The sequence below is a fragment of the Myotis daubentonii genome, chromosome 5, assembly GCF_963259705.1.
Source record: "Myotis daubentonii chromosome 5, mMyoDau2.1, whole genome shotgun sequence".
Classification (NCBI taxonomy): domain Eukaryota; kingdom Metazoa; phylum Chordata; class Mammalia; order Chiroptera; family Vespertilionidae; genus Myotis; species Myotis daubentonii.
Genome location: NC_081844.1, coordinates 75,933,430 through 76,049,482, shown reverse-complemented (window position 1 = coordinate 76,049,482; position 116,053 = coordinate 75,933,430). Strand labels below are relative to the sequence as shown.

The 116,053-nt window shown below is 38.8% G+C and overlaps 1 protein-coding gene across 7 annotated transcripts; it reads left to right on the top strand.

The window, feature by feature from the left end:
• The first annotated feature begins 15,078 nt into the window (after positions 1-15,078).
• Positions 15,079-114,672, top strand: FNIP1 (folliculin interacting protein 1). Of its 7 annotated transcripts, none has more exons than XM_059698307.1 (18): positions 15,079-15,274; positions 44,185-44,311; positions 51,525-51,659; positions 54,027-54,127; positions 54,398-54,472; positions 58,681-58,772; positions 63,764-63,847; positions 65,236-65,307; positions 68,507-68,642; positions 75,330-75,531; positions 80,585-80,670; positions 85,025-85,171; positions 88,214-88,383; positions 93,519-94,935; positions 95,596-95,764; positions 105,212-105,409; positions 108,881-108,996; positions 111,921-114,672. In XM_059698307.1, the coding sequence occupies exons 1-18, from the start codon at positions 15,183-15,185 to the stop codon at positions 111,997-111,999; spliced, it is 3,498 nt and encodes a 1,165-aa protein (XP_059554290.1). In that variant the 5' UTR covers positions 15,079-15,182; the 3' UTR covers positions 112,000-114,672. The 7 variants fall into 7 exon arrangements, with proteins under 7 accessions (XP_059554290.1, XP_059554292.1, XP_059554293.1 ...); XM_059698306.1 differs by lacking the exon at positions 15,079-15,274 and adding an exon at positions 43,225-43,395; XM_059698309.1 differs by lacking the exon at positions 63,764-63,847.
• The last annotated feature ends 1,381 nt before the right edge of the window (positions 114,673-116,053 follow it).

The following is a 116,053-nucleotide window of genomic DNA, read 5'->3' as shown; positions in this document are numbered from 1 at the left end:
CCAAGTTGAAACTACAACTAACCATCTCAGTCCACTCTGTGTCAACTACACATTCATACACATCCCCTTAAATCATATTTAATATCCAAATAAAAACAGTCACAAAGTCATACTTCTATGTCCTAACATAATGTGACTGTCCTACATACAACCAAAAATGTGCTAACTGCTTCCCCAGAACAGGATTCAGAGTCCTTGGGTGATGTTCTTCTCCTTGGTATTCTGTAACTCAAGTACTGTATTATGAAGCTAACTATTATTAATACATCTTATATAGGATGATAGAGTATAAGAGAGGGAAGGAAACAAAGATATTTGCTTAGTCATGTGGCCGTAACTGGTATTTATAACTACCTTTCTCCATTACCCATTCCATATTCCCTCTGCCCGCAATAAGTACCTTAGCTGGTTATGGTTCTTTAACTGGTGGGGGGTGACATAAAATCTTATTTTTGAAGGATTTAGTCATGCTTGGATGGGTTGTAGTTTTCCATTGACCTTAATCACAGGGCATGGTAATACGAAGGGATGTCCTAAGGGATCTTCTGTATTGCAGACATACTCTTCCATTGTGGAGTAGTAGTCCAATTTGCCCATGGTATTCAGGATCAATCACCCCAACCAGTACAGGAACTTTCTTCTTTACTTGTTGACCCATAGGCATGAGGAGCCTAAAGTGGCCAGTGGCAGTCTTTACTCCCAGTTCAATGGAATTATTGTTGTATCTTCTGGTGAAAGCTTTCCTCCTTTGGAATTAAGGCCTCTAGACCAATAAAGCATAAAGTCATGGGAACAAGAAGCAAAACTTTTACTAGTTGGTCACCAGGGGTAATATTGAATGGTTCCACTTCCGATTCCATCCCCTAAATTTTTGGACCTTTGAATTCTGGTTATGGGATAAACAGCACTGTATATTGGATGCTGATCCAGAGCAATACCTTCTGCCTTCTGGAGAACCTTGCCCCAGTCCTGCAAGGTATTGCTGCCTCGCTAGTGCTGTAACTGTCTTCAAAAGACAATCCCATTCTATTAAGCCAGCTGCTTCAGGATGGTGGGGAACGTGGTAAGACCAGTGAATTCCATGAACATGGGCCTATTGCTGCACTTCTTTTGCTCTGAAATGAGTCCCTTGATCAGAAGCAATGCTATGTGGGATGCCATGATGATAGATAAGGCATTCTGCAAGACCTTGGATGAAGGTTTTGTCAGAAGTTTTGCATGCAGGGAAGGCAAATTACCATCCAGAGTAAGTATCTATTCCAGTAAGAATAATATGTTGCCCCTTCCGTGATGGAAGTGGTCCAGTGTAATCAACCTGCCACCAGGTAGCTGGTTGATCACTCAAAGGAAAGGTGCCTTTTGGGGGATGGGGTATTGGTTTCTGCTGCTGACAGATATAGGATACTCAGCAGTGGGTATAGTCAGGCTGACTTTGGTGAGCAGAAGGTCATGTTGCTGAGCCCATGCATAACTTCTATTGTGGTCATTGGGCAATCACTGGAGCAAAAGGCTAACTGGTATCCACAGAACAAGTCATTGGCTTGTTTATTAAAATTCTTCTCTGCTTAATTCATCCTCTGTTGAGCATTCACATAAGACACATATATTCATGTTTTTTTGCCCATTCAGAGAAGTCGATCCACTTGACTCTTCTATAAATTTCGTTGTCATCAATTTTCTAGTCATGTCCCTTCGAAGTCCTGTCCATCCAGCCAAACTATTGGCCATAGTCCATGAATATAATTCTAACAAAGTGAAAAATGAGGTGCACTGTTCTAAGTTCTGTCCCACTGGGAGGATATCTCTTTGCCTGTTTCCTTCAGTGTTGCCCCAAGAAGGAGCTATAGGTACTATAGCTATCTATTTTCAGGTGGTACTTGAATATCACGTAGAACCAAATGTAAACCAAGCCTGTCTTTTCTTTTCCTCAGTCAACTGATTGTAGAGAACTCCCCATAATGCCATAAGTGCAGGCTGAGAAAGAGGTTATGTAATAGGAGTGTGGATATTTGGGCCACTTCCTCATATAACTTATTTATGCCTGTAGGGCCTGCTCAGCCCAATCTCATATATACCATTTGCATTTGATAATGGAGTGTTGCTCTTCACAGCCAACTTTATGGCATGGTACACCAGACAACATTCAATTCATGATGGGCAACTCAGCTCCTGTTATAGCTTGGTGGCCTATAGTTAAGTATTCAGTATCTACTAATGCCCAATAACAGCCAAATACTTTTTCTCAAAAAGAGAGAGTAGTTATCCACAGAGAATGGCAGTGCTTTGCTCCAAAATCCTAAGAACCTGTGCTGTGATTCAACAGGCTCCAAACAGCATCTCTATACACCACTTAACTTCAAGTACAGTTAATTGTATTGGCTACATCATATGGTACACGTGGCAGAGCATCTTGCACAGTAGCCTGGACCTGTTGCAGAGCCTTCTCTTGTTCTGAGATCCTCTCAAAACCAGCAGCTTTTCAGGTCACTTGGTAAATGGGCCAAAGAACTACACTGAAATGAGGAATATGTGGACTCCAGAATCTAAAAAGGACCCCTAGGCATTGTGACTCTTTTTTGGTTGCATAAAGGGCCAGACGCAACAACTTATCTTTCACCTTTGGAGGCATATCTCTCATTTCACTGGACTCCAGGAAATTTCACTTAGGTGGACCCAGCAATTCCATTTCCCTGGAACCTGGAGACCTAGTAATTCCACTTCCGGGAGTATATCCAACTATAATATGTACATATGTTCATCAAAAGATCTATACTAGAGTGTTTATAGCAGCACTGTTAATAATAGCCTTAAACTAGAAACTATCTAGATGCCCACCAACAGCATAATGGATAAGTAAACTGCAGTACATTCATTCACTGAAGTGCTATATAGCACTGGGAATCAACAATATACAATTGCAATGTACATGCAACAATATTGATGAACTAGGGGCCCGGTGCACGAAATTCGTGCACTGGGTGTGTGTGGGGAGGGGAGTGTCCCTCAGCCCAGCCTGCCCCCTCTCACATACTGGGAGCCATCAGGCGTTGACCCCCATCACCCTCCAATCGCAGGATCGGCCCCTTGCCCAGGCCTGACGCCTCCGCCAGAGGCATAGACCCCCATCACCCTCCAATCGCAGGATCGGCCCCTTGCCCAGGCCTGACGCCTCCGCCAGAGGTGTCAGGCTTGGACAGGGGACCCCCATCTCCCCCTGATCACTGGCTCTGGCCCCCGCCCAGGCCTGAGGCCTCTGGCCCAGGAATCATGCCTGGGCAGGGGACCCCCATCTGCCTCTGATCACTTGCTCCACCCCCCGCCCAAGCCTGACGCCTCTGACCCAGGCTTCAGGCCTGGGCAAGGGGACCACCATATCCCCCCGAATCCCCGGCTCCGCCCCCCACCCAGGCCTGATGCCTCGGCCAGAGGAGTTGACCCTCATCACCCTCCGATCACCAATCACCGGATCGGCCCCTTGACCAGGCCTGAGGCCTCTGGCAGAGGTGTCAAGCCTGGGCAGGGGACCCCCAGCTCCCCGCAGTTGCAGGCTCCTCCCCTGCCCCTGCAGGACACCTCTGGCTGAGGCGTCCGGCCCAGGCAGCAGGGACCTGCAGCTGCAGCGGCCCCGTGATTGTGGGCTCCGCTTTAGGCCCAGGCAAGGGACCCCTAGCTCCCGGGACTGCCAGCTTCGACCGTGCCCAGCTCCCATCGCTGGCTCCACCCCTACTTCCTGCTATCACTGGCCAGGGCGGCAAAGGAGCCTGATTCTCCGATCATGGCTTGGGGGCAGGGCAAAGGCGGCCCCAGGGCCGCCTTTGCCCTGCCCCCCAGCTCTTAGCTCCCCTCTGGGTTTCCGATCACTGTCAGTGGCAGGGGGCTTCTTCCTGCTTTCCCTTTTGCCTCCCTGCATTGTGCCTACGTATGCAAATTAACCGCCATCTTGTTGTCAGTTAACTGCCAATCTTAGTTATCAGTTAACTGCCAATCATAGTTGGCAGTTAATTTGCATATAGCCCTGATTAGCCAATGAAAAGGGTATCGTCGTACGCCAATTACCATTTTTCTCTTTTATTAGATAGGATGTTACATAAAGAGCCAGGTACAATAAAGTATATTTAATATATTTAGTACAAAACTCGGCAAAGGTAAACTATCATGGGAATCACCATAGTAGATGCCCTTTTGTGGACAGGGATAGCAACTGGAAGGGTTTAAAGAGGGAATTCTAGGGTGCTGGTAGTGTTTTGTTTCATTACCTGGATGCTAGCTATGTTGGTGTGTTATTTATGAAAACTCATAAAGTTGTACAGTACAGATATGTGTACATTTCAGTGTGAATGCTATACTTCAAAAAAAAGTTAAAAAATAAAAATAGAGAAACTTCTCATAATTTGATCTTTTTGGCCTGTCATATTGGTTTCTGACATCAGGTAATGTCACAATTCTGAATTTTGCAACAAATCAAAACAAAATGTATCTGGGAAGTTCTTTTGAGTGTTCAGACCAAAATTTTTAGTTTAATTCTCAGAGACCCATTGATGCATGTTGAACCAATTGTGCCACCTTCTGGCTTCTTCCTAGGCTCTCACCTCAGTTAGCAGCCTCCTTGTGTAAGTAATTTCCTTTCAACCCCTGGCCACTTGTCTCTGCCTTTCCTTCAGTAAAAATAGCAAAGCCCCAAGCTAACTAGTGATCATGTTATTTTAAACATGCAGCAGCCTATTTTTAGTCCTGGCATTTAATGTTTTAGCTAGTTTGGCAGTAATCTAATCAGCACTACAGGATGAAGCTCACTTTTGATGGACAAGGACCCCTATTCTGTATGGTGTTTGTTCATTGGCTGGCACTGTGCAGATTAAAGGAAAAATGTGGTGAAAGCGAACCACCAGAGGAGTCCAAAAGAGATGTGATAGAGGAAGTAGTATGTGTAAGTTGAGATCCAAGAATGGTGACAACCTGGATAGAAGAGGCCTTAGAAAACATCTAGTCCAAGGTTTCTCTGACCTGTAAATTATACTCTCTCGAACAAGCATGTCAAACTCAAAGGCTAACACGTGCCAAATAAACAAGGTTTAAGTTTATGTGGGCCGCAAAAAAAAACAAAAGCTTCAATTTTCATAGGAACATAGGTTTGTTTTGATAGAGACATGCTGAATACAAAGGGCTGAAATAAATGATTAATCGTTAACATAAAACAATACAACATTTTAATATAAATTAATAATTTTTCTTGAACTTTAACTTACCAGACACTGAATAACTGCACAAATTAGTAAGTGCAACACAAATAAACCTATTTTTCTTGTTCTCCAAAAGCGAAATATTTCCTGTTGCGCACACCAAACAAGTCAGTACAAGACTAATGATTAGCCTTAGCTGGTTTGACTCAGTCGGCCTGCAGACTAAAAGGTCCCAGGTTCGATTCCAGTCCAGGGCACATGCCCCGGTTGTGCTCTGGATCCCCAGTAGGGGGCATGCAAGAGGCAGCCAATCAATGATTCTCTCTCATCATTGATGTTTCCATTTTTTTTTAAAAAATATATTTCTTTATTGATTTAAGAGAGAAGGGAGAGGGAGGAAGAGATAGAAACATCAATGATGAGAGAGTCATTGATCGGCTGCCTTCCACACGGCCCCCACTGGGGACCAAGCCCACAGCCTGGGCATGTGCCCTTGGCTGGAATCGAACCTGGGACCTTTCAGTCCCCAGGCCAACACTCCATCCACTACACCAAACTGGCTAGGGCTGATGTTTCCATTTCTCCCTCTCCCTTCCTCTCTGAAATCAATAAAAAAATTTATTTTATTTTTTTAAAGACTAATGACGCCTAGCTGGTTTGGCTCAGTGGATAGAGCGCCAGCCTGCGGCCTGAAGGTTCGATTCTGGTAAAGGGGTTTTGGGCTGGATCTCTAGTAGGGGGCAAGCAGGAGGTAGCCGATCAATGATTCTCTCTCATCATTGATGTTTCTATCTCTCCCTCTCCCTTCCTCTCTAAAATCAATAAAAATACATATTTTTTTTAAAAAGACTAATGACATGTCAATTAGCTGCTAAAATATTCACTGCTAGTATTAGTGGAGAGAAAGGCGCGTAAGGGAAATGAATGTAACATGATTGTAGTAATCAATTATGAGCGAATGTTGTAGTTCATTATTAATAATTATGTATAACAGGATATTGTAAAAATTAAGTTAAATTTTTATTAAAACATTTCTTACATACCATTATATTGGCTGGGCCACAAAAATATTCGTTGTGGGCCACATGTGGCCCATGGGCCATGAGTTTGACATGCTTACTCTAGAATAAGGCACAGGAATCTGCAATTGGTAGGTTCTCAAAGTGATTCCAATAAGCACTTAAATTTGAGAACTATATAATCTATTCTCTTTTGCTCATTTTACATAACAAATAACACAGCCAGATCAATAAATGACTGTCCCAAGTTCATACTGCCAGGGTTGACCAGCAGACCCTGAGCGACGATTGAACAGATTACTCCAACACAGGTTTCTGTGAAAGAGAGAGCTAAGGGACTCTTACTTCAGTAGTAAAAGCAGTCCTGTTCTCCTGCCTTATTGGCTTTTTATTGTAACCACAGTTTGAACTCATATTAATCTCTAGATACAATCAGCAGGGTAAGTATCCTTGAGAAAGTATATGCTTCTACAAGTTCAGGTCTTTAAAGACTAAACATAGAGATTCTAGCAAAATACCCCAGGGGATCGGACTTTTTTGGAAAAGTCAAGGTAGGGGCTGCCGCTTTTGGCAAGGTCCCCTTAGAGGCCCCTGACCTTTCAGCGAATCCTCCTTACAGACATTCCAACCAAGTCCTGTGCTTCCCCACACATACAACTAATTACTGGCAGAATAAATACTAGAACTTAGCTTTCCTGATTATCAGTAGTTTGGATAGCTGAAATATAGGGAATGGAGGAGGTAGAGTACATAGGGCTCTGAGTTTCCTAGTTCATCCAGACAAAGCAGTTTTCTTCTTTTTGCTTTATACTAGTACATTGGGCTTCTGTATTCTATTTAAACAGATATTTATTTACTAGAAGCCCAGAGCACGAATTCATACATGGGTGGAGTCCCTAGGCCTGGCTGGTGATCAGGGCCAATCGGAGCCCTCTCACCCAGTCCCGATTGGGGCCCAGCTGATCGGGGCCTGCTGGCAGGGGGAGGCACTGTGAGAGGTTGGCTGGCTGCCGGAAGTTGGCTGTGGGAGTGCACTGACCCCGAGGGGGCAATGCCTGCATTGAGCGTCTGCCCCCTGGTGGTCAGTGCGCATCATAGCGACCGGTTGACTGGTCATTCCCAGTTGTTTGGTTGTAATGGTTGCTTAGGCTTTTAGATACATAGACTAGAGCCCCAGTGCCCAGATTTGTGCACCAGTGGGCTCCCTCGGCCTGGCCTGTGGGGATTGGGCCAAAACCAGCTCTCCGACATCCTCCAAGGGGTCCAGATCGCGAGAGGGCAATTCTCGGGTGATGCACCCTGGAATCAGGTTCCCTCCTCTCTGGTTCCGGGTGTGTCACCCGAGAACTGCAGCTGCCAAGTCACTGCAGCTGCCAAGTCACTGCAGCTCAGCAGCTCTTGTGTTGAGCATCTGCCCCCTGATGGTCAGTGTGTGTCATAGCTACTTGCCTATTGGCCAGTTGCTTAGGCTTTTATATATATAGATCTCCAATAAGAGGTTTGGACAATCATTGCTTTGTACTTCTTACAGTTATAGAAATGGATGGGTAAAATATTGGCACTTTAATTTGACCAATAAGCATGTATTAGGCACCACAATATTATCTGGTATATGAGTTAGCCCTCCAGGGCTTACAGACTAGTTATAAGATGAACCTCACAGTCTTATCTGTAAGTTGATAAGCTAGAAGTGGAGCAAGGCACTGTCAAAACATAGAACTTTGCTCTGAAGTGTCAGGGAAGACTTCTAGGCTAATACCTTTTGGGAAATCAAACGAAACCTGTGGCTATCCTTATAGTAAGATTTTAAGACTTCTATTTTATTTTGACCTTCAAAAGAGATGATAAATTGCATGTTATCAATTTTTATCTCAAGCTAGTAATATGAGAAGTTTGAGTTTTTAGATAATAATAGCAGGCAGAAGTATTAAATAGGAATGAGATGAAAAAAAGATTAGAGTATCTGAGAGTGGTAGAAGTCACTTAAGAGTAGGCCATCCCTAAGTTCAAATATAGCTCTGTCATATGAACAAATTCTTTAAATCCTCTGAATTTTACTCTTCTATCTGTAAAATTGGCATAATAGTAGCTCTTAGCTTAAGGAGTTGTTACAAGGATTAGAGATAACCTGTGAAAAGTGTCTGACTCGTTATGCAATGATTATTGTTTGCTTTCATAGGTTAAGTTAATTACTCAAGTCTAGCTCACTACAATTTCCTTTGAAAACTTTTGATTCCTTTGTTTTCATTAAATTGCAAGAGCTTGAAATATATTGTGTGGTTATTGTATTTGATGATAAATTTGATTATGCCATCTCATATAAAGTGTGTGCAGTCTTTGACTACACACCTATTGATGTAGTACAAATACAGAGATGAAGTATGCCAGTCACTTCCTTGGGGAAAAAGAAATCAAACAAGTTTGACATCATGAAGACCTTTTAAGACTGTTGATCTGGTGTCATGTAGCTATAAAATAAAAAGAGGAAGTTCTGTAGTTGATTGTTTCATTCATTCAGCAAACCTTTGTTGATCTGCATGTCTATGCTACACACTGTTGCTGGTAATTTTGAGACAAAGACATAGTTGTCTTTATGAAGTTTGTAATCTCATGGAAGAAGTCAGATATATAAAACAAGTCCAATGGAGGTATAGATGCTTTCATAGAGCTCCATGTAGGACCCTTTTGGGGTACATAGGGAAGGTGGGAAATGCACTGAAGGATGATCTGAAGCCCTCAGAGGCATCCTGAGCATAGGCTTCTAGGCACCAGCATAAATAAAGGCACAGAGTTCTAAAGCATCCTCAGGTAGTTAAGGAACTGAAAGTAGTCATGGTCAGCTAGAATGGAGACTGGGTTCTCTGAGAACTGAGTTGTGAGTAGTAATCAGGGCTCAGATCATGGAGAGCCTCCTAAGCCATACTGACTTTTGGCTTTATCCTGGTCAGACTGCTTTTTATTTAGATCATTCTGGCTAGAAATTTGGAGGTGTCTTGAAAGAAGTGAACCTGGAAGCAGAAAGATCAGGTGGGAGTTTTACAAAAGTCATGATGAACAAAGTTGAGAAAATAAGGATCGGAGCTAGTGTATCTCAAAGTATGGTACTCAGACCACCTGGGGAAATTTATAAATAATGCATATTCCTGGGTCATTGCTTCAGCAATCTGGTCAGGAGTTCTGGGATTTGAGAACCCGTTTAAACTGAAAATGCTTATTGGTATAATTGCCAGGGTTTAGTGACTGATTAGGTACTGGTACAGGATAGTAAGAGAAAAGGACAGTTAGAGGATGACTCCCAGGTTTCCAGTACTGTAAAGTTTCAGAAATGATACATGCTAGGTGGTGTCAGGGGAAAACATAGGGCATGGCTCTGGATGTATATGTGAAGGCTGAGGAAGGGTAGGTGGGATTTGGTTGGGTGGGATGATTATTGGGAAGTTATTCAAAAGTTGGAATGGAGAGGATTACTGTGGTCCAGTTTCCAAATTCTTTAATACATGTGCAGATACTGTATGAGGTCAGTAAAGAAAATAGTAAGGAGGAGAAGGTAGAATACCCAGTGCTTCCCTAATTTTAATATATGAATTACTTGAGGATCTTGTTAAAAATGGAGATTTTTATTCAGTAGGTCTGGAATGAAGACCAAGATTTTACATTTCTAATAAACTCCTATGTAATGATGAAGTTACTGGTCTATGGAGCATACTATGAATGACAAAGGTATAAGTCTCTGGTGGTCAAACTTAGCTACACATCAGACTTTCCTAAATATTTGAGTCCCTTGCCCAGAGACTCTGACTGAATTGTAATGGAGTATGACCTGGATATCAGGACATTCAAAAGCTCAGTGAATTCTAAGGTAAAACACAGTTTGAGAACCATTGATGTAGATAGGCTAATTAGGTCAGGGGTGAGGTGTATCAAACTATGAAAGTGACAATAGGAATAAATAAATCTGGCTCCACTCTGGATCTCCTGGTACAAGATGTTGGGGGGAAAGGGCCCAGAATCTTCTATTGGGAAAAATCTGGGCTCAATTAAAACAAAGAGTAGGAGAATGCAAAGGAAGGGTGGACAAGAAAATGTGAGGGACTTCAACTTGGGTTGAAGGAGGACAGCGATGAGTTCTTCCAAGTTACAAGGCTGGGGTTAGAGGCCTTATGGTGCCCACTGACCGCTGTCTTTGCTGGGCTTTCCACTGGAATGTTATTGAGCAAGTCTCTTTGCATCTCCAAAGAGTGTCCTCAGCATGTCCAGGAAGGAGTGGGCCACCCATTCCTTTTTTTTTTTTTTTTAAATAGACTCTGGATTTGTGCAACTCAAGTGGCCTGTGCATCAAGAGCTCTCTCCACAATGTCTGGTTATTAATAACTATTGGACACCTGCTTGTGATGTATATGAAGTAATTGATTTTTATATTTTTTTCTCCAGATATTATAATAAAAACAAATGGCAGGATGTAGCAGCTGTGGCTAAATTTTCAGTACTTTGAAGACATGAATGTGAAGTCAAAGTCCATAAAGCAGAATGTCTGCCTGAAATTATATGAAATTCAAAAATCAAAATTCTCTAATTATTTGTGATAATATCCTGGTGTTAAAATTCTACTGAGATTCTTATAACTTACTATTAATCAGTTAAAAAAGAAACTTTTTCTGTATGCTTCTTAAATATATGTATTTGTATTGTAAAATAAGAAAAAATAACTTATATTAGAGGACTGTTCACTAAATAGATGATTTCAACTAATTTATAAAGAGCTAACACCAGAGCTCTATGTAACTTCATTTGATTGTTTTTTCCTTTGTATCAATTAAAATTAGTAAAGTTGTTAAAGCCCTAAAAGTGAAAATGCTTATATTATGAACTATTTTTTAACAGAACTTAATTGAAACCATGTGAGCGAGAGACCTAATTTCAGGTCTGACTGAAAGAAACTCCACACTCAAGGTTTGCTGAAGCAAGGAATGTGTATGTATAATAAATCATACACTAAATATTTAATATATTACCTCATCCCCACAAAATCTTCTTTAGCTAATACTATATGTAGGATTTTTTTTTTATAATTAACCTGTCACATCTCAACAATGTCCTTCTTACAAAGTAGCAATTCTGTTATCAGTTAACAAAGTACAGTTGTATAACTGTTAGTGAGATTTTAACTCTGATGGTTTTACTGTTACTGTACATAAAATAAGAGTAAAACTTTCAAAGTTGCTTCCATAAGAATGAAAATTCTAAAATCAATGAATTAATGTGAGGTTATGTAACTTGTACAGTATTTATTTTTAAATGAGTCCCATAAACATATTCTTGTAAATGATTCAACAGGCCTTAAGCCAATAACAAACTATTTATAATTTTTGTTTTATATTTACATCTGCAGATGAAATATGAGAAAGCTGTTAGGAAATGAAAAAGATCATTAATGATAGTGGCTAGAACCAAATTTAGATCTGAATTCTAAATCAGTGTTCAACTAAGTCATTAACTCTTGCGGTAATTTTAATAGCAAAAATGTGATAAGCAGTGGGGGAAGGAGAAACTAAGTAAAAGGCCTATTTCCTGCCTTCAAGGAGTTTATAATCCAAGGGCAAGGGGAGAGAATGAGAACAGATTATTTGATAGTTTAATCAGGTGGTAGATTCCTAAAGAAAGAATGATACTTGATTCTTAGACTGAGCCTAATGAGGCTGGAGGATATAAACATTTGATAGTTTCATGTTGCTGTTAAGGAAAATACAGCTCAGAGAAATAAATACTTGGCCAGGACCATGTAATTTAGAAAGTGACAAGAGCCAGGATTTGAAAGCAGGACTATTTGAGTCCAATATTTTTTGTTTGTTTTTGTATTATCAGCTAGAGCACAGGAAAAGGTGTGAAGAAGGAAGGAGTTACAATTGGTGTTCAAGGCTTAGAGGTGGAGGATATAACTTTAATTATGATTAAAATGAAGGAAAGTAGAATAAGCCTGCTTACTGTTTGGCATATGTGAGAAGTCAAAGAGGATTCCTGCTGGCAAATCCTAGGAGAAGGTGTACTCTTACCTCATATCTATGGGTAGGTCTCAGAGGTCTTTCAGTGAGCCTCCCTGGAAGAGCATCAAAAAAAGGAGTTCATCTCTTTCTGGAGATAGTTCTCATCACATTTTCAAAATGGTTTGTGATCGTTAAAAGGTCAACAATGGGGCTGGACCTCTTTACTTCAGCATATAACAATTTAATTTTTAAATTTAAAATTGTAGTTTCAAATTATACTTCATGAAAAAAATTCTCAGGTCATAAGTACCCTGAAAATTCAATTAAAAATGTGTGAAAGGCCAGGCATGATGTAATTTCCATTAAAATTTTTAAAATAATAAGACGGGGGTGGGGGTGGGGCAAAAAAATAATAGTTGACATACAATATTATATTAGTTTCAGGTGTACAGCATAGTGATTACACATTTACATAACCTAAAAAGTTGTCATCCTGATAAACCTAGCACCCATATGACACCATACATAGTTATTATAATATAATATTATTGATTATATTCCCTATGCTATACTTCACATGCCTATGACTATTTTGTAATTACCAATTTGTACTTTTTAATTCCTTCCCCTTTTTCACCCATCCTCCCATTACCTTCCCATCTGGAAACCATAAAAATGTGCTCTGTATTTATGAGTTTGTTTCTGGTTGTTTAGTTGTTGTTCATTTATTCTGTCAAGAAAAAGCTAAAATGCCAAAACCGGTTTGGCTCAGTGGATAGAGCGTCGGCCTGCAGACTGAAAGGTCCCAGGTTCGATTCCGGTCAAGGGCATGTACCTGGGTTGCGGGCATATCCCCAGTAGGAGATGTGCAGGAGGCAGCTGATCGATGTTTCTCTCTCATCTATGTTTCTAACTCTATCTCTCTCCCTTCCTCTCTGTAAAAAATCAATAAAAAATATATTAAAAAAAAAGAAAAAAAAAAAAGAAAAGAAAAAGCTAAAGGAGTTCACCAACAAGCCAGTATTACAAAAAATGTTAAAGAAAATAAAAATATGGATAAGATAGCAATAACTACATATCTATCAACAATTACTTTAAATGTAAATGGGTTGCCAAAACCGGTTTGGCTCGGTGGATAGAGCGTCGGCCTGCGGACTGAAAGGTCCCAGGTTCGATTCCGGTCAAGGGCATGTACCTGGGTTGCAGGCACATCCCCAGTAGGAGGTGTGCAGGAGGCAGCTGGTGGATGTTTCTCTCTCATCGATGTTTCTAACTCTCTATCTCTCTCCCTTCCTCTCTGTTAAAAAATCAATAAAATATATTAAAAAAATAAAAATAAATGTAAATGGATTAAACACCCCAATAAAAAGACATGGAATGGATAAGAGAACAAGACCCTTTCATACGGTGCCTACAGGAGACTCCCTTCAATACAAACTTGAAAAAGAAGGCTATAGACCAGCCAGTGTGGCTCAGTGGTTGAGCGACTCATGAACTAGGAGGTCATCGTTGGAGTCCGGGTCAGGGCGTGCAGGAGGCAGCTGATCAATGATTCTCTCCCATCATTGATGTTTCTCTCTCCCTCCCTCTCCCTTCCTCTCTGAAATCACAATTTCAGTTTTAATGCCACCTTTTCCTATATCTAGTAACCAGAAGAGTTGCCCAGTCTTTTCCGTTATTGGAAGCAAGTGGACAGAGACCCACAGGCTCTCGGGGCTGTGGGGGAGGCTGAACCTTCAACTCCTGTGTAAAGTGTGGGCCTTGGACACATGCAACAGACTGACAGCTGTCAGGAGGGGGAGGAGAGGACGGGAGGAAAGAAGGTGCATAACCCACAGACACAACAGTGCGGTGAGGGCCAAAGGAGTGGGGGCGGGGGCTAGGGGAGTGAGCAAAGGGGCAGGAGGAAATGGGAACATCTATAATGTCAACAATAAAAGTAAAGTAAAACACATTATAAACTAAAAAAAGGTATAGGCCTTATGTCTAATCTAACTCAACAGCCCCACATTCATATAACATTAATGAATATTTTCTTTCTCACATTTTCTCCTACTTGACTCCCTAAACTTAAAAAGGCAACTGTAAGACCCCTCCACCTCTTTGAGGAAAGAGGTAGTGTTAAGTAAAAAGAAAAACTATACCCCTTTATTAAACCTGAAAGTATTTCCGATTTAATCTGCATAATCAAGTACAGTTTTATGTCCTGTCGGTGGCGGGTGTCAGGGCAGGGTCCTCCATCAGACCCCGCGAGCCAGCCCCGCGCCGTCGAGCTCTGAGTCCACACTAACCGCGACCGGGCCGAGGCCGCGGGCTCCAGGTCCAGCCGACGCCGGCCCCAGGGTAACGCTCGCGCGCTTCCTCCGCTCCGCCAGGCGCCGGGTGGAGGTGCGAAGCCACAGGGGCTGAGATGACGACGACGAGGGCGCGGTGACTGCCCGGGGTGCTCTAGGCATCTCGCGGTCCGAGGGTGAAGGGAGCCGAAAGCTTCTGCGCTCCAAAGTCCCTGGCGTCCTCCCCGCGCCACCCGCCGGAGCCTCAGAGAGCCACTGACGGACTCGCGGAGGAACAGGACCCGCGCGCGCCCGGCTCGGCTTCCCCAGCCATCCCTCCTCCCTGCCCTTCCCCTCCCCTGCCCTCCGCTCCCATCCCGCCCCGCCCCGCCCCGCCCCGCCCCGCCCTTCCCCTCCTCGCCTCTGGCTTCCGCGCACGCCCCGCCCCGTGAGCTGCCACGTGAGGGAGTCTCCTCCACAGCCTATGGGCGCCAGCTCCGCCCCACGCCCCCACCTGGCTGCCTGCTCCGCGCGCCGCCACGTGACGCGGCGCACTGCCAGCCAATGAGCGCGGGCCTCGCCTCGCGCCCCGCCCCGCGCGCCGTGGCCGTTTGAAGTGACTAATTTCTGTCATATGACTGAGGCGCCCATGGGGGTGGCAGGGCGGCTCTAGAAGCGGGGGCCTAGCAAAGCACCCCGAGGAGCGACCCCGGTCTGGCCGTCGCCAGCATGGCCCCTACGCTGTTCCAGAAGCTCTTCAGCAAGAGGAACGGGTCGGGCGCGCCCGGTCGGGACGCGCGGGACCCGGATTGCGCGTTCAGGTAGGGCGCTGCGGGCGGGGGGCGCGGAGCCGACGGCCCGGTGGCTCCGGGCTCCAGAGGCGCTGGGACAGTCGGTGTCCACGTCCGCGCGGCCACGCGGTGTTGGGAGCGGGACCCGGGTCGCGGTCGGAGGGGCCAGGCGGCTGCGGGCCTGCGCTGGAGGGTCCGAGCGAGGTCCTCTCTCCCCACCCCCCACCCCGGATCGCCCCTTCCCTCTCCTCCGGGTCGGTTTGTTTACGTCCTGCTCAGGAGCTGCGCGCGGCTCTGCCCCTCCGGACCGAGCACCGCGGCCTGAACGTAGGGTCCACACGCTTTTCTGGCGGCGAGCGGAGTTGGGCGCGGGCTGGATTGGACCTCAGCCGCCGTCCTCCAGGCGGAGAAGTTCTCCCCTCCTCCCCGTGACCAGTCGCCCTCTGGGTGCTCGGTTCCAGCTTGGTTGGTGGTGTGGAGAGAGCTGCACGTTCTGGCCGACCGTCCGCGTGTAGGGAAGGCTGGAGGAGCGAGTGGGCAAGATGCCATTCTTGCAGGTTTCTTGGAAACTAAAATTGGAGGTATGCGGCTCCCGGACTGAGCGGCGTTAATGTTTTCGAAGGAAAAACGTGAAACCCAAGAGCTACGGTTCCTACTGACCAGACGGGAGCAGGACCATAGAAAAGGACCATGGGATCATCCCCTTAGAGCTGTTACTAAAAGGCATCTTTAAAAATGGAAACCGATTGCAACCTACTCTGTGATACTACATACAGGCTTTGTTAATGTTTGGTTGCAAAACCTGTTGCTGGTAGAAAAACTTCTTTAAATTGTCAGACAATGTAATAAAAACCCGAGTTCAAGGTAGAATTTAGTCGCCAAACTGCATTTGAAGAAGAGACTATGTCTTTCAAAACAGCCTTCATACTTGTGCGGTGTGGAAACTTTGTATATATAGCTAGGCTAAATGTCAAATATCACTCATACCTGGTAGGATAGTGGAGAACCCAATTGTGCAGTGGTGGTAGGAAAAAATGAGAATCTGTTAAATTTTGCAACAGGCGAAAGTGTGAAATGACTACACTGGTTTAAAAGTTTTGATGTTAGAATTATTCACTCCTGCTAATGCAGGTTACATTAGGAAATATTCAGTAATACATGTGAAATTGTAGTAGTAGATGGAAAGAAATTTAACAGACTAAAGGGGAAGACAAATTTCAGCTGTGAATATTTTGGAAAAGTGCTCAATATCCGTTTTCTAGGTTTTGGCCTTTTCTACTGGGAAACAGATGTATTACCATGCTCATTTAATGATCTTTTAAAAACGTTTCTTTAGTGTTTTCTTTTTGAAAAACGAAAGTGCAGTCTAGATAATACTGCATGGAGCCATCCAGTAATCAAGAGTCAGTAGAAAGCAGGTTTAGGAAGGATATTAAAACAGTGTCCATTGTATAGGCTTTCTATTTCTGGGCAAAGATTGACTTTAGGATACTCAAGTTTCCAAGGGTCTCAAGTCATTCATGTGGAAAACCATCTTCATCTCTGTTTTCTAAAAATGTGAAGTCTACTATAAAGTTGTGTAATACTACTTTAGAGTTGCCAAAGCACTTTCTCAGTAGTTATCTCGTTTGGTATTTCACAACTACCTTGTGAGATAGGACAAGTAGCAGTATAGATAACTACAGGGTCCTTTTTCTAGTGGAAGTGAGAATTATGTGTAAGCCCAATAACTGCAGTATAATAAAGAAATGATTGCTTTAAAAATAAAGTGTGTATGAGTGTACATGTGAGAAAATGAAAACTGGTTAATGTCACACAACTAGTAACCTGCAGATCTAATTAACCCCACATCTTTTTAAAAACAATTTCATTGAGCTATAATTTACATACAATAAAATAACCATTTCAGGTACATTTTGACGTGTATACAGTTATGTACCCACCACCTGTGAAGTTTTGGAACACTGGCCCCACCCAAAGAGTTCCCTCTTGCCCCTTTGCAGTCAGTCCTTAACTCCTCACCGAGGGCAATCACTGATCTGCTTTTTGTGTAATGACAGAAGTTTTGACTTTTTTAGAATTTCATATGGATGTAATCATACTGGTAATCAGGCTTGGACACAATTAACCATTAGCAACTAACTATACCCCAGCCTCTAAGAAGTCAGTTCCTAGAGGAAGTAATACAGTATAAGGCCCATTGGTGATAAGCTGCAATAGGACTCTGATAGGAGAGGCTTTTAATATTTTCTTTCATGATTATCCCATTGGAAAAGATGGTTAGGGATCATCCCATTCCCTTCAGTCTTCTTCACTCTTATGATCCTTCCTGCTTGTTTTATCTAAGCTACTTTGAGATGGAGGTGAGTGTGAAGGGTGTCACAGGGAGGATATTTCAGTCATTTATAGAATTAAAACAATAGTTTGTTTTTATCCCTTAAAGAATTTTGGGAAGAAGGTGCATTTTAGCAGGTATTGCTCTATGTTTTCTCCATCAGGCTGCTTTCCAGTCGAAGTAAGAATTAAGTGTAAGCCCAGTAACTGCAGTACATATGAAATGATTGTTTTAAAAGTAAAATTCTTGAAAAAAAGTTGAATTTGCTGAAGAAGGTTGTTTCATAGTTAAATGTCTGGAGGACATAATTCGTGTTTTTTTTTTTTTTAATTACATAATTCATGTTTTGTTCAAACATAGTTTCTATATTTTTGTTCCTAATGCATCAACATTTGCTCATATTGTCTGTAGCAGGAATTCTTAACCTGTTGAAATAACTTAATTGGTCTTTTGCCATCACTTTTGCCTTTCTCCAAACTGTTCTCATTACTTTACCCTTAAAGAAGTGCAAATTCTGATCATGATCAGCAGGCAAAAGAGTATAAAAGTTAATATCTTCATTTCAGTTATTTTAAGAATTCAGAAAGATAAGTTACATTAAGTACTTAATGCAGTGCTTGCCACATGGCTTTCAGGAACCAGAAGTTGTTGTTAATATGATGATTTCATGGTTATGTAAAACCATTCAGTTTAGGCTCAAACTCCTTAAAGTGGTGCTATATGGTGGTGTGTGGCTTTTGCCAAGTCTCTAGTTTTGACTTTAAAAAAATTTCCATAAAGTAATTTTTTAAAAACATAGCCATTATTCTATTATTATACTTAAAAAATTTTAAATATCATCTATTCTTAGTCTACATTCAAATTTTCTTGATTGTCTCAAAATGTCTTTTTATAGTAGGTTTGTTTGAATCAGAATCTTAAGAGTGAATATTGCATTTGCATTTATTTGTTTAAATAATTTTTATTCTATGACATCCCCCTGTTCCCTTTAAATGTGATTTGTTATTGAAAGTGGGTTATTTATCCTGTAATATTTTCCACACTCTCTATTTTGTTGTTTGCTTCCTTATAGTTTCCTTTAATTCACTGGTTCCCAGCAAATTGTGTTTTAATAAGCCCCTTCCAGCTGATTCTGATGCTCAACTATGAGATCCACTGTTATAACCTATTCTCTATTTCCTTCAGACTGGAAGTTAGAAACTTTATTAGATTTAGATTCAACTTTTTTTAAATAAAAATATTCCATAGATGTAGTTGTATACTTCCTATCCATCAGAGTTACATAATGTCTGGTTGTCCCACTGTTAATGATGTTAAAGATTGATTAGTGATTTCAGCCTTATTCTTTACTATAAAATTCTCCTTTCACTAATGATTTTACCATCTTTTGTTGACTTTTGCCAGAATTCATATCTTGTTAGGGGTTGTGACATGGTGATATCCTGAATCTTTAATTCTTTCTGGGTTTATTTCCTAGAAGAACTTTTCTTTGATTACATACTTTGTTACTCTTTGCCACAGGTGAGACAGCATAAAAGTGTGATTGTTTTCCTTTATCATTTTTTCAGAATAATTTATAATGAATTGTTTAGTGAAGGTTTTCATTTTAATAATCATTTTATTATCATCATGAGTTCCTGGATTTTAATGTATTAATCCATTATAGTCAAATTGTCCCATATTTGGCCATTGGGAGACTTCGAATTTATGTGCCCTTTTGATGTGATCTCATTAGCCTTTGATAATGTCTCGCTTCCTTTTGGCCTTAATTCCCCTCTCCCTTTCCTATGGTTTTATTACCTGGGACTTATGTTAGATTCTGGGATGTGTCATGCTGTGCTGTTTCCCTGTTCTTGGTATAGTCTTCTGTACCTTTTCATTTAGTTTTTTGTTGTGATGATCTGCATGTATCCTACTTATCCTTCTTTCTCCAGGAAGCCTTTTCTGATTTCTCCCAGACTGAGTTGGGTTTCACTGTAGTTTCTTCCATAGCTTATTTCCTTCTGTGACATTTGTCACAGTTGTCATTACATTGTCTGCATCTCTCCTCTTTACTTGAGAGCTCCCCTCAACTTCAAGGTGTATTTTGGAGTTAGAACTCTTTGGAACCACCTGGTGGGTTGTTTGTGGGGAACAGATACATACGTTTCTGTCTGGAGTAGTTACGTGGACACGAATTTCTGAGGGAGAATAGAATATTGTGGAGGTCTGTCTTGGAACACCCTCTCTCCTATTTTCTATCAGAGCACACTGCTTATAGCCTTCATAGCCCTTTTTACAATTTATCTGTTTTCCCCGAGCTCATACTGTTGTGCCGGTGTACACAATGCCTGAGTATATGCTTACTAAATATGTGTAGAATGAATATATGAAATTATTTTGAGGGCAGATGGAAAGAATCAAAAGTTCTGTTTTGGACATTTGGTCTAGTTTTAATTGCTAATGAAATACCCACTTAGAGATATCTAGTTGACAGATAATAAAGTAAATCTGGAGTTCACAGTAGAATTGGGACTTACTGTCAATATTAAAACTAAGGAAATGCATGAGATTATATAGAAAGAAGGTGTGGACAGATAATTGGAAAAGAACAGGACTTTGCTCTGAGAAATGAAAAATGTACAGATGTGAGAGAGGAACGTCTGTGAAGAAGGAATGGCCAAGAGAGAGAGGGGAGAACCCGGGGGGGGGGGGGGGGTGGTATTAGGAAAGTTTAGAAAGGGAAGTGTTTCAAAAATGATGGAATGATGAACTGTTTTGTATGCTGATTGCTGATAGGTCTTGTGAGATGAGAAACAGAAAAGTATCCATTGGATTTGTCAAGTTGGAGATAATTGGTGATTTTTTAAAAATATATTTTATTGATTTTTTTACAGAGAAGAAGGGAGAGGGATAGAGAGTTAGAAACATTGATGAGAGAGAAACATCGATCAGCTGCCTCCTGCACACCCCCCACCGGGGTTGTGCCCGCAACCCTGGTACTTGCCCTTGACCGGAATTGAACCTGGGACCTTTCAGTCCGCAGGCCGACGCTCTATCCACTGAGCCAAACCGGTTTTGGCGATAATTGGTGATTTTAATGTGTGTTTTTTTTGAGGAGGCATATTTCTGGAGTGAGATGGATGTGGATTAACGAGAGCTGAGGAAATGGCTTCACTCTTAAAGCATTCTATTTCTGTAGGAGAAACAGTCTGTAGTGCTGAATTATTTTTTTCTCTTTCAGTATTCTGATTTTATTTCACATTTTGAGCTTCTGAAGTTCTTAAAAACCAGCTTTTTTTTTAAAAAAAAATCTTTATTGTTGACAGTATTATATATGTCTCCTAAAAGCTAGCTTCTTAATATTGTCAATATCTGTAAGAATCATATTTCAGAAGTTTTTAAAAATTCTTTATTGTTAAAAGTATTACATAAGTCTCCTTTTCCCCCCATTGACCTCTTCCCAGCTGCTCCCACCCTTTAGCACATGCCCTCACCCCCCCTACTGTCTGTGAGAAGTTTTGTTTTTTCAATGTGATTTTTAGAGGGTGTCCCAAAATTCACGCAAGAAGTAATTTTGATAGAAAACACAGGTTTATAATTAAAAATTGTAAATTTTTCCATGACCGTTTTTGATAAATGTGGCTGAATTTCGTTGATACAGCACTCAATTTCCTCCTTCAAGGCGTGGGTGGTCGTGGGCTTGTTGGTATAAACCTTAGACTTCAAAAAACACCAAAGAAAAAAGTCCAACAGCGTTAAATCGCATGATCTGGGCGGCCAATTCTGATCACCAAAACGGGAAATTACATGACCAGGAAATGACTTATGCAGTAATTGAATTGTTTCTCAGGCTGTATGGCATGTGGCACTGTCTTGTTGAAACCACATGTCATCCACATCCATATCTTGCAATTTAGGCACAAAAAACTGGATTATCATATCGCGATAGCGAGCACCATTAACTATTATTGCCTGAGCAGCCGCATTTCGGTCATGGAAAATTTCAACAAAAGAGTGTGTATGTGCCAGCAAAGCCGTGGAGGCCATTTACCTGATATGCTATTCCATACATAACCCTATACTGTATACTTTATGAATCAATAAAAAATTTACAATTTTTAATTTTAAACCTGTGTTTTCTATCAAAATTACTTCTTGCGTGAATTTTGGGACACCTATTATAAAGATTTGCTGCATTTACAAGGGCTTTTGTTATTTTTATAATACTACCCCTCCATAAATTATACCTTTTAATCTTATATTAGAAATAATGCTTATGATCATATCTTATTAAAGTGGAAAATTGAGAGTTATAAGTAAATACATGTCAATAATCTGTGGTATCAATAGTTATTTGTAAGTGTTTAATTTTGCAGTAAGAATTGCAAATATATTTTATTAATTTGATTTGCTTTTCTATCTCTAAGTAGTGCTGTTAAATTTTTTAGAACCATGTTTATTGAAAGAAAATAGGTTAGTGAAAAATACAGCTTCAATAGTTTTAAAACTTGAACCTCATTTCATACTAATATAATAATTATTGTCTTAAATCTGATGAGTTTAAATTATCCTTTAGAAAATATCTGCCTTAAGAAAAGCTTTCCTGTATAAAAAGTAACAGAACTTCTTTATTTAAAGGAGCCCTAAATCGTTTTCACATGGTCCTCTGTTCCTGTTCTTGGCACCAATGTGCTGTTAGTCTACCATGTTGAAAAATCAGAGAATCATCTTTTACAAAATCCAAACTCCTAAATCTGGTATGTCATTTTCTTCTGGAGGTGTAGCTTTGTGTGTTGGACCAGAGTTCAGATTCCTGCCCCAATAGTTTCTGTAAATATAACCTTGGGAAGCAGTATGTTGTCATTAAAGTTTGGCTATATATGTGCATGTCAGTGAGGGAGTGGATGCTAGAGATACAGTCTGTCCCATCTTAGAGTTTTGTGATTTTTAAATCCTCACAGAGGATATGTTTTCATTGATTGGAGAGAGAGAGAGAGGGAGAGAGGGAGCGAGAGGAGGAGAGAAGAGATAACGACTGCTTCCTGTACATGCCCCGACCAGGAATCGAACCTGTGATACTTTGGTGCAGGGGACCACGCTCCAACTGAAACACACTGGCCAAGACTAGAGTTGTTTTGAGTATTAAGTGACATGGGAAGCACTCAGATGTCAGAATTCCTTCTCAAATTTCTTCTTCCCTCAGTTTATCCTTTCTGGTCTTCTAATTTTTCCTCTAGTTATGGATTCTGAACCATACTAACGTTTCTTGAGAATAATCTGGTTCATGTATTTGCACACTACTTAGAATAATACGCTACGACACATCTTTTTAAAAAAAAATTTTATTGTTGAAAGTATTACATATGTTCCCCCTCCTCCGTTCCCCCCATTGATCTCTTCCACCCCACAACACATCTTTCTTTAAAGTCTTAATAGAACTCATGGTTTCTCTGTATTTCCCCATCATGGCAGTTATTTTCTTATGTTGTAGTTGCTTGTTTATGAATCTACACTAATAAAAGAGAAAAATGGTAATTGGCGTACGACGATACCCTTTTCATTGGCTAATCAGGGCTATATGCAAATTAACTGCCAACTATGATTGGCAGTTAACTGCCAACTAAGATTGGCAGTTAACTGCCAACAAGATGGCGGTTAATTTGCATATGTAGGCACAATGCAGGGAGGCGAAAGGGAAAGCAGGAAGAAGCCCCCTGCCACTGACAGTGATCGGAAACGCAGGGGGAGCTAAGAGCTGGGGGGCAGGGCAAAGGCGGCCCTGGGGCTGCCTTTGCCCTGCCCCCCAGCCATGATCGGAGAATCAGGTGCCTTTTCCGCCCTGGCCAGTGATAGCAGGAAGTAGGGGTGGAGCCAGCGATGGGAGCTGGGCACGGTCGAAGCTGGCAGTCCTGGGAGCTAGGGGTCCCTTGCCTGGGCCTAAAGCGGAGCCCACGATCGTGGGGCCGCTGCAGCTGTGGGTCCCCACTGCACGAGCCGGACGCCTCAGCCAGAGGCGTTAGGCCTGGGCAGGGGCGGAGCCTGCAACCGCGGGGAGCTGGGGGTCCCCTGCCCAGGCCTGACACCTCTGCCGGAGGCCTCAGGCCTGGTCAAGGGGCCGATCTGGTGATTGGTGATCGGAGGGTGATGAGGGTCAACTCCTCTGGCTGAGGCATCAGGCCTGGGCGGGGGGCTGAGCCGGGGATTGGGGGGATATGATGGTCCCCTTGCCCAGGCCTGAAGCCTGGGTCAGAGGCATCAGGCTTGGGCGGGGGGTGGAGCAAGTGATCAGAGGCAGATGGGGGTCCCCTGCCCAGGCATGATTCCTGGGCCAGAGGCCTCAGGCCTGGGCGGGGGCCAGAGCCAGTGATCGGGGGGAGATGGGGGTCCCCTGTCCAAGCCTGACACCTCTGGCGGAGGCGTAAGGCCTGGGCAAGGGGCCAATCAGGTGATCGGAGGGTGATGGGGGGCTACGCCTCTGGCTGAGGCATCAGGCCTGGGCTGGGGGCAGAACCAGTGATGGGGGGAAAATGAGGGTCCCCTGCCCAGGCCTGACGCCTCTGTCAGAGGCGTCAGGCCTGGGCAAGGGGCCGATCCTGCGATTGGAGGGTGATGGGGGTCAACGCCTGAGGGCTCCCAGTATGTGAGAGGGGGCAGGCTGGGCTGAGGGACACTCCCCCCCACACACACACACACCCAGTGCACGAATTTCGTGCACCGGGCCCCTAGTCTACTATAAGCCCAGTGCACGGATTCATGTACCAGTAGGGTCCCTCGGCCTGGCCTGTGGGAATGGGGCCGAAACAGACTCTCTGACATCCCCCGAGAGGTCCTAGACTGTGAGAGGGTAGTTCTCGGGTGATGCACCCCGAAATAGGGCTCCCTCCTCTGATTCCTGGTGCGGCACCCGAGGACTGTAGCTGCCAAGTCACCGCAGCTTGGCAGCTCCTGCACTGAGCATCTGCCCCCCTGGTGGTCATTGTGCATCATAGCTACCAGTCAGACGGTCGAACAGTCAGATGGTCACTTAGGCTTTTATATATATAGTAGGGGCCTGGTGCACGAAATTCGTGCACTGGGTGTGTGTGTGTGGGGGGGGAGTGTCCCTCAGCCCAGCCTGCCCCCTCTCACATACTGGGAACCCTCAGGCGTTGACCCCCATCACCCTCCAATCGCAGGATCGGCCCCTTGCCCAGGCCTGACGCCTCTGGCTGAGGCGTCCGGCCCGGGCAGCGGGGATCCGCAGCTACAGCGGCCCCACGATCGTGGGCTTCGCTTTAGGCCCAGGCAAGGGATCCCTAGCTCCCGGGACTGCCAGCTTCGACCGTGCCCAGCTCCCATCGCTGGCTCCACCCCTACTTCCTGCTATCACTGGCCAGGGCGGCAAAGGCGCCTGATTCTCCGATCATGGCTGGGGGGCAGGGCAAAGGCAGCCCCAGGGCCGCCTTTGCCCTGCACCCCAGCTCTTAGCTCCCCCCTGGGTTTCCGATCACTGTCAGTGGCAGGGGGCTTCTTCCTGCTTTCCCTTTCGCCTCCCTGCATTGTGCCTACATATGCAAATTAACCACCATCTTGTTGGCAGTTAACTGCCAATCATAGTTGGCAGTTAATTTGCATATAGCCCTGATTAGCCAATGAAAAGGGTATCGTCGTACGCCAATTACCATTTTTCTCTTTTATTAGTGTATATGTAGAGATATATATATATATATATATATATATATACACACATATATATATATATATATATTTTTTACACACACATACATATATACATACATACTAGAGGCCCTGTGCACAAAAATTTGTGCACTCGGGGGAGTCCCTCAGCCCGGCCTGCGCCCTCTCGCAGTTTGGGACCCCTCGGGGGATGACCACCTGCTGGCTTAGGCCTGCTCCCCTCGGGGATTGGGCCTGCTGGCAGTCAGACATCCCCCTGGCAGCCCAGGAGCCCTCGGGGGATGTCCACTTGCCAGCAGGGAGCAGGCCTAAGCTGCAGTCAGACATCCTTAGCACTGCTGAGGAGGCGGGAGAGGCTCCCACCACCACGGCTGTACTGGCAGCCATCAGCCTGGCTTGTGGCTGAGTAGAGCTCCCCCTGTGGGAGCTCACTGACCACCAGGGGGCAGCTCCTGCATTGAGTGTCTGCCCCTGGTGGTCAGTGTGTGACATAGTGACCAGTCATTCCCAGTCGTTCTGCTGTTAGGGTCAATTTGCATATTACCCTTTTATTATATAGGATAGAGGCCTGGTGCATGGGTGGAGGCTGACTATTTGCCCTGAAGGGTGACCCGGATCAGGGTGGGGGTCCTGCTGGGGTGCCTGGCCAGCCTGGGTGAGGGGCTGAGGGCTGTTTTCAGACTGGCTACACCCCCTTCAGGGAGGAGGGTCCTGCTGGGGTGCCTGGCCAGCCTGGGTGCGTGGCTGATGGCTGTTTGCAGGCTGGCCACAGCCCCGTCAGGGTGGGGGGTATTGCTGGGGTGCCTGGCCAGTCTGGGTGAGGGGCTGGTGGCTGTTTGCAGACTGGCCAAGCCCCCCAGTGGGGACCCTCACCCCATGAGGGTGTGGCCAGCCTGGGTGAGTGGCTGATGGCTGTTTGCAGACTGGCCAAGCCCCCCAGTGGGGACCCTCACCCCATGAAGGTGTGGCCATCCTGGGTGAAGGGCTGATGGCTGTTTGCAGGCTGGCCATGGCCCTAGCCACCCAAGCTCCCGGTGGAGGCTGGCTGGAAGCAGTTATCTGGGATTTATTTATCTTCTATAATTGAAACTTTGTTGCCTTGAGCAGAGGCCACAGCCAGCCAGGGCAGGGGGGAAGCTCAGCTTCCTCCATCGCTGGGGCAACCAAGCCTCCTGCTTGCTCCAGCTCTGTGGTTGCCGGCCGCCATCTTGGTTGGGTTAATTTGCATATAGTTGCTCTGATTGGCTGGTGGGCGTGACTTGGGCATAGCAGAGGTATGGTCAGTTTGCATGTTTCTCTTTCATTAGATTAGACTAGTAGATTAGAGACCCAGTGCATGAAATTTATGCATTGGTAGGTTCCCTAGGCCTGGCTGGTGATCAGGCCGGCTGCTGGCCAGGGCCTTCCTTCACTTTGTGCTGCTCCCTGGTGGTCAGCGCATGGCATAGCAAGCGATCGAACTCCCGGTCTCCCAAACTCCCGCAGGGACAATTTGCATATTAGCCCTCTATATATTTAGAATATATAGATATCCTTCACTAGATTGTAAGTTCCATAAGAGCATAGTCTTTAACTTGTTCAGTGCTGTATTCCTGGTGCTTGGTTCACAGAAGGCATTCAGTAAATATTTGATGAATGTATGAATGAATGAATAAAAATAGTCACTGAGCCCTGGCCAGTTGAGCATTGTCCCATGCATCAAAAGGTCACTGGTTTGATTCCCAGTCAGGGTACATGCCTGGGTTGTGGGCTTGATCCCCAGTAGGATTGTGCAGTAGGCAGCCAATTGATGGTTCTCTCTCATCAAAGTTTCTCTCTCTCCCTCCCTCTCTCCCTCTCTCCCTTTAAAGTCAATAAAACCATATTTTTAAAAAGTAAAAATTAGTGTCCTGAATGTTAGAAAAAAAATTACTGAATGGAAAACATTTTCATTCATTTAACAGAGGTGTTTCTGTTTTATTTGCCTAAAGTAGTTATTCACTTAAATGAGTAATTTAAGCAGGTTTTTACCAATTTAAAGGAAAATTTCATTGTTATTTTTATGCTTTTAAGATGGCAAGGGTGGTCTGATTTACCAAAAATATATACTCCATTTGCATTTTTTATAACACTTCATACTTTCCCTATCACTTAACTAACCCTAACAGTGGGGCCTTGACTTACGGGACAGATATGAGCTGTCTCTTGGCCGATTTTTTGCTTTGAGTTGCGAGCTAAAATTCGGGTTACGAGCCAGCTTCAGATACCCCACCACTAGTTGGCACAGCGAACGTCACAGTGAACGCCACAACATCAGCTCAGCATCACATGTCATTGTAATGGTGAAAATTGATTTGACATATGAGTAATTTGAGTTACGAGCTCCGTCACGGAACGAATTAAACTTGTAAGTCAAGGCCCCACTGTAATTAAAATAACAGGTTATTTTTGTTATTAATTCACTGGTTGTTGTTTTTTTAAGAATCCTCACCCAAGGATATTTTTTTCATTGATTTTTAAAGAGAGTGGAAAGGAAGGGGGGAGGAAAAGAGGGAAGGACTGAGAGAGAGAGAGAGAGAGAGAGAGAGAGAGAGAGAGACAGAGACAGACAGACATTGATTGGTTGCCTCCCTATGCGCCTTGTACTTGGCTGGGATTCGAACCCATGGCCCTTGGTTGTGCAGGCCCACCCTCTAACCACTGAGTTGCAGGGGCCCGGCTTCATTGTTATTTTTTTTATTAAAAAATATTTTGACTGGTTTTTAGAGAAGAGAGGAAGGAAGAGGGATAGAGAGAGAGAAACAGCAATAAGAGAGAAACAGCAATAAGAGAGAAACAGCAATAAGAGAGAAACATCAGTTGGTTGCCTCTTGCATGCCCCCTACTGGGAAACAAGTCCACAATCAGGGCATGTGCCCTGACCAGGAATCCAACTGGTGACCTCTTGTTTCATGGCACTATGCTCAACCACTGAGCCACACCGGCTGGGCTTCACTGTTTATTTTTAGTAAATTTTAGCGAATAGGCCATATGTTGGAAAGAACACTAGTAATTTTGCTGACATTAATAAATATTGCATATCTACAACTTTGGTCTACATAGAAATCTATGAGTCACCACTCATAAACAGTTTTGGGGAATGATCGGCACGTGATCATACCCCCATCACACCCAGTAATTGGCTCTGTTGGTGACTTTCTGCAGCATTTTTAACTCGGGATGTTCTGACTATGTGCTAAGTCATGCCCCAGCCATGTGCATTTGTTTACTCAGGGTGACGGGAATGTACCCATTTACTAGACATATTTACTATAAGTTTAAAATTACAATAATACATATAGAAAACTTTTCTGTGAAATTAAATTTTTCATACATACTTAAATTTAATTACACAAATGTGTCTACATAAGTAAAAACAGGTAACCTTGTCAATTTTTTAACATGCATTAGGAAAAAAATTGGACTTTTGGCTTTAACGGACATCCCCTTGCCCCAATTAGTCCACTATATCGAGGTTTACTGTATTTACTTTTATATTTACAAATCGTATGAGTGTACTGTTTGTTAAGAAACGTATTCATCTTAGGCATTATGTAGTAATATCCTGTATTGATAAAGTTTTAGGTCTTAAACATACACACATGCACACACTCACACATACCCTTCCCCCTTCGTTCTGCCAATATTACAATGTTTGGTTATTTTAATAACATGATCAAGGTTAGCTATATATACTATTATATTGTAAATGTTCACCACTGAGCTAAGTATATTTTATGTTTTCTTGTAGTTAACTGCCTTTGAGAGGGGTCACCTTGTTTTCTTTTAAATCTTTAGCCAACTATTTCTACATCCTTCAACACTTTCCCCCCTAATACCTCTCAAAACAACTTATCTCTTAGTTCAACCTATCAGATACTTGATTAGTTCGCTCTTTCTTTCTTCTCCCCTCCCCTCCCCTCCCCCCTCCCCTCCCCTCCCCTTTTCTTTTTTCTTTTTTTTATCTTCTGCATATGTCCTTGGAACCCTCTGCCTTTTTCCATCTCTGGTTTAGACTACTTGTCCTGTATGTCTGCTCCAAAGCATTGTTATGAGGCTTTCTTTGCCTTTCTCCTGGGAATTCCTTTGACCTTTTTTTTTTTTTTGTTAGAATCTGTTGACTGGCTTCCATGACTTTTTCCTCTTTGGATTTTTCCCTTGTTTGGGGTGCACATTTCCTCTAGGAGCTTTCTGAGAATGAGTGCTTGGGAGGTAAAATTTTTTGAGACTTTCTTTTTATGTTTGGTTGTCAGGCTGGTAAATTCTATGTTGAGAATACTCAGAAATTTGGAGGCTTTGCTCCGTTGTCTTACGGTTTTCAATATTGCTGAGAGGGCCAAAACCATAACTCTCAACCCCCAGGAAGCTTTTGTTTCTAAGTCATAGATCAATTAAGAGGCTGTGCTAATGACTTAAGCAGAAAATGTGCAAACCAATGAATCCAGGATATATTCCTCATCTACCTCCTTTATTGCGCCTCTTACATTCCTGGGCAACTATCCCCTTGCTTTAATCACCCGAGGGCCAACTACCAGCCAAGGGGGTTTTTCCTATACTGTGGAGACCACTGAAATTATTTCAAACTAGCCAATCCTAAACCTGTTTAACTTGCTTACCCTTACTCTGCCTTGCCCATTCTTTCCTGCGAAAACCACATTTTATTGATAGATTTTTCTCTCCTCTCCTCTAACTTCTGACCCACTCTGGTACTTCTTGTGGCCTGGTGTATTGTGGCTTGCCTCCTGTTTCTAGGGAACTGTGAATATAAACTCCTTCCTTCATGACAGTCATATCTGTGTCTGTGTCTTACCATACCCAGTTAATATAAACAATATAGTTTTGTCAGTCTTGACAAATATATGCACCTGTATAATGACCACTACAATGAAGATACAGAAGTTTTATCACCCCAAAAGTTCCCTTGTATCCCTTTTGTAGTCAGTTACCAACCTCCATTTCCCTTGACCCCAGGCAATTTCTGATCTGCTTTTGTCATTATAGATTAATTTTGCCTATTCTAAAATTTAACGTAAACATCAGTAGAATGTTTTTGAGATTCATTCATGTTTCTGATTGTTTCAGTAGCTAATTGTTTTTTATGGAAGACCAATATTCCATTATATTGATATACTAAAATTTGTTTATCCATACACCAGTTGATAGATATTTGGATTATTTCCTGGGGGGTGGGGGTGGGGTGGAGAGACTATTAGGTATACAGCTGCTGTGAACCTTCATGTATAAGTCTTTGTATCAAAATGTTTTCATTTCTGTTGTGTAAGATACTTAAGTGGAATTGCTGGGCTGTAAGCAGGTGTATGTTTAACTTTATAAGAACCTGCCAAAATATTTTCCAAAGTGTTTGTACCATTATACTTTCTCATTGGCAGTGTATAATAATTCTAGTTATCACTAACACTTGGTATCAGCCTTTTTAATTTTAGCAATTCTAGTGGGTGTATAGTGGCATTTCATTGTAGTTTAATTTGCCTTTCCCTCATGCCCAGTGATGTTGAGCATATTTTTGTGCTTATTGGTTATTTATATATCTTTTTTTGTAATGTGTCCAAATATTTTGCCATTTAAAATTTGGATTACTTCTTACTGTGAGTTGCAAGACTTTATGTAATATATATATATATATATATATATATATATATAATTTATTTTAGAGAGAGGAAGGGAGATAGGGAGGGAGGGGCAGAGGGAGGGGGGCAGGAAGGAGAGAGAGAGAGAGACATCAATTAGTTGCCTCCTGCAGGTGCCCAGAATGGGGATCAAACCCACAACCTGGGCATATACCCTGACTGGGAATCGAACCTGCCAGACCTTTTGGTGTACAGGATGATGTTCTGATCAATTGAACCACACTAGCCAGGGCTTTTTATATATTTTGGAAAAAAGTTTTTTGTTAGATAATATGTATTGTTAATTTTCTCTGGTCTCTGGTTTGCCTCTTTTTAAAAAAAATATGTTTTTATTAATTTCAGAGAGATGAAGGGAGAAGGGGGAGAGGGATAGAAACATCAATGATGAGAGAGAATCATTCAGTAGCTGCCTTCTGTACGCCCCCTACTGGAGATCAAGCCCAGAACCCAGGCATGTGTCCTTGACTGGAATTGAACCAGAGACCCTTCAGTCCATAGGCCAACACTCTATCCACTGAGCCAAACCAGCTAGAACAGATTGTCTGTCTTTGAAATGCATATAAGTTTTTTTAAAATAAGCTATTTATGGAAGAATACTATACTTAAAAATATACACACATTTTTTAATTATTCAGTTCAACAAATTTACACACAGTGCCAAATAATTAGTACTCAGCTCAAGAAACAGAACTTTGCTTGTTCCCCTCTTGATCCCCACTATCCTGACTTTTAACACCAGGGATTGATTTTGCCTGATTTCGAGCTTTATGTAAGTGGAATTATAGATATGCATTCTTCTTTGTCTTCTTTTTTTGCTCGTTATGTTTTAATATATCCATATAATCTGTGTGGTCTAGTTTATTCTCATTGCTGTAAGCCAGGATTTCTCAAACTTGGCCCTTTGACATTTTTGATGGGATAATTCTTTGTTATGGGTGGCTCTCCTGTGCATTGAAGGATGTTTACCAGAATCCTGACCTTCATCCACTAGATGCCAGTAGCACCCCCCCCCCCCCGTTGTTACAACCTAATCATACCCAGATGTTGACAAATGTCCCCTGGGGGGCCAAAACCATCCCTGGTCTAGAACTACTGCAGTACAGTATTCCATTGTGTGAGTAGGCCACAGTTTATTTACCCAGGCTGTTGTGTTGATGGATATTTGGATCATTTATAGTTTGAGCTTATAATGAATAATGCTATTATGAACATTTATGTACAAGTTTTTTTTGGAAGATATATGTACCTTGAATTTATAAGTTAGATGGTATGTATATGTTTAGCTTTATTACATTTTGCCACATTATTTTCTAAATTGATTATACCAGTTTTAATTCTATCAGTTATATATCAGAATCCCATTAGCTTTACAGGCTTGAATGTGAACTGTGTATTTTTGAAGTTTAGGGCCCGAGTTAATCTTTTTTGGTGTACTCTGGCACAGTAAATGACACACAGAAGATGCTGAGTGTATAAAGGCATGATTTCTGGCCTTTAATGTCCTATGATCCTTGTGACATATGGCTTAACTCTGGCCATTGAGAAGCAATTAGTTACCCATTAGTGGTTGTTCTTTTCTAAGTTGGTGACAGGGTCTTCCTCCCTGCCAACAACAGCAGTTTCTGGGCTTTGTAGATGAGGCCATATTTTCATTTTCTTGGTGAGTTTTATATCTTTATATATATATATGTTTATATATATGTATATAATTTTATTGATTTTTAGAGAGGAAGGGAGAGGGAAAGAGAGATAGAAACATCAATGATAAGAGAAAATCTTTGATCAGCTGCTTCCTGTATGCCCTCCTATTGGGCATCAAGCCCACAATCAAGGCATGTGCCCTTGACCAGTATCAAACCCGGGACCCTTCAGTCCGTAGGCTGACGCTCTGTCCACTGACCCAAACCAGCTAGGGGGAGAGTTTCATATCTTGATACAAGTGTCAAAGCCAAATGTAAGTAATGGTAATTTCAAAGGTTTACTGAAATCAATCATTGTTAAGCTTTGTCATTCAAACAAGATTTGCCAGTCAAATGAGAATCTGTTTTTCCTTTTATGATGTGACTATATTTTTACAGAGGGATGTCTTTTTTTAAAAATATATTTTATTGATTTTTTTACAGAGAGAAAGAGAGGGATAGAGAGTTAGAAACATCGATGAGAGAGACACATCAATCAGTTGCTTCCTGCATACCCCCTACTGGGGATGTGCCCGCAACCAAGGTACATGCCCTTGACCGGAATCGAACCTGGGACCTTTCAGTCCATAGGCCGACGCTCTACTCACTGAGTCAAACCAGTTAGGGCCAGAGGGATGTCTTTTGTGTGCATATGAATATATTTAACCGTTGCAGGTATTGTGCATATTCCTTAAATGTTAAAGGCAGATGCTCTGCCCTTTTTAGTTTTTCAAAAGCACATATCATTACAACTGTATCACCACCACCATCATTATTACCATGTTGCTTATGTATGAAACTTCATAAATTGTATATATGCATATAGGTGTATACTTTGAGGTAAAATTCATATGACATGAAATTAACTATTTTAAAGCGAATAAGTGGCATTTAGTACATTCATAGTGTTACACAACCACTACCTTTATCTATCTATTTATAACTAGTTTCAAAACATTTCCATGACTTCAAAGTCCTCCTTTCCTTTTCTCTCTGTCCCTGGCAATCACCAATCTGTATTCTGTCTCTTTGGATTTATCTGTTTTAAATATTTCATGTAAATAGAATTATATAATATATGATCTTTAGTGTCTGACTTCTTTTACTTGCATATTGTTTCCAAGGTTCATCCATGTTGTAACGTGTTTCTGTATTTCATTCCTTTTTATGGTTGAATAATATTTCATTGGATGTATACACTGAGTAGCCAGATTATTATGACCACCTGACGTTTGTAGGCAAATTAGCTATAATTTCGCGCTGAAGTTGCTAGAGGGAAGCAGGTTGTTTACCACGACAGTAGAAGTGATTTTTTTCTGAAGATATGGGTAAACAAAGCGATTTAACAGCCTTTGAACGTGGGATATATTTGAACGTGAGTGGCCAGATTATTATGACTACTTGAGGTTTGTAGGCAAATTATCCGTACACTGCATCGTATGGGATATGGAAGCCGAAAGCCTGTTCAAACACCTTTGCTGTCTGCAGTTACCAAGATAAAACGTCTTCAATTCACACAGGAACACAAGGATTGGACAGTTGAGCATTGGAAAAAAGTCATGTGGTCTGATGAATCACGTTTCCAGTTGCATCATGCAGATGGCAGAGTTAGAATTTGGCGGAAACACCATAAAAGCATGCACCCCACATGCATGAGTACAACTCTTCAAGCTGGTGGGGGCAGTGTTATGGTTTGGGGCATGTTTTCCTGGCATGATTTGGGCCCTTTAATTCGTGTGGAACAACGTCTGAATAGCACAACATACCTAAGTATCGTTGCTGATCAAGTTCATCCTATCATGTTGATGGCGTATCCCAATGGAGATGGCTTCTTCCAACAAGACAATGCGCCATGCCACGGTGCTCGTATTGTGCAGGAGTGGTTTCAAGAACACGAGGGAGACTTTACCTTGCTTAGGTGGCCCCCACAATCACCAGATCCCAATCCAATTGAGCATTTGTGGGATGAAGTTAAAGGAGCCATCAGGCAGCTGGTTCTACAACCGTCAAATCTCACAGAACTGGACAGTGCTATTCATCAGGCATGATGTCAGATTCCTTGCATCACCTTTCAACATCTCGTGGAGTCAATGCCAAGAATCATCATCACAGTATGGAAGGCAAAAGGTGGCCCAATGAAGTACTGATGGGGCGGTCATAATAATCTGGCCATTCAGTGTATACCACAGTTCGTTTATTCATCCACTCATTGATGGTCATTTGGGCTGTTTGCACCTTTCGGCTATTGTAAAAGCTGATAAGAACATGCATAAACATTTACTTATTTTCAGTTCTAACACATGGCTAGATAATTACAGCCACTACCACCCTTACTGGACAATTCCAATGGCCCAAAGAATTCCTTCATGCTATCCCTCTGCAATCAGACCCTTCTCCTCCCCCCTAACTTCTGGCAACTACTATCTCTTCTCTGGCTTTATAGCAGTAAAAAATTTTAGTATCTCAGCTATATCGTCTGGCTTTCCTTAAGAGTGTGTAATGGAGTCCTCAGGAGTTAAATTTTTAGAATTAGAGATAATGTGTTAGGGACTAGAAATATTTTATATGCATTTACTAAATTCAGTTTTTCTAACTTGCTAGTTATGATAAGAACTAAATTAAAAATACTAGCACACATTTTTGCACTTATCTGTAGAGCAGACTATCTTAAAATATTTTATAAATTCAATGTGAAATTACTAGATTAGATAGGTATTTAATTTTTTAGTGAACTGGTTTTTATCCTCACTCTTCTGTTTTATTTGTGTATAAAAGATGCTTTGGGATTTTACAGTTTCTTCCTGCCAAAATATTCAGTTAAATATGTATTAATATGTTTACATATTAATTTTAAAAGCTTAGAGCAAAGATTGTTCAGTGTTCTGAAAACAGCATGCACAATAAAATAACTGTTTGCTAGAGGGAAAAAAAGCCCTGTTGTCTTCTAGTACCAGTTGGTATTACGTAGGTTTGTTTGGTGTCTCATATCTTATTTATAGTACTTTGGAACTGGAAACTAGATACTAAACAAACACTAATGTTCCACTGTAGCTTAACTATGCATTAGAATCTTTCTTTGTTCATAATTATTTTTACTTGGGTATATACCTCTATGAAATTAGAAACTTCCGAGAAACTGGCAACTTGCTTGAGTCAAGTTCATTTCTTTATTTCTTGATACAGAAGCAGTATGTAGCACATCTAACAGTATTCATTTGAGTACTCATTTGTTACAAGAAGTAACATATGAGTACTCATAAGTTACACATTAATAGATGATAGTTAATGATCCTCAGTAGTTACTGAGAGAGAGCTTGAGGAAAATTATCAATATTGTCTGTCTTGCTGTAGAAGCTTCCCAGTCTCCTTTCAAGCAGGGAGCTTTTGTTGGAAGGAATAGCAAATCCAATTACTGTGTTTCTTAAAATATTTTAGACATACTAAATATTCTAGATCTCCAAAATTAAAGTCACATTTCTATATAATTTTAATTGTGTGTATATTCTTTTCTTAAAATTTAATCATTGTCTAACCTTGCTTATTACCTCCTTCAATATGCAGACCTATGATGAATCTAGGTGGCTTTGTTTTATACTGGGAGTGACCTTTATTAGTTGGCCTGATTACTCCTTCATAGTGACGGAGCCTTTATGAATGAATTCTCCAAAATCTTACAGGAAATAATAGAAATGGATGAAATAAAAAAAATTAGGCATCAGGTGTGTGACTTTCAAAAGTTGATCTTAAAATTAGAGCTCTTAAAAATCTACAACCGCCCTGGCCGGCTTGGCTCAGTGGATGGAGCATCAGCCTGCGGACTGAAGGGTCCCGGGTTCGATTCCAGCCAAGGGCACATGCCTGGATTGCGGGCTCGTTCCCCAGTGGGGGGTGTGCAGGAGGCAGCCAATCAATGATTCTCTCTCATCATTGATGTTTCTGTCTCTCTCTCCTTCTCCCTTCCTCTCTGAAGTCAATAAAGAAAGATATAAAAAAGAAAATTAAAAAAAAAAATCTACAACCGTCCTAGCTGGTTTGGCTCAGTGAATAGAGCGTAGGCCTGAGGATTGAAGGGTCCTGGGTTTGATTCCGCTCAAGGGCACATTGCCTGGGTTGCAGGCCCTATCCCCAGTAGGGGGTGTGTAAGAGGCAGCTGATCAATGATTCTCTCTCATCATTGATGTTTTTAATCTCTCTTTCCCTCTTCCTTCCTCTCTGAAATCAATAAAAATACATTTAAAAAAATATACAACCGAAGACTTCATTAATGTGACTCTTTTAGAGATAACATAAAAGGTGGTATTTGATATGCTGCCTTTACCTTATTTAGAAAATAAAGACTGTTTTGACTTTGTTTTAAAAATGCATAGGAGTTGTATTAGTTCTTTATATATTTTGGAAATTAACCCCTTTATCTGTTGTATCGTTGGCAAATACGTTCTCCAATACAGTAGGTTTTCTTTGCATTTTAAGTATGCTTTCCTTTGCTGTGCAGAATCTTTTTAGTTTGATGTAGTCTCATTTGTTTATTTTTTCCTTTCTTGCTCTTGTCCTAGGAGATGTATCTGTGAAAATTCTGCTGCGTGGGATATATAAGCTTTGGCTGCCTATGTTTTCTTCTAAGATTTTTATGGTTTCACAACTTACAATTAAGTTTTTTTTATACATTTTTAGTTTATTCTTGTATGTGGTATAAATTGGTTACCTAGTTTTATTTTCTTGTATGTACTTGTCTAATTTTCCCAACACCATTTATTGTCAAATATTTGAGCGTAATGGCTTGGGTTGATTTCTGGGTTCCCTTGTTCTGTTCCTTTGATATATGCCTGTTCTTATGTCAGTACCAAGCTGTTTTTGATTACACTAGCTTTATAGTATAATTTGGTATCTGGTATTATGATTCCTTCAACTTTGTTTTTCTTTCTTAAGATTGTTGTGGCTATTTGGGGTCTTTTTTGGTTCCATATAAATTTTTGGAGTATTTAAAAAAAAAAATTTTGGAGTATTTGTTTTAGATCTGTGAAATATGCCATTGGTATTTTATTTTATTATTTTTAAAAAATATATTTTTATTAATTTCAGAGAGGAAGGGAGAGGGAGGATAGAAACATCAGTGATGAGAGAGCATCATTGATTGGCTGCCTCCTGTATGCCCCATATTAGGGATCGAGCCGGGCAAGTGCCCTGATTTAGAATCGAACCGTGACCTCCTGGTTCATAGGTCAGTGCTCAACCACTGCACCAGGCAGCCAGGCTTTTGTTTTGGATTTTAAATAAATTATCTGGAAGTTTAAAAATAATTTTTCAATATGTATAACCAAATTGAACAACTTGGATACTGGTTCTCAGTAGTTCAGTTCATTTTAACATTCTTTCAGTGTTCCACTGAAGTTTAAGTTCTTAGGTATACAGAATTAATGTCAGAAAGTTTAAAGCCACATAGGTCAGATATAGAATTCAATTAGGTGTATGTGTTACTGAAAAACACTAAATATGATAGCAGATATGGTATATGATATGTTATGTTCTAAGGGCATATAAATTTGTTCCTGCATTGGTTTCATTTCACCAGGAATTCATGTCATAGGTGATTAATCCCCTTCTCTGAAATATTGTATGTAAAATTTCACTTTTTGCATATGATTTTATACATGTTAGATTATGAGATCAATATAAATGGATTTTGGGGATCTCTAATGAACATTGGTAATAATTTATCTTTATAACATTTCATATAAATCATCTAATTTGATTAAATGATAGTAATTCTGCAGCCCAATAGCTGACTATGCTTGTCATTGAAATGTAAAAGACAGTCATTAGGATTTTATTAATATTCTGGGTATAATTGAATTTAGTATGACTAAAGATAAACAGACTAAAGGTTATCTGGTGTTGATAAGAGAGTTCTTTGGAAAGGAGATTAACATATAAATTATGGGATTATTTTTCTGTCAGGTTAGAGAATTATTCCTTAGAGAAATAATTACTGTACATAGAGTCTATACATATAGGCTTCCAGCATTAAAGTGCTACCCCCTGAAATAGCCATTCATTCACTCACTTATTCAACAAATTAATTGAAGTTCTGTTATATTCATTATCTCTTCCAGTTTCTTCCTGTAGTACTTAGAGGAAGATACTGAAGCATGAATAGCCAAAGTAAACTATGAACTAAAATTTGTGATTAATAAGTTGTCAATTTGGGAGGAATTTCCATTGTTTACAAAACCAGTTTGAGTTACATTGAAAAGCAAAATTGCTACAATAACAGCACATTGTTACTTGACGATCCTACCTGCTTAGGAAAATTTCTTTTAAGCACCTGCTTTGATGTGTGACTTGTAGTAGAAATGCCATGAGAGATACTTTAAATAATGATGTGTATTTTTTCAAGACTTTAAAAACTTTCTACAGTGCAATTTTTACATGTAGTTTATGATTCCTCTACTTTTCTGTAAACGGTTTCTATAATTTTGTATATATTTTGACCCCTAGTTAGGGAAAAGTTATTGAATTGGGTCCTTGCCTCGACAAAAAATTGAGTTTTTGTTGTCTATAAACTGAGTAAATGATTGTCTGATGCAAACGTAGTTCTGTTTCTCATGCAGATATAGATGTTTTGATTAATTTCAGTCATAATATCTCAGTTACTGGATATTAAATTTTTTATTAAAAGTATTTTACTAGAAATGATTGGAAATTGCTGATATGTTCACAGTTACTGTTTTTTTAAAAAATGCACAGTAAATATATCAAAAGGAAAATAAGCTGTTTTATCTGACAATTGGGACTTCCAGAGTAATGGAAAAAGTCCAGTGAAGTGAGAATTAAAAAACTACATGTTGTAACATTTTTAGCTTAAAATACATAAAGATACATTCATTTGTCATCTTTTGCTGGTTAGTATGTTTTACAGAGGGAATGATGAATGTTGCATTGTGGGGCAAAAAATTAAAGTGTTATGTTAAAAGTATTATAAGACATATACTTTGCTTTCAGGAGACATATTTAATATTTGCTAGTTAACATCAGATTTCTCTAAAGCAAAATCCTTCTACAGGTTTTTTAAAAACTCGGATCACTTTCCCCATGCACAGAAAATATTTCTCCAATTGAATATGATGTTTTGGGGTTCTGATGGTGACCAGTCCTTGGTATTTTGGTGTTATGTTGGGAAAGCTTTTTGCTTATCTCTTCCTCCCTCACTTATCCCTCCATCATCCTTCCCGTCCTATCTCAATAAATTATCCTTTACCAAACTTAGAATGTTTTCCAGTACTGGTGGCTCTTTCTCTAATTCTCTGTGCATAGTTTTTGAAACTTGGCTGCCCTCTCTACTTCTTGCAGGAGCTTTGGGTGTTAATAAGTTCTCAGAATAGTCTACATCATCTTGCATGTATTCATTTAAGTGAGACAACAATGATGGATAAGTCTCAGGAAGGAAAACTAACATAGTACCAGGTACATAGTAAGCACTATACAAATAGTTATTGAGTGAATGAACTTAAAATCTTCAGTTGTGATAAGTGTGTACTGTATGAGTCAGAGATTATTCCAGACTCCTTGATGGAGTGGAAATGTATGACTGATGAAGTGGGAATAGGAGTAGAGGAAGAGAAGAGACCAGTTGGTTGGTATTTATCTAAAAGTGCATAAAATTCAATGTTAAGATGATTGATGAAACAGAAGAATTGTCCAAATAGAATAAAAAGGTGAATTATTTAGATATTTTCTTTAAACATGACCGTTTTTAATGCATTGAGATGCAGACTAGCATTTAGCTTAATTTTTCTCAACCTTTTAAAAAAAACATTATTCTCCCCTAATGATCTTTTTTTTAGACAGTTTTTCTCTTACTGTTGAACCCCTCTACCCCAGCCCCCAAAGTTCTAATACCACAGATACACTGTGTATTTGCTTATGTATTGTGGCCCTATGGAGGCCAAACCTATTGTAATATCTTAAAACTTTTTTTGTCTCTTTCCTCCCTCCCCAAGAACCAAATCTGGCTCCATGGAAGCCACCTTGTTTTCACTGAGAATGAATGATTTAGCCTTATTTTAACAGTAACATATGTTACAGGAATTCATGTAGTCTTCTGAGGAGTTAGTGTGTAAAGGAGGTGTCTATTCCAGCATGTTTACTTTCTGTTAGCATTCTTTAAGGTGTGAGATAAAAAACATGCAGAGCAGATAAGCTGAAATAAACTATAAATAACGTCTGTGCAGAGTTTTAAAATAGTTGTGGTTCATCACTGAGTAGTTTTCTTACTAATGTTTAATATGCTGAACACAATAGCTTAATATTGAGGAAAGTTTTACTGTATATATAGTTTTTGTGAAGGTGATGGTATACTTACCTCTGTTAATGACTTGGCTTAGGTATGTCTTCAGTTAAATTTTGATGAAAAGAGGCAACACGATGAAGTGGAAAGCATGGTGGATTAGATGTCAGAAGTGCTGATTAGAAGTGAATACCACTAGAAGATTAGAGTAGAGATGGGAGTGAAAGGAAGGGGAGAGACCAGCCAGCACTAACCAGAACAGTGACTTTAGGTAGGTCATTTTGGCTTCTCTTTCACTTGAAAAATGAATAAATCTAGGGTGACTATTACCATTTAAAATGACTTGCCTAATAAAGGAGTCACTTTAGGGTTCTTATTTGTTGTTATTTAATATCATGCTCTCCTAGTGTATTTGAAATAGAATTACTTTGCCAGGCAACTTTTTTGGTAACAAATTTATTTATACTCAATTTCATAGGTCTATAAATTTCAGAATTTACACTTCTTTCCATTGTAACATAAAGGGAATCAAGGCTTTAAAAAACCTCTCCATTTCAGGTACATACTTTGAAGATGTGAAGAATAACTTTGACCCGCTTTTTCTTTTTTCTTTTCTTCCTTTTTTTTTTTTTTTTTTTTTTTTTTTTTTTTTTTTTACAACAAATGACTCTAGGAATTTCTTTTCCATTTAAATATAAGGCTATGTAATTTCCATCTCTATTCTTATCTTATTCAGGCCTGTCCTAAGGTCTAAGCTCCTCTAGGTATTGAGCCTTCTTCCCCCCCCCCCCCCCCATAGATAGATAGATAGAAAAAAAATCTCAATATGTCTATTACCCCATCCCCTCAAGAAAACATCCTCTTGTAGCCTCAACTCCTCTTCTACTTGCTGGGGTGACCATACATCTTGGTTGCCCAAAATAATCTCAATTTACTCCTGTGTGTTTAGGGTCCTCCTTTACTTTCAAAACTTTGCACTGCAATTATAGTATGTCACACTATTCTTATGTCTTCCCCTTTCACAGGGAAATCTTTCCAAATGGCATACAGTTACTATCCTTACTTTCTCAGTTCTTACCCTTCAATCCATTGCTATTCCTTTGTGACTGACCCCCATACGCACCCTACTTCTCCACAGAAATGGTTCTTGCAAGAGTACCAAAGACATTGATAAACTCTATGGACACTTGTAGTTTTTATAAATTTTGGCCTTTCTGCTGCCTTTGGCACTATGCACACTATTCCTTTTTCATCTTTCATCTTTCTTGATTTTTGAAATGACATTTTACCATGGGTTTTCTCTTTTGTCTCTCTCTTTTTTTTTTTAAAGAATAGTTTGTTGATTTTGAGAGAGAGAGGGAGAGAGAGAGAGAGAGAGAGATCGAGATCAGTGTGAGAGTGCAACATCGATAGGCTGCCTCCTGCACACCCCCCTATGCGGTATTGAGCCAGCAACCCAGGCATGTGCCCTTGACCGGAAATCAAACCAGCAACTGCCTGGTGCATGGGACCATGCCCAACCAACTGAGCCACACCACTCTGGTAGTCTGTCATTACTGATGTTCCTTAGAAGCTTTTCTACTTGTCTTTTCTCTGTCCTTAAAATATTGTTGTGCCCTAAAATTCTAGTGTATTGATCCTTCACTTTCCTTTTTCTTTTCAATTAATAAGTTCTCCCTAAATGATTTCATTATCAACTATGTGTGTCAGTAACTCCTGTGTCTAGAATTCTAGGCTCAGCCTTTATTCTGAGACCATTGCTTGTCATCAGTCTATTGGACATCTTTCTGCAGTTGTCTCAGGTCCTTTGAACTCAGCCTATTAACATCCTTATCCCAAAATTTCTCCCCCCCCCGCCCCCACCTTGTATACCCTACCTTTATTATTGATACCTGTTTAAATAAAATCTGAAAACTGAGAGCCATTCTCTTTCCTAATTTCACATATCCAGTGTCCATGGTATCATGGCTAACATGAAATAATTCTGGAAAGGCAGAGCAGGACCAGATTTTAAACAACTTCACATCTAAGCAAAGGAATTTGGATTTTATTCTTCGGGTGTCTTAGGGTTTGGATGAATGAAATGAGGGTGTACTTACTCAAGATTTGTTGAAAGACCTTACATCCAGCAAAACCCAATTTCTCTTTCTCTACAGAATTTTGTCCATATAGGCACTTTAAAAAGTGACTATACCTCTTCCACTTCCATACTATCTTCTTACTATCACCTACCTCTATCATAATTTGTTAATTTTCTGTTTTGATTTATTTCATCTACCACTTATCCAAAATTACTATATTTATTTCTTTTTTAAAATTTTTATTGATTTCAGAGAGAGGGAGGGAGAGATAAAAACATCCAGGAGAGAAAAACATTGATTGGCTGCCTCCTGCATGCCCGATCCCCTACTGGGGGTGGAGCCTGCAACCCAGGCCTGTGCCCTGATGGGGAATCAAACCGGCAGTCAAACCGGCCATCTTTTGGTGCATGGGACCATAACCAATCAACTGAACCACACTGACCAGGGGTATTTATTTCTTTTTTCTTTTTCTTTTTTTAAATAAATCTTTATTGTTCAGATTATTACAGATGTTCCTCTTTTTTCCCCCCATAGCTCCCCTCCACCTGGTTCCCACCCCACCCCATGCCCTTACCCCTGCCACTGTCCTCATCCATAGGTGTAAGATTTTTGTTCAGTGGGATGCAAATTAGTGTAGTCTATGGATGAATCTCTGTGGTTTAGCTTCAGTTTCTTGGAGGTTCTTTCATTAGTTTCAAACACACAGATATTTGCTAAGGATTAGACAGGAGAAAACTAAAATTGTATATACTGTCAAGAGTTTGGGATGAAGATGTTTTATGTTGCCAGTTACAATTTGCTTGACAGGTACTGATAGGGTTAAGGATCAGGTTTTCTTAAGGAAAGGAGGAATCCCAATCAAGAGCTGTGACTAATGGATTGTGAGGAATGGACCATTCAGCCTAATGTAACTAATGACAAACAGCCTCTGGAATGGCATTTCTCCTATTTCTTAGCAACTGTCCTATCAGTTGTGTGTTCAGTTCACCAGACTAGTATTCACAGCTTTTTGTTTTCTTTCTTTCCCTTTCCTCCCTATCTCTTATTAAATTAATTTTTTTAATTGTGAAATAAATGCATTATAATAGTACATAAGACAAATGCAGTGGCTTTTAAAAAGTTTTACTGTAAAGTTTTACTGCAAACTGGCTAGGGCTGTTATATAGGTTTTATTTATAGAAATTTATGTGGAATATTTATTAAATAACTCTAATGGATCTTTATTTTTCTTTAAAGTTGGCCTTTGCCAGAGTTTGATCCAAGCCAGATTCGACTGATTGTATATCAAGACTGTGAAAGACGAGGAAGAAATGTCTTGTTTGACTCCAGTGTTAAGAGAAAAAATGAAGACATATCAGTATCGGTGAGCATTGTTATTGATTTAATGTCATGTTTTAATTGGAAAAAGTGAGTAAAATTTTAATTATGGTGCTTTTGTTTGTCAGTATAAAACATCTTGGCCATGCTTTTGTAATTAAGAGCCCTTATTTTTAGATTTTTAAAGGAAAAAACACTGCCTTATTTGTCATCAATCTAGTACCATAGGACATTTTAGGTTGACATTTATTTTCTTTCTCTTTTTTAAATCTTTATTGTTGAAAGTATTATATATGTCCCCCTTTTCCTCCATTGCCCTCTCTCCTTTTTCCCCCAGGCCTTCACCACCCTATTGTCTGTGTCTATGGGTTATGCATTGAGTTCATTCGTTGATCTCTCCCCCTCCACCCCACTTATCCCTCTGCATGCTTCTATGTCTCTGGGTCTGTTTTTGTTCATCAGTTTATTTGGTTCATTAGAATACACATATGAGTGAGAGTGAGATCATGTGATACTTATCTTTCTCTGACTAGCTTATTTCTCTTAGCATAATTCTATCCAGCATAATTCCATCCATGCTGTTGCAAATAGTTACAAGTTCTTTCTTTTTTATTGCCACGTAAATGTACCATGTTTTTTTTATCCACTCATCTGCTGATGGGTACTTATGCTGTTTCCAAATCTTAGCTATTGTCAGTTGTGCTGCTGAGAACATAGGGGTGCATATATTCTTTCTGCTGAGTGCTTTGGGTTTCATAGGATATCTATATATATAAAAGCCTAAGCCACCATTATGACCGAACAACCGGAATGAGTGGTCAACCAGTTGCTATGATGCACACTGACCACCAGGGGGCAGACACTCAATGCAGGAGCTGGCCCCTGGTGGTCAGTGCGCTCGCACAGCCAACCTCCGGTGGCCCCTTCCCCCTGGCCGGCCCCCCAGTTGGCCTCGATATGGGGGCCAGCCAGCCAACCTCCTGCAGCCCCTCCTCCCACCCCCTGCCGGCCAACCTCCTGCGGTCCCTACCCCCTGCTGGCTGGCTCCCCTGATAGGCCCCAATCGGGGGGCCAGCCGGCCAACTTCCCAATAGGTCTTGATTGCCGGCCAGTCCTAGGGACCCCACCCATGCACAAATTAGTGCACCGGGCCTCTAGTATTCCTAGAAGTGGGATCACTGGATCAAATGGGAGTTCCATTTTTAATTTTTTGAGGAAACTCCATACTGTTTTCCATAATGGCTGCACCAGTCTTCATTTCCACAACTTTGCCAACACTTGTCATTTGTTGATTTGTTGATGATAGCTATTCTGATAGGTGTGCGGTGATATCGCATTGTCGTTTTGATTTGCATCTCTTGGATGATTAGTGACTTTGAGCATTTTTTCATATGTCTCTTGGCTTTCTGTATGTACACTTTGGAGAAGTGTCTATTTAGGTCCTTTGCTCATTTTTTAGATTGTTTGTCTTCCCTTTTAAAATACGTTTTTATTGGTTTCAGAAAGAGAAAGGAAGAGGGAGAGATAGAAACATCAATAATGAGAGACATAGATCAGCTGCCTCTTGCCTGTCCCCCTACTGGGATGGAACTTGCAACCTGCAACCCAGGCTTTTGCCCTGACCGGGAATTGAACTGTGAACTTCTGATTCATGGGCCAATGCTCAACACTGATCCACACCAGCCGGGCATTGTTTTGACTTTTGAACTTTATAAGTAAACACATTACTTCCATGCAATTTGAAATTTTAAAAAGTTAACAGGACAAGAAGAAGAGTTGAAAATTCATGCAAAATACTTTATAAATAGAAATACTATATGTTATAAGTGCTGGTTATTTATTTAAATTTCAGTTGTGACACTGAATCTGGAACATGGAATATGATTATGTATCCAGGTTAAAAGTTCTGATTTCCCATGTCTACCTTTATCCCACCCTTCTCTCTCTTCTAAATTAGTCTTAAAACTATTAGGTAGGGCTGAACACTGATGTCAGGAGGTGGAGACATGTTGGATCAGAGCTGAGCATCAGGGCCCTGGTAGATTGAGGAGGGCATCTACATAAGGTGTTGGCTAATAGGTTATCAAAGCCCAAAGGGATAAGGAGGATATTCACCATGGGTATCATTCATGTAGGTGAGGAGTGATAGGGGAAATGAGATAGTGGTTTTATACAAGAGAGTTGATAAAATAAATATATGTTAAGGACAATGAGAGGCATGTTTTTCTCAATGTTCATAATTTATTTCTTATTCTTACGTAGCATGTTGCTAGTTTTTGTGGGTTAAAAATAAAATGTTGTATAATTTCCCTTAGGAATAAGAGCAAAAAATAAGAAAAGGAAACCCTTTTGGCCCTACAATTGTTCTCATAGAAAGGTTGCTGACTGTCCCCTGTCCCCTCACTAGACCTTCTTCCACTAGTTACTTGGTTTCAAGAAAAAAGCCATGAGTTCAAAATGGGAAAGAGAAAAGACATCAGACAACTGGGGAGCTGGTGGGCGAAAGAGGGGTATGTGTGCGTGCGTGTGTGAGTTATGGGAGAAAGAGTGGGGGTGGGGCGCAGAAAGTGTGTGTGTATGAGTATGTGTGAGTGTGAGTGAACTTTTATGTACACCTCTATGCATACTTTTTATGTGTTGTTCTGGAACTGATGTGTGTTTGTTTCTTTTCTCCCTGTAGCAAGTTCCTTCTTATTTCAGAAATTGGACGTGCACAATACATAGTTCCTTCAGTCTGGAATATCTTTCAAGCCCTCCCACTCTTTCTCTTTCACCGTAACTCCTATGCTTTGTTTGTAGTCCCAGCTTAAATAATCAAGGGGAACTTCCTTGCTCTCCCTTGACTAAATTAAGTCCTCTCTTGGATGATTAATTTTAACATCATTCTTTGACTACTCATTTGTAAAATGGGGATAATAGTATGTACTTTATAGAATTTTTATGAAGAAAAAAAGAATATGTAAAACAGAATAGTACCTGACCAGAAAATAAGTGCCTATGAGTTAGCTCAGTTAATATTATTATTACTTTTCAAAAAAAATTTAAATTCTTTATTTAAAGTATTATATGAGTCTCCCTTTTCCCCCATTGACCTCTCCCTGGCTGCTCCCACCCCCCCAGCACATGCCCTTACCCCCACCCTCACCCCCTACTGTCTGTATCCATTGGTTATGCTCATATGTATGCATACCAGTCCTTTGGTTGATCTCTTACCACCTCACCCCCCGCCTTCCCTCATAGGTTGGACAGTCTGTTCGATGCTTCTATGTCTCTGATTCTATTTTTGTTCATCAGTTTATGTTGTTCATTATATTCCACAAATGAGTGAGATCATGTGGTATTTATCTTTCTCTTACTGGCTTATTTTGCTTAGCATAATGCTCTCCAGGTCCATCCATGCTGCTGCAAATGGTAAGAATTTCTTTTTTACAGCAGCATAGTATTCCATTGTGTAGATGTACCACAGTTTTCTAATCCACTCATCTGCTGATGGGGACTTAGGCTGTTTCCAAATCTTAGCTATTGTAAATTGTGTTGCTATGAACATAGGGGTGCATATATCCTTTCTGATTGGTGTTTCTTGTTTTCTTGGGATATATTCCTAGAAGTGGTATTACTGGGTCAAATGGCAGTTCCATTTTTAATTTTTTTTTTAAAAATATATTTTATTGATTTTTTACAGAGAGGAAGGGAGAGAGATAGAGAGTCAGAAACATCGATGGGAGAGAAACATCAATCAGCCACCTCCTGCACATCTCCCACTGGGGATGTGCCCGCAACCCAGGTACATGCCCTTGACCGGAATCGAACCCGGGACCCCTCAGTCCGCAGGCCGACGCTCTATCCACTGAGCCAAACCGGTTTTGGCCCATTTTTAATTTTTTGAGGAAACTTCATACTGTTTTTCACAGTGGCTGCACCAGTCTGCATTTCCACCAGCAGTACACAAGTGTTCCTTTTTCTCCACATCCTCACTTGCACTTGTCGTTGTCGATTTTTTGATGATAGCTATTCTGATAGGTGTGAGACGGTTCATCATTGTTGTTTTGATTTGCATCTCTCGATGATTAGTGACTTTGAGCATGTTTTCATATATCTCTCGGCCTTCTGTATGTCCTCTTTCGAAAAGTGTCTATTTAGGTCCTTTGCCCATTTTTTTTTTTATTGGATTGTTTATCTTTCTTTTGTTAAGTTCCCTTTTGTATGAGTTCCCTATAAATTTTGGAGATTAAACCCCTGTCAGAGATAACGTTGGCAAATATATTCTCCCATGCAATGGGCTTTCTTGTTGTTTTGTTGATGGTTTCTTTTGCTGTGCAGAAGCTTTTTATTTTGATAAAGTCCCATTTGCTTATTTTCTCCTTAGTTTCCATTGACCTAGGAGCTGTATCGGTAAAGATATTGCTATGACATATGTCTGCTATTTTGCTGCCTATGGATTCTTCTAAGATTTTTATGGTTCCCCATCTTACACTTAAGTCCTTTATCCATTTTGAGTTTATTTTTGTGTATGGTGTAAGTTGGTGGTATAGTTTCATTTTTTTTTGCATGTATTTGTCCAATTTTCCCAGCTTCATTTATTGAAGAGACTGTTTTGACTCCATTGTATGCTCTTGCCTCCTTTGTCAAATATTAATTGAACATAATGGCTAGTGTTGATTTCTGGGTTCTCTGTTCTGTTCCATTGGTCTATATGTCTGTTCTTGTGCCAGTACCAGGCAGTTTTGAGGACAGTGGCTTTGTAATATAGCTTGATATATCTGGTTTTGTGATCCTTCCAACTTTGTTCTTCTTCCTCAAGATTGCTGCAGCTATTCGAGGTCTTTTTTTATTCCAGATGAATTTTTGGAGAGTTTGTTCTAGATCTTTGAAATATGCCGTTGGTATTTTAATATTATTACTTTTTAAAAATATATTTGAAGTATATGTTTCATCATATATATACATTTTTGTCTAATTATTTGTTAAGTGTCTCTTTTTCCACTTAGATTGTTAGTTCTATGAGGAAAAGGACTGGGTCTATTTTATTCATTTCTGTTCCCTAATGCTCAGAACACATACTACTCAAATGCTTTTGTTAACAAATAAAATGGTAGTTTGTAATAGTAGATCTGTCAGGCCAACTGATTTTGACTCTAAGGTATATTACAGACTCACTAGCTCTTGTAATCTTGGTGAGTGACTTAACCTGGACTTCAGGTTTCTCATCAGTAAAATTGGGTTGTAATATCTACCATATTGAGTATTATAAAAAATATACTTAAGGTCTAGCATTTTATGGGTGATCAATAAGTAGCAAAGTTATTACGATGTGGCCAAGAATATCAATACTGAAAATACCAATATTTTTAGTGAGTTTTTAAATGAAATACTATAAATGAAAATATCTAGTGACGTTCCTGATTCCAGAGTAGGCATTCAGTTATGTTAGCCTTGACTTTAACTTTTTTCTGATAACATAACTACAAATCAGTAAGCATATGCTTGGTCTAGACATTGTATAGGACACTTTATATATTTATTTGTGTACAAATATGTAATGAGAGACGCACAGACACATATATACCCCTAAAAGTATTACAAATAACCTAGTCATTAGGTAGGGTTTTTCTCCCGATTAAAGACATAAGGCTTTAGAGAGGTCAAGTAACTTGTTCAAGGAACCAGGATTTAAATGTCGTCTATTTAGTTTTAAAGCCCTTGTTTTTGTTTTACCACGCTCTCTCTTTATATTTTTGATTAGAGATTATTTGGAATTACCAGATGCTCTCTTTTACAATGCCATTGGTCTTCCAAAAATTGTGATGTCAGTTACATTACTACTTTTTTTTTTTTTTTTTACTTTTTCCCCCCCTTTATTGATTAAGATATTACAAATGTGTCCTTATCCCCACAATGTCCCCTCATCCCCCTTCTGAAAACCTTTGGAAGTCTGTTTTATGGAAGAGTGGACATTCTGGTAACTATGATAAAGCACTGGAATGCTTTTAGGAGTATCACAGACCTTGGTGAGGTGCAGCTTTGATGGTTCTGAGTGAAAATTCAAGAACATGTTGGAGCATAGAAATAGAAATAGAAATAGAAATAGAAATAGAAATAGAAATAGAAATACATTCTTCTTCCATACTTGACTACAAAACCTTTTGATCCTAAAGTTAGATTTTATTAAAAATTCAATTGTTCAATACATTTTTATTTCAAAAGATTAAGTTTATATGTATGTACATATAGTGAAATATACAGCTTTCATTTACATGTTTTCTTCCACCTCTGCATCTCTTCCCAGAAGCATTTTTTCCATAAAATATGTTACTTATGTTCACCTTTAATGGTTGTATTATGTTTGATTTAATAAGTATTTTTAAATTTTTTTTGAAAATAATGTAGATATAGCTCACATACAAAAGACCTTTGCAGTTCTCAATAATTTTTAAGGGCATAAAGGGGTTTTGAGGCCAAATAATTTGAAAATTGCTATAGTATATTTGTTAAGTCACTAGTAATGAACATTGTCTAGCCCATAGTAATATAGAAAGATCCCCATCTATAATAATCTATAATAATAAAAGCATAATATGCAAATAGACCGAACAACCAAACAGCAGAATGACCCTCCACACGACCATGCTATGACACCCACTGGCGCCAGGCCAGCCAAGGTGGGTGCGATGCGATTGGTTGGGGGCCTGGCCATCGCCCCATGATCTCCCTGCATGGGGAGGCCCAGGCCACCAGCTGGCAGGGTGATTGACCAATTGGGGGGGGGGGAGGGGACTCCACGATTGCCCCGAAGAGGGTGACCCAGGCCACTGGCTGGCAGGCTGCAGCGTGTGGACGGGGCCTCCCTCTGCTGGGAGGAGGCATCAAGGAGCCCCGGCTGGGTGGGCAGGGCCGACCTCTTTTGGGCGATCAATCGTGGTGCTCCCGGACTGTGAGAGGACACAGGCCAGGCTGAGGGACCCGCACTCCCTCCCCCCCACCCCCAGTGCATGAATTTCGTGCACCTGACTTCTAGTGATTCAATAACGTTGTTGAGAAAAGTAAGATACAAACTCCACAAGTAATTATAGTTAATGACATAAAGAAAAGTAAACAGTATTGGAGAAAATACGGCAAAATGCAAATAGTCATTACATTAAGGTTATAGTATTTTGAATTATTTCATGTTTGGATTTGCAAAGGTTTTTATGCTATAATTAGATTCATGTATGGTTAAAAATCAGTTAAAATATAAATGGGGATAATATCTATAATTTCAGAAACTCTGTAGTGATGCTCAAGTTAAAGTGTTTGGGAAATGCTGCCAACTGAAACCTGGAGGAGACAGTTCTTCTTCTTTGGATAGTTCTATTACTTCATCTTCTGATGTAAAAGAACAGTGTCCTAAGTACCAGGTAAGATCACTGATGTCATTTATTCATTCATAAATACTTTTGAGTACCTACAATATGTTGTGCACTACTTTAGGGACTGGGATATAACATAGACTAGTTTTACCCTCCTGAAGCTTACCTTATAGTTGGGAGGCAGATAATTAAACAAGTAAGTTTATGTACTTAGATAAATCTTGGGGTAGGGGAAGTACAGAGAACTATAGGCATAGACAGCAGGGGTATTTTCTTTACCCTTTATTTTCCACTTGAGCATTTTTTGGGCTACCAGAATAATTTCTTATTTTATATACTTTTTAATTATTAAAATATGAAGATAAATATAAAATAATTATACAGTTCAGCTATAGTATGAAATTAAAGTATGATTTGAAGTATATACAATTAGAAATGTGCATTTTTTATTTTTGAAAACTATTATGACACTTAAAAACACAGAATTTGACCTAGCCGGTTTAGCTTAGTGGATAGAATGTCAGCCTGCAGACCAAAGGGTCCCAGGTTCGATTCTGGTCAAGGGCATGTACTTTGGTTGCAGATTCCTCCCCGGCCTGGGCCCTGGTTGGGACTTGTGCAGGAGGCAACCAATCAGTGTGTTTCTATCACATAGATGTTTCTCTCTGTCTTCCCCTCTCTCTTCCACTCTCCCTAAAAATCAATGGAAAAATATCCTTGAGCGAGGATTAGCAAACAGAATTAAACAAATAAGTAACTACATAGGAACTTCTCTATGAACTTGCTATATTTTTACATAAGATCAGTATTTGGTACCATACTAAGCAAATGTGAATTTATTTGTGTCAGCCAAGCTTGCATGAATGAGTGACAGTATTTTATATTTAGGGGTACCAAAATGGAATACTGGGCTTTTTAGTTGTTTGTAATTAGATAATTATGTTTGGATGGAAACTGGCCCTTATACCAAATCAGTGTGACAGAATTATATGAAGAACTCTGAAGTTATTAAAGTTCAGATATTAGGAGGTACTACATAGTTCCTCCTGTCCTCCCATATTCCTTCTTCACCTTTAGCAGAATACCTTAACAATTTCCTAATAGTGCTGTGCTATAAATACATCTTCATATGTATGCTAATTTGGACATTTTCTAATTTGACCAGTTGTGCAAACTTGCCTTTCTGATATTATGCAGTGAAAAATGAATTTTAGCAAATGGATTCAGATTTTAGAAACCCTAAAGTAGTGAATGATTGTTAAGAATTTTTTTAAAACTTCAAATTCTTGATTTTTCCACAGTATAATGGTTTTAGTAAAATTTGTGAATAATCATCATTTATTGTATTATTTATGTTATCTTTCTCATTGTGTTATTATATAAATCAGTTAGGAATTGGGTTGGGACACCCTCTATAACAGCGACTTAAGCAAATTAAGGATTTTTTTTCTTACATGACGAGAAGTATGGTATATATGGGTTTCAAGATAACGAAGACTCCCTTATCTTTCTGCCTAGACAGAATTAATGTGTACTTGTTGCCTTGTTGTTCTAATGTGGCATCTCTCTCTCCAGTGACTTCCATTTTTATCTCATTGACCAGGCCTGTAAGTGGATAGTTCTGAAAGCTGCTGCTCTAGCCATTAGTCTCACCCATTGAATATAGAAACCAACCTTAAATCTCCTATTTATAGAGGCAGCTCTGAAATGCATTTGTTTGTTTTTTTCAGGGCACGTGCTGCCCTGAAACAAATAGCACTTCAAAATATAAGGAATAGATATTTGATAGTTAATTAGTGATATTTGCCATAGTATCTAAATAATGACCAAATGGATGAGTTCAATTTTTAGCTTTTTTCTGACTCCTATGAAGACAGTTAAAGAGAAATGGAAAGGAATAAGTTTTTGATCAGTTCTTCGAAAACAAGACATTTTAATGTTTCAAATAAGTCCTTTTTAAAAAAATAGACACAATTTCCCCATTTATGAATGCCTATTTTTGTAGGAGTGGTAAAAGTTATTCTACAAGTTCTATGAATTCCAGTTTTTATAACTTCTCCTGGAGAAACATTGCATATGCATAAGATGTGGTTATTCATGCTCATTTGAGCATTATTTGTAATAGCAAAAATCTAGAAATGACCTAAATACCCATCAGTAAAGGGAGCTGACTTAATAAATGTTGGTATTTTCATGCAGTAGAATGCTGTGCAGCTCTTAAAAGAAATCCATGTACAGCGATATGGTTAGATCTATAAGACATTGTGAAATGAAGAAAATCAAGCTGCACAACAGCATAGAATCACTTAAAAACCATTATGTAGAACTATAGCAAAGGAATTTTTAATAAAAATATTTGAAATAGTCATAGGGTTTTAAATCTTACAATTTTATTAATGTATGGTTATTGTTTAGGGCTCTCGGTGCTCTTCTGATGCCAATATGCTTGGAGAGATGATGTTTGGCTCAGTAGCAATGAGCTACAAAGGATCCACCTTAAAAATTCATCAGATCCGGTAAGGGATTTTCTGATTTTTTTCTTAATGAATCCATTTAGAATAGTTAATAGTTTTTAAGATAAATGAATTTTCATATAGTCTTCACTCAGATTGAGAATGTCAGATTTCTCAATTTATAATTTTCTGTAGGTTTAATTCTGCTTCATGGCTGTTGTGACTGCTGTGAAATCTCTCTGAGTTATACATTTTTTATTTATAATAAATTGAGAAGGTTCTTGTGTTCTAGTTTTGATCTCTCTGTGTTCCTCTCTCTTTTTTTTTTCCTAGTTCCCCTCCACAGCTTATGCTTAGCAAAGTTTTTACTGCAAGGACTGGCAGCAGCATCTGTGGGAGTCTTAATACGTAAGTGGTTATGGATACAGGGAGAAATGAATTATTTAAGGTGTGCAGAATATGAAACTAACAGACTGCTCCCTTAAGTTTGAAAGTTTATGGAAACCAGATTTCCCCCCCAGCTATGACAGACATAAAACATTGTGTAAATTTAAGGTATATATGGTGTTGATTTGATACATTTACATTGCAAAATGGTTACCATCATAGCACTAACACCTTTATCCTATCACATACTTGCATTTATTTTTTTGTGGTAAGGACATTAAAGATGTACTCTCCTAGCAACTTTTAAGTATATAATACAGTATTATTAGCTATAATCTGCATGCTTTACAAGGTGAGGCAAAAGTAGGTTTAATATAATTATTAGTATGGAAAATAATATACTAATTAATAAATAATAATACAAGAATAAACTCCACTTCCCATACTCACAACTATAAACCAATTTTTGCCATACCCTGTAAATGTGAGTTTTTTCTTGGCTCTCAATTTCGTTCCATTGTTCTATGTGTCTATTTTTATGCTAGTACCATACTGTTGGTTACTGTACTGTAGCTTTGTAGTCTAGTTGGAAATTAGGAAGTGTGATGCTTGTAGCTGTGTTCCTCTCAAGATTGTTTTGGGTATTCAGGGTCTTTTGTGGCTCTATACAACTTTTTAAAAAAATTTTTTTAATTGATTTCAGAGAGAAAGGGAAAGGGAGAGAGGGATAAAAACATCAATGATGAGAGAGAATCATTGATGTGCTGCCCCCATTGGAGATGGAACCCCACAACCCAGGCATGTGCCCTGACTGGGAATCGAATTGTGACGACCTTGTTCATGGGTTGATGCTCAACCACTGAGCCACACAGGCCAGGCTCTGCAAATTTTAAGGTTTTTTAAAAATTTTATTTCTGTGAAAAATGCCACTGGAATTTTGTTAGGGGTTGCATTGAATCTATAGATGGCTTTGGATAATAGGGACATTTTAGCAATGTTCATTCTTCTGATTCATGAACATGGGGTATTTTTCCATTTGTTTGTGTCACCTTCAGTTTCTTTCAAGAAAGGCTTGTAGTTTTCATTGTAGAGATCATTTATCTCCTTTCTTAAATTTCTTCCTATTTGATTGTTTTTGATGCTATTGTGTCGTTTTTGAAGCAGAGTGACTTTTCAAAGTGTTTATTTTATATTATTTTTTTTCCATCACCATTTGTCCCCTCTATGCTCTCTTCCACCTCCACCCCTGCAATCACACAATCGCCTCTCTCTTTCTTTCCAAATTAGTCTAGTGAAAGACTTGTCAACTTTGTGTATCTCTTCAGAAAACCAGCTCTTAGTTTTATTGATATTTTCTATTATTTTTCTGGTCTCTTTTAATTATTTCCCCTCTGATTTTCGTTAATAACAGGTGCTTGAATAACGTCATTTTGGTCAATGTTGTTTTACTATAACATTGATGAGATTCTGTAAGAACCGAACTCTTGTTTCTATCAGTTAGCCTGTGTGGTAAAATTGGTTTCATTATAAATCATTTTGCTTAAATAAAGTTGCAGAACTTATTGAAGCTAAGTGGATACTTACTGTGTTTCCTTACTTTTAATAACTTTTGGACATAATTTGTTATTTTCTAGTTCCTTGAGGTGTACAGTGAAATTGTTTATTTGAGATCTTTCTTGCTTTTTAATGTAGACGTTTTTTTTGCTATAAACTTTCCTCTTAGAACTGCTTTTGCAGCATCCCATGTTTTGATATGCATACTTTCATATTCATTTGTTTCAAGATATTTCTTGATATTCTTTTGTATTTCTTCTGTGATACATTGGTTGTTTAGGAGCATTTTTTAAAATCTCCACATATTTGTGAATTTTCCAGCTTTCATTCTATTTTTTTTTTCCAGTTTTCATCTACTAAGGTCAGAAAAGATACTTGGTGTGATGTCAGTCTTCTAAAATTGGCTGAGACGTGTTTTGTGACTTATCATGTGACCTGTTCTGGAGAGTGTTTCATGTGTGCTTGACAAGAACATGTTTTCCACTGCTATTGAATGGAATATGCTGTATGTGTCTGTTAGTGCCATTTAGTCTAAAGCATGGTTCAGGTCTGTATTTCTTGTTGGTTTTCTGTCTGGATCATCTATCCAGTATTGAGAGTAAGGTATTGAAATCCTGTATTGCATTGTTGTCTATTTCTTCCTTTGGATCTGATTGTATTTGCTTAATGTGTTTAGATATTCTGATGTTATGATAGCTATATCTTCTTGATGAATTGACTCCTTTTTGTATGACCATCTTTGTTTCTTTTTACCGTTTTTTGGTAAACAAAAACATTTTGTTTTGTTTGACATAAATACAGCTCCCCCTGCTCTCTTTTGGTTTCCACTTGCATAGAATATCTTTTTCTACCCCACCACCTTGAGCCTATGTGTGTCCCTACAGCTGAAGTGAATCTCTTGTAGGCAGCATATTGTTGGCTCTTGTTTTTTTTTTTTTACCCATCCAGCCACTCTGTGTTTGGAGGCCAGATTGCTTCCTCATTTGAGTTTAGTTGAAGAACAGGAAATGTGATTTCTCTTTCTCTAATTTGCTTGGAGCTATATCTGGAAATAAAATGTTGAATGCATTTCCATGTTACGTTGATATACTGATTTTCCATTTTGCAGTGCATGAGGAGGTTGTGCTCTTCAGTTTTTAGATCCCCCTGCACATTAACCCTGCAATTAGGAGTGACCTAGGCCAGCCATATGGTGGGGCACAAGGATATTACAAGTTATTACTACCAAGATTAGAATAGTGAAGCTGATCTGTTATATAAAAAGCCTGTGGTTGTCATGCCGTAACGTCCGATCAGCAGGAGGCTGCATGAGTGGGGTGGGCGGGACTGTGTGTGGTGAGGTACGCACGGGTGGGCGGGGACTTTACTCTGAAGGACTTGACTGGAGGTGCGGGCGGGTTTCTGGGTCTCGCCTCCTGAGGCGGTGGCGGCCGCAGGACTCTTTCTGGGTCCTGCTGAGCCACAGGACTCTGGGTCATGGGTCTCGTGCGATTTCATGCACTGGGCCCCTAGTATTAGGATAATGGGCTACATGCCAGAATCTATTAATGAAGGACGGGCTAGCACGAAGTGGTAGTGGACCCCAGGGAGGGATTTTGCAGGTTGCAGATCAGAAACCATCGGGGTACCCAAGTCAAGAGCAGCAAGAGATAGCCAGAAGCCAACTCTGAATGAGGGACATTCTTAAGAGCTATTTATTGTCAGTACTTTAAAAAGACTTAACTTTTAGGAAAGAAAGGGAAAGATTTTTTTTTTATACTATCACTAGAGGCCCGGTGCATGAAATTCATGCATGGGTATGGGTCCCTAGGCCTGACCAGTAATCAGGGCCGATCGGGGCCTTCCAGCCGACAGCTGGGGCCTTCCTTCATTCTTCGCCGCCCCCTGGTGGTCAGCGCATGTCATAGCGAGCAGTCGAACTCCCAAGGGGACATTTTGCATATTAGCCTTTTATATATAGAGAGAGATGGATGCCAGAGGTACTAATTTTTAAGAGTTTAATACTAAACTAGAAATTAGAGATCCTACATTGTCATGACTGACTTTAACTGTAATTCCCTCAGTTCCTATATATTTTCTAAGTTCTAATTAATATTTCTTAAAATACCAAAGAACAATACTTTGAATTAAATGCATAACGTGATTTTATTTTTGTTGTTTGAATAATTTACTAAAAGAAGTAATATAGGCCGTTTATAATGTGTGGACTAGAGATACTTTTTGGATATTTGGTTGATTCTCTTTTTTCATTTTCTTTTTTAATCCTGACAGAAGTTTAGAAAATATTTTCAGGGTCAAAATATGAGAGGAAAGATTGTAATTTAAATTGGGTCAGCAATATTTTTCTATAAAGGTCCAGATAGTAAATATTTTTGTTTTTGTGAGCCAGACAGTATGTTATAATTTCTCAGCTCTGCAATTGTAGCATTAAAACAGCCATATGCAATGCATAAATGAATGGATGTGGCTGTGTTCCATTAAAACTTTATTTACAAAATCAGGCAGCAGACTGGATTTAGCCCTTAGGATGATTAAAATTATTAGTTCGTTTCTAGTACTAATAGGGAAATTTAAAAAACTGTTACATACTAAAATTTCATTAGGATATTCAAGGAAGGGCCATTTAGGAGCATGTAATGAATTTGGAATTTATATTTTTTTCTTCTTCCCTTTAGGTTGCAAGATAGTCTTGAATTCATCAATCAGGACAACAGTACATTAAAGGCTGACAGTAACACAGTTATTAATGGACTACTTGGAAATATAGGTAAATAAGTGGTTCATTTGGTTTTGTAAGTTTTAAAAATGTGAACAGTATAACAGGGATATGTAGTTTTTTCTTGTTAATGTAGATCTTTTATAAGACCAAAGAGTTTCAAATACTATAAGTGGAAAAGGCTTTTAAATTATAAGTATATATTATATCTTTATTATTTGGAAAATATAATTTTCATATATTTGAGCATAATGTTTATTTTGTATCTATCAAACTTGTTTTTAAGTTTGATGTATCTTTGAAAAACCATCTGAGGAAGTCTGGTATTAATTATATTTTCTTCTTTCTCTCTTCCCTAACAATAAAAGTTAATTTTGAATGGTACTCATTTTGACCTGTAATTCAGATGAGAAGGTATTCAAAGTTGATGTTCCTTAAAAGATTTATTGGAGTAACAATTTATTTAGTAATTTGGTTAGTTGATTGTTATAATTATTTAAGTTAAACATTGCAAAGTGACCAATTGTTTCTAACATTTCTAGTCACTTGCTTTAGCCTAGAAAACAACTAAATTGCTGCTGACCCTATTTCCAGTGAATAGAGAACTGCAGTATGTCAGAGTAGACAGCAGTTAGAGTAGAGTGAATATTTCTCTCTTCCCTGTTTAGTGATAATTTTTATTTATAATTAATTTAAATAAATATGTGTTAGTTATATGAATTGGTAGAAAATAGTTTTTTTCTTCCAACTTGAACAGTATAACATTCTGTAATTCATTCAAATGAGCAACCATTTATTAAGCACCCACTGTGGGATATAGTGTCAGGCATGCACTTCACAAAGTGTGTATATTTTATAGAAAAAAAGTTCTGCTTTTTCGTAACTTGATTATTTCTTTGGCTTTAACAAAGTAAAGATGTGACAAGGAAATGACTGAATCTTTTTCTTTATAATTGACACTTTTCAAAGCTCAAAGGGCTTATTAAAAGCTATATATTTTACTAATATAAATTCATTATCATTAGTATAAAGGTAATTATACTAAATACAATAGGTGCTAGATATACTCATCTTCTTTGTTATAGAATAGAAAATTTATTTAACAGAGTACAGACTTTAAATGTTGAACAGCTTTTATTTGTACATTCTGACGGTGAATCAAGAATATTTGAGCACCATTTCTTATTTTCTTTATATTTCCCATTAATTAACAAATACTTATCAAGTACTGTTTTATGCCAAGCACTCTGCTAGGCCATGAGGATATAGTAGTAAACCAGACATAGTTTCTACCTCAGTGGATTTACAGTTCGTGGGAGTCAGCATCAAATGCGCTGTAAGGTAATATAAGATAGTATGGATTGCATTAAGCAACAGGAAGGCTTTTGGTGGCATATGTGAACAGTTTCAGAATTGAGGAGAGACTCAGAAGTTAGTCTCTTTTCCAAGATATAAGCAGTGGTTCTTAAATTTTTGGTCTTGGGATCCTTTTAAAAACTTAGAAATTATTGAGGACCACAGAGAATTTTTGTTTAAATTGGTCACATTTGTTGATATATATTGTATTAGAAACTAAAACAGAAAATTTCAAAATATTTATTTAGTAATTCATGAAAAAATAACACTAATAACCCTTTTCATGTTAATGTAAATAACATGTTTTTAAATAACTATTTTCCAAGACAAAAATAATTGAGTTAGAAGAGTGGCATTGTTTTACATTTTTGTAAATCTCCTAAATGTCTGACTTACTAGAAGAAAGCTAGATTCTCATATCTGCTTCTTGCCGGGGTCCGGCCCCAGCGGGTCCAGGGGTCCCCAAAGGTGTGGACGGAGTCGGCGAAGAAGGAAGGGCACGGAGACAGCGTTCAGTTGATCAGCAGCCTAGCCAGGATCTCTAGCCAGGATCTCCAGCCAAGTTCTGGTCTGGATCTCCAGAGAGGTTCTGCTTCGGATCTCCAGTGAGGTTCTGTAGCCATGTTCCCTCCCTAGGTTCTCCAGCCAGGTTCTGTCCAGGCTCTCCAGTCAGGTTCAGTGTCCAGGTTCCAGTCAGGTTCTCCTGCCAATCTCTGTAGTCAGGTTCAGTCCAGGATCCCTTGCCATGTTCTCCCGCTAGGCTCTGTCTCTAGGCTCCGAGGCCAGTCCCTCTCCAGGATCCTCCGGCATGCTCTCTCCAGCGAAGTTCTTCTGTCTCTAGGCTCCGTGTAGGTTCTGTCTTCTTGATTCTGTTCTGAGTTCTGAGTGTTTCTGTCTTGTTACAACTGTATTTATACCAGTTGATTCAATCCTATCAATCTCTATTACAAAGGTTAGGGCGTTTCTTATCTCCATTCCAGGGAGAAAAGATTATGTAGTTTAAGCATGATTGTTCGTAGTTAAAGGGATTAATTACCCGCCTGGCACTTAGTTGAGGGGTTTTATTCCCTCCCTAACTTCAGGGGAAAATCCCTACCTGGGGATTCAACCTTTCTCGGAGAGGTGACTTTGGTTAAAACACAGCACCAAGAAGGTGAGCAAACATATTAAGAGCCGTATGCCATATATGCCAGGTCCCTTGAAACAGCAAGGATGGACCGGCTCCCGGCAGCTTCTGTATTTAGTCTCTTGTGATTGTTGATTTGGTTGAAGTGCATTAAGAAAATCCAGTCTCAAAAAAAAACCATGTAGTTGGAATGGGAAATACTCCCCAACTCTCTGAAAGTGTTCCAGGGACTTCCTAAGGGTCTTTAGACCACATTTTATTTTATTTTTTTAAATATATTTTATTGATTTTTTACAGAGAGGAAGGGAGAGAGATAGAGAGTTAGAAACATTGATGAGAGAGAAACATCGACTAGCTGCTTCCTGCACATCTCCTACTGGGGATGTGCCCGCAACCCAGGTACATGCCCTTGACCGGAATCGAACCTGGGACCTTTCAGTCCGCAGGCCGACGCTCTATCCACTGAGCCAAACCGGTTTCGGCTAGACCACATTTTAAAACACATTGCGTACCGCATAGAAATCTCTAAGACATACGCCAGGGACCGCACGTTTTTGGGCAAGCTGCACGTTATTTAAATCATCATAATGCACTTTAGGTGTTGTTTTTCAATAATTATAACATTTTTATTTACTTAAACAATTAAACTTCCTAGTACTTTTTTAACGTATGGTACTGCGTAAAACATTTTCCTCTATGAAGAGAGACCGAACAAAATTTACGTAAGTATCTAGATTCGCTCCTTTTTCCATGGGCATGAAAAAGGAGAACACTCGTGAGCGGTCCTTAACAGATGGCGCGCAAAACACGAGAAAACTGAGCGGTACGAAATGTGTTAAGAACTATGGAACTATAGGATTAGATACATGGTGAGAAGGTAGAAGAGTTTTGACTGTGTTTAAGTGTTGATGGAAAAGGGGAATGAGATTAGAGATAAAGGTGATATTTGGCCAAATAAGATTTTTGAAGGTCCTGGCTGATTTAGAAAAGTTAGTTTTGGAAGGGAGGTAAGGAAGGACCTCTCAGGATTTTTCACTGAATAAGTCCCTAGCACATAGTAAGGTTTGAATAATGTTACCTATTATTACTGCTCAGGCATGAAGGGGGCAAGAATAGGGGAGAATTTGATTAAGTTTGGAGGTAGGTTGGTAGGAAAAGAGTTCTCATCTGGTGCATTCTGTGTGTGCCTACATACATATGCGTCTCATATGACTGTAGGAGACAGTCGTATGCTGAGACTAAGGAAGAGGCAGGCAGGGGAGGAGTTTAAAGAGAGCAGATACATTTTGAAGGGAGAACTGAAGAAAGCTGAACAATGAAACATGAAAGAATTGTTGCATATGTACTATAATTGTAGAAATTTTTGTTATGGAAAAATATCTGTTAGCAATTTGAAAGATACATTTGTCACTTTTTAGATAGAAAGTTCCCTATTCTATCCTAGGTAAATCTCCTGGGTGACTATTTAGGCCATCTTGATTAAAAGTAACAGGTGCCCTGTCCCACTAACCTGGAGGTCACAGTTCGATTCCCAGTCAGGGCACGTACCCGGATTGCAGGATCGATCCCCAGTGTGGGGCATGCAGGAGGCAGTATCAGTGATCCTCTCTCATCATTGATGTTTCTGTCTCTTTCTCCCTCTCCCTTCCTCTCTGAAATCAATAAGAAAATATATTTTTTAAAAAGAGTAACTTAACAGGTAACCCAGCTGCTTGCTTCCAGACTGTAAATGTTGCTCTTTTTGGGTCTTTTAGACTATAATTTTCTCTTGGTCAAGTCTGTAGTTGCCAAGTTTTTGAACAGCCTGGAGTCTGGCCCTGACTGACAGGCTGTATTGGTGACCTGCTTCCTTAGTGGCTGACTCCTCCTAGTCTAGGAAGTTTGGTTTCTTCCATTATGTTGTAATTTATTACTAGGTTAGAAAAAACTATTTTTATACTTAATTTGTCAATAGATTCCTGTATTTGTTCTTTGTTGTATGTGTTGTGTTTTGTTTTCTAAGCCAAGCATTTAGGTGGTTTCTCCTTACTGCCATTGCAAGATAACTGTCATTTTAAAACTGACTTTTAAAAAGATAAATTTATTTGGCAAGTGCCAACTTATACAGATAACATTACTGTGCTTTTTTGGCTCTTTAAAAAGATTTTTTAGGTGGTGAACACAATGCAATAAATAGATCATGCATCATAGAAATGTACACTTGAAACCTGTATGACCTTATTAACCAATGTCACCCCAACAAATTAAAAAAAGGTTGTTTTATATTAGAAAGCATGGAACATTTAAAATAATTTTTACCTTATGTAGTAGTAGTTTATTTTTTTTATTTTATACAAATTTATTAGTACATGGGCATGAAATTATGTTTGCCATGACCAGAGGGAAACCATCCTGTTTCAAAAAAGGGAAGCCAACTAGAATTATTTAAACTTAGCTTAAAAGTTTCTATTCATATATGTTGGTCTGCTTTTGTGCTGCTTTAGCTCACCTTTTATTCCTGATGCACTGCAGCTTCTCTAACAGCTCTCTTTCACATGTATTTTACATTTTTGCCATGTAGGTCTTTCACAGTTCTGCAGCCCCAGGCGGGCATTCTCTGAACAGGGTCCGCTCCGCCTGATCAGGAGCGCCTCTTTCTTTGCAGGTTTGCGATGTGCTGTGTGGGTAGACTAGTTGGTGTGATCCAGTGGCTAGAATCTGTAGTTAAGCTGTGGAAACAAGAGAGTAAATAAATATAGTTATAGAGCAGTGTTTCTCAACCTTCCTAATGCCCTGACCCTTTAATACAATTCCTCATGTTGTGGTGACCCCCAATTTCATTGTTACAAATTGAACATAATTAAAGCATAGTGATTAATCACAAAAACAATATGTAATTATATATGTGTTTTCTGATGGTCTTAGGCGACCCATGTGAAAGGGTCGTTCGACCCCCAAAGGGGTCGCTACCCACAGGTTGAGAACCGCTGTTATAGAGGGTTTGGTTAAGAAAATATTGCTTAGAAAGTGCAAGAACATAATTTATTTCTACTGAATATGTTCTTGAAGTTTCCAGAAACTTTTATCAGTGGAATTGACATTGTTATGAATTTCAGTGTTTGTCACTTATTATCTCATTATGTAATAATGACTTTAACTTTAGAATTCCAAACCAAAATTTAGTATAAATATTATAACTCAGAATTTCTAATGTGATAACTATCTTGTTTCCATGGCTGAGTAGCTTTTGAACCATAGTTCACCAATTGCAGAAAATATCATATCTTATTATTATTGTAAAACTTCTGATCTGCACTAATAAGAATGAATTCTCTTAGAGCTAAGATTTAGATGAACAAGCATCATTATAATTGTTCTGTAGAAGGCATATGAGCATATTTGTTTATATCATTGTAGAGTGAGTGTGTTCATGTTTCAGTATTCAGGAAACTATTCAATTTCTTACTTTAATTAATATTTATTTTCCGTACAAATATGAGATATGAACAGTACATATTTGTTATAGAAAATTTGGGAAATGTGACAATAGGCAAAAAATGTTAACCATCTGTCAGTCAGGAATAACCCCCCCCCCCTTTTTTTTAAAACAAAGTTGGGACCATACTATTCAAATAGTTTTCTTAAAATTTTTATTGTGCATATTTTTAAACATAAATTGTTACAGGCAGAATAATAAAGTGAACTATCATATGCCCAGCAGTCACCATTCTTACTGTTCAGTAGCTTCCTTTCATAAAATTTAATACTATGTTGTGAATATCTTGCTATGTCGTTGAATATGCTTCTAAAATACTTTAGTCACCCTTGCTTTATAATATTATAGACTATTTTCATATTGTATGTCAAATCATAATATAGATCTTAAAGCTTGTTCAGCTGAGTAATAGCTCTTGGTGTTGGGTTTGTGCCGTGCTATTGAAAAAATAAAGGAATGCAATGAGATGAGCATGATTGAGTTTGCTATTTAAAAGGAACATCGTCAATTTGAATAGCAGTATATTTTATAACTGACAGTTTTGTCTTGATTCACAGTTCACAGCAACCCAATGGACATGCCTGGAAGAGAGTTGAATGAGGACAGAGACAGTGGCATAGCACGCTCTGGTAATGCCAGGTTTATGTATTAACTCAGTTTTTTTATGAGATAATTATTAGCTAACATTGATTTTCTTTTTTATCTTTGCCTTTATTCTTTAATTTTATGTATATAGCTTGTTACATTGATATTACAAGAGAATTTTAGAAACAGTAGAGAGAAATATATTAAATTTAAAATATTTCACTTATATTATTAAACGTGCTTGGTGGAGCATGGCCTAGATTAAGCATGTCAAACTCAAAGGCTAACATGGGCCAAATAAACAAGGTTTAAGTTTATGTGGGCCTCAAAAAAAACACCAAAAGCTTCAATTGTCATAGAAATGTAGGTTTATTTCAATAGAGACATGCTGAATGCAAAGGGCTGAAATAAAAGTCATCATTAACGTAAAATAATAGAACATTCTAATTAAAATTAATATTTTTTCTTGAACATTAACTTACCAGACACTGAATATAACTGCACAGATTAATAAGCGTAACGCAAATAAACCTATTTTTCTTGTTCTCCAAAAGCGAAATATTTCCTATTGCACGCACCAAACAAGTCAGTACAATACTAATGATGTGGCAATTGGCTGCTAAAATATTCGCTGCTAGTATTAGTGGAGAGAAATAGTGCACTTGCGCTGTGTAAGGGAAATGAATGCAACATAAATATAAAAATCAGTCATTAGAGAACGTTGTAGTCGTTATTAATAATTATGTATAACGATGTAAAAATTAAGAAATTTTTATTGAAACATTTTTCACATACCGTTATATTGGCTGGGCCACAAAAATATTCATTGTAGGCCGTGAGTTTGACATGCTTGGCCTAGAGATCAATGTACATTAGCTTAGGCTTAGCCGTATAAGAAAAAAAGCATTGCTCAAGAGACTGCTTAGATAGTATAGTAGAAAATCACATTGCTTATATCTGCTTGCTCCTAACTAGAGTTTAAATGGTTAGACTATCTCTTGCCCAGAATGACTTAAGCATTTTGAACTAATGTTACACTTTCCCCCCTCCCCCAAATGTAGACTCTCCCAAAATTTGTCTCAAACTTTTGTTGAAACAAGGTGAGGCTTAAAAAAAAAAAGCCCAGAGTTTGCCTTAAGGAGCAGAGTCTAATGAGAGAACAGTCAGGACAAATCTGTAATGGTTCATTATGTGATGAATTCTATGCTAGCCCCAGATAAAGGGAACCTAACAGCCTGGGCAAGGGACAGAGGGATAATAATTGAATTATGTCTTGAAAAATAATTAGCATTATCCAGGCAAAGGCATGGAAGAAGGATATTCCATTTAAAAGGAAAAATGTCTGTCAGGGCTCAGAGATCAGCATAAGTGAAAGAAGGAATAAGCTTAGGCTTTAAGTTATTGTTAGGTGTGAGAAACTTTAATCACTGTGGTAATCCATCTGTGTTGTCACATATGTCCCTGCTATCCAAATTGATTACAATTCAATTTTGAGTGTAGATGGGAAGTCCATACTTAACCATATATTGTAATCCCTACATTTGCATTAGAAAAATGAAGTTTCAAAAAAAATTTTCAGATTACTGAACACTGATTTAGCCTAGAAAAAGTGTTAGGCATCTGTATTTGAGAAACAAAACAACATGAAAAACTTCAGCACCTAATTCTGATGGATAGCTAGAGCTGAGAAACACTAATCTAATATGAAAAGTCTACATCTTTCTAATAATCTCACCTTTCATTTCAAATTCTATACTTTTGTTCTTTGGAACTAATTGAGAGTATATTTCTCTTAATACCTTCGCTTCTATATTATATAGTTTTTTCTTCTGTGGCTATAATTTAACTCATTATTTTATCCAGCATTTTAGAGGTGAGAAATTCATATCTTTATACTTCATTTTCTTCAGTTATAAATTGAAGGGACTAGCTAGATTGATCCGTAACGCTTCTTCAAGCCATTAAATTCACGTATGCCATTTAAGTTAATGGTGTATTTTCTTTTTTCTAATAGGGTTATTTTTAATTTCAGAATTTAGTAAAACATAGCTTTTCAAAATTTAGAGTAGCATTTGTTTTTTCACTGAACCCATACCTACCTACATTTGTTATACATACCCAGTCTTATATTAGTTTACAAAGTTTTGTAATACCAATTGATAAAATGTGATCTTTCAAGAAAGGAATTAATTCATTGGTGGTTCAGATGTTTGCATGGTAGTTAAGGCCTCTCCCCTTTATCAGTGAATTTGTCAGAGAATTCAGATAAACAAATCTTTATAAGGTAAATCTCTTAGTTTTCAGTCCTAATATCCAACATGACCTATCATGTGGCATGTACCTTTTCATAGATGATCATAATAACTTCCTGTTTTAGATTACTTTATAAATTTTCAGTATGTGGTTATAATCGTAAAGATGGCAACCTAAAAATATTGCTAAATGAAAAGCAAGCCCTTAATGTCCTTTTCTCTGTGGATCAAGTGGGAAGGAGGGGATCATTCCTAGCCCAAGGAAAAATAGAGTTGTAGTTTATTACGCCTAGGCAAGAAATAGAACTTCTAGATTGCAGATTCTTTAAGAAGAGAATAATCCCCAGTTATGGGATTATAGTAATTATAATCAGAATGGCCTCTATTGGAATGTGTCTGTCAACCATTAGGATGCTCTAGAGAGCAGGTGGTAGGATTTACCTCTTTTTTTGGAACTTGGTAGGTATAGTCAAGACTCTTATTAAAAGTAGCCAAACATTTACAAGCTTGACTACCTATGCACAAGTTATCCATGAATACTTTTAAGTGACATCTTTAAATGACATTTAGACATTTACTTTCAAATACAGTTTTTGTACTTAAAATCCAACTACAGCATTAAAATTGAATCACATCATATTTCTTTTAATTTAAGGACTAAGGGTTCAGCTAAGCTAGAGGGTAGTCTCATGGCCAAAGAAATAAGAGATAATGCTTTGTTTCACAGTAGCATTTTCTTCCTGGGTGGGGCTGGGGATAAGCATATCAAGAGGGATTGTCTCAGATTCTCTTGCCAACACACTTAAAATATGATTTTTCTCTTCTGAGTCCTTGCTCCAACAGTTATGTTATTAAATGAAAATTTTAGAGACTCATGAAGCAAAATGGAAAATTTGAGTCACTGCTCTTAAATTTGTTAAAAAGAAATTTGTCCTTTTGCTTAGTTGTAATTGACTTACACATTATACTTGTTCTTATTCTGATTTGACAGCATCTCTCAGCAGCTTGCTTATTACGCCATTTCCCTCCCCAAATTCCTCACTTACCCGAAGTTGTGCCAGCAGCTACCAGAGACGTTGGCGACGCAGCCAAACAACAAGTTTGGAGAATGGGGTATTTCCTAGATGGTAAGTTGGAACCTTCAATTTATATAAGTAAGATTGAATAGCTCTTTAAACATACTTTTGTATGGTTTTTAGAGACTGGACTCACATTTTCTGTATTTTAAGTTTGGAACTTAAAACTTTTAAAAATGTATCTTTATTGTTGGGAGTATTACAGATGTTCCCCCTTTTCTCCACTCATGGTACCCCCATTTAGCTCCAGGCCTTTACTACACTATTGTTGGTATCTATGGGCTATGCCAGCCGTGGGCAAACTACGGCCTGCGGGCTGGATCCTGCCCGTTTGAAATGAATAAAACTAAAAAAAAAAAAAAACCGTACCCTTTTATGTAATGATGTTTACTTTGAATTTATATTAGTTCACACAAACACTCCATCCATGCTTTTGTTCCGGCCCTCCGGTCCAGTTTAAGAACCCATTGTGGCCCTCGAGTCAAAAAGTTTGCTCACCCCTGGGCTATGCATATATGCATATAAGTTCTTTGGTTAATCTCTTCCCGCCACCCCTTCTCCCCCTTCCCTCTGAGATTTGTCAGTCTGTTACTGCGTCCATGTTTCTGGATCTGTTTTTGTTTGTCAGTTTATTTTGTGCATTAGATTCCCCATATAAGTGAGATCATGTGATATTTGTCTTTCTCTGCCTGGCTTATTTTACTTCCCATGATAATCTCCAGGTTCCTCCATGCTGGCTCAAAGGGTAAGAGATCCTTCTTTTTCTTACAGCTGCATAGTATTCCGTGTGTAAATGTACATCTTTTTTTATCCACTCATGTACTGATGGGCACTTGGACTGTTTCCAGATCTTAGCTATTGTAAATAACTGTGAGCTATTGTAAATTTCCGTGAGCATAGGGATGTAGGTATTCTTTCTGATTGGTGTTTCTGTCTTTTTAGGGTATATTCCTAGAAGTGGGATCACTGGGTCAAATGGCAGTTCCCTTTTTAATTTTTTGAGGAAGCTCCATACTGTTTTCCATAGTGGCTACGCCAGTCTGCATTCCCACCAGCGGAGTCCAAGGGTTCCTTTTTCTCCTCATCCTTGCCAGCACTTACTGTTTGTATATTTATTGATGGTAGCCATTCTGGCAGGTATGAGATGATACCTCTTTGTAGTTTTAATTGGCATCTCAGATGATGAGTGAAGTTCACTTTTTAATTGGATTGTTTGTCTTCCTTTAGTTGAGTTGTATGAGTTCTTTATTTATTTTGGAGATTAATCCCTTACCAGATGTATCATTGATAAGATGAGTCCCATATAGTAGATTTTCTTTTCATTTTGTTGGTTTCTTTTGCTGTGAAGAAACTTTTTAGTTTGATGTAGTCCCATTTGCTTAGTCTTTTCCTCTATTTCTCTTGCCCTACTAGATGTATTGGTGAAAATTCTGCTACATGAGATGTCTAAGGTTTTGCTGCCTGTTTTCTCCTAGGGTTTTTATGGTTTCATAACTTATATTTAAGTCTTTTATCCATTTTGAATTTGTTCTTATCAATGGTGTAAGTTGGTGGTCTAGTTTCTTTCTTTTCTTTTTTTTCTTTTTTTCACATGTTGCTATCTAATTTTCCCAGCACCAATTACTGAAGAAACAGTCTTTACTCAAGTTTATGCCTTTGCCAAATATTAATTGAGTTTAATGGCTTGAGTTGATTTCTGGGTTCTCTAGTCTGTTCTATTGATCTATATGCCTGTTCTTGTGCCAGTACCAGGCTGCTTTGATTTTAGTGGCTTTGTAGTATAGTATGTTATCAGGTGTTGTGCTTCCTCCAACTTTGTTCTTCTTTCTCAAGATTGCTATGGCTATTTGGGGTCTTTTTTGATGCCATATTAATTCTTGGAGTATTGGTTCTAGATCTGTTAAATATGCCATTGATATTTTAATAGGGATTGTGTTGAATCTATAGATGGCTTTGGGTAGTATGGACATTTTAATGATGTTAATTCGTCCAGCCCATGAACATGGTATATGCTTCCACTTGTTTATATCTTCCTCTGTTTCTTTTTTCGGTGTCCTATAGGTTTTCTTAGTACAGGTCTTTTACCTCCTTGGTTAAGTTTATTCCTGGGTATCTTAATTTTTTTGTTGGAATGGTAAATGGGATTGTTTTTTTAGTTTCTCTTTCTGAGAGTTCACTATTGGTGTATAAAATGGTATAGATTTCTGGATGTTAATTTTTTTAAAAATATATTTTATTGATTTTCTACAGAGAGGAAGGGAGAGGGATAGAGAGTCAGAAACATCGATGAGAGAGAAACATCGATCAGCTGCCTCCTGCACATCCCCCACTGGGGATGTGCCCGCAACCCAGGTACATGCCCTTGACCGGAATCGAACCTGGGACCTTTCAGTCCGCAGGCCGACGCTCTATCCACTGAGCGAAACCGGTTTCGGCTGGATGTTAATTTTGTATCCTGCTACTTTGCCGAATTCCTTTGTTAAGTCTAGTAGTTTCTTGGTGGAGTCTTTAGGGTTTTCTATGTACAGTATCATGTCATCTGTGAATAATGACAGTTTTACTTCCTCCTTTCCAATTTGGATGCCTTTTATTTCTTTTTCTTGTCTGACATCTGTAGCTAAGACTTCCAGCACTATGTTGAATAAGAGTGGTGAAAGCAGACATCCCTGTCTTATACCTGTTTTTAGAGTTTTTGCTCATTGAGTATGATGTTAGATGTAGGTTTGTCATATATGGCCTTTAGTATGTTGATGTATGATCCTTTTATTCCTACTTTGGTGAAAGTCTTTATCAAAAATGGGTCCCAGGCCAGTGTGACTCAATGGTTGAGCATCAACCTATGAACCAGGAGGTCACAGTTTGATTCCCAGTCAGGGCACATGCCTGGGTTGTGGGCTCAGTCCCCAGTCTGGGGCATGCAGGAGGCAGCCAATCAATTATTCTCTCTCATCATTGATGTTTGTCTCTTTCTCCCTCTCTCTTCCTCTCTGAAATCAATAAAAATATATTTTTTAAAATCGGTGCTTGATTTTGTCGAATGCTTTTTCTACTTCTGTTGATAATGATGATGTAATTTTTATCTCTTTTATTTTGTTTATCACATTTATTAATTTAAGAATGTTGTACCAACCTTTGCCAGGGATGACCAGCAGACCTTGAGCAATGGATGAATGATTACTCTGACATAGGTTTGCTCTGAAAGAGAGGGCTAAGGGACTGCTTGTAACAGCAGTTTGAGATAAAGTTTATCTTTTAGATACAATCAGTAGGGTAAGTAATCTTGGGAGGACGCATGTGTCTGCAATATCCTTTAAGCAAGGACACCTAAAGATCAAACATAAAGATTCTGGTAAATACCTGAGGGTCTGCACATACACAAACTTGTTTGGAAAGGTCAAGGAACAATTAGGGACAGCTGCCTTTGGCCAACTCCCCTAAGTCAGAATTCTGATAAAGAGTGGTGGGCCACCTTCAGCCAACTTCCCTTTTTGGAATTTCATCCTTACAAACTTTTCAACCAAGTCTCCTGTGCCCCCCCCCCCCCCAACCTTTCATCCCTCAAATAAATCCCACTTGGTCATGGTGTATGCTGTTTTTGATATATTGCTGGATCTGATATGCTAATATTTTGTTGAGGATTTTAGCATCTATGTTCATCAGGGATATTGGCCTGTAATTTTCCTTCTTTGTATTGTCTATCTGGTTTTGGAATTAGGATAATGCTGGCCTAGTAAAATGAGCTTTGAAATCTTCCTTCCTCTTGAATTATTTGGAATAGTTTGAGGAGGATATAGGTGGTGTTCTTTGAATGTTTGTAAAATTCCCCAGTGAAGTGGTCTGGTCCAGGACTTTTGTTTGCTTGAACTTTTTTCACCACTGCTTCAATTTCTTTAGTTGTTATTGATCTGTTCAGGTTTTCTGATTCTTTCTGATTGAATTTTTGAAGATTGTATGTTTCTAGGTATTTGTCCATTTCACCCACGTTGTCTAATTTTTTGGCATATAGTTGTTCATAGTATTTTCTTACAATCCTTTGTATTTCTGTGGTGTCAGTTGTTACTTCACATCTTTTATTTCCAGTAAAATGAGCTTTGAGTCTTTTGTGGCCCACATAAACTTAAACCTTGTTTATTTGAGTCTTCTCTCTTTGCTTCTTGATGAGTCTGGCTAAAGGCTCATCAATCTTCTTTATCTTTTCAAAGTACCAGCTCTTGGTTTCATTGATCTTTTGTATTATTTTTAAATCTATTGCATCTTTTTTTTATTGTGGTAAAGTATGCATAACATAAAATTTACCATTTTAGCCATTATTAGATATATAGTTCAGTGGCATTAAGTACCTTCACATTGTTGTGCAACTATTCATGTCCAGAACTTATCTCTCCAAACTAAAACTCTATCCATTCAACCATAATTAACCCCCATTCCTCCTTCCTCTTTGTCCCTGGAAATCACCACTCTATTTTTTGTCTCTATGAATTTGACTATTCTAGATACTTCATATAATTGGAATCATATAATATTTGTCCTTTTATGTCTAGCTTATTTTGCTTAGCATGTCTTCAGGGTTCATCCATGTTGTAACATGAATCAACATTTTCTTTTTTATCTGAATAATAGTCCATTATATGTATATAACACATTTTGTTTATTCATATTCATCTGTTGATAGATATTTGGGTTGTTTTCACTTTTTGGCTATTATGAATAATGCTGATATGGACATGGCCATGTGTACAAATACTAGTTCGAGTCCCTGCTTTCATTTCTTTTTGGTCTATACCCAGACATAGAATTGCTGGATTGTAAGTTTTGAGGACTCACCATAATGTTTTCCATAGTGGCTGCACCATTTTGCATTAACACCAGAAAAGCACAAGAGTTTTAATTTCTCTACATCAAGCATGTCAACTCAAAGGCTAACATGGGCCAAATAAACAAGGTTGAAGTTTATGTGGGCCACAAAAACACAAAAGCTTCAATACTCATAGAAATGTAGGTTTATTTCGATAGAGCCATGCTGAATATAAAAGGGCTGAAATAAATGAGTAATCGTTAACATAAAACAATAGAACATTTTAATAAAAATTAATATTTTTTCTCGAACATGAACTTACCAGACATTGAATAACCACAGATTAATAAGTGTAACACAAATAAACCTATTTTTCTTGTTCTCTGAAAGCGCATATTTCCTGTTGTGCACACCAAACAAGTCAGTGGAAGACTAATGATGTGGTAGTCGGCTGCTAAAATATTCGGTGCTAGTATTAGTGGAGAGAAATGGTGCGCCTATGCGTAAGGCGCAAAAGGGAAATGAATGCAACACGATTATAGTAATTAGTCATTAGTGAACGTTATAGTTCATTATTAATAATTATGTATAACAGGATATTGTAAAAATTAAGTTATGACATTTTTATTAAAATGTTTCTCACATGCCATTATATTGGCTGGGCCGCAAAAATATTTGTTGTGGGCCGTGAGTTTGACATGCTTGCTCTACATCATTGCCAATTGTTTTTCTTTTTTAAATTTTATTTTATCACAGCCATCCTAATAGGTGTGAAGTAGTATCTCATTATGGTTTTGATTTGAATTTCTGTAATATCTAGTGGTGTTGAACATGTTTTCATGTGCTTATTGGCCATGTATATGTCTTCTTTGGAGAAATATCTGTTCAAGTGTTTTGCCCATTTTAAAGTCAGGTTATTTGTTTTTTTGTTGTTGAGTTGAAGGAATTATTTATATATTCTAGATATCAATCTCTTATCATACAAATGCTTTGCAAATATTTTCTCCCATTCCACGGGTTGCCGTTTTATTCCTTTTTAAATCTATTTTCTTAGAGAGGGAGAGAGAAAGAGAGAAACATTGATGGGAGAGAGAAACATCTATTCAGTTGCCCATACCTCGACCGAAAATCAAATTGATGACCTTTTCTTGCATGGGATGATATGCTCAACAAACAGTTTTTAATTTTTATGTAGTTCATCTCTTTTTTTTTTTGTTGCCTGTGCTTTTGCTGTCTTACCCAAGTAATCATTATCAAGTCCATCATAAAGCTTTTGACCCTCTGTTTTTTTTTTTTATTCTTTTCTTTTTTTTCTCTCTTTTTTTTTTTGGTGCCGTGACTCGGATCTGAACCATCCCCCTCTGTTTTCTTGTAAGAGTGTTCTAGTCTTAACTCTTCTGTTGGGACTTTGATCCATGTACTGCATAATTTGATATTTCAGTTTTTCCTGTTTCTATTTTGGCAAGTTAATTCATGCTTGAAAGGTGGTGTGTTTTTTTTTTTAGTCTATGTTAAGTGCAACTATAGATAATGAAGCTTCTCTTTTATTTACCCCCTGTAATTCCTTCATCTTTGATTTTACTCCTTCAATCAAAAGAAGAGACAAGTAGATTCTAGAACAGTGAAGAGGCTGAATCAGACTCATCTATAAACCTTAAAATTTAGGCATATTTAGGTTAATTATGAATTGGGATTATCTATATTTTAGTGACTTTTAGTTAAACCAAAGTGTTCCTACACTGACTCCTAAAATTTTTTATTAAAATTTGACCATGAAGGACTAGCCAGTAGATTTCTGAAAGAGATTTACAATTGATAGGAATTTTTAGATTTACTTGATAAAACAGAAGGCCTTTAGTTTGCCTACATTTAATTAGCAAGGGGATAGAGTTGAAAATTTAATTATATTTATATTTTTTTAAATAAAAATATTTGTTTTTAAGGTCTATAGAAGAAAGCTTTAATCTATCAGATGAAAGCTGTGGCCCTACACCAGGAATTGTGAGAAAAAAGAAGATTGCAATTGGCGTAATCTTTTCATTATCCAAAGATGAAGATGAAAATAACAAATTTAATGAATTCTTTTTTTCACATTTTCCTCTCTTTGAAAGCCACATGAACAAATTAAAGAGTGCAATAGAACAGGTAAGCATAGTCATGTTGTTGGTTTGTTTATATCCTTTATTTTTCTTTGAATCTTATTCTTCTGCTTCAGCATTGTGTTTATTTATTTGACACAAAAATTAATAGGTACTGTGCATATACGCTGCAAACTGCTCTGGGAGATGCAAAAAAACCTTACCTCTTTAAGGAGCTTACTGCCTAATGAAAGACCTAAGGGCATTCATCCATTCATTCAATAAATATTTGAGGGCCTATAATGTGTCAGGCACTATTCTAGAAACTGAAGATAAGATCTGAAAAAAGTGACACTCCTGACCTCATGGGACATCAAATAAACAAATGAACATATAAGCTACTAGATGGGATTCTGCGCTGTGGAGAAAAATTAAACAGATTTATAAGAAGTGATGGGTGGAAGGCTTGGTAATTTTTAGAGACTAGTCTGAAAGGCTCCTGATAAAATGACATATGCTCCAGAAATATGAAGGAAATGAGCTACAACTGTCTGAGAGAAGAATGTTCCAGGCAGAGGCAAAGGTCCTGTGTTAGGAGTAAGCCTGATGCTTGATCAACAGGAAGGAGGCTGAAGTGGCTGGGTTAGAAGACAAAATAATATAGGGCCTTATAGGATTCCATTGTAAGAGCATTGTCAATTACTCTTAAGAGTGATGGGAGACCACTGGGGGGCTTGAGTGGAGGAATGACATTATATGTGAGGACCACTCTAATGCTGGTGGAGAATAGATTTCTAGGAGCAAAGATAGATGTTGGTAGGACCAATTAGGAGGTTATTGGCATAATCTGGGTAAGAGATGATGGATACTCAAACCAACTTAGTGGTGAAATTGTTGAGAAGTGTTTGGATTTTGGACATACTGAAAATAGAGCTAATGAGATTAGCTGATGGGCTGAATTGGGGTGTAAGAGAGCAATAGAGGTTGACTCAAGAATTTTATTTGAGCAATAAGAAGGATGGACTTACCAGTACTCAAATGGGGAAACTACAGGTAAAACATATTCGGCAGATGAAGATCAGGGGTTTGTTTGAGATGCCTCCTGGACATCCAAATGGTTTTTTATAAGTCTAGAATTTAGGGAAAAGGTCAGGAGAGAAGAGAGGAGCAGAGATCCTAGGCCTGATTTGTGGAGCATTTCAGCAGTTAACATTTGAGAAGAGACTGAGGATTGGCCATTCAAGTAGGAGGAAAAAGGAGAGAGTACTTTTGGGGGAGAGGGGCAGGGACCCAAGTGATGAAAATGATTTAAGAAAGCACAAGTGATCAATTGCTGCTGATAGTGTATAATAAATTTTCATAAAGTAAGAAAATTGTGAATACAAGATAGAAAATAAGGATACTAAAAAGGGAGAGGACAACAAGCCAAGCTTTTTTTTAATAGTTCATAGGAAAGAAGTGGCAGGCACTATTCTAGAAACTAAAGATAAGATGTGAAAAAAATAACACTATTGGGATGATTTTTCATTTGGGCTGCATCTTAAAGCAGTGGTTGCCAACCTTTTGGACTTCACGGACCAACAGTAGTCTGCGGACCACCGGTTGGCGACCTCTGTCTTAAAGGATATGTAGGATTTTTTTAAACAAAACTTCAAAAATTAGATATAGCAGAATAGCAAGAAAAACTGATATCCTTGCCACCCAAAGATAATTCATTAATGTTTTGCTGAAAGTCTTGTCCAGGCCTTTTCTATGCATATTGTACTTTCACTTGATTGGGATTGTGCTGTGTCCATATTGCTTTAATTACATGCATATTTAAAAAAACCTCATAATTGTAACACATGCCTTTTCTTGTCATTATAAATTATTCTTAAATATATTTTAGTCACTTTCCTTACCATAAGTAACAAATTTTCTATCAGGCCATTTCTACTTTCTCACAATTATAGCTATAGTATAGTTAACACATTGGTGAATTTTCCAGATTATTTTTCAGAAGAAATCCCCAGAAGTTGAACCAGTGAATCAGTGGGTATAACTAAAGTTCTTAATCCCTGTGACAGTATGCAAAAAGGAGATGGCTGGAAGAGTTAATGGATACAGATCTCAAAGAATCTAGAATGCTTGAGAGAAGTTTTGACTTTTTTTTTAAGGCTGTCTCCAAATTGTGCTCCAGGAAGATTAATTTGGCAGCATGTTTAAAAGAGACTAGAGTAAGAAGGCTGGATATGTAAAGAACAATTAGAGTAGTCTAGAAAGCAGAGGGTGCATTTCAGTAACTTAGTGACTAAGAATCATCTGCCTCTAGAGAGGACAATGATATTAGTTATTCACATTAAATCTGTCAAAAGACAAATAGGTCATTAGCAATGCCTTCTTTTTTTTTCTTTCACAGAAAAAATGAGTAAAGGCCATTTTTACTTTTTCAGAAGTTAGGCACTTTTGACATTTTCTTTAGTCAGCTTCTCTCTCTTTTTGTAGTCTGTTGTTGCCAAAGTCAATACATAATATTTAGCTATGGTTGAACTGAACTTTTAAGTTACTGGGAGATGTGTTTCAAGCTTTGTATAAAACTTGGCGTATTTAAGCACTATAGAACTCATTATGGATGACTTTTCAAATGTTTAAATGCTTTGACCATCTTTAACCTAAAGTCAGTCAGTCTGTGTGTCTGTCTATCTACCTACCTACCTATCTATCCTATATAATAAAGAGGTAATATGCAAATTGAGTATCACACCCTCTCACCAGATGGCCGCCCCCATGTGGTCACAAGATGGCTGCCACAAGATGGCCAGTAGGGGAGGGCAGTTGTGGGGGACAAGGCCTGCAGGGGAGGGCAGTTGGGGGAGGACCAGGCCTGCAAGGGAGGGCAGTTGGGGGCAACCAGGCTGGCAGGGGAGGGCAGTTGGGGGCTACTGGGTCGGCAAGGGAGGGCATTTGGGGGTGATTGGGCCGGCAGGGTAAGGCAGTTGGGGGCGATCGGGCCAGCAGGCAAGGGCAGTTGGGGGCAATCGGGCTGGCAGGGGAGCAGTTAGGCGCCAATCATGCTGGCAGGGGAGTGGTTAGGGGGTGATCAGGCTGGCAGGCAGAAGTGTCTAGGGGCAAACAGGCAGGCTGGCAGGCGAGCGGTTGGGAGCCAGCAGTTCCAGATTGTGAGAGAGATGTCCGACTGCTGGTTTAGGTCCGATCCCACTAAACCGGCATTCGGACATCCCCCGAGGGGTCCCAGATTGGAGAGGGTGCAGACTGTGCTGAAGGACACCCCCCCCCCCCAGTGCACGAATTTCGTGCACTGGGCTTCTAGTGTATATATATAAAAGCCTAAGCGACCAAACGACCGGTTGACCAGTCTCTATAACGCACACTGACCACCAGGGGGCAGATGCTCAACGCAGGAACTGCCCCCTGGTGGTCAGTGCGCTCCCACAGCCAACCTCCTGTGGCCGGCCAACCTTCCACAGCCCCTCCCCTTGATTGGTCTGCCCTGATGACCCCGATCGGGACTGCTGGCTAACCTCCTGCTGGTTCCTCCCCCCAGCCAGCTGGCCAACCTCCTGCGTCCCCAATTGGCTCCAATCAGCCCCAATCTCCGGCCAGGCTGAGGTACCTCACCCATGCATGAATTCATATACCGTGCAATGTGCCTCTAGTATACTTATAGTTCTCTGGATATTTATTCAAGTTTAACATCTCATTTCTTATTAAAGCTGAAAGATAAAGCTATATGAATGAATACTTTTATATAAATTTATAGAACTTAATTTGAAAAGTTCTACAGTTGTTAATTAATGATAGAATATAATAAACACTAAACCATTCAAAAAATTTATCTTCTGGAGCCAGTTTAAACTGTCACTTTTTTTTTATTGTAAAGCTATGGATTTTGTTTCTGGGCACCTTGGGTATTCTTTTGAAGTTTGTACTACCTTTTGAGATCTATGATTTAATTAAACATTTCTACTGCTGGTAAAATTAAGGAAGAATACTTCCCAATTCGAGCTAAAAAAAATTCACTTCTTTATAAATTGGGAATTTATTGACAGTTTGTAAAAACATAAAGTAAGTTTCCTTTTACCCTATGAAGGTTTTTGATATATATGAGCATGATTTATGGCTGATGTAGTCTGATCTTTGAGATATATTTTAAAATATTTAAAAATTTATTTGTAGTTACTTAATGCAGAAATACATCCGCTTTTAAAAATCTACAAAATTAGCCCTAACCAGTTTGGCTCAGTGGATAGAGCGCCGGCCTGTAGACTGAAGTGTCCCAGGTTCGATTCTGGTCAAGGACATGTGCCTTGGTTGTGGGCACATCCCCAGTAGGGGGTGTGCAGGAGGCAGCTGGTCGATGTTTCTCTCTCATCGATGTTTCTAACTCTCTATCCCTCTTCCTTCCTCTCTGTAAAAAATCAATAAAATATATATTTTTAAAAAATCTACAAAATTAGAGGTTTTGTTTTTTAATATACACAGACTAATCCTGATCCCCTTTTTCTATTTAAAGCAAGGCTTTTCAACCTTGGCTAAATATGTTTTAAAGAAAGCAGATATTACTAACTTAAGATATCTTTCAGTAGAATCTTTATATTTCAGATCTTAAAAAATAGTTTTTTTTCTTCTTTTTTTTTAATCTTTAATTTCTTTATTGGTTAAGGTATTACAAATGTGTCCTCATCCCCTCATTGACCCCCAACCTCCTCCCCCCACTCATGCTCTCATCCCCCTGTTCTTAACACAACCATTTGTGAAATATTAGAGAAAATCATGAGCTATTGTTACTGAGTTGTTATTGTGTCCCGCTCTACTTGAGAAAAAAAAATAGTTTTATGTAACCCAGAAACTGTCAACATCAATTTCTTTGTGTGTTGACATTCTGTGGTTTGACAGTTACAACAAGAGATTTAACACTTGAAAATTTTGAATTTCGTTGTAGTCATTAATGACCTTAGTGTATAAAAGAAAGCGACTCTAAATATGTATGTCTTCTTTACATTTTTTCTAGATAAAAATGGTGGTAGAGTATTGTGGAAATATGTGACTTTGTCTTTAACTTTTCCCCCCATATTTTACCCATGATCAGTATAAGAATTAACTATTTGATTGCTTTTAAGGCTATGAAAATGAGCCGGAGATCAGCTGACACCAGCCAGAGGAGTTTGGCTTATAATCGAATAGTTGATGCCCTAAATGAATTCAGGTACATATTCTCTACATTCTGATAATATAGAGTTGTTTTGCAGTGTATACAAAAGATTTATTTGTATTCTTTAACTTATTTCTGATAAAATTTAATTCTTTTAATTACTTTCTTTCATTGTCAAAGGAGTGTATAATTCAGTAACCTATTGGTTTCTAAGTTATTAAATATTAAAAGTGCTTGGGATTGAGGCACATTAGGGAGCCATCAGCAGTGTGATTTTTAGTATTGGACCATTAGACAAGCTAAGATGACCAGAAGAGACCCTTATTCCAACAGAAATGTGCTTTGTCCTCTGTTGGGCTGTTAGATATAGGGACTAGTTATTTAACCAGTGATAGTAATCTGATGTTCTTGGGTACATGGAATACAAGGATGGATATAGTGAATATGAACTTGATGTTGCTTGATCTTTTTTCTAGATCATGGCAAAGCACATAGTTTTTCTTCTGCCAGAATTTTCTCACACAACAAAGTTTGTACCTAAAGCTGCAACAACCGCTGTAACTGCTCTCATTATGGCAGGCAAACATATTGCATACAAACTTACGTTAGGAATCACACAAAGTGACTGATGTGTGTCTCCCTTTGAGAGAACCATTTCAGGACTACTTCATCCTCTCATCTACTTAGTCTTTCCTTCTTTAGCCTGGAGAGACAGTATTGACTTTTTGCTTATTTGCCTAAGAATCATGCAATATTGTTTCTGAGTTTTACATTTTGCAGCATTACAAGGTAATGAATCTTTGCCCTTGAACTTGGAGCTATTACTTACATTATTGGATTACAGTTCCTTTCTGCAGTCACAAGCTTTGTGGCAGAAGGCCAAGAGTCCCTATTTGAGCTCCGAGGTAACACTGTCATTATAGACCCAGCTGAGGTTACCAGAATAGTAAATATTGTCATAAGACTCATTCCATTTAGAAGATTGATCTTGCTCTTAGGTTATAAACAGTATTTTTATTTAAAACAATTGAATTAAATACTTGCAAGTTAATTGCTTTGGTAATAAGGTAGTATGAATGGTCTAGCCTTAGAATTTTAAGATTGCCTAGAATTTAAAACATGTATGAGTTATAAAATCATTGAAAATATATATCATGATTGAGTGCCTTTCCTTTTATATTAGTGTGATTATTTCACTTCAGTCACTGGAAATCTGAAAGGCTATGTAGGTTAATTAAGCATTCTTATAATATCTAAAAAACTTTATAAACTAATAATTTTTAAAAAGATATTTTTATTGATTTCAGAGAGGAAGAGAGAGGGAGAGAGAGATAGAAACATCAATGATGAGAGACTATCATTGATTGGCTGCCTCCTGCACACCCCACATTTGGGATTGAGCCTGCAACCCAAGCATATTCCCTGACCAGGAATCGAACTGAATGCTATCTGTAGAAGTACTCTAATGTGTACAGCTGATCCTCATTATTTATGAATTCTGTATTTGTGAACTCACTACTTTATAAGATTCATAATCCCAAAATATACCCACAATGCTTTTACGATCATTTGTGAACATGCACAGAGCAATGAAAAATGTGAGTGGCCTTACAAACACATTCCCAGATGATATCGGACAAGACAATGCTCTGCGTTCTTATTTCAGCTCTTATTCTTTATATATATGTCCTTCTATATATATATAGATATATATAGAAGGACATATATTGTGCTGAAATGCTGACCAATGTTCCTAAGTGCAAGAAGGCTGTGATGTGCCTTACAGAGAAAAATAATATGTGTTAGGTAAGCTTCATTCAGGCATGAGTCACTGTGCTGTTGGCTGTGAATTTGATGTTAATAAATCCATATAGAACAAGATTATGTATTGATGGGTTGGCAAAAATGTTGTGACCCAAAGGCTCACTAGAACTTTGACCCTGTACTTCCCCTAGGAATAGTGACTCAGTGTTTACTAATTCAGTGTTCACATCATTACTGATGTGACTGTAGAACATTACTGTAAATAATGAGACTGTCATACTTAATTTTAAAACTAAATGGTTATTAAAAATTATAATTAGATTTTTAAACTAGGTGATTATTTGAGACCAGAAAAATTAATGAATTTTGGGTAGTTGAGAAGAGGAAGGAAATGATTCACATGTATACAGAAATCCTGAAACCTAGAGAAGCAGGAAGTACATTTTAGTTAGCATAGTTTCCTTTCAGAAAGATGAGGTCCTTGGATTTTTATATAGATTTAATGCATAACAAGCAAAACTAAATTATATGCACAGTTCCCTTATAACTAGAGGAGTCTTTCATTCTCCAAGGACACCTTAGGAGAAATGAAGAATCAGATGACTGAAAATACCTGCCCTTCTTACCACTGAAGGGCAAGACATACCAGGTAGTCATTAGTGGGGAAGAAAGCACCTTTATTTCTAGATCATTGATGACAACATAGAATTGTATATAGGGAGAAGCATTACTCATAATTTCTTTGCACCTGATACACTTTGAGATCATAGTACATATCCTTAAACACCAAAACGCTAAGGCATTAGTGTTTCTCAGTGGGCCACTATACTAATGTTAATGATCTGCCCCTGACCCATGACACACAGGTTTTTAGTAGACACTAATACACTAAAGAAATTAATAGCAAATGAATTGACCAGCTCATTGATTCATTTATACAGTGTTTCTTTTAATCAAAAAGTAAATTCCCATGGTTAAGAAACAAAATATAAATATACTGAATCACCTAATAATGAAAAATAAGCATCCAACCTCTCTTATTCCCTTAACTATTTCTTTCGTTATTTACCTCCATATTATTAAGTAGTATCTGGACATTCCTAGTATGCTTTAAAAATAAGCATTTTCACATATCCTTATTTTATATTCTAGTCATATTTTTCTCTGTAAAATACCTTTAATTCTTTTCTATTTATTTTTAAGCTCTCAGTAATGATTTTATGTCCTGTCAAGAACTCTTTATTAACCACCGTAGCCAGTTTGGCTCAGTAGATAGAATGTTGGCCTCCGGACTAAAGGGTCCCAGATTCAATTCCTGTCAAGGGCATATGCCCGATCGTAGGCTGGATCCCCAGTAGGGGGTGTGCAGGGGGCAGCTGATCAGTGATTATCTCATCATTGATGTTTCTGTCTCTCTCTTCCTCTCTCTTTCCCTTTCTCTCTGAAATCAATAAAAACATTTTTTAAAAAAATTAACCTCTTTTTGTCACTTCTATTCATTGGAATATAGCTTGTTCATGTTGGGTCACAATTTAGTGAAAGTTGTTCTTTTCCTTTTTTGGATTGTAGGTGCTAGAGAATTATGCTGAAATGGATGCTAGCACTTGTGGAGTTATCAGAGAACTAGAGACCAATTAGATTCTTAAGGCCCAACTTTACAGGAGTTGTTTAGTCTAATAAGAGTGTAGGACTTTGCTGAATAGATTCTAATGTAAAGGAAAAGAATTGACATTTCAAAGTTATCCTTGAAGCCTTCAAGAGAGAGTGTAAGTCACAAGACTAGCTGTTGCTTAAATAAATGAAATAGGCAGAAGAGCACTATCATAATTACTTAATCCTTTCTTGTGTTGATTCAAGGAAAACTTCAGAAGGTTGAGAGTTAAAATATAGCATGCCATCTATAGTGTCCTCATCATCCTTCACAACTTTACTAAAAAGTCTCAGCTGAGGCAACTAAATGATGCAGATAAACTGTTGTGTTTTTTGTTTATTTGTTTGTTTTTAATATATTTTATTGATTTTAGAGAGGAAGGGAAAGGGAAAGAGATAGAAACATCAATGATGAGGGAGAATCATTGATTGGCTGCCTCCTGCACACCCCCCACTGGGGATCGAGCCCGCAACCCAGGCATATGCCCCTGGCCGGAATCGAACCTGGGACCCTTCAGTCCGCAGGCCAACACACTATCCATTGAGCCAAACCAGCTAGGGCTAAACTGTTGTTTTAAGTGGGTATATGGATAAGCTATTACCCCATTTATAATATTTTTCTTTTCTATGTTGCTTGTTATTTATATTTAAATACAGCATATACCTTAGAAATGTAAAACTGAAAGAGGTTTTAGAAATTATCTAGTCCTATCCTTTTACAAGTGGAGGAAACTGATGCTTAAAGTAGGGAGATAATTTATCCAAGGGCACACAGTCATTGGGGGCAGAGCTAGTGGCAGAACCAACATTATGAGTTTATGTACAGAACATTTTCCATGGTACTGTGCTGATGACCAAAAAAAAGCAACTTGATTTATTGTCTCCTCTCAAAAGCTTTAATAATCTAGGTGTGAGGACCAAGATGGTAAGGTAACTTTATTTTAAGGTGTGTAATTCTGTGAACTATGAATTTCATAGTGTGTTTTCTTTTTAGGACAACAATTTGTAATCTTTACACAATGCCACGAATTGGAGAGCCTGTTTGGCTTACAATGATGTCAGGGATTCCAGAAAAGAACCAGCTTTGCCATCGATTCATGAAGGAGTTCACTTTTCTAATGGAAAATGCTTCAAAAAATCAGTAAGTCTGTCTTAATTATCTGCGCTATCTTAAATATCTTAGCTCTTATCTACACTAATAAAAGAGAAACATACAAATTGGTGTCACTCTGCTACACCCACCAGCCAATCAGGGTGATTATGCAAATTAACCCAACAAAGATGGCGGTTAATTTGCATATGCAGGCATGGAACGAAGACTGAAGACAACGGAAGACTGAAGAGGCTTGGCTTTTCCGCTGCGGCTGGAGCGAAGGCCTGGGTCCTGGGTGCCGGAGGAAAACCGGTGCTGGCAGCCAGGGGAAGGAAGGCCTACTGCATAAATCTCTTCATGCAACAGGCCCCTAGTTTACTATACCTAGATATCAAATTATAATGAAACTCAGTTATGAAAATAAAAGAATTAACCATTACCTTTGTAATTATTAGATACTAGAGGCCTGGTGCACAAAAATTTGTGCACTCGGGGGGGAGGGGTGGGGTCCCTCAGCCCAGCCTGTGCCCTCTCGCAGTCTGGGACCCCTTGGGAGATAACGACCTGCTGGCTTAGGCCTGCTCCCGGGTGGCAGAGGGCAGGCCCAATCCCTAGGTGCAGCCCCTGGTTGGGCTCAGAGCAGGGCCAATTGGGGAGTTGGAGCGCCGCCCCCTGTCATGCACAGAGCAGGGCGGATTGGGAGGTTGCGATGCCACCCTCAGTCACGCTCAGGGTAGGGCCGATTGGGGGGTTGGGGCACCGCCCCCGTCACACTCAAGGCAGAGTCGATGGGGAGGTTGTGGCGCCACCCCCTGTCACACACAGAGCAGGGCCGATGAGGGGGTTGGGGAGCTCTCCCCCATCACGCACAGAGCAGGGCCCATCAGGGGGTTGGGGAGCTCCCCCCTGTCACGCACAGAGCAGGGCCCATCAGGGGGTTGGGGAGCTCCCCCCTGTCACGCACAGAGCAGGGCCCATCAGGGGGTTGAGAAGCTCCCCCCTGTCACTCACAGAGTAGGGCCAATAGGGAAGTTGGCACACACAGAGCAGGGCGGATCAGGGGGTTGGGGCGCCGCCCTCTATCACCCACAGAGCAGGGCCGATCAGGGGGTTGGGGCGCCGCCACTGTCACATTCAGGGCAGGGCCGAAGGGGAGGTTATGGCTCTATCCCATGACACACACAGCAGGGCCCGTGGGGGGTGGTGGGGGTGGGGCGCCGCCCTCTATCACCCACAGAGCAGGGCCGATCAGGGTGTTGGGGCGCCTTCCCCTGTCAGGAACAGAGCAGGGCGGATAGGGAGGTTGTGGCCCCGCCCCCTGTCACACCCAGAGCCGCAGGGCGATCAGGGGGTTTGGGCGCTGCCCCCTGTCACGCTAATCCCAGTGCCGGGAGGCCTCGCGGCTCCGCTGATCCCAGTGCTGGGAGGCATATTACCCTTTTACTATATAGAATAGAGGCCTGGTGCACGGGTGGGGGCTGGCTGGTTTGCCCTGAAGGGTGTCCTGGATCAGGGTGGGGGTCCCCACTGGGGTGCCTGGCCAGCCTGGATGAGGGGATGATGGCTGTTTGCAGCTGGTCACACACCCTTCAGGGTGGGGATCCCCACTGGGGTGCCTGGCCAGTCTGGGTGAGGGGCTGAGGGCTGTTTTCAGGCTGGGACTGAAGCTCCCAACTGCTCCTTTTTTTCTTTTTTCTTTTTTATTCTGGGCCAGCTTTAGCTCTGAGGCTCCAGCTCTTAGGCCTCCGCTCCTGAAAGCAGGTATCTGGTTTGTTTCGGTTCTATAATCGAAACTCTGTATCAACTCCAGCTCTGAGATCCCGGCTAGCTGAAAGCTGGTTTCTGGAGTTTTGTTTAGCTTCTGTATTTGTTACAATGTTTGAAACTGCAGGCTCAGAGGCCTGCAGCAGCAGGCGGGGAAGGTTGGAGTCCTCCGTCACTGAAGCAAGCAAGCCTCATGTTAGTTTCAAGCCGCCTGGCTGCCGGCCGCCATCTTGGCTGACAGTTAATTTGCATATTGCCCTGATTAGCCAATGGGAAGGGTAGCGGTCGTACGCCAATTACCATGTTTCTCTTTTATTAGTGTAGATTACTAGTATTAATAAAGTGAATTCTAAAAGATAATGCAATATAAGGTATGGAAAAAGGCCACAGAACTTTATGAATAAGAAACAGTAAAAATGTCTTATGTGTGAAATGAAAAGTCCTGACATCTTACAGAACTCTCTGAGGCTTTCCATTTTTTGTGAATTGTATCCACTTTTAATGTTTCATTCTATAAAAAAAGAAATTTAACAATATAAAGAAGTGCCAGGATTCTAGTAATTCATTTTTTAAAAAATAGTGGTGGGTGTGTTTTTTTTTTGGTTTTTTAAATATTTTTTTATTGATTTCAAAGAGAGAGGGAGAAACATCAATGAGAGAGAATTATTGATTGGGAGAGAGAGAGAGAAACATCAATGAGGGAGAATCATTGATTGGCTGCTTCCTACTGGGGATCGAGCCCACAACCCAGAATTGTGCCCTGAATAGAAATCAAACCATGACCACCATGGTTTCATGGGTCAACACTCAACCACTGAGCCATACCGGCTGGACCCTGTGATCCATTTTTAAAGTGATATTTTATCATATTTTTTCACATCAAATTCCCAGAATTCACATGAGTAATTCAAATTTTTTTAATTCTCTTTGATGGTAGGTTGTTTAATGCTTTCCTTCATTTTCCCATTTAGTACTTTGGATATGTATAGACCTCCTGGTTGATTTGTTAATAAATTGTGTAAATTAAACACTGAAAAGAATCCATAGTTTTTAATGTAAAACCGCATATTTGTTTTGTAATTACGATCAGAAATAGTTCCTTGTGAATGCTGTCTTTATTTCAAGGATTTTCTTTGACTCCCACACAACCAAAAAAATTAATTAACTTTTATTTTTATCCCGGATATGCCTATCCTTTCCCATCTCTTTTTGTATGCTGTTTGGCCATATGAGAATATGTACTCTCTTTGCTTTATTCTGTCACTGTATTTACCTGAGGTTTCATGAAGGCAAATTGGAATCTGATAAGATGGATTTTGTTTTCAGATTCTTGCCAGCACTCATTACTGCAGTTCTGACCAATCATCTTGCCTGGGTTCCAACAGTCATGCCAAATGGACAGCCACCTATAAAAATATTTTTAGAAAAACATTCCTCTCAGAGTGTGGACATGTTGGCAAAAACTCATCCATATAACCCACTTTGGGCACAGCTGGGTATGTAGTCTAATAACCCTTATATTATGCATTATACTTAGACTTTTGTGTAACTGTCTGGAGTTATTTTATAGCCAAAAGAAAAGGAAGTAAGTGGTCTTTTTTACCTCCTTCATTCTAAAGCACCTGTTCATTACTTGTCATTTTATATCTGCTGAATTGTCTTATTCTCCCCTCCCTATCTTATGTTTAATACTGGCCTGGTGCATGGATTTGTTCACATTGAAAGGAAATTAATTAGAAGAAATGTTTTCATATCACTATTCGCTCTTTCTCTATAATAGAAGTATCAACCAAATTCATGATTGGCAATGACAGTTTGAAACACACACATGCGATTGGCACCAGCGAGAGCTTTATGTGTATTGCACGTGCATGAGTCAGCTTAGCCTTTTGTAGATATAGAATAAACTTGTTTAATTAGACCTGCTTTATGATTTAACTAAACTTTTTCCAGCCCAGGAAAGCACCCCAACTTCTCTTTCAGGTAATTGTCAGCAACACAGCAGTAAATAGCAATACAAAGCAGATTATTATTGTACATTACACAGGGAGAACAAAGGGTAAAATATTTAAATGTAGCAGTGTTTGACTATATTCTGCGCAGTGAGAAAACCTGAAGTTATTTTCAGGGTCCACCATTTCTTCTTTTCAGTCAGGTCAGGTTTCTAAACATTCTCAATCTCCATTTTCCAGCTAATGAAAAGAAAATAGGATTCCACTGAATGTTCTATCTCCCTACTCCAGGACTTGTGTGAGGATCAAATGAGATGAGGCAAACGCTTTACAGACATTTAGTTTACAGTATAAAATGTTTATACCTGGTTATAAAGCAAGTCATGTTCCTGGGCTGAAGAAACTCCAAGGAGGCTAGTCACTAGGGAAAGGAAGCCGGGCATTGCTATGTTATGTAATTACCCAACGCCCACAGCAACTGTTTCTAGGCTGGGCTGGGCTGTAGGCTGCATTTTGTGCCATGGGGTCTCGGCAGCGTTGGCTGCAATTTGGTGGGCTGTCACTCTGAGGTGGTGGCGAGGCCTTGTGTCCCACTTGGGGAAAGCTGAGCATTGCTTTGTTGGCGCCACGTCCGTCGTGCCATTTCTCTGTAAATGGCCAGTGTGCATCACGGCAGCTCCTGCATCCAGTGCCTGCCCCTTGGTGGTCAGTGCACGTCATAGCGATCGGTCAGACGGTTGGAGGGACACTTAGCATATTAGCCTTTTACGTATATAGAGAGATTCCTTATAGTTAGAGAGCTGCAATTGGAGCAAGGGAAGCAGGATAATGTTTGTTCACTAGTAACTTCAGGATCTTCAGGGGGGGTTTGTGTTAGATCCTTTGCCTAGAAAGAATGAGTCAACAAAGTGACTCATGATAGTACAATACTAGGTGTACTAGTTTATAATGGCGGATTTTTTAATCAAAGAAAACACGATAATTTCAAGAGAAACATCAGAAGTGCTTTATTTGAAGTAATCTCCATCGCTGGCTACACATTTCCCCCATCTATCAGGTAATTTGTGGATACTGTCCCAATAGAACTTTGCTTGTTTTGAGGCAAACCATTCAGAGACCCAATTTTCCACTTCTTCATATGTTTTGAAGTGCTGCTCAGAAAGTTTGTGTGCCATCGATGGGAACAAGTGGTAATCTGAAGGAGCAAAGTCTTGCGAATACGGCGGGTGGGTTAATACTTCCCAGACAAGATCTTTTAACGTGTCTTTAACTGGTTTTAAAGTGTGTGATGATGCGTCATCACGAAGCAAAATTACTTTGCTGTGTCTTCCGGCCCATTCTGGTCATTTCATGATCAAAATGTAGTTTAGATTTATTATTTGTTAGCAATCAGTATTAACAGTTTCACCTGATTTTAGAAGTTCATAATACACCAGACCTTCCTGATCCAACCAAATGCAGAACATTGTCTTCTCTCCGAAGCGATTTGGCCGTGCAGACGATGTTGATGGTTGACCTGGATCAACCCATGATTTTGTCCATTTGGGATTCTCAAAATAAATCCACTTTTCATCGCCAGTCACAATTCGATGCAAAAAAGACTTTCTTTCATGCTGTTGAAGCAACATTTTACTGACGACTTTTCTGTTTTCCATTTGTCTTTTGTTCAGTTGATGTGGCACCCATTTTCCTTCCTTTAAAATCTTTCCCAATGCTTGTAAACAATGGGAAATTGTTTGCTGAGCAATGTTTAATCTTTCTGCAAGTTGTTTTTGAGTTTGACATGCATCTTCATCCAATAATGCTTGTAATTGTTGGTCTTCAAACTTTTTCGGTTGATCTGGACGTTCTTTGTCTTTCACATAGAAATCATCACTTTTAAAGCGTTTAAACCAGCATTCACAAGTATTTTGAGATGGAGAGTGTTCACCATAAGCTTCTCGAAGTATACGATAACTTTTTCTTCAAAATAATGAATTAAACTTCCCGCAAATGCTCTTGTTTTGGCACGAAATTTGACATTTTTAAGCATAACAATATCTATGATGTTAACACCTTCAGCAAATTTGATATATGAATTTTTGAGCTTGCTGTCAATACAACAAAATAGCATACATATTAAATCGCATATATATCAATATACATGTAATGCCATCTATTGAAAAAAATCCACATTATTAACTGGTACACCTAGTAAATCCAGTTAACTGAAAAGCAGAGGTTTGTATTGTTCCACTTTTGTTTGTTTGTTGAGTAATTTTGGAAAATGTTTCCCTTCGTGCTAGGCCTCAGTGAATAAATGGTTAGTAGAGGAGAGAGGGGATAGTTGATGAGTAGACAGTCATTAGGAAGGCAGTGTAGCATGGTGCTTAAAAAGCACAGGCTGTGGAATCAGGCAGGCCACATTTGGATCACAGTTCCTTTATTTGCAAAGTGGGGATAATTAATTGGTATTACATACTTCATAGAGTTGTGAAAGTGCTTAGGACAGTGACTGGTAAATGTAGCTGCCCTTACTCTATTGCTCCTAGGTAATCGGGGAGGAATATGATGAGAACATGTTGGTGACCTCATAGAAACTTCCTTTAGGTTATGTTGGTGAATTAACTTGCCAGGCACATTGTCATATGGCTTATTAATTCATGTAACCAACCTCCCTTCTTTCCCTTTCTCCTTCCTTGCTTCCTTCCTCCCACCCTCTCTCTTCCCTCCTTTTCTTCCTCTTCTCCTTTTTTCTACTGAATTACAGAGTAATTAATATATAGCAAACACATATGTAAAGTATATAATTTTGTAAGTTTTGATGTATATGTCAAAATATATGTCTCTGAAACCATCACTAAAATCAAGATGGAGAACATATCCATCACTTCCAAAATTATCTCATGCCCTTCCTCCTGTTTTTCACCACCCTTCCTGTTCACTGTCCCATATACCCAAGTAGCCACTGTTCTGCTTTCTGTCACTATAGATTCGTTTATATTTGCTAGAGTTTTAAAGAAATGGAATCAGAGTAGTATATGCTTTTGTTCAATTATTTTGAGATTCACCTATCTTTTATTTATTAATAGTTCATTCTCTTTTAATGCTAAGTAGTATTCCGTTGTATGGTTAATAACTCCTTTTTTCAAATCACATGATTCAGTAGTATTTTTTGGGGGGACATTTCAAATCTATTTTCACTTCTATAGTTATATATTGAGTACATGATATATCTAAGGCTCTGTGAAAAGAGCAAAGAACATTGGAGGGTATAAAATTATATCTGGTCTTACCCTCAAGAAGTTGACAGTATTATTCTATAGGTAATGAATATGTGAGCAATAATGATAATTCAAAGAGCAACTATGAGAGAAATAAAAAATTCAGTGGGAGTTCAATTGGGGAAACTTTGCCCAAGGGAAGATGATTGGGTTGGTAGCTTTGGACTGATAAAAATACAGAGGGAAAGGAACAATAATAACATGAGTAAAGGGGTCTAGGTGTTGAAAGTTCTGAGCATATTCAGTTTAAGTAGTCTACTTTAAATGGGACTTTGGGTGCATAAGAAGGTAACCTGTAGAAGTAAAGTGGAAATTCAGTCATGAAAGACTCAGTTGCCATGCCAAAGTAGTTCAATTTATTTAGTAATTAGTGGGAGCCTTGGGAATAGCTTTGAATAGTGGCATGATGGTATTAGGGCCAGTGTCTTAGCTTAAAAAAAGAAAATTTAGCATAATACTGTTTGTAGCATACCTTTATTTGAGACTTATATGTGTTCGTTCCTTTAAAAAGTGTGAAGGTTTTATAAAATTTAAATAGAGGTTTTAAGTATTTATACTAACAACTTGCAAAATTCAATTATATTTAAATTAATGACTTTATATTGTCCATTTTAAAGTGTTTAAACCTTTTTTTGGTTTAAGTTGAGGTATAGCATAAATATAAAATGACATTGGTAACTCTTAGTTACTTCTGCCCCCTTTTGTAATGTAGTTATTGTTTATGTCTAGTATGAAAATGAACTACATGGCTAAATGTGTTTCCCTTTGTTTTCCTCTTAGGATAGATCTCACTCTTTCTGCCTTTTCTAGTCTGTCCTAAGGCCCCAAACCCTTGAGAGAATGGAAAGGAAAATGAGCTTTTAAAATCATGGGTGCTATAGGGTTCTGATTAGGGTAGCAAAAATTAATGTTTGGTGTTATGATTTAAATCAAGGAAGATGAAGTGTATGATGTGACCACTCTAGCTCTGTCCATTCCACCACCACTCCCTTCCTCTCCTTGTCCCCCAGAAGGTATTGTGCTTCCCTTCTCTGCATTGGATGCAGCTACAGAATATTTTTGTACATAGTATTTTAGGCAGTACTTCTCCACCTAGATGGAGGGCTTTGCTTCTCTACTTGAGGCCTGACACAAAATATTCTTGTTAAATCCAACTTTTACAACTGACTTTTTTCTTGAGGTTTCAAAACCATAGCAACTTCTTAAGGAGGAAGATGGAAAACCCCTGCATTCATCTTTCTCTTCGATTTAGACCACTCATCTTATCCTATTCTTCTGAATAGTTACTCACCTATTAAAGAACTAAGAATAAAACCCGAACCCTCATACAGTAAGAGTAGGTTTCCATTCATTGAAAATAGCTTGCTTAGCTGCATGAGTAAAGGATGTGTCCATTAACTTATTTTTCCATTGCAGGGGACTTGTATGGTGCTATTGGCTCTCCTGTAAGGTTAGCAAGAACTGTGGTAGTTGGCAAACGGCAAGACATGGTCCAGAGGCTGCTTTACTTTCTTACTTATTTCATAAGATGCTCTGAACTTCAAGAAACCCATCTTTTAGAAAATGGAGAAGATGAAGCCATTGTTATGCCAGGCACAGTAATTACAACCACGTTAGAGAAAGGTGAAATAGAAGAATCTGAATATGTGCTTATCACAATGCATAGAAACAAAAGCAGTTTGCTCTTTAAAGAGTCAGAAGAAACAAGGACTCCTAATTGTAACTGTAAATATTGTAGTCATCCACTCTTTGGGCAAAATTCAGAGAATGCTTTGAGAAAAGAGAGGGAAGATATTCAAAACACCCCTAAGGAGTTGCTAGGAATTGCAGATGAATGTGGAATGATTTCTCCTTCTGACTGCCAAGAAGAAAATGCTGTTGATGTTGAACAGTGCAGAGATAAATTAAGAGCTTGCCTTGACACCAAGTTAGAGACAATTGTTTGCACAGCATCTGCTCCAGTTGACAAATGTGCATTGTTGAAATCAGGCTTAGAACCAGCAGAAGAAACATGGCAGAGTGAGGAATTGCTGGATTCTGGTAATCACACAGGCAAGGTGCTGAGATCCACAGGAATGGTTGTGGAAAAAAAACCTCCAGATAAGCTTGTGACCGCTGCATTTTCTTGTGAGGCAACCCAGACAAAGGTTACTTTCTTGATTGGGGATTCTATGTCACCTGACTCAGATACTGAACTCAGGAGTCAGGCTGTGGTGGATCAGATCACCAGGCATCACACCAAACCACTGAAGGAAGAAAGAGAGGCTATTGATCTGCATCAAGAAACTAAACAAACAACTAAGGACCAATCTAGAGAGTCTGATATACCAATGGTTTCTGGAGAGCCCTGTGAACTTCCCTGTTGGAATCATTCAGACCCAGAAAGCATGAGCTTATTTGATGAATATTTTAATGATGATTCCATTGAAACCAGAACTATTGATGATATCCCAGTTAAAACAAGTACAAACAGTAAAGAACACTGCTGCATGTTAGAGTTTTCAAAAAGATTATGTACAAAAAATAGCAAACAGAAAAATGAACTTTGTAAATGTGTAGAAGCAGTTCATCAAGATTCATGTAAAACCTGCTACCCTCAGCAGGATCAAAGAGGTACACTCTCCCTTCTTGTCCCCCATGGGGATAAAGAGAGTTCAGAGAAAAAAAATGCTGTAGGAACTGAATGGGACATTCCAAGAAATGAAAGTTCAGATAGTGCCCTTGGGGATAGTGAAAGTGAAGATACAGGTCATGATATGACTAGACAAGTAAGCAGTTATTATGGAGGAGAGCAAGAAGATTGGGCAGAAGAAGAGGAGATACCTTTTCCTGGGTAAGTAGGAAGTTTCAATCTATAATAGGCCTTATGTAGATATGTACCATTCTTTTATTTAGTTTGTCTCTGAAAGTTGGTAGCAACTAATATGAAAGACAGATCATTGTCCTGGACGGTTCAGTTATCATGCCCTATTACTCACAGGAAAGATTAAAGGCTAAGTCCTATAGGCACTCCAGGAAGGCTTTGTGGAGGCAGTGGAGAAAAGTAATGTTGGTGTGTAGGAGACTTCTTACTTCTTAGGAATTTTCAAGCCATTTAGGATTGAATAATCATGCTCCAAAAAGGAACCTATGCTGAGTTTGGCAACTAGGGAGAGAGAATCACTGAGAAGGTAATAAATGGCTGTTACAAATAAATTTGGCCAACACTAAGAGGAAAATAGGAAATGTATATAATATTCTGGGTCAAATGTACAAGGAGAAGATTTATACTTGAGAAAAGTTAGAAACCAAACTTTGGATTTGTGAGGTATTTAACTACTTTGTTTTGGATGATGGTTTCATAATCTGATTGTATTAAGAATCTGTTATACAAGGGACAGCATTCCTAAAGTCTGTTATGGAATATTTATGCTTACCTCGTTAGAAAGTTGTTCATTAGACCCTCTTCTCTGGATAGGAGTATTTTGTGGATTTGACTGGACCTTTTTTCTAGGTCAAAGTTAATTGAAGTGAGTGCTGTTCAGCCCAACATCGCCAATTTTGGGAGGTCCTTGTTAGGTGGCTACTGTTCGTCTTATGTGCCTGACTTTGTTCTTCAAGGAATTAGTAGTGATGAGAGGCTCCGTCAGTGTCTGCTGTCAGATTTGTCCCATGCTGTGCAGGTGAGTGACCATCACTGCTGTTGAACTTACTTAGAATTAACTCTTAACCAGTGGAACCCAGAATTGCCTTATATTTTTGTTACACTTCACTGTGTAATACAATCATTGTTCTCTGAATCAGTCACTTTCTCTAATAACTGTTTGTTTGTATCTGACACCATGAAAGTGAGTAGAGAGTTCCAATATCCAATTATCACTAGATTATATCAATAAAATCGCAAATGCTTAAATGTGAATAGAATTATTTTCTTTTATTTTCAGTTTATTCTTTGCTAGATATAGAGGTACAGTTGATTTATGTATATTCATCCTGAACTTTTATATTAGTTTTTGTTGTTTCTTTGTAGATTCTTTAGGATTTTTCTACATACACGCTCATGTCATCAATAAGTAGACAGTTTGACTTCTTTTTTAGTCTAGAACCTCCATACAGTGTTGCCAGAAGTGCTGAGGGCGGATATCCTTGTCTTGCTCCTATCTTAGAGAGAAAACATTGAGTCTTTTATTAATAAGTATGATGTTAGCTATAGGGTTCTTACCAGATGCCTTTCATCAGGTGGAGAAAATTTCTTTCTCTTCCTAATTTTTTGAGTTTTTTTGTCCCTTCTCCCTTTAAATCATGAATGGGTGTGGGATTTTGTCAAATACTTTTTTGGTGTCTATTGAAACGAACATGTGATTTTTTGTTTCTTCTTTAAACTTAATCAGGGTTACTACATAGATTGATTTTTAGATGAAAAACCAATCCTTTGTATTTCTAGGGGTGCAATCCACTTGGTCATGGTATATGTAGTACTTTTTATGTGTTGACTGGTTTTGATTTATTAATATTTTATTGTGAATTTTGGAGTCTGTATTCATAAGGGATATTAGTCCATAGCTTTCTTGTGATGTTTTTGTCTAGCTTTGAAAACAGAATGATACTAGACTTATAGAGTGAGTAGGGGGGAAGTGTCCCCTTCTCTTTCTCTCAAGATTATCTGGAAGGTTGTTGTTGCTTTTATTTGTTTGTTTCCTCTAAGCGTTTGATAGAATTTATCAATAAAACCATCTGGGTCTAGAAGCCACTTTTTCTTTTAAAATATAGGTGTTTAAAGCTAGAAAAAATTTAATAAGAATATGCTATATTTATTTATTTTTTATTTTATTTATTTTTTTCTTTTTTCTTTTTTTTAATATATATATATTATTGATTTTTTACAGAGAGGAAGGGAGAGAGATAGAGAGTTAGAAACATCGATGAGAGAGAAACATCGATCAGCTGCCTCCTGCACATCTCCTACTGGGGATATGCCTGCAACCCAGGTACATGCCCTTGACCGGAATCGAACCCGGGACCTTTCAGTCCACAGGCCGACGCTCTATCCACTGAGCCAAACCGGTTTTGGCTATTTTTTCTTTTTTTTTTTAAATTAAATTTTTATTGTTCAGATTATTACAGTTGTTCCTCTTTTTTCCCCCCCATAGCTCCCCTCCACCCGGTTCCCACCCCACCCTCTGCCCTTACCCCCGCCACCCACTATTCTCATCCATAGGTATACAGTTTTTGTCCAGTCTCTTCCCACACCCCCCACACCCTTTTCCCCCCCAAGAATAGTCAGTCCACTCACTTTCTATGCCCCTGATTCTATTATATTCACCAGTTTATTCTGTTCATCAGATTATTTATTCACTTGTTTTTTAGATTCACTTGTTGATAGATGTGTATTTGTTGTGCATAATTAGTATCTTTACCTTTTTCTTCTTCTTCCTCTTCTTAAAGGATACCTTTCAGCATTTCATATAATACTGGTTTGGTGGTGATGAACTCCTTTAGCTTTTCCTTATCTGTGAAGCTCTTTATGTGACCTTCAATTCTGAATGATAGCTTTGCTGGGTAAAGTAATCTAGGTTGTAGGTTCTTGCTATTCATCACTTTGAATATTTCTTGCCACTCCCTTCTGGGCTGCATAGTTTCTGTTGAGAAATCAGCTGACAGTTGTATGGGTACTCCCTTGTAGGTAATTGACTGTCTTTCTCTTGCTGCTTTTAAGATTCTCTCTTTGTCTTTTGCTCTTGGCATTTTAATTAATGATGTGTCCAGTTTCTCTCCGTATGAGTCTGGGTCCCCAGAGACTCACCTGGAACTGGAGTTCAGAGCAGTTGGGAGCTTGAGACTCCCTCCCGATTGAAAAAGACAACCGTGTCCTCAGTTTCCAGCCCTCTCCAACTCCACGTGCGCCGCGTCCTCAGTTGCCAGCCCTTTTGGCGTGCGCCTCTGTACCTCTGCACTTTGCTTCCGCACCTCCTCTGAGTCTCAGCGTGTTTTTCTCTTTCCTTCTAGTTGTAGAATTTCCACTCAGCCAGCCTTCCTGTGGTTCTGGATGATGTCTGTTTTGTCTTTTAGTTGTATTTTTGAAGTGGTTGTGCGAGGCAGCAGTTTCCAGTGTTTGCCTATGCCGCCATCTTGGTTCCTCCTATTTATTTTTTATTGATTGATTTTTAGAGAGGGGGGAAGAGGGGGAGAGAAACAGAAACATTTATTTGTTGCTTCACTTATTTATACATTTATTGGTTGCTACTTGTAAGTGCCCTGACTGGACATCAAACCTGCAACCTTGGCATGTCTGGACCATACTCTGATCAACTAAGCACTCAACCAGGGTCAAATGAGAATATTTTTTATATTTTTATTGATTTCATAGAGGAAGGGAGAGGGAGAGAGAGCTAGAAACATCAATGATGACAGAGAATCATTGATTGGCTGCCTCCTTCACACCCCCCACTGGGGATCAAGCCCACAGCTCAGGCATGTGCCCTTAACTGGAATCAAACCTGAGACCCTTCAGTCTGCAGGCTGACACTCTATCCACTGAGCAAACCTGCTAGGGCCCTAAAGAGAATATTTTAAATTGCTAATTCAATTTCTTATTATATATCTATTCTGATTTTCTTTTTCTCCCTGAGTCAATTTTGGTGATTTTTGTCTTTCTAGAAATTAGTTAGTTTCAATATATTGGAATAAAGTTGTTCATAGTATATACTTATAATCCTTTTAATTTCTATAAGGTCTCTGGTTATGTCCCCTCTTTTATTTGTGATTTTTGTAATCTGTATTGTTCCTTTTTCCTCCCATAAAGGAGGGGATTCTCCAAAGAAGAGTTCATTCATGCCTTGATTTCATTAGTAGACACTGTTGGCCCACATACATCAAACATCAGTAAGCAGTGGCCCATGGGACAAATACACCTGCTTTCTGTAAATACAGTTTTTTTGCAATGTGGCCACACCCATTTATTTATGTATTCTGTGACTATTTTTCTGCCTCGACAGCAGAGTTGAGTCATTGAGACAGTGATCATACATCTCCTAAAGCCAAAAATATTTTCTATCTGGTTCTTTACAGGAAAGGTTTGCTGATTCTTATTCTAGGTTAAGGTTTGTCAGTTTTGTTGATCTTTCCAAGGAAACAACTTTTGTCTCAATTTATTTTTTCTGTAATCACTTTATATTTCATTGTTTTCTCTCATAATTTTATTATTTTGTTCCTTCTGATTGCTTTGGGTTTAGTTTGCTCTTTTCCTCACTTCTTAAGGTAAAAGCCTATGTTATTGATTTGAAACATTTTTTTTCTTTTCAAATATAAGTGTTTAAAGCTAGAAATTTTCCTTATAAGCACTTTTTTAACTGAGTCTCATAAATTTTGATGTTGTGTTTTCATTTGCATTTACTTCCAAGTATTTTCTAATTTGACCCAAGGGTTATGTAGAAGCATGATGTTTACTTTCCAAATGTTTGTGAAATTCTTGAATTTTTTTTTTTATTGTTGTTCTCTATATTAGTTCCATTGTGGTCAGACAAGATACTTTGTCTGATTTCAGTTCTTTTAAACTTATTTAAGATTTGTTTTATGGCCCAGCATATGGTCTATCCTGGAGAATGGTCCATGTGCATTTAAAGAGTTATTGGGCAAAGTGTTCTATAGATGTCAGGTCAAGTTGCTTGATAGCCTATGTCCTTGCTGATTTTCTGTCTAGTTGTTCCATCAGTTATTGAGGGTGGATATTGGAGTCTCCAACTGTTGCTGAATTTTCTATTTTTCCCTTCAATTCCATCTGTCACTTTAATAATTTTTTTTTTTCTTTTTTTTAATTTATTTTTTTATTTTATTTTTTTTTAATTAAATCTTTATTGTTCAGATTATTACAGTTGTTCCTTTTTTTTCCCCCCATAACTCCCCTCCTCCCATTTCCCGCCCCACCCTCCGCCCTCACTCCCCACCCACTGTCCTCATCCATAGGTGCACGATTTTTGTCCAGTCTCTTCCCACATCTCCCACACCCCTTTCCCCCCCAAGAATAGTCAGTCCATTCCCTTTCTATGTCTCTGATTCTATTATAATCACCAGTTCATTCTGTTCATCAGATTATTTATTCACTTGATTCTTAGATTCACTTGTTGATAGATGCATATTTGTTGTTCATAATTTGTATCTTTACCTTTTTCTTCCTCTTCCTCTTCTTAAAGGATACCTTTCAGCATTTCATATAATCCTGGTTTGGTGGTGATGAACTCCTTTAGCTTTTCCTTATCTGTGAAGCTCTTTATCTGACCTTCAATTCTGAATGATAGCTTTGCTGGATAAAGTAATCTTGGTTGTAGGTTCTTGGTATTCATCACTTTGAATATTTCTTGCCACTCCCTTCTGGCCTGCAAAGTTTCTGTTGAGAAATCAGCTGACAGTCGTATGGGTATTCCCTTGTAGGTAACTGAGTTTCTTTCTCTTGCTGTTTTTAAGATTCTCTCTTTATCTTTTGCTCTTGGCATTTTAATTATGATGTGTCTTGGTGTGGTCCTCTTTGGATTCCTTTTGTTTGGGGTTCTCCGCGCTTCTTGGACCTGTAAGTCCATTTCTTTCACCAGGTGGGGGAAGTTTTCTGTCATTATTTCTTCAAATAGGTTTTCAATATCTTGCTCTCTCTCATCTTCTGTCACCCCTATAATTCTGATGTTGGTACGCTTGAAGCTGTCCCAGAGGCTCCTTACACTATCCTCGCATTTTTGGATTCTTTTTTCAATTTGCTTTTCCGGTTGGATGTTTTTTGCTTCTTCGCATTTCAAATCATTGACTTGATTCTTGCGCTCCTCTGGTCTGCTGTCGGGCGTCTGTATAATATTCGTTATTTCAGTCCGTGTGTGCTTAATTTCTAGTTGGTTCCCCAATATAAGATCGAGGGTCTTATTAGTTTTCGTGTAGATCTCATTAAGTTTATCGGCAGCTTCTAAACAGTTCTTGAGAGACCTTAAAAGTGTGGTTCTGAACTCTATTTCTTCCATTGACAATTTTGTCCTGTTTCTTTGTCTCCACATTTTGTTATGCTTCCTTGGTGCACCCCCTAGTGGTCTTTGTTCGCAGTCTTATAGATAAATCTTGATTGTTGTAGCTAATTCCAGGGAGGGTTTGACCTCCAGGCCAAGTGGCTATGAGAATCAGCTGTGTCAGCAGTGAGAGAACTTCTGTACTCTAGGGAGGTGCTAATCTAGCCTTTGCCTGAGGCTATCCGGCAAATGCCTCTGTGCAGGGCTTGGGCGGGGCGGGTCGCACAGGATCAACAGGGTGGGCCGGAGAGAGCAGTTATGGCGGCTCTCAGTCCTGTCCCCAGGGGCTCTGCCTCTCTGAGTCCCAGCACCCGCTGCAAAGCTCGGAGAGAAAGCTGCACTCGCTCTGACCGAAGCCAGACAGTCCCGCTTCTCCCGTTTGAGTCTGGGTCCTTAAAGGCTCGCCCAGATCTGGTGCTCAGAGTCTGCGACTCCCTCCCGATTGAAAACAACAACCGCGCCCTCCACCGCCAGCCCGCTCCGCGCAGTCCGCACCTCAGAATTTGACTTCAGCACTGCGCCTCCTCTGAGTGTCCGTATGTGTTTCTCTTTCCTCCTAGTTGTAGGACTTCCACTCAGCCAGCATTCCTGTGGTTCTGGGTGGTGTCCCTTCCGTTTTTTGGTTTCACTTTTGAAGTAGTTGTTCAAAGCAGCAAACTCCGGCGTTAACCTATGCCGCCATCTTGGTTCTCCTGTCACTTTAATAAGTTTTTGTTTTAACAAAACTTTTCCTTCTTCCCACCCAATCCCCCATAATAACCATTAAAAAGGAAATGAAGAAAGCCATCTAGAAAAATATGGGTGAGAAAATATGACTCAGTGAGTAAGCAGACACTTAATTGTTAGTCAAAAAGGTTTAAACCTGTATCTGTAGAAAATTAAAGTTGTACATTTTAGTGCTTTATTATATAGTAGGGGAATTATGGTAAATCCAGGAAAACTTAGTCACACATTCTTTATATTTAAAAAGCTATATTGCTCAACCTTTTAATATCAAATATTTACTGACATTCTTTGTTGTGAACATAGTGCTAACACTTCAAGGGATATATAGATGAAAAAGGAATAGTTTCTGACCTCAAGTTATTTACTTAGTAATGGAGAAAATAAGGCAAGTAAATGAGTAAGTGTAGTACAACATATAAAAAAATAAATACTTGAAGAAGGTTCAGAAAGTAATTTAATGCTTCAGAAGAAACAAATTATATCAGTTGATGATATTTGTTCTTCAGGGTGAAGGAACCATTTCTGTATTTTCAATTCTGTCCTCCCAATGCCTAATAGGGTGCTGAGTAAGTACTTGATTAGGAAATCCCACGTGGGTCTTTGTAATGCTCTGTGTGTTTTCTTGTCTTTCCTTACGCCTGATCTTAGTCGCTCAGTCTCTTTTCTTTCTCCTCTGTACCCATTACCACACACGGTGCTCTTCAGTGTTTTCTCTGAAAGCCTGACAATGGATGGGGTTACTGTCTTCTATTGAAGACAAAGCATTTTGGTGTTGAGTTGCTACCTGCTAATTACTAGGGAAGAATAGTAATAGTAATAAGCATTTAGTATTTTTTGTGTTCCTAGTGTGTATTAGACACTTAAATGTAATATCTCAATCTTAAAATAATCCCTTTGTAGTACTTACTATTACCACTCTTATATTTCAGGTATAGCATGGAAAGATTTTTAAATTACATGGATAGGTAATGGCAGAGCTAGAAATCAATCCCAATCTTAACTAAGCCTGTTCTTATGCTATGCTTCTAAACTCCTGTGCCATACTGTCTCTAAAATAGATGAACAAAGGTTACTACAGATACAGATAGCAAAATTGGCATTACAAAGCTTGCAAAGCTTTTACATTAGTAGTCCTATTGCTCTTGGAGCCTTTTCACTATGGTAAAAAAAAAAAAAAAAGAATGTTTTGTCTTCAGCCATCTGTTTCAGTAACTGGGTTGCTAGTCTTTCATATTTTATACACACACACACACACACACACACACACGTAATTTTTAAAAACCTTTATTGTTGAAAGTATTACAGCTGTCCCCTTCCCCCTTCACCCGGCTCCTGCCCTCTCCCCAGGCCTTCACTGCACTATTGTCTGTCCAAGGATTATGCATATATGCATATAAGTTCTTCAGTTAATCTCTTCCCACTCCCTCTCCTCTGCCTTCCCTCTGTGATTTTCAGTCTGTTCCAGGATTCTCTGTCTCTGGATCTATTTTGTTCAACAGTTTATTTTGTTCATTAGATTCCATATATGTGTAAGATCATGTGATACTTGTTTTTCTCTGACTGGTTTATTTCGCTTAGCATAATACTCTCCAGGTTCCTCTACATTGTCTCAAAGGGTTATCCATACGGGAATTATCCATATTTCTCTCCCAATTATCAACAGCAATCCTAGCCATACTTCAGTGTCCTATCCCTATGACCCTTCTACTGTGAAACTCCCAGTCACACAGAACTCCCCGTTGCCCTCTTATACTACCCCAGCACTTGGTTTCTATTTCATCTGTTACATGTCTTTTTATTTATTTAAAAAAAATTTTTTAAATATATTTTTATTGATTTCAGAGAGAAAGGGAGAGGGATAGAGAGATAGAAACATCAATGATGAGAGAGAATAAGGGATTGGCTGCCTCCTGCATGTCCCACACTGGGGATCTAGCCTGCAACCCAGGCATGTGCCCTGACCGGGAATCAAACCCTGACCTTCTGGTTCATAGGTCGACGCCCAATCCAGGTCAATGGCTGGGCTATACATGTCTTTTTATAGCCAGGTGTATTTCTATTTATCTTTCTCATAAGACTGTGAGCTTCATTTTTTGTTTTGTTTCCTTAGCACCAAACAAAAAGATTTATTCAAAGTGGTTGTTCATTAACTGCGCAAAAGTATATCCTTTGAGAGTGCCAAACCTGGGTTTATTCGGGAGGAAACGTGTATTCTTAACTATAAAATTGTAATAACATAAAATTTGAAAGGAAAAATGCCATTGGGTCCAAGTATTTCAAACTATTACTTGTGTCTCAGTCTTTTTATTGCTGCTAATCTATATGGCCAGTGTTGAAGAAATTCTTACCTTTCCAAAGATAGACTGATGTTGAAGAATTGAGCATTGTAGGGCTCATCGTCTCTTTCTGATAGTGGTTGTGCACATATTTGCTTTTGGTCTTTATGTGTAAGCCATGGAAAGTCAAGAGCACAACTATATGCCTATGGTCCTATTATCAGTATATGTGACTTAAAAATACTTTTTACTATGCATTAAATTTTTTAATTTTAAAAGTGTTATTTAGGTAAATGTTTGTGATAGAAATGCAAATAATATAAAGATAATGCAAATAATACAAAGCAAAAAAAGAAATTGTTCTTTATAATCTTAATATTCCATACTTATTCAGAGATCTTTATGATAGTTTGATTTGAGTATTTTTATTCTTTTTTTTCTGTATTTTTAAATAGATCTGTATTTTTAAAATTGTAACTAGGGTATAATATCTGTGTGTGTGTCTGTGTGTGTGTGCGTGTGCAGAGTGACTTTTTTCCCATTTAGCCATATTAGTATCTGTTGACTTGTCTCCTTTTAACTTCTGTATCCATACTCTGGATATACATCTTCGTAAAATAGAAACACCTATTGCACATAGCCAGCAGGGTACTTCATGTGATCAAGGAATGGTCCCTGAGATGTTCAAGCAAATTATTCCTGACAGGTTGGGATAGTTAGCACAGAACCTTAGATTGACTTGTTCATGTCAATCTCCCTCCTATCTATTTTTAAAATTGTTAGCTCTTTCAAGGTAAAAAACCTTTTCTTCAATTGCCTGGCACATGGTTGGTACTCAGTAAATTTGTTGAATGAATAAATGGCCAAAAGATCAGTGAAAATCAAGTTCTGGATTAAAGACTACAAAATTCTGGTAATACATCTCTACTTATGATGATTGGCAGTAGCTGTCATAACTTAACATTATTTTATTCCATTTGCATTTCATTTTATTCCATTTGCATTCTCTTGTCTCATTCCATTAGCATTATCTTTTGAAAATTTCATTTGCTCATTATAAGATGAATTCTTCTTTTTTCCCCCCCAGCATCCAGTGTTGGATGAACCAATAGCAGAAGCTGTCTGTATTATAGCAGATATGGATAAATGGACTGTGCAAGTGGCCAGTAGCCAGAGACGAGTGACAGATAATAAACTGGGAAAGGAAGTACTGGTTTCCAGTCTTGTTTCCAATCTGCTTCATTCCACTCTTCAGCTTTATAAACATAACTTGTCTCCAAATTTTGTAAGTGTGTCTGAGGCTTGAATTTGAGCACTGTCATAGGTGACTAAACTATTTAGTATGTGCCTACATTGAACCATTACTGTTAGCTTCATCATTGTTTTCCTGAAAGAAGGTGGTGGTGTTGTTCCTCTAAAGTCCCATGTGTTGGATTCCTAACCTCTAATGCGATGATGGTATTTGAAGATGGGCCTTTTGGAGTTAGAGTTAGTTAATTAGGTAACGAGGATGGAGCCCTCATGATAGGATTAGTGTCCTTATAAGAAGAGGGAAAGAGAAATTGCATTCTCTCTACCATGTGAGGACACAGGGACAAAGAGTTGTCTGCCAGTCAGAAAAAGAGTTCTCACTAGAACCCGACCATACTGGCACCCTGATCTCAGATTTGCAGGCTCCACAGCTGTGAGAAAATAATTTTCTGTTTAAACCACTGCGTATATGTTATTTTGTTATGGCAGCCCAAGCTGACTAGAAAAAGAAGGGGATGCGTACATGTCTTATAGTATACTAGAGGCCCGGTGCACAAAAATTTGTGCACTCGGGGGAGTGCCTCAGCTCAGCCTGTGCCCTCTCGCAGTCTGGGACCCCTCGGGGGTTGACCACCTGCTGGCTTAGGCCTGCTTCTCGGGGGGGATTGGGCCTAAGCTGCCAATCAGACATCCCTCTGGCAGCCCAGGAGCCCTTGGGGGATGTCCACTTGCCAGCAGGGAGCAGGCCTAAGCTGCAGTCAGACATCCTTAGCACTGCTGAGGAGATGGGAGAGGCTCCCGCCACCACGGCTGTGCTGGCAGCCATCAGCCTGGCTTGTGGCTGAGCAGAGCTCCCCCTGTGGGAGCGCCATGATACCAGAGGGCAATTCCTGCATTGAGCATCTGCTCCCTGGTGGTCAGTATGTGTCATAGTGACCAGTCATTCCCAGTCGTTCTGCTGTTAGGGTCAATTTGCATATTGCCCTTTTATTATATAGGATTCTATGATTTCAGCAGCCATAATTTAGTACCTGATTAGTATCATGTAATGTATGGACATGCAATGTCCCTAAGCTTTGTGCAGAACGCAGTGCATTCTGGACCCTCATTGTCATGCCAGGGCTTTGATGATTCCTCTTCATAATACCGGTAACCTCTTATGGATGACACTATTTCCAACTTTCAAGATTTTTTTTTCTTCTTAGGAAAACTATAAGATAACATAGTTAAAAACCACTCTAGATCAACATGATAAAGACCATATATGACAAACCCACAACTAATGTTATGTTCAATGGTGAAAGACTGAGGACTTACTCCTAAAATGAGGGACAAGACGTAGATGCCCACTTTCACCACTTCTATTCAACATAGTAAGTCCTAATCAGAGCAGTTAGGAAAGAAAAAGAAACAAGAGGTATCCAAATTGGAAAGGAAGAAGTAAAAGGATCTCTGTTTGCAGATGACATGACCTTATATTTAGAAAATGTAGATTCCACACAAAAACTAATAGACCTGATAAATGAATTCAGCAAAGTTTGAAGATATAAAATCAGCATGCAAAGATAGTTGCATTTCATTACACTAGCAATGAACAATCTGAAAAGGAAATGAAGAAAGCATTTACAATATCATCAAAAGAATAAAATTCTTAGACATGAATTTAAGGAGGCAAGAGACTTGTACACTGGAAACTACAAAATTTTGCTAAAAGAAATTAAAGACATAAATAAATGGAAAGATATCTTCCGTATTTCAAGGATTGGAAGACTTGCTATTGTGAAAATGATTACACCCCCCAAAAGTGATCTATTGTTTCAATGCAATTCCTATCAAAAATTCCAATGACTTTTTTTTTTTCCCCAGAAATAAACCCAACCTAAAATGTGTATGGCATCTCAAGGGACTCTGAACAAACCAAAACAATCTTGAAAAAGAACAAAGTAGGAAAACTCACACCTCTTGATTTTAACACATTGTTTGCGGGTAGTTTTCATCGTGCGCTAACAGGTGGCGCGGGCCATTTTTGCTAATTTTTTGCGCAAATGGCAACGTTCAGTAAAATTACGATAACTTTAGTTTACATATTTATACGTTACCTGCATTCTACCGCTAGTCTATAAAAAACATATTAATACGTGTCCCGCGCTCTACTACCAGTCAACGTAAAACGTATAAGTAAAATGTATAAATACGTTTCCCGCATACAATGTGTTAAAACTTACTACAAAGTAACAGTAATCAAAACAGTATGGTACTAGCATAAGGACAGATATATAGACCAATAGAATATAATGGCCCCAAAATAAACCCTCACATATATGATGAACTGGTTTTTGACTGGGGAACCTTTTCAAAAGACAGAGACAAAGGAGCCTTTTCAAGAACTCATACTGAGAAAACAGGCTGTCCACATGCAAAAGAATGATGTTGAATCCTTACTTATACCTTATATAAAAATAAACTCAAACTTACATCTAAAATTGAACAAACCTAAATATAAGTGCTAAAACTATACAACTCTGAAGAAAAACATAGGGGATAATCTGTGACATTGGATTCAGCAGTGGTTTCTTGGATTTGACTCCAAAAGCACAGGCAACAAAAGTAAAAAATAGATAAATTGGACTTCATCAAATTAAAAACTTGTTTTGTATCAAAGGACACTATCAACAGTAAAAAGATAACCCACAGAATGGAAGAAAATATTTGCAAATCATATCTGAAGAGAGATTGATATCCCGAATATATAGGAAGCTCTAACAACTCAATAATAACAAAGACACAACGAATAGATATTTCTGTAAAGAAGATACACAAATGGCCAACAGGCACATAAAAAGATGTTCAACATTATTACTCATTAGGAAAATGCAAATCAAAACCACAATGACATACCACTTCACACCCATAAGGATATTTATAACATCAATAAAGTATTGGTCAGGATGTGGAGAAATTGGATCCCTTGTGGGAAAGACAAATACCATATGATCTCACTTAGATGTGGAATATGATGAAAAAAAATAAGCTGACAAAAAATACAGAAAACAGGCAGGGATACATGGACCAAACTAACAGCTGTCACAGGGAAGTGGGGAGAAGGGACTGGATGAAATAAGGTGAAGGTATTAGCCAAAAAACATATATGTAACACATAGACAACAGTGTGGTGATAGCCAAAGGGAAAGGGAGATGGGGTCAGGGTGGGGGAGAGATGGGCAAAGGGGGGCGGAAATGGGGATGGAAAGAGACTTTGCTTGGGGCGATGGGTGCCCAATGCAGTGTGCAGATGATGTCTTATTGAGTTGTACACTTGAAACTTGCATGCTTTGCAAACTGTTGTCACCCCAATAAATTCAGTTTTTTAAAAAATGTGCTCCAAATTGTAGTTTATGTTGGAATAACTAAATAGAATTGTCAAAAATATGATGCTTTCAAAATTGCCATCATTTAGAATTGGACACCATTTTCTGACCTGGTTCTTGGTTTCCCCTAACTGCAGTGTGTAATGCATCTTGAAGACCGGTTACAGGAGCTGTACTTCAAAAGCAAAATGCTGTCTGAATACCTGAGGGGCCAGATGCGTGTTCATGTCAAGGAGCTGGGAGTGGTTCTAGGGTATGTTCATGGTTTCTTTTCTGGCTTTCACATTGTGCATTCTTTAAGCAAGAGCTATTCCTTAGAATTGCCTTCTTGAAAGTGTCTTTTCCTGTTAGAAGCTGGACACTATTATCATTCAGGTTGCTCTGTACCACATAAGAGCATATCCCTGTTTTCCACTGATCTAAAGTGCATGTCCCCTGTGCCATTACAGTAAATTGAGAATATAGTGAGATAAAAATGAATTAAATCTAATTTTTTGTCTTGGAAAAATAGGTAATATTTATTTTTATTTACATATATGTTCAAAACTCCTTCCCAGCCTCCTCTCCACCATCCAAATGAGCTGATTAAAATAGCAGCACACTGGATGGTAGTACATTATCTACACATTACTACTCTTTCCCCATTATCTATATGTCTGTCTACTCTGTAGTTATTCTTGGGAAGAAGACCGTTATCTAAAGTGCTAACTGAAGGAAGAACAGATAAATTGTTGGGAGGCATAGTATAGCCCTTTTCATTATGTTCCGTGATCTTTTTCCTTATGTTCCATGGCCATTGTGTGTGTGTGTGTGTGTGTGTGTGTGTGTTTTATTCTTGAAAGGTTAGTTGAGGAAATTAAAACAAGCCAGAACTTTTGTCTAATTCAGTTTTTATGAAGGAAGAAAGCCAACATCAACAAGAAGCTAATGTTTGTTAGAAACCAAATTAAATTCTTTCACTAATGTTACTCCTTCCCATCCAGATTGGAAATAGATGATTCTCTGTGCATAATGCCTTTATTTAAAAAAAAGGTAGTTTTTAAAGTAATGTGCATTTAACCAAAATTTATAGTGCATTATGGCATAAAATGAAAAGTAATTCCTCATTGTCTTTTCCCCAACTTGCCAGCTTCACCCAAACACAGTTAATGGATTGTTTCTTCTGACAGAAATTTTTTATACAATAAAAAATAGAAATTAATTTCTAGTCTATTATATCATCGGGCAACTTGCCTTTTAATAAATCCTGAACATTTGTTCATATTAGCACATACTGATCTATCTCATTATTTTTAATAGCTGTATAGCATTTCATTATATGGTGGGATTTATATAAACAGTGAGTTCTTACTTAACATCTTTAGGAGGTTCTGCAGCTTTAAGTGAAATGACATAATAAAATCAGTTTTACCATGTACTAATTAATATAAACAAGAATTAAGTTTCAGTGGCATCTCATCCTACATAATAAAAGTGTAGTATGCAAATTGTCCCCTCGACTGGGAGTTTGTCCAGGAGTTTGACTGGGGGGAAGGGGGAGGGGTGGGCGAGGCTGGCTCGGGGAAGGGAGGGAGTACCCAGCCAGCAGCTGCTGGGGACCCTACCAATGCACAAATTTCACTGGGGACCCTACCAGTGCATGAATTTCATGCACTGGGCCTGTAGTTATAGTTATAATGAAATGTTGTTGTTTAATGGAAGAACATTATTTGAGGGCCTGATGTGTTTTCTTTTGCTACTACAAATCAATGCTAGAATGAGTAAAATCTTTGAAGATTATAGGATGAATTATTTAAAGAATTTTTGGTTAAAGGGCATGTGTATTAAATTTTTGATAGATATTGATAGTTATTTTGATACGTAATAGTAAATGTTACCCAGTAAGTACCAGAACAATTTATCACAAATAGCAGGAAGCACACACTTCTTGCTATTGGCTGTTACCAACTTTTTAATCTTTGTCAGGCTACTTGCTAAGAAATGAAATCTGAGTACAGTTTACGTATGTATATTTATTTATTCTCTAACATGAATCAGTCTACATGAGTGATGTTTCTGTGTTTATTGGCCATTTTTCTTTTCCTGTAAATTATTTGTGGTAAGATGTATTTTTAAGATGCTTCCATTATTTCTTCTATATTTTATAGAAACATTTGTGTTCAAAACAATGTGGTTGCACACTATTATCCTAATATACTAGTAGAGGCCCGATGCACAAAATTGGTGCATGGGTAAGGTCCCTAGGCCTGGCCGGCAATCAGGGCTGATCTGTGAGGCAACTGGCGGGGCGATTGGGGGCCTCTGCTGGCACCCACCGTGCGCTAGCCCTGTTCCTGCCACCGCCACTGGTTGCCTCCCTCTGTGGGAGGCGACTGGTGGGGTAATCGGGGGGAGGCACCGGCCCACTCGCCAGCTGGCCCTACTCCGCCTGCTCGCCAGCTGGCCCTGCCCCCTGCTGCTGCCGGTCACCTCCCTCTGCAGGGCGACCTGCAGGGCAATTGGGGGACCCCCGCTGGCACCCGCATTGGCTGGCCTGGGGCCTGGGGCCTGCGGGCTGGGAGCAGCTCCTGTGTTGAGCATCTGCCTCCTGGTGGTCAGTGCACATCATAGTAACCAATTGTTCCACCATTTGGTTGATTTTCATATTAGGCTTTTATTATATAGAATATTGTATTTCTTAGATTTCTTGCTTTGATGCATGGTCCATCAGCAGGTCAGTGAGATGCATTCCTACACCCATGACTTCACCATTGGGTTTCAGATCCTTTTTTTAATAAAATATTTTTATTATGTGTTTATTGATTTCAGAGAGAGGAAGGGAGAGGGAGAAATAGAAATATCGATGAGAGAGAATCATCCATGGACTGCCTCCTGCACGCCCCCTACTGGGGATTGAGCCTGCAACCTGGGCATATGCCCTGACTGGGAATCGAACTGTGACTTCTGGTTCATGGGTTGATGCTCAACCACTCAGCCACATCAGCTGGGTAGATGTTCGGTTTTTTTAAAAAAATTTTTTGATTCTGGGTTTTACTGACTGAAATATTTCCAACTGTTGTTATCTTCAGCTCTCTTACCTTTTTCTTTTGGTCAGGGTGGCCTGGGTCCTTTATTGCTGAGGTATAGTGACTTGGGTACAGAAAGCCTGACTGAGATTTTTTTTTCTCTTAATTTCAGGATTGAATCCAGTGATCTTCCTCTTCTGGCTGCTGTAGCAAGCACTCACTCTCCATATGTTGCTCAGATACTCCTTTAACATAAAGATTGTTTGGAACGTTAAATAGATAACAAGGAAGCAAACACAACATGCTTTATGGCATTTTCCCCCCCATTAGATTCTGATCTGAATGAGTCAGTCACCTGTGTATCATGCATTGCAGTGCATATTGTGTGTTCTTGGATGGATGGCTTTTTCTTTTTGACTGGACTTTTTGGGTGGAGGTAGATTTTTAACCAAGTGGAACTAAAACAGCATATGTAATTTGGGGGAAAGCATTTGAAAAGGCCAAAGTATAACTTAGAAAATTCTATAAAATGAATGACATTGAGGATTTTTATATGATCACTACAGTGTTTCCACAACTCATAAATAGCAACAGATGTCTCATGATTAAATGGCTCACAAATAGTCATTTCATTAGTTTTAATTCTTTATTTCTAAGGTACATAGGTTTACAAAACCTTGATTATTTCTTATACTGTCAATTCAAAATAGCTAATTTGGGGGTATTTTTCAAAGTATTTTAAGTAACCTGTTAATTATAAGAAACTTAGAAGAATGAGTGTCAATCTGTGTTATGTTACCCACCCAAGTGTACATATGTATGTAGTTTTTTTTAAAAAGCAGTAGAAATACAAGATTGGTAAACATACTTTTTAAATATTATATATATATATATATATACACTTTCCAACTAGTATTCATTGTATATAATGTTGAAATGTTCCTTTGTGGTGGTTTTCCTGTTTCACACACCCTAAAATATAAGTAAAACCAATCGCTTTTTTAAGGCTGAGGAATGTAAATTCCCCAAATAATAGTACTTTATATTATTTGTTTTGTTTGTAAGTATAAGCTAATTCTTATAAATGTTAATATTAACATATTTGTACCTAATTTAATAAATTAAAATTAGGATTAAAAATTGCACCAAAGTATTGGCAAAAATAATATTTTCTTCAAAAGTACTCAGGTAGCCGAAGCTCTTGCTTTTGGCATTAGCCGTCCTTGAACTCACAGGAAATATTTTCTTTGTTTCACTGCTTCATAATATTCTATTTACACTAAATAGAACTCATTAATCCTTAAAATTATTCTCTTTTCTTGAATTTCCCTTCTTCCAAAAGCTATTTTTCCCCCCAGGGATTTTCAGTTTTCAGTTATTGTTATTCTGTATATAGTGTGTGTTGCTTCTGAGAAAGGCTAATATGGAACCAAACTCTTGTAAATAATGTAAATAAAAATATGGGTAAGTAAAGTTTTCAGTATGCTCTACTACCTCAGTTTACTTGAATACTACATTATAGTTTATTCTTTAATTACCTGGTCTAAGATACTTTAATTCTAGAAGTGAAGTTGATTTCTGCTTTCATGGACTGTTTTTATTATAATTGATTAGCTTTAAAAAAGAAACTAATTGCTTATCCTATTAATACATACATTTCCTATATAATACATTCATTCTTGCTGTTTCAATTTTCAGTAATTAAGATTTTTGTGGTTTAAGCTTTGACCTTTAATGTATAGTGGTGGGTCACATTTTGCCTTGCTCTCTCTGTATGCAAGAACTCTCCAATCTAGATTTAAGAAGAAATTATTGTTTTAATGGAATGTAAATCTGAAATTGGTGTGCCTGCAATCAGTTTGGCCTCTGTGTCCTATCAGCTGGCCCCAGTTAGTGCTGGAGTCTCCCATGGATGACTTGCTGCCAAAGAATGTTTATGGATATATTTTCATTTGCTTAATATTCTTAGTCCATTCATTAATGAAATTCTTCACTATTTTATTGTTTGGAATTTTATGAATCAATCTCTTTGGCAGAATTCAGAATACAGAAAACTTCATATGTGGGTCATTGTTCATTATTTTTTGTAGTTTAGAATGATATATAACAGATAGATAATATCTGTTTTGCATGTTTTTTTAATTAATCATCAAGCTATTCACAGTCCTATCTAGTTGAAATCTAATAAATTATCATTTAGAAAATTTAGTCTTCAATAAGTGGATGTCTCATGCTACTGTTACTCTTAAAACAAAGCTTTGCTCGGAAGGAAAAGGCCCATAGTTTCTTCTTACTAATCCTTATAGGATTCCTGAGCTTTATAATTCCCAGCCCTTCTGTAATTTCTATTACCTTCATCATAGTCATTTTTTCCTTACACAAAGACCATGGAGTAAGCTGCTGCTGCTTTTAAAGTTTGGTCATTATAATGAATGTGAAAAGAGTTTTGGACTGTTCAAAATATTTTTCAACTTCTTATGGTACAGACAGATATGTGTTACATATTTTTAAAAACCTGTTTGTTGCAATAGAAATGAAAAAGGGATCTTTTACATTATAGATTTAAAGTAATTTTTCCTTTCATATAAACTAATTGGTTTGATTTTAAATATTTCTGGCTTTTATTAGTATGTCTTAATTTTGAGCTTGAAATTGTTAAGTGCAATATACATACCAGCACCGATTTAATTTTGTTGCAATTGGCATACACTGGGGATGATCACTTAAAAAAAAGGATTTTACACAATGTCTATTTCTGGTAGATGTCTTATGTGATCCTTCTGCTTTCTTTAAGTTATTTAGATGGTGGGGTAAATGTACATACTGTTTCTTGTTCTGTATACATTTCTCAAATGTACACCTGTATTATAATAACCTCCCAGTTCTAGGGGAAATTTGTGCAATAAATACACAAGTCAATTTGATGTATGATGTTGGTTCTTTCATGTGTCTGATGTCTGGATTCTTTTTTCAGATGTGACAGTTCTAGGCATGTGACCTTGTTTATAATGTCCTTTTCTAATCGTGAATTTCTCTTTGGGTAATTTAGTGCAATTTACCCTATGAGCTTCTGAGAATCAAGTGAAATGTCAAGAATTTATCTTAATGCATGGCATACCCCAAGTACTCATTAATTTGTGGCTGCTACTGTTTCTAAGCAATCTGTCCAGCCTCCTCTCTATGGCCCCCACCTGTTGTGGGGAGAATTTAACATAGAGTCTTCCAAATGGAAATGTAATATAAAAATACTGGCATATTACATTTGACCTAATCTTTACAATGACAAATGGAAAATTTCTTTATATGCTAAACTGAAAATCATTTAAAACCTAGAAAAAGCCATGTAAATGTGTTACGAACATTGTATTTAATACAAATTACTATTGACTTTACAATTAAAAATTGGCCAGTTGTTTTGGGTTCTAATCCTGGTTTGTTCACTTATTTGCATGTGACTGAGCAAGTCTGTCCTCTTCATCTACATTGTAGGGAAGTCAGCTCTTCCATCTGTTCTTAGTGCCTGCTCTTCAGCAGTGATTCAGCCCTGAGTAGGCTGTTGGGAAGCTGCCTTAGTTAGGCTGGGCTGATTTGGGCAAGAGGCAGGATTAGACAGGGGGTTTTTGTAGTGCCTGTTTTCATATTGTGTTACACATATCACTCTTATATTTGACCAGAGAGAGTAAGTGCACTGTTTTAAAGCAGAGGAAATAGCAAATATTTGAGAAGCATCCATCAGTTATTTTAGAGGTTTATAATTGGTACCTGTGTTTAAATTTGCTGTTTTCTTACTAACTTGTCTGAGAAGCATAGAGGAATGATTTTGTTGATGAGAAACTTAGATACAGAAAAATTAATCTGAGGTAATGGTGTTTCCTGTCAGGTCCATTTTGTCTCTCAGACCAGAATGGTTTCCAACTAGTATATGGTGACAGATGTAAAGAGCCCCAGGATTTCTTCATGTGTCTTTGCCAATGTGGAAGGTAGGGATGGAATAGCAAGTGGGACCAGACCAAACCTGACCTGAAGGTGCAGTGAGGGCTGGGGAATTGTAACTCTGAATGAGAAGAACTTACTGGTATAATAAAGTAAAATAAGGTATGGGAAGGAGTTAAGCATTTTTTCTTTAAACAAATTTTTTTAAATTTTTTAAATTGAATTTATTGGGGTGACATTGGTGAATAAAATTACAGGTTTCAGGTATACAATTCTATAATACATGATCTGTATAGTGTATTTTTTTTTCTCTTAAGATTCAACCAGTTTTTATTTTGCCAGAATTTAATAAATTACTTGCAATCAGAATCA

Excerpts from the sequence above, each read along its gene's own strand:
- FNIP1 (XM_059698306.1), top strand. The coding sequence starts at position 43,262 with ATGCCCGATCCCCTACTGGGGGTGGAGCCTGCAACCCAGGCCTGTGCC. Across the intron at positions 54,128-54,397 it reads TTAAAAATTCATCAGATCCG|TTCCCCTCCACAGCTTATGC; the intron begins GTAAGGGATTTT and ends TTTTTTTCCTAG. Across the intron at positions 54,473-58,680 it reads ATCTGTGGGAGTCTTAATAC|GTTGCAAGATAGTCTTGAAT; the intron begins GTAAGTGGTTAT and ends TCTTCCCTTTAG.